The 142,089-nt window shown below is 31.1% G+C and overlaps 14 protein-coding genes, 1 non-coding gene and 1 pseudogene across 19 annotated transcripts; 6 read left to right on the forward strand and 10 right to left on the reverse strand.

Moving 5' to 3' along the window:
- Positions 1–1,994: 1,994 nt before the first annotated feature.
- Positions 1,995–2,066, forward strand: Trnam-cau. The gene has a single exon. It is a non-coding gene; the product is annotated as a tRNA-Met (tRNA).
- An 88-nt stretch (positions 2,067–2,154) lies between these two features.
- LOC123014704 lies at positions 2,155–5,176 on the forward strand. Of its 3 annotated transcripts, none has more exons than XM_044413945.1 (7): positions 2,155–2,277; positions 2,322–2,674; positions 2,719–2,974; positions 4,602–4,667; positions 4,716–4,806; positions 4,852–4,979; positions 5,030–5,176. In XM_044413945.1, exons 1-7 carry the CDS (start codon positions 2,202–2,204, stop codon positions 5,032–5,034), a joined length of 975 nt encoding a protein of 324 aa, XP_044269880.1. In that variant the 5' UTR covers positions 2,155–2,201; the 3' UTR covers positions 5,035–5,176. The 3 variants fall into 3 exon arrangements, with proteins under 3 accessions (XP_044269880.1, XP_044269881.1, XP_044269879.1); XM_044413946.1 differs by having other exon boundaries at positions 4,852–4,976; XM_044413944.1 differs by having other exon boundaries at positions 4,852–5,176.
- An 18,063-nt stretch (positions 5,177–23,239) lies between these two features.
- LOC123014799 (odorant receptor Or1-like) lies at positions 23,240–24,632 on the forward strand. Its single transcript, XM_044414076.1, has 6 exons — positions 23,240–23,249; positions 23,303–24,020; positions 24,069–24,168; positions 24,221–24,325; positions 24,371–24,526; positions 24,576–24,632. The coding sequence occupies exons 1-6, from the start codon at positions 23,240–23,242 to the stop codon at positions 24,630–24,632; spliced, it is 1,146 nt and encodes a 381-aa protein (XP_044270011.1).
- Positions 24,633–25,506: 874 nt separating this feature from the next.
- Positions 25,507–37,692, reverse strand: LOC123014800 (odorant receptor Or1-like). Its single transcript, XM_044414077.1, has 6 exons — positions 37,064–37,692; positions 36,918–37,017; positions 31,000–31,104; positions 29,029–29,184; positions 28,939–28,980; positions 25,507–25,527 (listed from the first exon to the last, which is right to left on the reverse strand). Exons 1-6 carry the CDS (start codon positions 37,690–37,692, stop codon positions 25,507–25,509), a joined length of 1,053 nt encoding a protein of 350 aa, XP_044270012.1.
- A 493-nt stretch (positions 37,693–38,185) lies between these two features.
- On the reverse strand, positions 38,186–41,858 carry LOC123014801 (odorant receptor 4-like). Its single transcript, XM_044414078.1, has 5 exons — positions 41,768–41,858; positions 41,137–41,557; positions 40,990–41,089; positions 40,828–40,932; positions 38,186–38,197 (listed from the first exon to the last, which is right to left on the reverse strand). Exons 1-5 carry the CDS (start codon positions 41,856–41,858, stop codon positions 38,186–38,188), a joined length of 729 nt encoding a protein of 242 aa, XP_044270013.1.
- Positions 41,859–43,284: 1,426 nt separating this feature from the next.
- LOC123014802 (odorant receptor 94a-like) lies at positions 43,285–44,336 on the reverse strand. The gene is made up of 3 exons (XM_044414079.1): positions 43,624–44,336; positions 43,480–43,579; positions 43,285–43,431 (listed from the first exon to the last, which is right to left on the reverse strand). The coding sequence occupies exons 1-3, from the start codon at positions 44,334–44,336 to the stop codon at positions 43,285–43,287; spliced, it is 960 nt and encodes a 319-aa protein (XP_044270014.1).
- Positions 44,337–48,549: 4,213 nt separating this feature from the next.
- Positions 48,550–49,835, reverse strand: LOC123014118 (odorant receptor Or1-like). The gene is made up of 4 exons (XM_044413019.1): positions 49,114–49,835; positions 48,866–49,070; positions 48,656–48,811; positions 48,550–48,606 (listed from the first exon to the last, which is right to left on the reverse strand). The coding sequence occupies exons 1-4, from the start codon at positions 49,833–49,835 to the stop codon at positions 48,550–48,552; spliced, it is 1,140 nt and encodes a 379-aa protein (XP_044268954.1).
- Positions 49,836–51,642: 1,807 nt separating this feature from the next.
- Positions 51,643–53,060, reverse strand: LOC123014117 (odorant receptor Or1-like). The gene is made up of 5 exons (XM_044413018.1): positions 52,339–53,060; positions 52,195–52,294; positions 52,040–52,144; positions 51,837–51,992; positions 51,643–51,790 (listed from the first exon to the last, which is right to left on the reverse strand). Exons 1-5 carry the CDS (start codon positions 53,058–53,060, stop codon positions 51,734–51,736), a joined length of 1,140 nt encoding a protein of 379 aa, XP_044268953.1. The 3' UTR covers positions 51,643–51,733.
- A 1,115-nt stretch (positions 53,061–54,175) lies between these two features.
- On the forward strand, positions 54,176–55,504 carry LOC123014803 (annotated as a pseudogene).
- Positions 55,505–56,685: 1,181 nt separating this feature from the next.
- On the reverse strand, positions 56,686–68,562 carry LOC123014693 (calcineurin-binding protein cabin-1-like). 2 transcript variants are annotated; one of them, XM_044413927.1, is made up of 25 exons: positions 68,140–68,562; positions 67,992–68,093; positions 67,738–67,946; positions 67,466–67,688; positions 67,150–67,416; positions 66,879–67,102; positions 66,694–66,828; positions 66,277–66,573; positions 66,051–66,225; positions 65,876–66,003; positions 63,650–63,972; positions 63,310–63,600; positions 63,094–63,263; positions 62,418–63,049; positions 62,182–62,371; positions 61,450–62,130; positions 61,228–61,402; positions 60,986–61,179; positions 60,772–60,935; positions 60,490–60,724; positions 60,315–60,443; positions 57,932–58,807; positions 57,525–57,884; positions 57,338–57,392; positions 56,810–56,947 (listed from the first exon to the last, which is right to left on the reverse strand). In XM_044413927.1, exons 1-24 carry the CDS (start codon positions 68,446–68,448, stop codon positions 57,342–57,344), a joined length of 6,540 nt encoding a protein of 2,179 aa, XP_044269862.1. In that variant the 5' UTR covers positions 68,449–68,562; the 3' UTR covers positions 56,810–56,947; positions 57,338–57,341. The 2 variants fall into 2 exon arrangements, with proteins under 2 accessions (XP_044269861.1, XP_044269862.1); XM_044413926.1 differs by lacking the exon at positions 57,338–57,392 and having other exon boundaries at positions 56,686–56,947.
- Positions 68,563–69,711: 1,149 nt separating this feature from the next.
- Positions 69,712–79,355, reverse strand: LOC123014855 (suppressor of cytokine signaling 5). Of its 2 annotated transcripts, none has more exons than XM_044414143.1 (4): positions 79,166–79,355; positions 75,293–75,904; positions 72,198–72,535; positions 69,712–70,279 (listed from the first exon to the last, which is right to left on the reverse strand). In XM_044414143.1, exons 2-4 carry the CDS (start codon positions 75,832–75,834, stop codon positions 69,801–69,803), a joined length of 1,359 nt encoding a protein of 452 aa, XP_044270078.1. In that variant the 5' UTR covers positions 75,835–75,904; positions 79,166–79,355; the 3' UTR covers positions 69,712–69,800. The 2 variants fall into 2 exon arrangements, with proteins under 2 accessions (XP_044270078.1, XP_044270079.1); XM_044414144.1 differs by lacking the exon at positions 79,166–79,355 and adding an exon at positions 78,438–78,571.
- A 53-nt stretch (positions 79,356–79,408) lies between these two features.
- LOC123014805 (zinc finger protein 271-like) lies at positions 79,409–86,975 on the reverse strand. Its single transcript, XM_044414082.1, has 15 exons — positions 86,535–86,975; positions 86,172–86,487; positions 85,970–86,126; positions 85,143–85,919; positions 84,218–84,600; positions 84,026–84,171; positions 83,754–83,975; positions 80,923–80,953; positions 80,767–80,870; positions 80,397–80,725; positions 80,175–80,350; positions 79,958–80,126; positions 79,758–79,919; positions 79,562–79,708; positions 79,409–79,516 (listed from the first exon to the last, which is right to left on the reverse strand). Exons 1-15 carry the CDS (start codon positions 86,661–86,663, stop codon positions 79,441–79,443), a joined length of 3,324 nt encoding a protein of 1,107 aa, XP_044270017.1. The 5' UTR covers positions 86,664–86,975; the 3' UTR covers positions 79,409–79,440.
- On the forward strand, positions 80,877–82,322 carry LOC123014371 (peroxisomal biogenesis factor 3). The gene is made up of 3 exons (XM_044413446.1): positions 80,877–81,647; positions 81,694–81,870; positions 81,923–82,322. Exons 1-3 carry the CDS (start codon positions 81,111–81,113, stop codon positions 82,241–82,243), a joined length of 1,035 nt encoding a protein of 344 aa, XP_044269381.1. The 5' UTR covers positions 80,877–81,110; the 3' UTR covers positions 82,244–82,322.
- On the reverse strand, positions 82,335–83,445 carry LOC123014370 (E3 ubiquitin-protein ligase E3D). The gene has a single exon (XM_044413445.1). The coding sequence runs from the start codon at positions 83,443–83,445 to the stop codon at positions 82,366–82,368; it is 1,080 nt and encodes a 359-aa protein (XP_044269380.1). The 3' UTR covers positions 82,335–82,365.
- Positions 83,448–84,583, reverse strand: LOC123014372 (m7GpppX diphosphatase-like). The gene is made up of 4 exons (XM_044413447.1): positions 84,218–84,583; positions 84,026–84,171; positions 83,754–83,975; positions 83,448–83,702 (listed from the first exon to the last, which is right to left on the reverse strand). The coding sequence occupies exons 1-4, from the start codon at positions 84,564–84,566 to the stop codon at positions 83,448–83,450; spliced, it is 972 nt and encodes a 323-aa protein (XP_044269382.1). The 5' UTR covers positions 84,567–84,583.
- LOC123014373 (serine palmitoyltransferase small subunit A) lies at positions 84,591–85,138 on the forward strand. The gene is made up of 2 exons (XM_044413448.1): positions 84,591–84,782; positions 84,900–85,138. The coding sequence occupies exons 1-2, from the start codon at positions 84,683–84,685 to the stop codon at positions 85,058–85,060; spliced, it is 261 nt and encodes an 86-aa protein (XP_044269383.1). The 5' UTR covers positions 84,591–84,682; the 3' UTR covers positions 85,061–85,138.
- Positions 86,976–142,089: the final 55,114 nt, after the last annotated feature.

The following is a 142,089-nucleotide window of genomic DNA, read 5'->3' on the forward strand; positions in this document are numbered from 1 at the left end:
AGTTTTTTTTAACTATTTACGGGTCCTAAAAATAAACGAAAAAATTTAAAATAAAAATTTGTATATGCTAAATTTTATTTAAATGTAAAAACACGTTGAGCATTATTCAAAAGCTTTTTAGTAGAGAAAAAGTTCTTATAGCAAATCTACCTTGAAATTAAAAAGTTTAATTTGCGTTGTTGCATCGTTTGCACTTTTTTGCAAGATGCTGACAAATATTTTTAAACTGAAAAAAAAACGTTGTTTTATCAAAAAGTCCACTTTCTGTAAAATGTAAATGTCAAAATACAACCAACAATGTTTTTTAAAACAGAGCAAACTCATTAATAATTCAACACTTTTTAATAAAAAATAACAGTATGAAAAAATGAGTGCCTAATAGGCACTAATAGAGATGAAAAGTGTAGTAAGATTAGAAACTTTATCGAGATGCTTGCGTCGAGGTTAATTTTATGTCGGGACAGAAATGAAGCTTTCCACCGAGGTTTGTATACAATTTTATTATAAACAACGTAGTAATGTGGTTCGACTAATTGCGGTTCCACTAATAGATCGATTAATTGTGACAAAAGTGGGACTAGAAAAGGAGGACAGTATTCGAGATAGGTAATATAATAGAGGTAGGTAATGTAACAGGGGTAGGTAATGTAGGTAATAGAGGTAGGTACAGTGAGATCAAAAAATCTTTCTATCAAGTAGGCGTCCTAGTTGAAGACGTATGTTGCATGGCAGTTCGTATGTTATCTAGATGTCAAAAAATTATTTTATAAAAATTAAAATACTAAGCTAATAAAATTGAATTATTCTATGAAACGTCTCAAAATATCTTAAAATGAGATTTTGTTGGTGTTTATTCATAAAAATCGTTCACCACGGTTTCCTGTTATAATTTACATAAAAATTATTTTGACATTTCTCATTTGTCTTTGTGACATTTTATCTTCCACAGACATACGTTTTAATTTCTACGCTTCCTTGATAAAAAGACTTTTTGATCTCACTGTAGTAGGAATGATAAGTCAATTTCCAACCTCCGTCAGGGTTGTATTTTTCTCTTTCATTTTGTGCTCCCAATATTTTAAGACTTAATGATTTTAAAAGAAAAGTTTAGCGGCTGTGGTATTTTTTAACAAAGTCTTTAAACTTCACCATAGTAATATTTTAAAAGTCAAAAATCTATAGAAAAATGGACAATTATGAGGATGATGAGTGTTTATTTTAAAAACTGTACTTACATAAAGCATAAAAATAATGTTTATTTCGTACTCAATGTTAAACAGTGATTTTATCAACTAATTTTATTAGCTACAGTAGTCTTTTATCGTCTAGTGAAATAAAATAATTTTGATCTACTGCTTATATTCAAGAAATTCTGGTAGGTGAGTACAAAATAAAACAAAATATTATACACGACGATAAAGATTGTTGAAAAACTTTTTCACTTATAGATAAACAATTTCTTTATCGTCTTGTATAATAAATAACTATTTTTAAGGTGTACACAAAAAAGAAATTTTTTATATAAAATATACGATTGTATTAAATTATTCAAATAGTATTTAAAAAATGTATTAACCATAATACAGAGTGGTTATAAATAATTTTCATCTAGCCAGCTTTGGAATTTTTTTGCATGTAACTTTTTTGAAAGCTCTAGTTCTGTCATTAATTAATAATAAATGGTTGTTAATTAAAATTTTATTGTTTCAACTAATTTCCAATAATAATTGATAATGATGTATACTTTGGAAGAAAACAAGTTTATAATTGAAGTCTATTTTCGAAGTGGACGCTTAGTAAACGGCGATTTTTTAATTTTGAGTTAAAACAAGTAGGTACCCCTATTTACGTAAAGCGGCATTTTTTATTTTACATGGAAAATTCACAGCTGGCTAAATGAAAATCATTTATAATCACTCTGTATAATTTATCTATTTATTTACAATCCTTTTTCTGCTCTTTTTCTATGTTTGTCACAAAAAAGAGAAAGCAAGAGCAGAGTGGCGCAGTGGAAGCGTGCTGGGCCCATAACCCAGAGGTCCGTGGATCGAAACCACGCTCTGCTACAACTTTTTTTCTTTAACTCTTTCATTTTTTGTGAAAAAGAACCATAAATTATCCATGCAAGAATGTGGATAAAATAACTAAGCGACCAAATTTCTGTCAACAACAATTTGACAGTTTTATTAAAGCGTTTAAAAATGGAAGAATCCACCACTCCCCGAGTGTTTCAAGAACCATGCGACTTATATCAGCACTTTTTAGACCAACCAAGCGGTATTAATCCTCACTTTCTCGCACAAACTTTACGAAACTTTCAGTGACGACAATCGAGACTTTATCATCCTCTTCCACCGAATCCTCCGACAAACAGACTTCTCGTCGCTCCATGTTGGTGACAGGTTTCGGTATGCGAAACTGGGATTCTCTCCAGCGAGCCCTCCTCGATGACGAACAACGTCGCCAAATGCTCCTCTCAAGACACGACACGGCTGAAGCCTACGAATGCGAATCACTTTACTCCTCACCACCTTCAACTCTATCATTTAAAACAAAGAGTAAAAGTTCTGTTTTCACACCAGACTCGGAAACTGCAAGTGCGAAATCACCGTCTTTGGAGTATTTGATGGGGCTTGCAGCAGATGACGGCGAATATGAAGAAATGAAAAAACCGGTAATGTGTTCAGTAGTTTAGATATTTGGGAATAAAATTGTCAGGTTCGGGAGAAACTGGAGTCAATTGCGGGTGCAACTGAGGAGGAAATGGACTCGAAAATGACTGAAGCTATGAAAAAGGCTCGCAAGTATTTGCGCCAACACAAGATTTTTGAATTTTTTCGGTTCTTGATAGCTCATATGTTGAGCGAAATGCCTGATGACCCAATCCAGTTTCTGGTAGATTTATTAGACAAGTGTCTTTTGTACAGGTCGGGTTTTGGAAACCCGCCTCTGCTCTACGAGAAAGCTCATTTAGGTCAGTGTTTCTTATATAGGTGCGCCAGAACTTGCGCCCCAGAGAAAAATGCCATAAGATATCAGAAACATGGAAAAAATCTTTCTATAAAAATTTCAAAGTTATGAGAGTTTAAATTTTGCACTTTAACTCTATTTATTTCTGTTGGAAATAGTAGATTATGTTATTAGGAGTTAAAGTGATTGTTTATGTGCAGGGGCGGATCCAGGAATTAATTTTTTGGGGTAGGGGGATTTTTAATTCTTTTTGAATGGGTTAGGTGTAAGATGAAACTTTTACTTTGGTATATGTATACAGTGAGCGGCAAAATTTATTTATTTTAAAACTGAAAATGTTTTGTGTTGGCAAAAATTCTTGGACAGGTCAATTAAAAAAAATACTAAATTTTCAACTTGATTTAAAATTGTATCTTTGTTTTTTATTGATATTATTTCACTTTATGAATATTTTTTTTTATCAAATTTGCTAAAAAAATAGGGATTTTTTTTTTAAAAATGGCGATGACGTCATTACTCAAAAACCAAAAAGTGTAAAATTTTAAATCAAGTTGAAGTTTGTGTATTTTTTAGAAAGAAAATATTTTCAGTTTTAATAAGATTATTTCATAATTTTGCCGCTCACTAGATAAGGTGTCCTAGCGAGTTAGTAATAGCACGTAATAGTATATTACATAACCGAGTTAGTAAAGTTCATTGTTCAAACAGATACGAATTTAATTTAATTAGATATCTAAGATGTGGCCCAAAAAAGTTGCAACTGTTGAGTTACTATTGATGATTTCTTTTTAAATTAGTAAAAATAAAAACTAAGTAAGTATAGAAAAATCATTTTCCTAAGACCTACTAAAAATTTTATAACACATTATAAGAGATTAACCAAACAATGGCTTGAATTTGTAACCCTCCATAAATGGCACGTTCCTTTGCAAGTGTTGCTGCACCCACCACAATAAAACAGGGCCGTATTTAAAACCAAAGTAGTGGTAGAGTTTTACCAAGCCATTATTAAAAAAAATCTGCTTTATTTAATAATAACTTGTTAATAATCACCTGGCTTTTTAAATTTCTTAAAATATTTGACTACATCAAAAACTATTAAAATATTTCAAGTATTTTAGACAAAAAGAAAGTAAGTAATCCGGCCCTGTTAAAAACTGACCTGTTTCAGGGTCCCGGTGGGTTCCACTAATTTATGATTTGTTTACCCTCTGATTTACTCTTTACCATGCCGCATTTAACTTAAAAGTAATAAAATTTTTAGTAGGTCTTAGCAAAATGGTATTAGTATATTGAGAGATCAAGATAATTTGTAATCGAGTCGTCCTTGAATCCAAAAACGTATGTCCTGTGCATATGTCTGTGAAATGTTAAATAAAATGACAAAATTAATTCCTGGATCCGCCCCTGCACATAAACAATCTCTTTTACTCCTAATAACATAATCTACTATTTCCAAGAGTAATAAATAGAGTCAAAGTGCAAAATTTAAACTCTTATAACTTTGAAATTTTTATAGATAGATTTTTTTTAACATTTTTTCCATGTTTCTGATATATTATGGCATTTGTCTCTGGGGCGCGAGTTCTGGCGCACCCTATGTTACTTTTCTTACTAATTTTTTACTTTAGAACAACTGTTTATTCTTATGGACCCCATGAGAACCGGGTTTATTGAGCCTGAACCATATGAAACTGGTAAAAAATTCAATAAAACAGTCAAAGACATTTTCTTTGGATTTGCAGGAATGAAAACTCTCGGGATTTGTTCCTACGACAAAAACCCTCCTCTCTCCACCGACGGTTTGGTCTCAAAGGAATTTTTTATCGAAGAAGCGTAATTTTTACAAATAGTTTTTTCTTGTTTGTAAGTAATTTTCAGTTACGAGTGTTTGACTGACCTTTTCGTGGACATGATCCGGCGTCATGGAGGTCAGTTGACGCCGCCGTCACTAGTGACGCCGCCGCCGACCGAAGTCGACTTGGTGCCTAGTGTCGCAAGCAGCGGTGGCATGTAACATTTTACGTTTCGGGTCCTCGTAATAATTCCTTCCTCTCAGCATGAACATGCGACTCCAACAATGCCCAATATCAGAGAACCCCAATAAGGATAAGTATCATTTCGTTCCCGCTGTGATATATTCGGATGCGGTCATGCATTATTTATGGCTGGGTTTTTGTTTCTCAAATATACAAGGCGCATTTTACATTTTATTTTGGTAAATTGGGACAGGAGAAGGGTCCGAGAGCGGTCGTGTCCTAAAGTGAAATGTGGGTCATTTTTATTAAACTCGCCAATTATTTTAATTGAGGTAATTATGATGAGTCGATTGATGATGAACGCGGATGCAATTTTTACAAGTCCGACTAGAGGTTGTAGTAATTAAAACGAGGTAAAAAGCGGCATATTCAGTACTCGACAAGGTGGCGTGCCGTCTTTTGAAATAATATGTTATTTCAATTGCTTGGAAAAAAACGAATAAAAAAGTATAGAAAATGAAAGGGTGTCTCGGTAGCAGCCGAGGGATCAAACATTCAACCCTTCTTATAATGTGTGCGTGTATCACATCACTTCTTATTCATTCGAGAACGCCTTGCCGCCTCCTTTCATTTACTTTTTGTGCTTTAGAATATGTAATGGGTGTCTGTGTGTATACATATACACAAATACACATGGTGCAGACGCTGTAATGATGTTGGTTTTGTATCATCCGACCTCATTATAATACTTTCTTGATTTTTTTTGTTGTAGCGACGAATTATACGTCCCAAGATCTTATTAGGAACAAAATTATTTACTTGAACAGTTTTGCTCTTACTTCACATTAGAACTGCCAAGGTTTAATTAAGCACAATGTTTTTTGATGACTATTCACTATAGAAATCTGACAGTATCCACTCAGTATATGCGTAAATAAGATTAAGAAAATTTAGTTTAGGGCGTTAGGGTGATGAAAACGACAAAAATTTGTTAACTTGAAATTCAATTTAGTTATGAGTTATTATTGGTAACAAAAGTCAATCATAAACTTTGTAAGGACTGCTTCTCACAAACATTGACAATTTGTTTAGCTCTGATTAGCTGTAGAATGATATTAAATATACTTACAAGATGTTTCATAATTCGCGCTTTAGAAAAAAATGTCAAGTTTCCATTTATAACTTTTTTGGTAGTTTTATTATTGGGATATTTTGCAAGATATTCTTTTTTGTAGTCCAAATTTAACCTACATAAATCTCCGTTGGTGTATACAGGGTGATTCAAAAGCGTCGAACTAATTCCCTTTTTTCTGAGAACGAACATAACTGACAAATTGACAATTAATTTCTATATTATTATGTAGCTCCTTTGTTTCTGATGTTGTCGGATTAATTTATTGTTGAATTTGATAGTTTCTTAAATGTTTTGAACACTATAAGATACAAATTGGTGATTTCTTTTAATCTGTCAACAGGTCGTGTCTGCTAAAATCCGTTTATTTTTGCTTGAATTTTATGATTTTGACTTATCAAACTAGTTTATGAGGGTTTTAATGTAAAGCTATTGTTACCAGAGCAACCAGCGGGCTGTTGAAGCAACTGCAAAGGAAACAAGCCTTTACAAGAGGGGTTGGGGTTTCTTTATCACTAAAGGCCCAAGTTAATTGTCTCTACTGCACTATAAAATTCAAGCAAATATAGACAGACTTTAACTAAATTCAAAAATACATGACCTCAACGGCCAAAAACTTAACCCAAAGATCCAACCTTTGAAGAGCTACATCTCGTGAAAAATAAAATAACTTTTAACTCTGTTGGATGTTTTTTATTACCACCCACACAAATTGGTGATTTTTTCGACAGGAATCTGTTTAGTTTTTAAGATCTGCCGTTTCTGCTAACTAAATTTAAGATTACATAATCGGAACTGTCAAAAACTTAATCCAAAATCTAATCTTTGAATAGCTATATTTTGTGAAAAAAGGCTCAAAAATTGTTTTGTCATGGAAAGTTTTAACTCAGATGGATATCCTTTATCACCACTGAAAAGATGGTCCAACACTTTTGAATCAGCCTGTATAGGTAATAAGTTATATTAAATCATTATGTAATAAGATGCAATGATGATAATATTCTTCTCATCAAAATTTAAGTTCTGGTAAACTTTTAGAATCACATATAGGGTGATTCAAAAGTGTGGGACCATTTTTGAGTGGTGATAAAGGATATCCATCTTAGTTAAAAGTTTATATGACAAAAAAAAATTTGAGCTTTTTTTCACAAAATATAGCTCTTTAAAAATTAGCTTTTGGATTAAGTTTTTGACAGTTCCGATTATGTAATCTTGAATTTAGTTAGCTGAAACGGCAGATCTTGTAGGACTGAACAGATACCTGTCGAAAAAAATCACTAATTTGTGTCTTATGGTGTAAAAAAAACATTTAACAAACTACCAAATTTAACAATAAATTATTAAAGCTGACAACGTCGAAAACAAAAAAAAAAAGATGCCTGCACAGAGCAAGAGCCTGCGGTCGCCAGACTTTCGTCATTTTATAAAAGTTGAAAATTTGTTAGCGCATACTACCAACACAGGTAGAACCGATGGGCAAGTATGAAGTTTGGATCATCGTGGCTTTGGGAGATAACAGGTAGCGAAGAAGTAAAAAATACCAACTTAGATTTATCAAATAAAAAAGCGTAATTTTTTAATATTATCTTCGGAATAATATTAGAAATCACCTCATCCATTGCCAGACAAAGATATAGAGTAGCTGTAGGCCTCCCATGATGATACTTTGTCAAAACTGAATCAAATTTATTTTATAAACTGCACTTAGAACTGTCGAAATTGTCTGGCTACTGAGAAAACATTTTCTAATAGTTACCCAAGTAACATGTATAAAATTAAGCTTTTTTACTATAACGTAAGTACAGTTACAATTTATTAAAGTTTAAGGATGTCTGACAAAGGGTTGCCACAATGTTGAGTGTCTGGCAATGGATGAGGTGATTTCTAATATTATTCCGAAGAAAATATAAAGAAATTACGCTTTTTTATTTGATAAATTTAAGTTGGTATTTTTTACTTCTTTGCTACCTGTTATCACCCAAAGCCACGATGACCCAAACTTCATACTTGCCCATCGTTACCACCTGTATTGGTAGTATGCGCTGATAAATTTTCAACTTTTATAAAATGACGAAGGTCTGGCGACCGTGGGCTCTTAGACTACCATGATAATAATATGAAAATTTAACAATTTAATTTTTTTCAAAAAAAAGCTTGAAACTAAAATCTTATTTAATTTTTAGTCTTCAATCACCATTTGGTCCGACATTTTTGAATCATCCTGTATGTAAGTAAATAATCTTGTTACTTTCAAGTGGGAAAATAAAAATGCAATTTAAACGAAAAATTCGTAAATAAACGATTACAGATGCAAAATGTTACCTACATTGACAAAAGCGGCGAATGGTATATTGAAAGTAAAATGAACAAGAATTTCAAAGGCGACTGGATTTTAGAATCATTTATATTATAATAACCCCGTATTTTGCGTACTTAATACATAAATAGTTGTTACTAAGCACTTTCGAATGGCATTTTTCCCAAAAAAACGTGTGTGAGCCCATTTTAAGTATTTTTCATATTTTTCTAAAAAAGTTCTTCGAATTATCAAAATTATTCAATGACGTCATTGCCAAAGTACAAAAAAGCAAAAATTGAAGCATTTTTGACAAGCTGTTAAAAGGGTTGAAGGCATTACGTTGAAAAAAAAATTCATTTTTTTAGAGTATTATTGTTCTCATGGTAGGCGAATGTCCATTGTTTTAATTAATTCTTCTTACACAAAGAAAAATGTGAAGTTGGAGGTATGTACACGTTGTAAATGGTTCAGAGTGTAGAATCGAGCAGACACTAAATCAGAAACGGGTGCAGAACAGCCACAAATATGCGAATTATGCACCGGACATCTGCCCGCTGTTCTCTTCTATTTTCTTGTCTCCCAATATCAATGCCGAGGACGTAATTGATCGAGTCGAAAAAAGGCACAAGGAAGTCGTCTATGATATTAACTGTGATAATATCGTCACCATATGCTGCAAAATCGAGTAGGCGTGAATACGCTATCCTTAATCTAGTTAACCATTTTCTGGTCATTAATCACGATTTTCACAAATTAACTTTTCCATGCGTGAAAAGTCCATATTTGAGAGTGAATTAACACTTCCTTATTAACACCCTGGTCTAACCATTCGAGTATACATTTACCCAAAGCCGTCGTCTCTCTATTGGTTTTCTGGCATTCAACCAAAATCTTGATCTTGTCATGTGTGCACAGTTATTATAACCTTTAGAAAAGAGCTCTTCTCGAGTAGGAGGATACAGTTTTGTTTACTCAAGTCTGGCGAGGGCGGGTAAAGCTCTTTAGATACTAACACCTGCCACATTTTCCATTGGTAAACACACGCATACATGCAGACGAAGAGAAACACAATATCTGGTACAGAAATTGTGAAATTTGTTGTGAGTCAAACCAGATTTTTTTCCATTCGAATGGGTTCGAAAGGGTTGCCGCAAACGCATCTCATCTTATTTAATGGACGTCTTTGTGTTACAACGTTATTATCCGGCACGAGAGCAGATACAGAAATTGTAAAAGATGACCTGCCGCGATTGCGGCGGCTTATGATCGGGAAAAAACGAGCGAATCTGATGCAAGAAAATGATGAAAGGATCTTTTATTGATTTAGGTTTTTTTAATGGGTTTAAGTGGCGATGTTAAAATGTAATTGGCAATGAGTTATGGACGTATGGAGCGTAATGATGGCTTATTGAAATGCTTCGCGAGCAGATATTACGGTAAGAAATTTTCTTTAAAATATAGCCTTGGCGGTACAGGAAATTCAATATTTCGGCTTGAAAATAAGCAAAAAATAATATGATTTTTTTGTTTATTCCATAATAAATGTCTAGAATTGGCTACGAGTAGATTAAAATCGATGTATGATGCCATATCGTAATCGATCGATCGGTCATAAATAAAATTTAATATTCCCGCCGGTTACAAGTCAGACGGGGTCGATATTATGTAAATTGACTGACCAATAGATAAATCTTAATCTGGCCCGAAATTATGACGGCGCATTAAAACTAATGTCTAGTAAATTACCCCTTTTTGGTGCTGGGAGGCATACGCAAAAGCCTAATTTAAATGCCATTCCTTGCAAAAGTTAAAAAGAAATCTTATAAGAATGTCCATAAGAAATGGACGTTTTCTATATCTACGTGTTTCCATTTTCAGACGAGATATTTTTGGAGTGTAAATGGAAATTTGCTAGTTTTTTTCAATGAATTTTTTTTTTTAATTACTTTTGATTTTGACCTTTTTGTCTGTTTTCGAGTATTTTTGATAATACTTTTTTCTCAAAAAAGATTCCTGTTGTTTTTTTTTATGAAGAATTCAAATTTGAAACCAATTTGGTTATATCGGTATCGAAAATAAATTTATACAGTGAGCGGAAAAAATACGTAATAATCGTCTTATTAAAACTGAAAATATTTTCTTTTGACAAAAATGTTCAAACTGGTTATTTTTTAAAAATTGTATACAATTTTCAACTTCATTTAAAATTTTACACTTTTTGGTTTTTGAATAATGAAGTTATCGACATTTTTTAAAATAGAAACTCCTATTTTTTAGCCAATTCGATAGATCTTTTAATTATCGAAATGATAACACCAAAATCTTAAATATTACATAAAGTTTTCGAAAAAAAAAGACCCAAAAAGTGAAATAATATCAAAAAACAAACGTAGGTGCAATTTTAAATCAAGTTGAGAATGTTGTATTTTTTAAGAAGAAAATTGACCTGTTTGAACATTTTTGTTAAAACAAAATATTTTCAGTTTTAATAAATAAGATTATTCCATAATTTTTCCGCATACTGTATAAATGAAACAAATGTTTATTCGTTATACATGACCACATGAGTCTTGGCTTTGTTATTTTTTTTCGTTGCCAATATTTATCCTAACCATTATTATCCTAACCATTATTAAGGAGATTTTAAATAAATCAAGTATGTGTACACATTGGATTTGTATTTTTTATTTTTGTCTTTTTGACTTTTTACTACTATTTCTTAAAAGTTTGGAGTAGATTAACTTTTTTAGGTTGTTATTATTGAGATTCTGAATTTGTAGATTAATATGTAAGCTAAAAAAATCTCATAAAAATCACTCGATTTGCATTTTGTTCTGAACAAAAAGTGATAATATTTAAAACCATCCAAATAAAACCATTTTAGAATCTTTGAATGCGATTTTTTCAAAGACCTCTAATAAATAAATAATATGATTCATACCAAATTTGCATTTAGTACTCCAAAAAAAACATAAAATACACTCTCTGAGAGAAAATTTTGGTATTGGTTTTTGTTACTCGAATTTGCTAGTTTCTTTTACAATTTTAATAAAGAAATGGGCCAGTGTCAAATATGGCTTTTTGCTTGAACACCAGTCATGAATAAGCAACTCCATAAAAGTTCACCGGTTCGGTCGATATTGATTTTCATTGAAAAAAATCTCATTGTGAAAAAACTATTCAAATGCATTTAGAAATTGCTCTTGAAATTCGGACTTTTGCAATAGTAGACTTAAAAATGGTTTTTGTATCCCGAAAAACGGTTCATGAAAATTAGAAATTAGGTATTTGCATGGCATGGCGGTTGAAAAGTGGTCAAGGTCGGATAGGAATGTGGAAGAAAAAGTTAGGATCGTGATGTGGCAACCCTAAGCCACTTGTTAATATAAATACTACCCTGCACGTGTGTGTTGGGTCTAGGAAAATTATGAAGGTTTTTTTTCGAGTTCTTAAGAATATGTTACCAAGTTTTAATTTACATTTTAGTACAAGCTACCATAACTTATTAAGTGGCAGAATGTTGAAAACACAATAGAAATGGCTTGTCATGATCGTAATAATAAATATTAGAAATCGTTTCAAATATTGCCCATTCCACTCACCTAATTCGGTTGTATAACAACTCATTAATCATGTAGTGACTAATGGTTACCTTTTCTTAAGTAGGGTTGAGATGATTATATTATAATCGGATCATGCTTTTATGATTCAGGTTTTGTTATTTATGCAGGTTCATAGAAATGGAAATAGATGCATTATATAGCTGACTTGGAGTATTTTAATCAAATTGAATATTGAAAGTTTTTGAAAGTAGAGGTTGACATGATTTTTTATAGAAAAAATCGGTGTCTTTGGTTTGGAACAGCCAAGTTTTGGCCGTTTCACATTGCTTATGGACGATGTGATCTTGATTCAGGACGGCTTGTTAAATCTGATTGACTTTGATAGAGAACTCGGGCTTTCAAACAGAAGGCAATAAGAACAGATTTGTTCCAATTAAAAAGAGACATTTGCTTTTTTGTTGGCAGTTATGTATACATTTTAGATCAAAAGTGACTATTGCCAAACAAAAAGCTTAAAATACTTTGTTTCAAACAAACATTGTATCTAAATTTTATGTAGATATTTTTTCAAAATGGTCAGAAACCAACAAATAAAAATTGCACACTGGTTAAAAAACTTATTAAGTTAATAAAATGGACTTTTTAGGTTTTTTACAGGGTGTTTCACACAACTTTACGAGGCTTGTCACAAAACACTGGATACAAAAAATTCACTTGTAACTATTTAATTTTTGTAAACCCATGACAGTAGTTGTCAAACTAATCACTGTTTCATTAATAGTCATAAACTGCAGTTTTTCAGAAACAATTATCATTTGTTCTACTAAGAGACGGCATGAATATGATTCTAGTTTATCTATCTTACTCACTAACTAACCAAAAACGTTGTAATGTTTTAAAGGGTGAACAAACTAGAGAAGATTATTCAATTTTTCAAAATTTGTAATCGATTTCGTATCAGAATATGTATTATTGATTGCATCTTACAGGCGAAGGCTTCATAAAATTACGTGAAACACTCGGTATGTTCTGCATCAACATAAGTGTTTCTTGTTTTAAACGGAAATCACCAAGTCAAAATTTTAGTGAAAAAATTGGTAACAGCTATCTCCATAGCCACAAGTTATGTTTGCTTTTTGATTTTGTAATGTTTTCTTAAGACCAAATTCAGTGTTAATAATATTGATAGAAACACACTGCAAGTAAGTATGTACAGTATGTTGTGTACATATTAGGTTGTGGCAAAAAATGAGCTTCTTGCCTTCTTACTACAAAAATTTAATAAAAAAAGGTGTCTAAACAGAAAAAAATATTTTGCAAAAGGTATGTATGTATGTACAATCAGGTATTATGGTATAAAGATTGAAAATAAATTTTGTATAATTTATTGAAATGAGATCGTAGTTGATAATGTTCTAAATTATTCTTCAGCTTTAGTTTCAAAGTTGTCACTTTTTCAACTTATTTTTCAAAATTAATTTAATTGCATTCTTGCTAAAAATTGGAAAATGTTTACTGTTTAGCTAACCTGCATCACAAATTGCGTCTAAATTTTAGCGGTGGTCTTTTGTTCTAACTTCTGCTTGCAAACTTATCATCTCCAAATTTCCAAAAATTGTTAGCGGTATCGAATTTGTTCCTGTTTTTGTGTTTTTCTCTTTAAAATCTCTTTTTTGCTGCTGTTTAATGACATTATTTTCAAACTAAATCAAAAACGAGAACTGTCAACTTCCTTCAAGAATGAATTTGCAACATTAAAAAACTGTGTGACATTTACGTTAAAAAAGCAGGCTACATGTATGTAAATTTTAAGATGGGAAACATGTCTAGACTGAAATAATTCGTAGCTAAGTGTTAATTTGATGACCAATGGGCTTCACTTTCGGCCATGTCTACTTTTTTAAGGTTTATATTGACACTCCAATTGTCACGCTTCAATTCCAACTAAACATTCTACATGTGTTAAAAATCATCGATTACAATTCATGAAAAATTCATAAAAATTCCTTTTGGGACCTGTATATTTTTTCAAACAATATTAGTAGAAAATATTATCTGTTTTAGCAGCGGGTGGGACTTCGACCTGTTCTGTGTATTGTTATATTTCGTTATGGGACGTTTTTATATTCAAACAACAAATAAATTTAAACAGCGGTTTTGCTGGACGATGACCATAAAATTTGGATTTTTTGTTTCGTAAATGATGTCATTCTTTGACTGGCTGTCATAACAATTTTTTTTTAGACTAGTGCAATATTTTTTACATGTGTATTCGTTATTTCAATAAAGTAATTGTTTCTGTGTTCTTATTTCGCCTATTGCAAGACAATAATAAATTCAAACGTTTCACGTGGGCGTTTGGAAACAATCAAACCTACATGGCCAGTTTTAATGGCACGAGATGGAATGAATTATCCTGCACGCCTACTTGCCACATTTTAACATTTTAATGCAAATTGATTGTTAACAGTAACCTTACAAAAATGCCACGACTTTAAATTTTAATACATTTAATTTGTCACGTTTGTTTTCTCCTTTCAATACCTTTTATAGTAAATGCCAGTAGCAAACGTGCTAGTTTCGCGCTGCAGAAAATTCCTTCCAACAGTTGTTGATCTTTTGTTATATCCAGTAGCAATAGCCAAGTTCACGTCAAAGACTTGTAGCGCAAGATTTCGGCACGAGCTCCTTGTTTTCTTCTTGTTTTGACGGTGATTGTGCGATGGAGAGCTTCCGAAGGCTAAAAATGATGTCGGGCTGAGTTGATTGATTTGTTGTGAAAGTTTCTGGGTTTCCAGCAGTCGAAACATGTCAGTCTCAAGTTCTAAGATGTGTTTTATGCTTAAAAAATGTTAAGAAAAATAAATACAGGGTGAGTCATTTATAATAGAGACTGATTTTTAGACGCAACCCAAAATACATAAATACGCATACCACTATGCGTTAATTCATAAACTGTTTGAAATTTTTCAGTTTTGTGATACAGGATGTCCCAGCGATTTGAAAAAGTCCATTAGTGACTCTCTAAAAGGTAAAATTAAAAAAATGTATATAGGACATTGATAGATAAAAAAAATATTTTCAACCATACAGCATGTAAAGATTAATAAATTAAGAAGTTTGTTAAAAGTTAAATAACTTAAAAAATTTCAATGGAACACCTTATTTTTTATTTTCGTATCTAATAGATTGATAAATTGTCACTTATAATTACACGAGAGCTTTTTTTTTTCGAAGTAAACTTGACATTTTATTGAGAATTTTGTTTCCTGGCAATTTAACGAAAAAAACTGCTTGAAAAAATTAGTCCGTAGGACGGGTAGTTTTTTCTGGCTGTTTTTTGAGTTACATTGCCTAAAGGAAACAAAACTCGAATTAAAAATGTCAAGTTTTCTTCGTAAAAAAAAAGCTTGAGTGTAATTCGGTACGACAATTTAATGAATACGTAAATCACTAAATTAACAAATAAGGTTCATTTAATTTAATGGAAAGTACAATTATTAAAAACACAATTATCATAAACAATTTGATTTTCGGAACTTTCTTGTTCTTTGTTAATAGTTTGCTGCATGCTGGTATTTTGTTTGTTTTAAGTAAAGAAACAGTTTTTGTTCAAATCATAGGATCCTAAAAACTACTCGGTATATTATTTTAAAAATTTGGATTCTTACTAATAAAAAGATGCTCTACATGATGGTGACAAAGAAAAAAAATTACTCGTAGGATTTTTCTTAGATTACTTCGAACTTCTTCGAACACTGTTCGAAGAAAAGTTTGCCAATATTCAATTTCAAATTTTATATCATTCTAAAGGGCAAGGCCATCCCTTTAGAATGGTCTTTATTTGAAGGAAATCGGCCTAATAGTTATTGAGTAATGATTTATTAAAGTTAAAGTATTTTAAATTCATTTAAATTAGAAAAAAAATATTTAGTTCAAAGTGTGTGGACTTTTTGCATTTTTTTAGTGCATATGATTTGTCTTACTGAGACGAACAAAATGATATAAAATTTGTCAAGTTGTTACGACATGCCCTGTGTTAGTTTATTGTAAAAATAAAGACTAATTGATGCAGTTTAACACAAATGTGATTATTAAGTGATATTTCTTCCATCTCTTGTGCAACTGTGCACTTTTTGGCTACTGAAACGATATTAATTATTTTTTTAATGTTTAACGTTAAATATCTTTTTAGTTATTGATTATAAACACCTAAAAGTAAATAATTTTAGAAAGACAATTTAATAATCTTTGAAATGCAAAAACATTTTTTTTTTAAGTTATTGAACTTTTAACAAACGCCTTCACTTTTTTATCTTTGGACATGCAACACACTAAAAAATATTACCATCTTATAGCTTGTACCTTTTTCTTTGCGGTAGTAAAACATATTTCTAGATGTCTTAGTTTTTGTGTAATAAATTTTTAAAAAGGGCATGTTTTCGTCAAAAGACCGTCTTATTTTTAAAAGTAAGCAAAATTCACCAATGAAAGTTTTGCTTAAGAACATTGTCATAAAAATCTACATTTAAAAACGCTAAGAAATATTGTAACTTATTTTTGAGACACGCTGTATAGTTGAAAATAATTTCAGGCTATAGACTAGATTAATATCTATCAATGTCTTATATAATTTTTTTTAATTTTACCATTTAAAGGTCACTAATGGACTTTTTCAAGTCGCTGGGACATCCTGTTTGTATCAAGATCATGTCAGATTTTTCCTCGTAAGAAAATGAGAAGAATGAAAGAAAAAAAAGTGGAATTGATAACACTTGGCGGTGTTTTGAATGACATATTAACAAATACTTTGATTTCAATTTAATAATCTAAATTCTTCAAACATAACAAAAACTAAGTTGTCTGTGAGAATGGATTTTGGGTTGTGTCTGAAAATCGGTTAAGAACTTTATTATAAATGACTAACTGGGGCAAATTTGTCGCGTATTATTGGTTGCCTGTATACCATGCATTTTTTAATGTTACTCTACAATTGAAATGAATTTTTCAAGTTTTTGGCTTTGTACTGTTTTTTTTAATTCCATAATATTTTACGCCCAAAAATTTATTCAGGAATCAGTTAAGTTTAAAATGCGAAAAAATGTCATACATATTTATATTCTCGATAATTGAAATTATGTGTGGTCTGTTACACTGCATACACTTTTGGTAAAAGAGCGGGTTTTTTTTCCGTTACCGAGAACGTCAAGCGACTGCACTCGCTAAATTAATTGCAGGTTCATCATTGTTGCATTTTTTCGTTCGGTGTCCATTTGGGTGTGCACCCCGTATATGGGCCGAACACGCACTAAACGAATTGCAATCTCAAAAAGCAATTTGACGAAAACGTCCTCATCCACGTAAGAAACCAACAATAACAAGATTCCGAGAGTTTAGTTTTAGCCCCTGAAAGGAAGTGCCAGCAAACCGGATCAAGAGAGCCGCTTCACTGATGACTTTTTTGCATCATGATAAACTATTATCCTTTTTAAGTGGTGTATTCAATTATTTCGGGAAAAAAGTTATTCACTCGTAGTTCGCTCAAATGGTTGCTAAAGTAATCAACATTCCGGTCTATGTTTCTACTAACTTGTAGCAACTCTTGTAACAGATATTGACTTAATGGAATTTCTGTCTAAGAGCCGTTTTTTGCCATAAAATGGTTTAAATACCTAGGAAGACATTGGAACTAAAATGTTTTTGTTATAAGGAAGTGTACGTTTGTTTTTAGTCTACTTATTACAAATGAAAATGAGTTCGATACTGGGTGTTTCAGAAAAGAAAAAAGAAGGAACTTACCTTAAATTAAGTTTAGACCAATTGTACTTTTTTTTTGAAAAAAAGTTTTAATTTATTCCGTGATCTATTATTAAATAATTTTTCTAGTGTTTTTAGGTAACCAATAACCTTAATGTCTTCGAATAGAAAACCTGCGTTACTGTAAATGTTCTTAAAAGCAATGTCTTGGCCTTATGGTAAATGAAATAACTAATAATTTGCTTAAATAATTGCCACTCTTTTTTTACTAGCGACTGTTGTGTTTGTTGTACACGAAACAACTAAAAGTAGAAACACTTTGTTTTATGGTAGAAAAAAGAAATTTTTAATTAGTTCTCCCAGCAACTTTTAATTTATTAACAAGTTAATAGGTGCTTATATTTTGAACCATTTTAAAAAATGTGGAAAATAGATAATAAGCAGTTGACAATTGTCTAATAAAATTATAATCACCCCTTACATAAGTATCACACATTTTTAGTGTTTTAAGAAAGAATTTGATTCACCATCTGCTATTTTCTCACGAAAAATGGTCTTAGTTGATTTTTAAGTATTAATGAAAATGATATAGCAATAGGCAAGTGAGTCTTAATTAATAAAAATTTTATTTTAATTAAGGAGAACGAGTAATATTTCTGTTTTCATCAAAATTAATTTTTAAACTCAATTTTTTTTAATCAGTAATTTTATCGAGAATTTTATATTTTGTTATGAAGCGCAGGAGCAAAAAGTAATTTTTCATTATTGGATACTATAAATATCAAGAATGTTAAATTGAGTTACAATCGGTTTCATGTTTTTGATGTGTAACAAGGAGTTGTTAGTTAAAGCAAAAGTGAGTTAAAATCCGCTTAATTTTTTTCTTTCACAATTTTTTTCGTGTTTTTTTTCAGATGACATCAAAGACAATTGCTTTACACTTATCTATCAAATACCAGTTTCTTACGTTATTAAAAATCACACTTATACTGAAGCCTAGCATCTTCAACATAGCTTTATTTGCAACTGTTTCTCCTCTAAGTTTGACAAAATTCATGTTGCTTAAAAGTGTTTTCCAAAAAGAAGGTAATATGAGAATGAAGTTTGAGCTTTGTTTCAAATATCAAGCACCAGTGAAGCTAATATTCCCGCTAAGAGTAATGGATATTTTATTGTTTGATTTTAATTTTGAAGAAGTTCTTCCTAGTGGCGTACGCTTACTTCTGTTACTTTGTAGACAATTGGAAAAAACAGGATTCAACTACCTTTGTTTCAAAAAAAGTGCAAAATGGTTATTAAATTCTTTACGGTTTGTAAGGGACCATTGCTTCTCTGTCTAAAAAACATAATTTCTTTCGATAGATATTTCATTGTTTGAAGGCAGTTTATCAACATGTACTGCCGTCAGAAAACTTACTACTGTAAAAGATTAAAAAACAAACTGAATGTATCTACGTTTTAATTCAGCAGATATTTATTTTTAAATTGGAGTTTTTGTAATAATACTTATAACATGTTTATCATTTGTATGTTTTGTTCAGTTATTTGGATTTTTTGTTGTACACTTACTCTTTGTTATGTTACCTTATAGCCATGAGTAGTGGTTTTGTAATGGATTACTTACTTTTTTACGAGTAATTTATGTTCTTTATTACCTATACTATACTAGTACAAATAGAAGTGTAATCAGAAATAGTCATAAAGTGTCTCGAATTTTATGAAGTATGTTTTACGTTTGCCTGTTAGATTCTTTGTATTTTAAAAATGAAAGTTATGCAAATAGATTAATTTAAAATTAAGCATTTATTGAGATTATGTGAAAAGTTTCAATGAAAATGTAATAAAAAATGTAAAATGTACTTACCTATTATTTGTGTAAATAAATTTTAGTCAAACAGTTTTGTGAAAAACATCATATTATTATATGAGTCTCCCATCTACATACATACATAAATATATAAAACAAGATAATTTACATAATTTTACTACCCTTACGAACTGTTTTAAATGCAACTAGTTATAGTAGTCGAAATGAAATAGTGAATGTTGACTAAAATTATAAATCTTAGAACAATGCAGCTTAGGGCAAAAAATGATCACATGATCAGTTTCCAGTAAAATGTAAATTAGGGTTTTCTTGGTTTAAGATGTTTATTGCTATATCTGCTTACACTCCATATATGTTTATAGCAACATCTGTTTTGAAAAGTGAGACGAAGTGAGCAATAAACATCTTAAACCGAGGAAACCCTAATTTGCATTTTACTGCAGACTGATCATCTTCTGTCCTATAAGATTTATAATTTTAGTCATTATTCACTATACGTTTTTTTCATTGAAATGAAATGTCGAGTGATGCCTCGATTTTTCAAATTCATACAACACGAATGGTACAAACGAGAAGAACTAAGAACATCAATTATCTGAATCACTTTGTATAATGTGAAATAGGTATATGTATTTGTTTTCTTTTACGACTTTTTCATCATTGTTTTATAGTTACGAGATTAAGCAACTACAGGGCAATTCAGATAAGATATTGAGCCTGACGATCTGGCGGTGCAACCCAAAAAACAAATCTCGTTTACGTCTTGATCTAATTTTAAATTAAGATTTGCATTTGCGATCCAAGTTATCTTATGTTGCTCTGACAGTGCTTTGACAAGCAATTTATGATTTAAAAAAAAAACTGTTTACCTACCTTTAATGTTTTATTCGTTCATACATTTTGTATTGGGTTTACACCGAAAAGACTTCTCTAATTGCTCTATCATTCCGCGAGAATTGAATGGCACTAATGATCGTTCTCTGCACTGATGACAGAGTGACATAAGATGATAACTTGGATTCAACTTGCAAATCCTAATTTAAATTGGATCAAAGGCGTAAATGAAATTTGTTTTTTGGATTGAATCGCCAGATCGACAGGCTCATTATCTTATCTGAATTGCCCTGTATACCACACCACCACTTGGGTGGTAAAAAACCGTTGAATTACTCTCAATTTGCAAACAAAAAATAAATATACTTACTAGTTGAATAAAAGTTTGAAACCAAACGTTTTTTGCTTAAACTATTTATTTTTTTGGAAAATTAATTGATGAATAATAAATGACATACATAAATTGCAATTTTGATAAAAAAAATTGCATAACTTAAAAACAAAACATTTTAATCTCAAAACACGATCACATTTTTTTATTAATTTTTATTTTTTGGAAGCAAATGATTCACCCTATATGTATCAACTTTCTTTAGGCAGACATAGCTCTTCACAAAAAAAAAATAATTATAGAAGCTAATACATACAAAATATTAATTAATAACTAAAGTCTTAAAACTAATAAGCAAAACGTGAAGAAAACCCTGTTCAGATGCTAAGATTTTCTGAAAATATAAATTTGGTAACAGTACATCAAAAATTTGTTGGAAAGCTATCGAGATTTTTATACAAGGTGTTTCACATAATTTTACCAGACCTGTGTCTTGTAGAATTGCCAGATAAACTTACTCTGATCATAAATTTTGACATATGCATTGTTGTAATAATTGTAACTATGGCAATAATACCACGAATAATTAATCTGGGGTTTATCCAGGGATTCTAAAAGCAACCCTTAATTATTTTGTTTTTGGAAACCCTTGACAAAGGTTGACAAATTAGTCATTACAATAATATTATTAGCAGTTATACCTCGTTTTTTTCTACATTAAGGGGTCTACAAATTACAGAAAACTATACAATTTTTCAAAATTTCATAAACGTCGTACAGGATTATATATTGCTGATTGCATTTTACAAGCGCAGGCTTGTAAAATTATGGAAAGCACCTTGCATATTGTCAAAAAGAATTAAGAATCGCTGTTATGATCTTACCTAACAACCTTGAATCATTTTATTCAATATTTCTAACATAAAATTAAAAAGTCAAATTTATTGAAGTGTGGAACGTAATTTATATTGTTCAAATCGTAGAAAAACAAAAGAGAATTTGAATTTTTTTTTGCAAAATATATCAGTTATGCAATTTAAAATCAGAAAACAATTGAACAAATATCTGCTTATTGTTTATAAGATTATAAGATTACTCAGTAAAAGAGGAAAAAATTAAAATTTTTGATACTATTTTGAACAGTCTAATTTCTCATTATTTACACTTTATTTTCGCAGTTCTCTAATTACCAAGTTGTTTATTTATTTTTTTGAACAAATTGAATTGTTGAACAACAAGCGTAAGTTATTTTTATTTTTTTAAAAGGCGAGGGTTTTCCCAAATGGCAATGTCTAGTGTTTCGATAACAAAAATAAAGATTTTTTACATCAAAAATTATTTTAATTAGTCATGCTTAAAAAGAGGTTCTTTTAAAAAAATATATTTGCCAACAAATTGCAGATTTGAAAACAACACTGAAAGAGAGTAGTGCAGTTGTCAAAATTTTTAATCACGGGTGTCTTAAACGGTGAAACAAATTTAATTTTTAATTTTTATTCTTTTTATGGTCTGTAAGACAAATTGTAAATTGATTTTACTTAAAAACAGTAAGTTGTATCGAAAAATCGCAAGAGACCTTTTTTTTGTAAAAAACTATGAAATTTAGAATTTTGTGGCTAAAAGTGGCACGAACCTATAGCCAAAATAGTTAGGGTACTTTTACCCTAAGCCCCCCAGTTTAGGACGCCCCTGACTAAAAATTTCGACATTTTATCTTTGAATTCGTTTGGTTGTATAAAGGTTAACAGTTGAACCAAATTTTGAAACTTTATTTACAATGGTTGCTGAAATATTTCAAGAAATCCATTAAAAGCTGCTCCCGTTTCAGGGGATGTAGCTCCCTTATTTAATATTTTTCGATACATGTTTATAGGAAACTTTTATCTTAAAATTGAATATCCTATCACTTGCTTAAATTTGTAACAATAAAAACGAAACACCCTTATATTTTTGCAAAAAAGTAGTATTTAAAACACAGTTTTTAATTAATTTTTACACTTAATGTACTTGAATTCTTGCTGGTAAGTATGTTAGTTGGTTGTGAAACAAATTTAATAGATTATTATACTGTAATAATTATGATAACAAGCTTATAACGTGGTGCTTGGTGTGGAAAGTGGGAGGATGCTTTATTATTGACTCAAGACAGAAAATTACCCTAACAATTTTTAATTAATTATCAGTATTCTTTTTCTCACGCAAACTGCATAATAAAAGTAGACTTAGTTGAGCCTGTGTTAAATTTAAAACATGTTTGAATATACTTATTTAATGCATCTGTCTATTTTCTCACGAAAAGTAATGAGAGATAACATTTAAGCATCAAAAGAAAATTTAATAAGCAGTTAGCTGAATCCTAATTACCAAAGGTTATAATTGATGGTTTCACGGAATTTCAGTTGCGGTGTAATTTCAATATATATTGCATTAGTTATATTAATTTTTCAACTTTTCGTTTTTGAAGGCTATAATTTTTAGTGAAAGCAGGAAATTTTCACTTAGAAATTGAACTTTGTCAAGTGTGGTTGTAAAACAATTGTTGTTAAATGGCAGTAGGTAGCTGGGTTACAAATTGGGTAAAAACTTTTATTGTTATTAACGTGTTCAAGGATTGAAAGAATTTGATTGGACGACAACAATCAGTACCAATCTTTTTATGTTAAAATGTGTGGGACTATGGCCCGAAGCAGAATTTTACAAAGCAAATATTTACACGTGTTATGCAATATTTAACGCAATTTTTATAATTGGTGGCCACAATCTCTCCCAACTCATCCTCATTTATTTCGTCTACTCCGACTTGGAAGCATTAGCAAACACGGTTTTTGTGTTAACAACAAACATCATGGCAGCTGCAAAAATGTATTTCTTTGTCAGGAATTTAAAAATGATTAAACAGATGTTGGCGGTTCTCAGCAGTCCGGAGTTTTTGCCAAAATCCGGCGCTCAATTGGATTTAGTTCAACCGTCTTTGAGTTTATGGAAATTGTCTTACACTGTTTTCTCTGTAATAGTTGCAATGAATGTGTTTTTGTGGTCCATTGCTCCGTGTTTCAACGAAGAACAGAGATTTCCATTCGTGGCTTGGTATCCTTTTCAGACAAATTCCATGTTAAACTACTGTATTGTTTATTTATACCAAGTTGTGTGCATTTGGGTTATAACTATCGCAAATTTGAATATGGATACGATGACGATGGCTTTGATGGTTTACATTGGAACGCAGTGTGACATTCTTTGCGACAACTTGAAAAATCTTTGCGGAAGCTCGGACTATTTTAACACACAATTAATCAATTGTGTTAAACATCACAAGAAAATTGTAAAGTAATGATCATACTTGAGTTACAAAACAATACTCAATATTTTTTTTAGTTATGCCAAAGAGAGTAACAATATTTTTAATATGATAATTTTGGGCCAATTTGCCACAAGTACTATGGTTCTTGCCCTTACAATGTTTCAATTGAGTTTGGTAAAATTCACCTCAGTTGTTTAAACATTTTATATATTATTTTTTCAATTAGGTTAACCCTCTGAGTGGCATTGCAGCAATACATTTAAATTATATTCTCGGAATTACTACAGAAATCTTACTTTACTGTTATTACGGCAATGAAGTTGAAGTCAAGGCAAGTTTTAAACAATATGCAAACAAATTTTACAGTTTTTTACAGAGTAACCGAATTTCTTACTCAATCTATAAGTCGGATTGGTACCAGCAACCGGTTACAATTAGAAGAATAATTCTCATTCTTTGTGAAAGATGTAAACGGCCTATTAAAATTACTGCAATAAATCTGTTTGCTCTTTCTCTAAGCACATTTATGACGGTAATTGTGTCCCAATTGTTTTTTAAATAAATTAATTTGCTCTTTTCAGATTATTCGCTCTGCTTATTCTTACTTTGCATTGTTGTATAATGTTAATAATCGTTAATAAGTCATGTTTGTGGTACTAGAATTTATTAACTAATATAGTTTTCAAGCACCTTGTTTAAGCTTGTAATTAATTCCCTATTTACGACCGTATATGTATTAGAAAAGATTTGTAAATTTCGACGACTGTTTTAAAAATTACCATAGGTACCATATAATTTATTTGTCATTACAGCAACATTCCATTGTGTGTGCGAAAAAATTTAGGTATAATTTGAGGCGCTTCCTTTTATAATCTCATTTAATATTCGAATATTTTTTGTTTTTATAAAGTAGCCTGTTAATTTGAGCTACCTTTTTGGGGTTGATGGTAATAAATGCCTACATTCCGCTGCGGAGCTCATCACTTGGGGCTATCTGAATTCGTTAACATTGATCGACTAGCATTAATTTCACCACAAATTTAAAGAGGATTTGATACACCTGCACACCCATGTGCTTCATTTTCAGGGTTTATTTGTCACTTGTCGAATAACTTTTTTAGTAAAAAGAATTTGCGTTGTGCGAAATGTAATAAGGATTTCCTGACACATAGCGCGAAATAACCGGACATGTCCACTTAAAATGCTTATTTTTTCTGTTTACGTCGTACAATGTTTTAATAAATTGATATTATCTGTAAGATCCCACTAAAAAATATAAATCATTAGGCAATAATTTAAGAACAATTGTAATCATTTTATGGTAGCTATACAGTGTGCAGAAGAAATAACTACACTAGTTTCAACCAATAACACGACTCATTAAAAGCAATAACTGTTACACATTATTTTTCTCAGCACATGTTTTCTTTTTACCTTGATCAAATTTGACAAAATTTATTTATCTTTGCTTGAAAATATTATACTGGGTGACTTTAGTAGCTGTGAGAAATTTTAAGAAGTGCTAGCATAAATCTAAGAAAGTCAAATAACTCAACTTTGAGTTATTTGACTTTTTTAGGCTTATAAGACAAGTGCCTTATCCGAATGTTTATAGTTTCTGTGATATAAAGTGTTCAACTTCCGTTTTAGGAAGTTAAAAGATGCAGCCTAAACGAATTTTGCATCTTTTGAGTACCTACTTTATTTCGAAATTAACATTGTTAATAGTCGGTCACATTTGAGCTAATGAAATTCGTTGGTATCATCGAAAAAAATCTTTGCGAAATTTTTATTTTTTGATATGAGGTCACTTCTTTCTGTGAATCTTTTTGCAAAATTTAACTCATTTTTTTAGACATTATTACGAGTAGATTTAGAAAAACTAATCTAAGAAATCATATTTGTTCACAATTTTTGTTGAAGTTTAAGGCTGCACCCCCAAATTTAAATTTATTCGGCGACTAAAAGCCTTTATATTTCAAAAACTATACCAATAAGGCAAGTTGAGTTATTTTTGCATTTTTAGATCTCTGCTATCTCTATAATTTCTACACAACTTTTGAAACACTCTGTAAGTGCTAAATCGACTCTTTAGGACGGAATTTTCAACACTTTTTTTTTTAGAAACTTTTAAATTTTTATGAGATTTTTCCATACTACACAGCATTAATTGTACATACAGTATGTCCCCGGATTGGGTTTACAAGAGGAAAAATTTTGTATCTTTGATTTTACGCCAAAACTGTAAAGGAAAAAAAGTTCTTGCTTTACTTGAAACCAGCAAATCTGTAATTAAAACTTCATTATTCTAACTCAGTAGAAAGAAAAATTCATTTATTCACAATCACTAATGTAATATGCCGATTACTAACCTTTTAAAGGGTGGGAAACACATCATTAAATCTCATGAGGAGTAATAATATTGCTTCTCTTGGGCGGTAATATGCACGATAGCCAACCTTAAAATTAGAAAAATACCGGAAATTTTTTCTTTCAAATTGAGAAGTTACGCATAATATTTCGCAAAATTTGTATTCAATTGCTTTTGTAGCAGTTTCTCTTAATTCTGGGGGAGTACGTTGCTACATTTCGACGACTTTAAATCAAATTTACACATTATTTCAATATTTTCTTTGACATTTTTGAAATGTCAAAAATCAAACGCCATTTGGATGGCCTACCACGTTTGGACCTTAACTTTGTTAGAATTTTATTTTGCTCAAATTTTTGACTGGAAATAATGTGATTGCGAATAAAATAGCATACAAACCTCGGTGGTAATGGCATTACCCCTTGTGCTTTATCCAATCTCGAGGCTGGCGCCTCTCGATCGTATACATAAGCACTCGGGGTAATGCCATATTTACCATCTCTTGATTTTGGACCTAGAATAATTTTTCTCTGCTTTTTAAGTCTTATCACATTGACGGTTTTAATTATTTGACAACTATATGACAATTAATTTATTAAATAAATAATGATACTTCTTGTTAAAAATGACTTTGGATTTTTATCTTAAAGCTGTTTCTTTGAGTTGCTGTTTATTAAAATTATGGTTTACACAAACATTCTTGTTATTTAACTTGCGTAAACTCATTTGTCAAATTGACATCATTGTCAAAATAATAAAACCGCTAATATGATAGGAAGCAGAGAAAAAGAAAGCAAAAAAAAGTCCAAAATCAAGAGAAAAATAAACTTTTCGTTCTACTGAGTTAGAATAATGAAGTTTTAATAACAAATTTGCTGGTTTCAAGTAAAGCAAAAGCTTTTTTTCCTTTGCAGTTTTGGCGTAAAATCAAAGATAAAAAGGTTTTGGTTTTTCTGCTAAGAGAACTGTTATTTAAACTTAGTGTGTCTTGTCAATAATACACAATAACACAACCAGCATTTATTTGTTATTATTTATTTAGTATTGTATGGAAATTTTTTTTTGCTTCATAGATCGATTTCTTTCGGAATTGCCTTTGTATGTCAAAAAGTTGCTAAACGTTTTATCAAGTTATAAAATCGAAAAAAAACCGATTCTAGAAACGTGCGTCTTAAAATTTGTATGTGACAAATACCCCGACTTATCAAAATTGATGTACTTATTTCTGTTTCACCTTATGTTTGTATAATAAAAGTGTCCAGTTACATAATTGTCTAGTAAATACTTGAAATTAATAGCATGATCTATAGAATGCTGTTTGATTATTTTTTCATTGATTGAAAAAAAATACTTTATATCCTTCTTGTTAGAAATAGGTACTAATTTAGCTTATTTTTAATAGTGAAGCCTCGTGGCCATTATTATGTAAATTCGTGAGCCAAATTATGTATTTCACCAAATTGTATTTTTCCAAAAATAAATAATATTTGAAAATCAACTTACAAAGGAATTTTTAAATTGGTTCTTAATATTGATTTATTCATGTGAACCACTTTTGGCCAAAAACTAAGCTATAAGCTTACAATTTGTACTCCCACTTGAAGAATAACTTTCTAGGTATCACAAACGGCCATTTCTTTTGACGGGAAAGCTCTAAAATTAAAACAAATAATTCACACCCACCTCTCAGAGTAGTGGAGGCGCGGCCGTTCTTCACAAGTCGTGATGGTTCCATTAGTACCTCAGTGTGTGTGTCTACTTTATAAGTGCAGATAAGGCATTAAGGCATATAGCTTAGGCGCCACTCCAACCATCAATTCACACCTAAGGCGAGAGCAATAAAATATACTTGAAATAAATAGCGTATTATTTGCACAAAACAGAGAACAAGAAAGAAAGAAATATTTTCGTAAGTTTGAATGACAATTATTAAAGAAAAGATTTTCACGCAATATATGGACTATTAAAATCGCACAATTTTAATAATAACGACCTAATGCCCATTGAGAAATAAGGATATAAAAGACTCTGAAGTAGCGATAAAATTTTATGGTCGCTGATCGAGATAGTTTCCCCAAAATGCAAGAGAAGTGCCATTGAATATTGACTTCATTGTTTGTGTCAATTCCGGGGTACCTATATGTATACGTTTTCCACAGGTGTATGGTCTAATGGTGCGTTTTGGTCACGTTTCTGGTCAGTTGTTGGGTCTAATCTCTGTTTGTACAAGGGTTGGGTAAACAGCTCATAATTCTTCATTTTTGTTGACTGTGCTGCTGGTGCGAAGTGATTTTTAGGTTCTTGATAATGAAGGTGTGGTATGGCCGCACAGGTCTCACGTTTGTTTATTCAGCGCTTTCGAACGGAATTTTAGAATTATGATGGATAAATAAAAATATGCAGAGATATGTGGTCTTTTATTCAGTAGTAACTACAATATACGTGACCAAATCTATATTTGAAATTATACTAGGAGAGGTCCTAAAAAGTTGTTTCAAGTCTCTAGAAACTACATACTAGGATAAAGTGAAAAAAATGCATAGTCACTATTTTTTTTAATCTTGACCATTCACTTGTCGTAGCACTGCGAAATATGACCAAGATGTTCTCAAAATCTAAAATTGCTTTTATGTAAAAACTTTTAATATTAAAAAAAAACTTACGGTTGTGAAAGTTGCCAACGAAAGAGAGAACAGATTGATTGCTGACATTCTGATTGGTTTTTGAGTTCTTAGAATAAAAATTAAAAGATTCTTTTTTGCTTCTATCGGTGCTCCAGTCCAGTCCGATTCGAAAGCTGAGTAAGGGATTTTACTACTCTAAAATAGAAAAAAGGCTTTTGTGTGTAAACTAAAATACAGTCAAAAATTTGTGTATTATAAGTTAATAAGCTTCCATAAATTCAATTAAAGTTTTAATTAAAATTCTGATTAAGTGCTAATTAAGTTGCTAATATTGAATAGTATGGAGAGAGAAGTTATAAATTAGACGATTTTTTTTTGCAATCGAAAGTTACAAAAAATATGTTTATTTTTAAAATTGACCAACAAACGCCTAATGCATTTTATGCGACGAAGCTGAACGTTTATTTTGTCGAACGTAGTGAGGCAAATTTTTCAGCTGAGCCACATAAACTCACTTTTACTTCAAACAACAAATTTTATTTAGAAACGTATTTCACTAGTGAGTAAACAGCAACACTATGATTAGCAAGTAAATGAACGAATTAATCAAGACGCTTTGCAAGTAATGAAATTATAACAACGCTTATAAACAGTATCGGAATTTGTGTTGAGATTTTTGAAAGTGTTTATTAATTTAATTAGTGCAGTTGGTAGTACAAAATGTTGAATGCTGATAATCTACAATGTACTTCTTCAGAAAATGCTGAAGCAGCAAAAAAAACAAGAAAAAAAACGCTTAAAAGTAAAAACGCTAAGATGGAAAAATAGAATTTTTACTCCATGAGTAAAAGGTAAAACTTTTACTGGTGACATTTAGTGATAGAAGTAGTCACTTTTATGATGTTTGCGGATAAAAAATAGTTATTTATTATACAAGACGATGAATACACTGGTCAAAGTGGTGTAGATAAAAACTACTTTATTTCACTAGACGATAAAAGACTACTTTATCTACTGAAATTAGTTGATAAAAGCACTCTTTAACATTGAGTACAAAATAATAGTTATTTATTATGCAAGACGATAAAACTGAATTTTATCGTTGAGAGCAATTTAGCGTCGAGGCGTCAGCCGAGACGCTAATATGCACGAAAAGATAATGAAAATTTTATCGTCGTGTATAATATAAAATTTTATTCAATCCTCACTAATTTTGTAGTCAATTTGCTCGATATTTATAATGTAAAATTCAACAATGAAATCTAATGTCAAAGATCGTTAGCAACTAACAACCGCAGATATACAACAATTGATGTATTTTTTATCATCTAGACGATAAAATTTCATTTTAACATGAAGAAAAGAGTAGATAAAATTCAATTTTAACATAGAGGATTGAATATAATATTTATTTTTTTTAGTTTTTTCACAATTAAAAAAAACCGAAAACCGGCGTTGCAAAGAATTTTAATTATTGCATAAAAATCCAGAATATTTCAATAGGTTCGATTAAAAAAATCTTTGTTTTTTATTTTAAAATAAACAAAATTTGTATAAATAGAAGAAATAATAGTAGTAAAGCATGCTTTTTTAGTTGACAATTTTTTAATAGCAAATTCGGCCCCTTTTAATCTATCGCGGAAACACAGGAAGGACAGTTATAAAGAGTGAATAAAAATTATGGAACCAAGCGTTTTTTGATTCAACTATACGCTTTCAGAAAAATACAGTGCTATAAAAATGTGATAAAATTTGAAGAAAATATTTAGATTTTTTGTTTTGTTTTGCAAAAATTAAATTTCACTTTTCAATTTAAGTATAATTACATTTGTCAAAAAAACGTAATGTTTCTATTTAACATAACTTAAAAAAAAAAAAAAAATTCAAAACACTTTTTCAAACATTCCCTTTCAAACAACGCTTAGTTCCATACTTTTTGTATCTCCCTGTGCTGTTTTACTTATTCACCCTGTATGATATGATAATAACGAATTTTTATAAAAATCTTACCTTAATGTCAACTTCATTGCCAAACCAACAATACAAAAAAATCTCCGATGTTGTGGCCCCCAAATAAAACAACAATGTATTACTTTCCGTACTTAAGGGAGCAACCTTTTTAAAGAATATTATTTTCGTGAATCGCATTTTTATAAATCTTACCAAGCTTAGTAAAAACATGGCCAATCCCAAAGAAATCGAAGTCGAAAAAAACTGACCCAAAACTATTCCGTTATAAAATTTATTGCAATCGCGAGCGAAACTGGAACAAATTGATCCACATATAACCAAAAAAAGCGATTCAACAAACCTCACGATAGCTTTGTGGTGTTTTATACAATGTGTTAATTTTTCCATAAAATTAGCTTCATCCAAATTTTGCAAATTATCACACAATATATCACACTGTACACTTATGTACATATTCAGGGCTGCAATAAATGTGTCCATGCTGACACTAGCCATTCCTCGGAAAAGCGTGCTTAGAAATTGATACAGATAAGTGATTTCGTAATTTGGTGATTTTTGAGTGTCGTAAGGGTACCAAGCTTCCAATGGTAACCGATAGAATTTTGTCGATTTGCTCAAAATTGGCAAAGAAACGAAGAGAAAAACTGTGTTTGCCACCAGTATTGCAAACGATTTGTGCACTTTTTTCCAGAACATTAAACTGGGATTAGCTAATTCGAGATGTTTTCCATTTTTCGGTTGAAAAATGTCAGAGTCGAGGCTTGTAAGCAGTAACTTAAGAAGTCTCGAGTTTTTGATAAAATAACACATTTTTACTAATAACAGTGTTTCGGTGAGAGACATGTACAAAGCTCCAATCAGGTGTTTCAAATCTCGTCCAACAATGAATACCGCCACTGTGTGGAAAATGACATGACCACATATGAATAAAGTTACCGAGATCAGTGTATAGAAAGTGTAAAAGTCGACTTTATATTTTTCACTAGGCCATAAACCAACAATTTTCATCATGAGAAAATTTATTTTGATTGTGTCTTTCCAATCAAAATTCATTTTGGTGTGAAAATTACTCGAAAACGGACAAGTTGTAACTGATGACAGTTTCATCTCGACATGACTTTTTCTATTATTTACAATTTTATTGATTGTTTTTTCGAGGGCCGTTAACTAATAAAAGAAAAATAATTTAATGATAGGTTACAAATTAATTGAGGGGATGTCAAAAATTTCAAGGACAACATTTTTACAAAACGGATAATTATTAGTTTCTCTAATTAAAATAAATTTTCTAATAAAGGGGTCTTAAAGAAAAACACTTGCATCCTATAATTTACATTTACCTCCAAGTTTTTATTTTATGAAACAGTTCTGAGACGTGTCTCTTATTGGTTCAAGGGTATGTCACTGAAATGTCACACTTTTTGTACCACGATTGAGGTCGTCTAAGTAAAATATAATGTTAATGAGCCATAAAGGTTGTGATGATGAGGGAAGATATTATAATATGTTTAAACTCGTACATAGATTGCATACGTATGCAACCAAAGAGACGTTTTAAGCGTGTGTGTGTTGTCTGAAAAGACATTTTCAGTTTTTTTCCAACCTGTTTGTACAACACAAAATTGTTAAATAAAGAAAGACTCAAAAGTGTCGGTGTGTTGTTAAATGCTTTGTACACCACAAGACGTAAATTGGTGATTTTTTTTTAACAGGTATATGTTTAGTGTTGTAACACTTGCCGTTTCCGCTAACTAAACTCAAGAAAACATGATCTAAACAGCCAAAATCTTAACCCAAAATTTAACCTTTGAAAAGCTACGATTCGTGAAAAAAAGGCTCAAACAATTTTAAGTCTTTTAACTCAGTTGGATATTTTTATTTTATTTTTATTACCCAAGAGATGGTCTAAGAGTTTGTGTCACCGAGGAAAACTAAAATAATTTTAAATGTTTAAAAATAATTTTCATTTGAAGTAAGTCAAGACAACATCTACGTACCGAATTAATAATAATTATTAAATTTCTTGTTTCAAGTTTAATAATAACTGAGTACGTATACTCTTTTTCATATTAATGTGCATCAAGTAGGTTGTAGAAGTCTAAATAAATCTTTAATTTAAAGTCCGATTTACACAAAAAGTGTCATTAATGTCATTCAAAATAAATTTAATCGCATCAATAATGACAAAAATCTTTATTTATATCGTATGTTTGATTATGTTGTTAATTTTAACTATTTTTTGCTACATGGGGTACACATTTATTTGAAAAAATATTTTTTAGTGAAGATTGAGTTTAGGATTGTTTGAATTTTCGCATGGTTGCCACCTTAAAATGATCCCTTTCAACGACTATTTCGATGCACGTTAGTATGAAAACGAGTATAATTAATTATATTTCTTAAATTTTTCTTTGTTTATTTTGCAGCTAATGTAAATTTATCAAAGCAATCAAAAAGAAAATGTTTACATTATAATTATATAAAAAATAGAGGTTTAACCATGTTAGCTGTAAAAATGCTTTTAGCATCCATTTTTAACTGATTAATTAAATACCTACCTAGAAGTACCAATTTATCAATCTGTTTATTTTTAAATAAAAATTGAGTTGTAATAAAGTTTTGTTATGCCCTATAAATGTATTAAATCAAAGCTTCTTTCTTCAAGCGAAAAATCCGGAAAAAAGTAACATTTTATTTTAAAGATTTGCAAAAGTTCAGATGGGTTAGTACGAAAGATATTAATTGTGAGTAGTTTTCTGCAAGTTGAGAACAAATTTATATTTATTTTAAAATTAAAACTCAATTTCTACTTCTCGAAAAAATGACTAAGACAAATCAAGTTGTATATCCTACTTTTCAACAATTGATTAAAATGTTATTTTAGAACTACATGACTAACCAACAGCATAATAATAATTATTTCGATTAGTTAGGATAGATCTAAGGTAAAAAAGGTTGTGAGTATAATAAGAAATTGAAATGTTTATAAATTTGCTATTTTTTCTCTAGTTTGATTAAATTTGTCTTTAGCGATGCACAAACAAAGTGTCTAAGAAGAAGCGTAATAATAATATTAGCAAACAGTAGGTACATTTTTCTGTTTTACATCTTTAACAAGACTATTAATAAACTCGTTTGGGATCGTTAACAGCTTCCCACAGAGCATTAATAGCATAGTGTATTTTATGTTTTTAATGTTAGTGGCAATGCCGTTAAAAGTAAAATGCTTTCGATTTTCAATAAATTTATCAATTTTCCAAATTTTTGGTGTCGAACATGAAAAAATCTTGAGAAATTATTTCAAAATTACACACAATGACTAATGTTGGTTTAAGTAGAATTCTCCAACTCTTTCATGAATAACACTGCTACTTGTTACCAACCAATCCGACGCAAAATTCTATAAATTTGAAAAATTTCCTTAAAAAAAAAACAAAAAAAAATGCAAAATAAGAAAAATGGTGGAGCCGCTGCATAGCTCATTTCGGAATTTTAAAATCTTGCTTCAATCTCTGCAGCTCGTATTTTAATACCTATACGAGTACTGTTGTGCAAATATCTAAACTCAGGTTTTTAGGAAAACGATTTAATTATAATCAAAAAATTACAACTCTTCCTTATCATCAATTATAGTATCCCACTCTTCAAAACTTAAATAAACAGTGAGATTAAATAGTCCAAGCTTAGACTGGGAAAACCTCGAGACGTATATTTGAAATAAAAAAAAATAAAAAAATAAGTAAAATTCAAACCTAAAGGCGCACATTTAAAACTCAAGACCACAGTAACATGAAACTGAAAAGTGAGAAAGATGGTCGAAAAAGATCTTACAAAACTATAAGAAACACAACTTAAAAACATTATACAGGGCTGTTCCGTTTTTATTGTTACAAATTTGAACAGGTGATAGAATATTCAATTTTAAGACAAAAGTTTCCTATGAACATGTCTCGAAAAATGTTATCTAAGGGAGCTACACCCTCTGAAAGGACTGCGTTTTTAATAGGGTTTTCCCACTATTTCAGAATAGACCTGAACGAATTCAAAGATCAAAAGTCGTTTAAAATGATTTTACTCAAAAAGGGTAAGTTGCATAAAAAACGCAAGAGAGCTCTTTTTTGAAAAACTATACAATTTAAAATTTTGTTGCTGAAAATGGCAAGAAACTTCAGCTAAAATAGTTTGAGTACTTTTTATCCTAAAAAAAATTTCAAGATTTTGAATTTGAATTCGTTTGGGTGTGTAAAGGTAATCAACTGCAAATTTTGTAATTTTATTTAAAATGGTTTCTGAAATATTTAACAAAATCCATTAAAACATGCACCTCTTTCAGGGAGTGTACCTTACATACTTACATAATATTTTTCAATATATGTTCATACGAAACTTTTATCTTAAAATTGAATATTCTGTCACCTGTTTAAATTTGCAACAATTAAAACTGTACACCCTGTGTGTTAAAATTAAAAAACTTTACAATAAAAAGTAAGTAAAACAAAAAAAGGTAAGTGGTAAGCATAACTGCGTATAAATAAAAGTAAAAGTTAAAATATATCGAAGGCATAAAAACTTAATTTCCTCTGATTATTTTTGGTGATTTTGATATTTTTAAAAAGTAATATTAGTATTTATTTCTAAAATGGCTATACAAATATATACTTAATAAACAAAAACATTTTACGATAAATTTAATTCTTGAAATTTCAAGAATTACTTTTATTTAATAATCTTATCACCATTGTCAAAGATGTAAATCTTACGACCGCTCTTAAAGTCAGTTTACAGCAGTTTATGCCAAAAAAGTTAATTCGATGCTAAGGTAAAACTAAAATGAGAAACCAAGTTTCGATGTCAAAAATGTGTGCAAACACATTGTATTGCGTGTTGCGTAGTAGGCATCTTCTTCTGACATCTCGCAGTGTGCCGGTGATAAAAACAATACAGGCTTTGACCGACAAAGAAATGTTTATTAAAAGGTGAGAAACGAGTCTTGTAAAAGATAAAAATTCTCGATTTAAATTTTTATTTTTTAGAATTCAGCCCTGTTTGGTTAAAGACTAATTTCTAACATTATTTTGGTTTTGAAAAATCAAGTATATCTACGTTGAAAATTTTTCAAAAAAAATTTTACTGTGAAGTGTCTTTTTTGTGGCACATCCGAAAAAACGTTATTAAGGAAGGTTGTTAAGAATCAACAATTAGGCCCCTATACCAAACTTCAAAATAATTGGCCGATGATTTTGAAATTTGGTGTAGGAACCTTGATATTGATTCTAAACAATAACTTTTTGTCGTATTTGCGCCACATAAAAGGCACTTTACAGAAAAATAGTTTTCTTTTAAATTTCCAAAGCATACTTAGTTTTTCAAAACTAAAATTATCTATGAAATTAGTCTTTAACCAAGCAGGGCTAAACCCCTAAAAGTAAAAATTCAACAATTTTTTTTCTTTTTCGAGAGTCGTTTCACCTATCCGGAGATATATTGAGTTAAAAAAAAGTAATTATTTTTTCTTTTCAATTTTTAAAGAATGCTAAATGCTTCTTTTAGTATTAAAGCGTATGATTAAATCACTGAAACATCGCGATTGCTAATACTAATTTTACTCATAAAGGGTCCTACAGTCTCAATTTAACTAGCAATAAAGTTGTTGCAGCACAATTATCACTAAAATTTAGTACCCAACTTAATGATAATTAACAGACAGTCTTTGAAATCTTGATAATGTCATACTTTAATATTCAAAATTTTATGAAAAGAATCGTGTTTTCTCATATTGCAATAATTTCAAATTGTTCTTACCTTTGCTTCCACTTCATTTCCAAACCAACAATACAGAAAAATTTGAAGTGCCATTCCAAAAGCGTAAGATAAAAGTGGAAAGCTCTCCATACTGAGAGGATCAACCTTTCAAAAACTAGAGACATTACGTATCAAAAACTATGCAAAAACCTTACCAACGTTAATTGAAACATACTCAGTGCTATCGCTAATGAACTTGTAAAAAATTGAGCCAAAATAATGAAATTGTATGACGCATTACAATCATGTGCAAAACTAAAAATTTAAATAAGTAAAAAATTATGGTATTAATTTAACATACTGCAAGATTTCTTTATGGTGCTCTATTCTGTCTACTAACCCCCTATTAAACTTATTTCGTTCTTCTTGAATTTTTGACAATTTGTCCAGTTTTTTTAAATCATCGCACAAAATATCACACTGAGCGCCCACGTACATCATCAAAGCGGCGATCAAACTATCCATATTCATATTAGCAGTGGCCAAAAACCACATACTGATGACCTGACACACGTAAGTAATTTCATACAAAGGCGTTATTTCGGTATTGTAAGGGTACCAAGCCGGCAAGGGCAACGGTTTGCGCCCTGGTGTTGCTTGTATTATTGGAGAAACAGTCCACATGAGTAAAGAGCAAAACACCAGTGACCAAAAACTCACATAACTTATTTTCCAAGCTGTCAAGCCACTTTGCACAAGTTGTTTCTGATGGTCGGTTTTGGGTTGAAACAAATCGCAATTTATTATCACAGTCAGTCGTTTTAAAGTTTTAACATTGCTGATAAAAAGACAAGTTTTGATCAAAACCGTGATATCGGTGACAGTAAGATAGATAGTGGCAGTTAATACTTTCAAATCTGTGTACACGAAGAATATATTCATTACACGTGTCAAGTCGAAAATTCCCATAACAAAAACCGTGACTATCATGGTGTATAGTCGATACATATCATTATGGTCGACAGGCCATAAACCCACTATTTTCAAAAAGAAAATGTTTGGCTTAATGGTAAGTACAAAATCGAATTTTTCTGAAGACATTTTCAATACACCACTTCAAAACGCAAACTGATCAAAACTGAAAAGTCCAATCAAGAAAATTTCAAGTAATAATTTTTTTCATTATTAATGGCCCAAAAAGGTCCATATGCCGCATTTCTCACGAAAAGCAGTTTTAAATAAGTGTAAAGTAACAATAAAGGACTAGAACGTAATTAATTATTATGGTTGTAATTGGAGGGTGGAGATAAAAAATAAACCAAATTAAATGTTTTTGGAAGATATTACAGTCAGTTTAAGCAATTAAACGTAAACGTAATAACTAGGTTTGCCTTTAATTGATAAGATAATTGAAGGTTTACAAAAACAAGAATTTTATTAGAAAATTGGATCTTAATTTTAATGTAGCATAAGTAAATAATGCTCAGTCGTCGTTCTCGTGCATTGTTAGTAGTTAGTGATTAAAAAGGAACTAACTAATGTAGTAAGACCGTATTAGTTCTTATTAACCAAAGTCAAAACATGAAAATGTTATTTTCAAAATAATATTTGATTGAAAAACATGTTGTCCACATAAATCGAATGTTTGAATTAATTACTGCCAAAAAATTCGGAAATCGAAAGTTTTGAATGAGTTTCTAAAAAAAATATTATTTTTTTAGTTTTCAAATTGAAATTGCAAAATCATTCAATACTTGCTTTATAAATGTGGAAAATACCGGGTAATCAACTATAACTGTTTGTAATTTTATGTTGATCAGTTAATCACTGTTGGTATAAAATTTTTGAGTATAAACATTTGCTAGCGTTTATAAATATAACACAAAGATTAACGTTTAAAGTTACAATTTGGAAAAATTGTTTTAAAATATAACACAAATAACAAAATCCCGCTCTCAAATATTATAGTAAACTTTTTGTAATTATAACATCATAGGATAATAAAGTTTGAAAAAATATATTTTTTAATATGGTAATTTTCTACGACGAAAAGCCTACGTCTCACGTCCTGTTAAAGGTCATAGCGACCGCGGGAAGATTAAAGCTCTCCTTCGTCGGCTTCAAACAATAATTCCTTTGGTCATTTACTTAGCTTTATTATAGTCACAGAAACATCGTTTAATCGTTTTAACATAATGTGAAGCTTAATGCTATAATATTACTTTTTTAATGATAAATTTGGTGGAGGCGCCAGGCACATATTTAATCCCAAGCAGTATCAGGAGTCACAACAACGCAATTAAAAGTAAAGAAAATTTTGACTTAAAGTTATAGTAACTGCGTACTTTTTTTGGATTATTAAGTAATTTTTACTTTATTAACTACAATTTAATAGATTGTACGTATGTTTTACTGGTTTAGAAAACAATATAGTTATGAAACTTTGTAGTATCTTTTTAGAATCGAAAACTAAATAACTACTCTAATAAATTACTTTTGAGTTATTCGTACTTATAACTTAATATAAGTTATAGATAGAATTTATAGAATAACGATTTTGCTACTTTATTTTATGTACTTAAGATGTGGTAGCCATTTAGTAACATTTTTTGTGTTATTTTCATGGCTACTTAAAAAAATGTAGTTGAATTTACTGTTTGACAATTATTTAGTAAAAATTACTTTGTAGTCAGAATTATGGTTATTTTCTGTAGTAATGATTACTTCTTCTTAAGTAATTTCTTCCCCAAATATACTTTTACAAGTAATAACGACTACAAAGTAACTTTTATCTAATACGCCATATTGTTAAAGCTTCCATATGTGTAGGTTCAGTAATCATATTTAATAAAAAAAAATAGTACGAGTAATTTCTTATGATTCTTTTAAGAATAACTTGAATATTAAAAGTATAAATGAAACTATTGGCAAATAGAAACACAAAAATAGCTTTAAAATGTTTTAAAACGCAACGTTAATATTTAATAGTACATTACAAGCGAGGTGGTAAATATGGCATTACCCCGAGTGTTTATGTATACGATCGAGAGGCGCCAGCCTCGAGATTGGATAAAGCACAAGGGGTAATGCCATTACCACCGAGGTTTGTATGCTATTTTATTCGCAATCACATTATTTCCAGTCAAAAATTTGAGCAAAATAAAATTCTAACAAAGTTAAGGTCCAAACGTGGTAGGCCATCCAAATGGCGTTTGATTTTTGACATTTCAAAAATGTCAAAGAAAATATTGAAATAATGTGTAAATTTGATTCGTCGAAATGGAGCAACGTACTCCCCCAGAATTAAGAGAAACTGCTGCAGAAGCAATTGAATACTAATTTTGCGAAATATTATGCGTAACTTGACAATTTGAAAGAAAAAATTTCCGGTATTTTTCTAATTTTAAGGTTGGCTATCGTGCATATTACCGCCCAAGAGAAGCAATATTATTACTCCTCATGAGATTTAATGATGTGTTTCCCACCCTTTAAAAGGTTAGTAATCGGCATATTACACTAGTGATTGTGAATAAAAAATAATTGCTTTTTGTTTCTTCAAAATGTTTATCAAAAAACTTGAATTGGTTTTAAGATTGAAATATTTTTTGACTAAAATTTGCATAAACATCTATGTAGTAATTATACTCAGTAAGTAGTTTTTAAACTGTAAACGTAATGTAGGTAGTTCCAAAATAGTGACAAACTATTTTCCAAAATTTACAAAGTTCTTTCGTTATAATTACGTAATAATCTACCGTAGCAATTTACTATAAAGTTGCAGAAACGGTGAACGTTACGTGGCCACGACGAAAATTGCTAGTTGACATCAACGATATAAAATCGACATATTTTTTCTAAATAAACCGAAAATAATAATTCTTATTACGTAAAAAGGAGATAAAAATTTACAATTAAAATTAAGATTTTGTTTACATTTATGTGTTATAAATGTTATAATAATGACTTAAAATTCTTGTTAAAATTGTTAATAATGCATAGACACCCTCAAAAAATTTTATACTATTATTTTTGTAAAAATTCAAATTGTATTTCAAAACATGTCCGGTAGATCTTTTTCGTATTGTCTTATCTCAAATATTTCAGTAAATAAATAAAGCTACTTACTTTGATTTCCACCTCATTTCCAAACCAGCAGTATAAAAATATTTCTGTTATGATGCATAACACGTACAAGAAAATCATGTAGCCTTCAGGGCTTAAAGGATCAACCTACATATATAAATTCAAAAATGTTCATCAATCATGTGATGTTTCGAGTTCACTTACCAAACTAAACTGAAATAGAGCTAACCCCAATGATGCCGTGCTAGTTAAAAATTGTATTAGCAAAATTTCATTAAAAAACACATTTGAGTGTTTCGCAAAACTAGAAAATTTCAATTAGTTATGATTCACACAAATCAGAAGAAATACCTATCAATTTTCTTATGATGCTTTATGCACATTATTAAATTATTATTAAAATCATTTTTTGCATTGTTGAGTTTTTTCAAGTCATAACATAAGAGATCACACTGAATGCCAGCATACATCATCAATGCCATGATCAAAAGATCTATGTTTACGCTGACAATCCCAATACAAAACACACAAAGATCTTGATACAAATAGATGATTTCAAAAAGAGGCGATGTTCGTGTTTTGTAAGGATACCAAGCCCAAAACGGGAGCTCATATTGTGCCAGAGTACCACTGAGCACAGGCATGACCTCCAAAGCCAAGACAGTTGCAACTACACTACCTACCATTGCGTAAAACATGAGTTTCCATATGTGTAAAATGGTGCGAGATAAATTCACATGATTGGGGTTTTTTGGTTGAAACTCTACACAATCTAAATCTTGTAGCAATATTTTGACAAGATTCATCTTGTATATGAAACAAAACGATTTTATCGAAGCACACCAGTTAGTAAAAAGAACAAAAACTGTCCCCATTAACGAAGCAAAGTCCGTGTAAATTAGAAACAGATTTACAGTTTGGCATAAATTGTCACTTGCCACCATTAGAGTCAATAGAATCGCATACAAGGTATAAAAATTACGCCCATAATTGTTTTCTTTTGGCCATAAGCCCAAAAATTTTAAGAGCAGAAGGTTAGAATTAATCACAGACTTCCAAGGAAAGAAAGCCATTTTTTATTAATACTCGCTAAAAGTTCTAAAACGATGTGAACAAATGAAATGAAAATGTGTAATTTATAGCATGTGCTATTCTGTTGGCCGTGATATTAAGAGTTTAAATGTTTTATACATATAATTTAAATGGATCAGCAATTTTAACAGTATTACTTTATCTATAATTCACTTATGAATCTAACACAATGGAAAAATTATAGTACCTGTGTCATTACGTCAGTTTTGTTTTAATAATGTTCTTCAGAATAGAAAATTGCACATTGTTACATCGTTTGAATAATAAAATAACTAGCAAATAAGCACCTGGAAGTCATTAAAATATTTTATATTTAGAACTATTAATTATTTAAAAACTATAAATTACAATTCGTAATACGTCTTCGCAAAAACGCGATAAAAGAAGACATTTTAAAAATGTCAAAATAATTTAATGCGATTTTGTTGCACAATTCTTTTAATGTATGTTCGTGAAATACAAAATTAATAAAATGCGACTCTTAAGGCTTTAAAAAAGTGACCATCACTTTTATGACTAAATGTCACAAGTAAAAATTCAACCTTGGAGTAACGCCATGGAAGTAAAAATTCTATTTTTGCGCTTAAGCGTTTTGACATTTTTCGCTACTTCAGCAATTTCTAGAGAGGTGCATTGTAGATTATCATCAGCATTCGACGTCTTGTACTACTAACTGCACTAGTTAAATTAATCAACACTTTTGAAAATCTCAACACGAATTCCGATGCTGATGCGTGGTGTTTGTTTATAAACGTTATGATTTCATTGCAAAGCGACTATTTTGTTCATTTACTAGGTAATTATTCATTAATCCAAATACGTTTGCAGATAAAATAGTATAACTATGTTATTTGATCGAAGTAAAAGTGGGATTATTATATGGATCATGTGAATTATTTGCCTCACTACTTACGGCAAAATAAACAATCAAATTCAGCACATAAACTATCACTTTTACTCCTAATAACATAATACGAATATACTGTTAGTTACTTCAATTGTGGAGCAGAATTTAAAGAAGAAAATTGGACACAAACTAAAAAAAACTATTTACTCATACAGAATGTTTTGCTTACATAAAAAAAATGATAAAAATTGAAAAAATGTGGATAACTCTAATCGCCTTTGTAAAAAGTTTTTATGGTAGGTTACAATTAAAAAAAAAGATTTTGCAGAACTCAAAAACAAAACAGTAATTTCGAAAAATTTCATTCTAGACAAAACGTCCAAATTTAATAGCAGTTTATATTTCATCAATTAGTTTTTTGAAAAAAGAAATAGTTATCGTAAAAAACGTTTGGTTCCGTATTTTTTGTTTACCTCGTATGTTTTGTTTTTGTTAATTTTAATTTAAATACCACTTTTATATTTTATATCATCTTATAAAATTTGAAATATTTAACGTTATTATTTACTATTATTTTTACGAGTATTGAGAAAAATACTTACAGCATGTTCTACTTCGTTTCCAAACCAACAGTACAAGAAAATTTCGTCAATAATGGCAACTATGTAAAAGAGAAGAATATAACTGTCGGCGCTTAAAGGTGCAAACTATAAAAATGCTCTTTCAAAAATGAAAATTAGAGAAAAAATAATTACCAAACTTAATTGAAACATTGCCAATCCTAGGGAAACCGTACTAGTAAAAAACTGCGTTAACAAAATTTCATTAGAAAAAGTGTTTGCAATGTTGGCAAAACTAAAACTGAAAATTAAATAAAACACAAAATTGTTTAAAATTACCTTAAAATTTTTTTATGATGCTTTATACACGCTAACAACTTTGCATTGAAACAATTATTATAATTGTTTAAATTTTTTAAATTGTAGCACAATAAGTTACATTGAGCTTTCACAAACATCATCAAAGACGTATTTGCCATGTCTATATTCATTGAAGTAAATGCGATACACCAGACGCAAAACAATTGGTAAAAATACACAATTTGAAACAGTTGTGATTGTCTAGTGTTGTAGGGATACCAAGCCCAAAAGGGCAACTCCAATCTTCGAATTGATCCATCAATTACCGGATATGTCGTAATTAACATTGTAGTTACACCAACTAAAATCTGAAATAGGTAATAAATCATCTTCCACAATTGTAATGTTGGCAAAACTAAATTCTCGTGATGGCGAGTTTTCGGTTGAAATTCTTCACAGTCAATTTTTTTCATCAAAGTTTTGAGATAACGTATGTTGTAGATGAAGAAACTTGCTTTTATTGAAGCACACCAGTTGGTAAAAAGAACAAAAATTGTGCCCATTAAGGATCCGAAATCCACATAAACGAAGAAAAGATTTGCAGTTTGGCCAATATTGTCACTGGCAATAATTGCGTTTAAAAGCAATGTGTATAAAGTGTACCAATTAAAATCGTAACTATTTTTTGGCCACAATCCAAGTAATTTTAGGAAATAAATGTTAGTTTTGATTGTTAGCTTAAAATCAAACATTTTTATTTCACCTTTGCTCTTAGAACTCAACAGTAGAAGTGACTATGACTCAAAATGACATTACTTTTAATTAATGAATCGACTAATTACAGCTTCATTTTCATTATTAATGTATATTTATGCTTTTCCTTGGCGCAGACAAGAAGCTTAGGACCTATATAATTATGTCTAACTTATTCTTTGAATTTTTCAAAAGAAGAATTTTCAATTATTTTTCGGGAGCCGAGTTTATTGGTTCTTGTCGAAAGAATAAGTAATGAATTAGTAAAAAAATAATTAATGGTTTCTAAACCAAAATATTGTAAGATAATGATTTAGATTTTAATTTGGTGTTATTTTTAAATAAATGGAGATATATTATTGATAAATATAAAAGTATGGGTTCAGCGGGAGTTAAAGAGGATATTAAAAAATTGATAAAACATGCTTCCACTTTCAGTTAAGGAATGTTGAAAGTTAATAAACAAACATTCTCAAAAATATTAAATATTCTTTTTTGCTCCAGTGATGACAATAACAGTTGTATAAGTTACAATATCAAAAGTTTACATCGGGTAAATTTGGCTTATTATAAAGAAGGTTATAAAAGTTCTGACATATCGACAAAAACATCAAGTTAAAATTCAGTTTTTTAATGCTGTCTACATTTACAAGAGTTTAAGTTTAAATTACACAACTGATCTAGCATCTTTTTAGGTTCAAAGAGCTTCAACAAATCTTCAAATGCAAATATTAGTAAAAACATATTAGCCCCCTTCCAGGGGGTGTAGCTCCCTTACCAAGCATTTTTCGATACATGTTTATAGGAAACTTTTGTCTTAGAATTGAATATCCTATCACCTGTTTAAATTTGTAACAATAAAAACGGAACATCCTGTACATATGTTCTAAAATAATGCGTCATCGTGTTGGATGTTAATTTTTTTTTAATTTTTGTGTTGTGTTTTTATTTTGAAAAAAAAATACAACTCATGAACAAAAAATTTCATTCCCAAAACGCGATCATATGTATACAGGTGTCCCAGAGCTCCGTATTTCTTCGATTACTTTGACAGTAAAGAAGATAACGAAATGCGGTTTCTTTTGGACGATAGACATTCATTTTTTCTATGGTTCAAAAATATTTTCGTCATTATAGGCAATTCCTATATAGGGTGGCGCAACAAAGTTATATTTTTTCTTATGGAACACCCGGTAGATTATGCGCTTATTTGAAATAGTTTCTAATTCTAAGAATATCCATATTAGGTTTTATGGGTCTATCATAGACCATTTATCATTTATAGGCAATTTTATGAAAAAAAAGTGCAATTTTTGAAAAATCACAACGGCTTTGCTAGAAAAAAAAAAGTGAATAAAAACAATTGCAACCATTTTTACTGAGTCTGGTCCTAAATTATTGTGGTAGAAATTCAATCAATCTTTTGCAACTACTGCAGAGTGTTGACATTCGCAAAATATCAATTATCTTGATTTTTTCAAATAAAACACCCTCTATGTTATTACTTTATCGTGTAGAGCATTTAATAAGCTTTCTAAAAAACCTAGGGTTTGGAGGTCTAAACCTTACCTGTTTTATTGTACACCTTTTTAAACCTAGAAAATTTTAAATTATTCTATTTAGCGTTAAAAATCAAGTAGGTTTGCGTTACTTCCTCTTCTTAAAGTTACGTTATCACTACACATCAATTAAGAAAACGGTGTTGTTTATTGAAATACTGAGTACTCAAGAAACGCTAATTGGAATTTGAATTCAATGCAAGACCTTAATTATAAAAATTTCAAAATTTAATTAATTCTATAGCAAATATTCAAAAATGCTGTCATTCCTCGTCCAACAGGCGTCTAGTCTAAGCATAAAGAAAAGTGTGATTGTCCTCAGCATTTCAACAGAGATGTCATTAAAGGCTTCAATTATTCTTTCCTTGGCGGTGGCCACACTCATTTTCACATAGTTTGCTATGGAAATAAAAAATGTCAAAATTTTCTCTATACAAACGTCAACAGTAAATTACTACTAAAAGTTATGCAAACCTAATTATTATTGATAGGTTCTACCTTACGATCATTATTTAAAGCTTGCTAGCTTTAAATAATTTACTTGTTAGTGAGAAAAATTTATTTTTGTTTAATGAACGACATCATAATGTTGTTACACTCTCCATAAATTCAGAATAAATTAATTAAATCTAAGTTTGAGTAGCCTTGACTCTCCATATTTTGGCACTATTTCTCAAATAATAAGTCACTGTCGACGTTTATTGAAAAACAGTTTTGACATTTTTGATTTCCATGGCAAAGTATACGAAAATGTAATAGATTTTTGGCAGTCTTAACAAAGTCACTATAACTTAAAAATTATTAAATTTAGGTATAGGGAATGTTAATACAGATCGATGCAGAATTAAATTCTCTTCCATTTAGTAAAATAAAAATTGAGGTATTTCATTTGGAAAAATTGAGTTACGGGTATTTGAATTATTACAAAAGTAACCTTAAAATTTTAGGGTTTGTTAATTTTTTTTTCAAAACTTGAAAACACCAGAAGAAAGGTCTAAACTTTCTTTTTCAATTATCAACGAATTCATAATTTTAAAAAATAGCAGAGTTACCGATTTTTAAAGTGAAAGGTGCAGATCCACAAATTTTTCAAATATTTCAAAAACGGCTAAATTTGGGTATAGGGAAAACTGATGAAAACTCCCTTCAAATAACTCGATTAATTCAAAAACGCAGTAAAAATATATCTTTCCATTTAAAATAAGAAAGTTGACACCGACTTCCGATATAACCGGAAGTGCCGCCATCTTGAAAATATTTTCACTTATTAGAACTTAATGGATTATGGCTATGTACAAATTTTCAAACAAATATGATTATTCGAACTCCCAATACTTTTAATGTGGGATTTAGACGGAACACTCTGTATAAATTGTTACAAAAGGTTAACTGCAAAACAATGTAGATTTTGTTTCTTTAATTTTTTTTAATAGAGTAATCGATTTTTATGAAATTTGCTACAGGCATGTGCTATTTCTTTTGTTTTATTGTTATTGTAATGTACTTACCTAGATATTAACAACACATTTTAAGCAATATTTTGTTATATGCAATCAGAGTGGCATAAGTAAAAAATAATTTAAGTAAACGTGTCAAAATTTCGGACGTTGGCCATTTATTATTATACAGGCTGAGTCACTTAATAAAGACCCTGACTGATTTTTAGACGCAACCCAAAATACATTCTCACAGTCAACTTTGCTTTTTGTATGTTTGAAAAATTTATTTTATTAAATTTAAATCAAAGTAATTGTTGATATCTTATTAGTTAAATTTGACAGTGTCATTAATTCTACTTTTTTCCCCTTGAATTCAAAATGTACTCAAACGACGAAAGAACTGATATGATCTTGATAAATGGGGAATGCCACAAAATGCTGTGGCTGAATCTGTACCGCCAAAGGTACTCCGTAGGATTCCAATTTATAAAAATTGTCAAAGCCATCACAGGTATCTATGTTTATATCTTTGAAAATTTTCAAACAAAACATCAATTAACGCATAGTGCGATATGACAATGTATTTTGGGTTGCGTCTGAGGTCTTTATTATATACCTATGACTCACCCTGTACTTGTATAAAAAATTATTAGGTTGGAGATAAGTAGAGTTAAATCGTTTTATTTTGACTTAGCAAACTTCAGGTTACTCTTTGTCCCCTATTTTTACATCCTGTATACATATACACCAGATAAATCAAGAACACAAACACAGTTTAACCCGACACACCAAACTTTTATTTCTAACACGACGCGTTTCAACCTCAAAGTGGTCATTTTCAGATGAGATAAATCAAAGTAAAAATAATAAAGAATAAATATTCAGTTTAATTAAGCTTATTTGTATTTTTTTGTTAATACTACCGCTTATTTGGACCTAATTTATTAACACTAACAAATTTTATATTAATTGTAGGTATACTAAAATTTTAGAAACTTTTAGCCTCTGAGTGGGTTTGGTTCCAAATTCCAAAGTTCTTCGTGACCACTCCAGCTCTGCCTCGATGATTTTCTCAAAAAAATTTCATAATTTTAAGTCGACTTCTGTTGGAACATAAAAAATTGTTAAGGTTGGTGAATTCTAGATATGTACTCGTACTATTATTTATCACTTTTAGAAATAATAAACTAAACAGCATTTTATCTTTAATATCCTTATTTAGAACCAACGTTGTACAACACTGCAAAATAAGACCATCCGGATCGAACAATCTGAAATTTACTAACTTTATAAATATTATTACCATTATTTGAAACTAACCGTTATAAAAGTCCTCAATGAGAGTGCAAATAATTTAAGAGCTGTAACTTTAATTGGACGCTGACATCGGATCGAAAAAATGAGTAAATTTTTCTTAGTGTTTTGAGACGCTTCGAACCAACTAGATTCATAGATTGCAGACAAAACATTACTGCTCTAAACCTTTATCGTTTTTACAATTACTTCTGTAAATGTTTTACCCTGTCTTACCCTTGTTTCAACTTCATTTCCAAACCAACAATAAAGCAGTATTTGCATTATAATACCACCAATGTAAAAGAGATGATTCAAACCCTCACTGCTCAAGGGGCTCACTAAACTCAACTGAAACATTGTTAAAGCAAGAACCACAGTGCTTGTGGCAATTTGACCCAATACGATCATATTGAATAAATTATTACTTTTTTCTGCAAAACTAAATCAAATTTTAATGTGAAAAGTAAAAAGACTTGACTTACTTTAAAATGGATTTATGATGCTTGATACAATCAATCAATTTTTTATCGAAAAGTCTTTTCTGTGAAAGATTTTTCAAATTGTCGCACAGAAGATCACACTGACACGAGGTATACATCATTAACGCTATAATAATTGTGTCCAAGTTTAAATTGGCAATTGTTATGTACCAAATACAGATAAATTGATAAACGTAAGCCAATTCATAATACGGCGATTTTGTAACATCGAATGGATAACGTGCTGGAAAAGGCAATTTTTTCTGCAAAGTCCACCCATTGAAGACAGGAAGTAGCGACCACATGACCACAATGAGATACACGTTGATGGAGTATCCAACGTATAATATTTTCCATAGATTCAGAAACGGTTCAACCATTTGAGTTTGTTGAATATTCTTCGGTTTAAATTGATACGTTTTCAACATTTTAAATAGTATCTTCACTGTTTTAATGTGCTTCATAAAAAAGTACATTTTTACAGCTCCCAGAAAATTGATACTAGTTACAAATATCGTAGCTGTGAGAGCTTTCAAATCAGAATAGACTTGTAATATGTAGACGAACTGGGACAAATTGTGACCACAAACTATTACCACAACTGCCAGTGATGTATAAAATGTGTACAAGTCCAATTTGTAAAAATCACCCTTAGGCCAAAGTCCAACAAGTTTAAGGGCATTCAAGTTTGGTTTAATGCTATGTTGCCAATCAAATGATTCCATTTTTAACGAACCACAAGTGCATACTGAGCAACTTTGAAGATCGACATGCTATTTGTACGTAATTAGATAATTATGTTTTTGTTCATTATTAATCAGACTCAAGTTTTTATTTTCCTTTTTGAGGATAATAGCGAGGAAAACTAAACATAAGTAATTAGAGAATAATTTTACAAAACGTCCACATTGATCTTAAGAATTTAATTACCGGTTATAACATTTAATTTTCATAATTAGTGCTGTTTCTTTTTTATTATTAATAATTGTACTTAGGGCAGACAAAACTAGTAATTACCATATTCAGTTAATTCTATAGAAGTCTGAGAAAATATATAATTATTCTATATTTTCTGAAAACCGGTTTCATTGGTTTTACAGCAAGACGTGATGAATTAATAAAAAAATAATTAATGGTTTTTAAAGCAAAAAATGTTATTTTAATTTGGTGCTATTTTTAAAATAGACACAAATTGACTTGTTTGTGTTTTAGACCAGTTTTAAAGTAAATTTTATAATAATTACAAAAAATCTAGGAAAGTATTAATTTATTTTAGTTTTCACTAAATTAAATAGGTAAAAATAAATATAAAATAATAAAATTGGCAAAATAATACCAAAATTGACAAAATGCCAAGGTAGATATATTATATACTGATAAAAAACGATGTGATTGACGATGTATTTTATGGAACAGCATATGGCAACATAAGAGGTAAGCTTAAATGCACCATAGAAATAGTATAAGATATTAATGATGGAAAGAAGAATTTTAAATTAATGTTTTATTATTAATTATTATTTTATTATTATTAAATTAATGTTTTTTTAATTATGTTCACCTGCCACTAATAACGTATTGCCACATAATTTTTTAAAAGTAGACAAGAACTTTTAAAAAAGCACAAACACTTAAATTTTAAGGATTTTTCTATGAGTTAAAAAGCTAAGATGATAATTATAAGCTTTATTAGAGTTTTTTAATTAACACCTACATAAACAATATGAAAATTGTGACAAGATTATAAAAACAAAAAATTGAGTTTTCTATTTTAGTAGCAAATAGTGTGACCTGAAAAATACAAATTATACAAAAGTAATAATGTACTAAACTTACTTAGAATTCAAGAGTTTCCAAACGAAGGAAAACAGTCAAGTGTAAGCTCCAGCACTAAACCGTCCAAAGTACAATTCAAACAGATTTGAAAAAAAATTTGAATTTGAAACATTTTTAATAACTCAGTGTGGAAATAATAACGCCAGCTGTTTGTTCGTGAAAAATTTGAAGCAATAAATAGTAGAAGTTGTGATGAATATAAAAAAAGGTAAACGATATTGCACTCAACACAGAAAAAGTTAAACATCTTCAAAAACTTTTCACAGATTACTACAAGTAAACTTGACTAGACACAGAAATAGTGAAATTGGCTTTTTATATATGTGTTGCGTACTTTACTGACCCATAATGAGCTACATTTACTTCAACTAGTTCAAATTATGCCATTAGAATACCTGCTTATTACTACATGAAACAGTAATAAGGCAATTTTTGAACATTTTTGAAAACAGTAGAAAAAATAAAAACAAAAACATTCAAGTTTATTTTTAGTTAAAATGTTGTTTTTTTAAAACAGATTTAAACGGATTTATACGTCAATTTTTATTTTTTCACTTTGTTCACAATAAAATAAAAGGGGACTAACCTCATTGGCTTATAAATATTTCCTTTGAAGTGATAGTAAATTACAAAGTAGTCATACCAGTAGTCTCTAATAAAAACACAAACAACTTTTAAAGAATAAAAATATTGTAGCTTAATTGAGCATTTTCCTCCAACAAGTTGGGTCTCAGTAACTTTCTTATAGGTTGAGAAATTTTTAGTGCAAGCTAGTAATTTAGTATTTTTATTTACTATTAATTGTGGATAATAAGGCAAAATACGACCATGCAGACCGAAGAATCTGCAAAATTGTTTTTTAAATTTGAAAATAAAAAAAATTCACTTACCGCAATAAAAGTTTGCAAAGAGAGTGTAAATAAATTAATCGCTGTAATTTTGATCGGTTTGCGACAACGACAGCCTAAAATGAGCAAATTTTTTGCAACACTTCGGCTTTGTTGCAACCACTGCGACTCGTAGACTGCTTTAGGAATCATATAGCTCTACGACACAATTTTTTAAACTAGTTGAGATGAAAAAAAAACCTTACCTTAACTTCAATTTCGTTGCCAAACCAACAATATAACAAAATTTCAGTTAACATTCCCGTCATGTAAGCAAAGTGGGTTAAAGCTGTGGTATTTAGCGAATCAATCTAAAGGGTCCAAAATGATAATTAATTTTTCAAGTGCTAGAGAAACTTACTAAACTCAATTGAAACATGGTTAAAGCAATTGCAGCTGTACTTGTGGCTATTTGTCCCAAAATAATAAAATTGAAGATATTGTTAGTGACTTTTGCAAGGCTGCAAAATAATGGTATTTCGAGTCAAAATTAGTGTTTGTTTACCGTAAAATTTCCTTGTGGTGTTTAATGCATTGTATCAGTCTTGGCCCAAAAGTATCATTATTAAGATTCCTCAAGTCGTCACAAAGAATCTCACACTGGGCTGAAATGAACATCATGAAAGCGAATATGAGAGTGTCCAAATTCAAATTAGCTATGGTTATGTTCCATATGCAAATGAATTGGTAACAGTAGGCGATTTCGTAGTTGGGGCTTCGTCTGGTATCGAAAGGATACCAAGCTTGAAATGGTAATCGTCGATTTTTGATCATGTTGTCCAAAAGTGGTTCAAGTGTCCACATGGCGACATTGAAATACACGATTATGGAAAAGCAAATGTAAGCCAGTTTCCAGCGACGAAGTGGAGTCTGGATGATTTTCATTTGTCGAAGAGTTTTCGGGTGAAACTGGTGAGTGTTTAAAGTTTTCAGAATTTCCTTAAGTACGGGGAGGTTTCGCACGAAAAAATATCTTTTGATAAGGGCCAAGATGTTGGTTGTTGCCACAAAGATAGTCGCCGTTAAAGCTTCCAAATCTGTATAAACGTAGAAAATATTTATGACTTGAGATAAGTTGTGGCCACCGACGATGGTAATAGTCGTGAAGATAGAATAAAAGAGGTAAAAGTTGCGCTTGTAAACTCCATATCCTCGAGGCCACAATCCTACAGATCTCAGTAGGAGTAGATTTATTCGTATAGGACATCTCCAGTCAAATTTTTCCATCGGAATAACAAAACTAAAATAATGTTATTATTAAAAAATATGAAGAAATGTTTCCCGGAACACTCAAAACAACAAATGCAAAAAATAAGATCATTCCAAGCCTTTTATATGGCCTCCTTTTCTACATTGTATTACTCACAATCAACAATTGCGTTTTTTCTTGCTGTACTTAGAGATTGCTTTTCTATTCAAATAAAACACTGAACTTAAATAAAGTATAAGCTGTGGTATTTTTTATAGTTACATTTGTAAAACTATTATTTTTGCTGGACAATATTACAGGGAGGTATGTTTTGTGTTTAACTACAACAAAGACATTTTGCAGATATATTTTGTGATTTATTATTAATATCAATGAAATTAAAGAGGAAACTACCCTTTTTATGTAATGTCGTCCTTCTAGACATTGAGCCGCCATTTGCATGCGATTATTAAAGTTCAAAGCAAACGAGAGGGTTGGCAGCTGTAAAATTGCACGAGACAAAACTACGTTTTTCTGTTTTTTTTTTTGTTACTTTGTATATTTGGAGAGCAAAATCACTGGAATTATTGTTAAAAATAAAATAATTTAAACATAAAAACAACTATTTTTTTTAAATCTTTCATGTTCCATCTCAAATCTGCTAAATCTCAAACAGTGTAACTCAAACAAAACACTAAATTGAATTGAGTTTCTGGCTCAAAAACAAGTTAATTATATTATATTATATTTCAGCAAATTTTTTTAATTTTTTCGAGTTTCTCTAGGTAAGACTATTTTATTGAGTCCGAAAAAACTTATTGAAACTTAAAAGAGGTCGTAAAATAGCTATTTTTTGGAGCCTATATAAAAAGTCTAATCTATCTAATGTAAATTAAAATTTGAATGCAAAAGAAAACAATGCCGTCATTGCCGCCCTAAGAAACACACGGCAAATGAAACAAATGAAAGTCCAATAGAAATATTAGTGAGAGAAGAGAACAAAAATGGTTGTTTTACGTTTAAATTAAGCTAAATTAATAATCGCAGGAAAATGGAGGCTCAATGTCTAGAAAGACGACATATTACATAGAAAAAGTAGTTTCCTCTTTAATTTTACCGATATTAATAATAATTTGCAAAATATTTCTACAAAATGTCTTTGTTCTACAATAAACATACAACATACCTGCCTGTAATATTATCCAGAAAAAATAATAGTTTTGCAAATACAGTGTTATATTTACGTAAAAAAGTAAACTCTACTTACGGCATGAAAGAAAGCAATTGTCGATTGTAACTAAACTGAAATAGAAAAAAAGCTTGAAATAATCTTATTTTATCCATTTGTTTCGAGTACTCCAGAAAATATTTCTACATATGTTTAATATATTATTATTTTAATTTTGTTATCCCAATGGAAAAATTTGACTGTAGATTTCCTACACAAAATAAATATACTCATACTGAAATCCGTCGGAATGTCGGATTGTGGCCTCGAGGATATGGGGTACAACTGCAGTTTTTACCCTTTTTATTACATATTTATTACTATTACCATCGTTGGTGGTCATAAATTATCACAAATCATAAATATTTTCCACTTTTATTCAGGAATGCTTTAACGGCGACTATCTTTGTGGCAAAAATCAACACCTCGTTCTTCTAAAAAGATATTTTTTCGTACAAAACCACTTTTAAACAACATGATCAAAAATCGACGACTACCCTTTCAAGCTTGGTATTCTTTCGACACCGGACGAAGCCCCAACTACGAAATCGCCTTCTTTGTGACGACTTGAGGGAGGAATCTAAATGATAGGTACTTTTAGGCCAAAACTGATACCTACAATACATCACAATACACCACAAGAAAATTTTACGGTAAATAAACATTAGTTTTAACTCGAAATACTATTATTTTGCAGCCTTGTAAAAGTTACTAACAATATTTTCAATGTTATTATTTTGTGACAAATAGCGGCAAGTACAGAAGTAATTGCTTTACCTATGTTTCAATTGAGTTTAGTAAGTTTCTCTAGCATTTGAAAAATTAATTATCATTTTGGACCCTTTAGATTGATTCGCTAAATAAGTACTACAGCTTACATGATAGGAATGTTAACTGAAATTTTGTTATATTGTTGATTCAGCAGCGAAGTTGAAGTTAAGGTAAGATGTTTTTTTCATCTCAAGTAGTTTAAAAATTTTATCGTAGAGCTATATGATTCCTAAAGCAGTCTACGAGTCGCAGTGATTGCAACAAAACCGAAGTGTTGCTAAAAATTTGCTCATTTTGGGCTGTCGTTGCCGCAAACCGATCAAAATTACAGCAATTAATTGATTTACTCTCTCTTTGCAAACTTTTATTGGGGTAAGTGATGTTTTTAATTTCTGAATTTAAAAAACAATTTTGCAGATTCTTCGGTCTGCATGGTCGTATTTTGCCTTACTATCCACAATTAATAGTAAACAAAAATACTAAATACTAGCTTGTACCCAAAAACAGACGTTTTCTTTTTTTTTTTTGGGGTGTCCCTGAGATGAACCCAGATAAACCTTTAAGGAAACGTATCTATGCCTAGCCGTTTTTATATAATTCGTCCAGAAATGTAAAAATCTTACAATGATAAGGAAAGTATTGTAATCGTCTGAAATTTGACATACCCAGGTTTTTACATTTTTGGACGGAATATAGCTTCAAGACACTAAAAAAGTTGGTTTGGGCCATTGGGTCGTGTGTGTCTTTCTCTCTCTCTTTCTCTCTGTGTGTGTATCTGTCTCTAAACAGCATATCTCGAGAATGATAAGAGCTAGAAACTTAAAATTTGCTATGTAAGTTACTAGTAGGAAGGGTATGCAGCACGAAACAATTGATAAAAATGGGTCGCTCCGTTCGGCCACAAAGACCAAAAGTCAGCCGTAAAGCGGCCACAAAATTATACGGTTGAAGATATAATAAATTTATGGCGATAAAAATTACTTAGAAACACGAAATATACCTTATTAAAAGTAAAATCTGATGAAATAAAAATAATAATTTGTACCAAACTAAAAAAAATTGCACTCCAGATTCGACCCGCGACAACAATGATTTATTTTGCGTGTAATCCGGCAGGTGGCACTAACGCAAATGTTAGGTTTGCTACTAGAATTTCCAACACTGTAAGGATGTTTTCCAAATAAGTAGGATAAGGAAAGTCGTGTGATGTTCACACCAGATTTTTTATATACACAAAAAGACTAGATCTGTTGGTAACAGATTTGAAAGTATTTTTGTTAACAATTTGAAACACTGCAACCGGTTTTGTTGCTTGACAAATTGTTGACGTACAACCCCTCAAGATTGTTGAATTGTTGTTAATTAAAAACGTACTCCAATTGTAACCTTTAAAAAATAGAGTCAGGATTGCTAACAGATTCATTCCTTGTGGATCACTTTGTATTTTTTGACAGCTTCTAGAGAGCAAATAGGAAGGTCATGGAATGTCAAGAAGCTCCAACTAGTGCATGATAGATACTAAAAGACGAATTTGTGTTTTTACATTTTAAAAAAATAATTCCATTACTTGAAAGATTTTAAATCAATCAATCATTTACTAGAATCTTTTGTGCCAACAATAATTAAAACGGAAAAGGTACGAGTGTTACTACAAAAAAAACAACTCAGATTACAAATATTTATTATAAAAAATTTATCGGCACACATATTAAACTAATTACTCTTAAAAATGTCAAAAGTAGGTCATTCAATTACTATAACGTCATCATCCAACGGTGGTTTCTTTTCTGTTTTTTTTGTTACACTCAATGACAGTGGTAGATTGGGAGGTAAATTAACTTGACTTATATGCTTAGAAACTTTAGGTGGTGGTTCTTTATGTTGCTGTCGACTGAGAGGTTCTTTATAAGGTTGAGTAACTGGAATCTTAAAAAAAATGTAAAAATACAAGTAACACGTCACAGGTATTAATGAATAAAAATAATCTTTTAAATCGACCTCACTGATGATAAATGAAAGTGACAGCTCATGCAATATGACCCAAAAAAAACTTATACTAGATGTAAATAAAATAAATTCTAGTAATTACAAAAAAAAACTGTGTACGTTTTCAGGCCTATTTGGATTATCTGCAATGTCAAACTATGGTGGACCGCAGACTAAACAACTACTATGAAAGAAATATTTCATCTAATGCTACATCTTTAAACAAGTAGAAGCAGATAGTAGAACAACTTAAACTACACCAGCGATGCAAAAACAAGACAAATCATAATCCTCCGTTTTACATACAAAACAGCGTAATGTGGAACTTACTGGACTACAACGCCGGTTTCCAAATGTTGGCTTGTTCTGTTGGATTTGTCGTGTTCTAGGAGTTAAACATGTAATGAAAATTTGAAAAATGACAACACTCATTTAAACTCAAAACTAGAAGCACAACTCAAAAAATACACGTGATGATGAGACATGATGAACTCATCTACAAAAAACGCAACTTTACCTGACTTATGGAAATCCCCGAATCCAATGGAAACTTATAACTCGGCTTGGTGACCGACAACGACGGAATACTTGGAATATTCAAACTTTTCTTGATCGCAGCGCCTCCTATCGGTGCACTAATAATCTCAGCCTCAATGTGCCTCCCCAAATGCTTTGTTGAGTGCTGTTTCTGTTTATCGGCCAATTTCTCTTGCAGGGTTTTACCCGGACTCGGAGGCGTCATAAACGACGACGTTGTTATCAACGGTATAGAACTCTGCAATACCGGCGTTATAGAAATGTTCGGACGTTCCTTCATAAGTATGTTTGCCGCTTTATCCATGACTTTGTGGTGCGGCAAATTTGATAACATAGGTTCCTGTAAAATCGACATTAAACACCGAAAACAAGTGACCATCGCCTCACTTTGAAAATCTGCGAACTGGGTGTTGTTTTAGTCACAGCGCTTGATTTACTCAACTTAGTAACATCAGAGTAGTTCGTGCTTCCGGTGTATGTATTTTTGACACCACTCGGTGTATAAAAGGATTTTGTTTTACAAGTCACCGGAACATGACTCATTGAAGTGACTGAATGTGTAATTGTTGCTTTTTTGTTTCCCAAATTAATTGGTTGTTGCTGATTGGTTGACATTGAATGTGGCATAGTGACATTGTAAATATTGGACGGAATAGTCGGTTTGACTTTACTAATCGTAGCAGGCTGGGACGCTGATGTTACAGTATGTGGCAATTGTTTTTTGTTATAACCACTAGTTTTTGGCGAAATTTCTAAACCCCCATACGACTTAAGTGGATCAATTTTTAACCCAGTTGGCGTTATCGTTGTTTCCACCTTTTTCTTATAACCTCCAGTTTTGGTATCTGCCATTTGTGACGCCAAAAACTGGCTCGAACTCATCTGTTTTAACAAATTCGTGTTACTCAAGAGCGGATTTTGCCCCCCCATAAACTGATTGTTGAACTGATTTTGAAGCAAAGCGTTGGCAAATTGATTTTGAGTCTGAGTCAAGTATTGACTCAGCTGAGTCAATTGACTGAGACTCAGACTCTGGCTGTATTGTTTAATCAACTCTTCTTGGTAATGCTTGAGATAGTTGTAAGTAGCATTTTGCCAGGAGAAGGGATTCGTGGCAACGTTGGGGCTGCGACCTCGGGGCACTCGGCCTTGTCCGGGGACTTTCGGCAAAGGTGGCCGACCACGAGGTCTCCCCACTCCCGGTCTTTTGAGCGGTTGCTGATTAGTGGGGTTTATTGTTGAAGGTGTTGGCAAAACCGGAGGCTGAAAGTCAAATATAATTTAATTGCGGATCAAAAAACTTAGAAATTAAGAAGGCAACATTGGTTATTATCATGTCCTAGGGGCGGGTGTTGCCTAGCCGTCTCTTGCAACTACCAATAGAGTAATTCCATGCCAAAACGATCACTTTTAAAACTCATTGTTTCTGATTTTTGTAAATTTGAGGTATGTTATAGAACGTGTAAAAATAAGCGACACGTTTTCCACCGTTTTTTATTTTTTCAATGTATGTTGAAAAAACAGGAATGTACAAAATTAAGTACCTCGTAACAAAAAGAATTTTTATCTAAAGAGCAAATCAACATATTGAAACGATTTTTTTTTTAATAATTGATATAAGTAGGTACCCTACGGACGTGATAATACATGTATTCTTAAAATTTGTTAGTAACAAAAAAATTAAAAATATATTGTTTAAACAAAAAAATGAACAATTAATTACGCAGGTTCTTAAAATTCTCAAAACATTTATGTAAAAACTTCCATCATTTTACTATCTCTTCACATAAGTTTCAAGACGGACGTTTTAAAAATGGCTGAAAAAAAATTATTTGAGAGCGCTTCATAGTGTATGATCCCCTAAGATCGTCTGAAAGTAGCTTTTCTTGAAAATTAAATAGAAAAATTACTAATTACCGTTACTAATAAACTGTTGTAAAGAAAACACATAATTTCCAATAACTTAAGATTTATTTTTCAAAAAATATCAATTATAAATACAAATTCCTCGGTTGAGGAAGGGTACTCTCTTTTTCTTTATTCTATTTTCTGATATTAAAATAAAAGTATGTAGATTTCGTATACCTTTTTGGAGCTTTGTTCGACTAAAATGATCATTTAAAAAATCGCAAAGTCTTTCAACTTGTCGATTAGATTATAAGTGTAAAATTTTTTTCACAGATTTTTTTAATATTCTTTTCATGTTCCTGGTATCTTACCTTACATGGCATATCACGTTCATCCGGGAATTTTGACACACCCTGTATAGCCAAACGTAATATGTGAAATATTTACTCAACCGAAGAATTTGTTTTTTATTATTGATATTTGTTGAAAAATAAATGTTAATAAATTATTGGAAATTAAGTGCTTTCTTTAGAACATTTTATTAGTGACGGTAATTGGAAACTTTTCTATTTACTTTCCAAGGAAACGCTACTTTCAGGCGATCTTAGGGGATCATGCACTATGCAGCGCTCTGAAAAAAAATAATTTTTTTCAGCCATTTTTAAAACGTCCGTCTTGAAACTTACGTGAAATACGTGTCACTTATTTTTACACGTTCTATAACATATCTCAAAAATCAGAAACAATGAGTTTTGAAAGTGATCGTTGGCATGGAATTTCTCAATAATTCAGTATTGACAACAGATTTTTTAACCCAATCAGTTTTAAATTATTCAGTGTCACCAACTTAATTTCAAGTCACGCCATTTTGATCAGAAATTTAAATGAACGCATGCCATATTAAATTTTTAAAAATACCCACATTTGGTACTCCGGGGACTCGCTGAAGAGCTGCTTGTTGATTTTGCATTTGACGTTTTTGTTTTTCCACTAAACGGTTCTGTTGGCAGAACTTCGTCGCTAAGTCTAATACGTTCGCGTTGTCCGGTATCTGGAAACAATAAAATTGCCCTCTGTTGGTAACAATGTCAAATCACCTTATCCTTTTTCATTTTTTTGTAAACTTCGGTCAACATTGACCCAAATGTTAATTCTTTGCTAGTTTCGTGTTTTTGTACTCTTTGATACGACCGGAATATATCTTGTAATAATCTTTGAACTGCAGCGTCGGTCATATTAGGGACATTTTGTATCTGAGACCTCATACATTGGACACACATAGCCATAGCTTGATCCGCAAATTGTATTCTCTCGGAATCTTTAATATAAATTCTGGAAAAGAAAAATTAGATACTCAAACTTGACAAAAAATGTATTACTTGTCCGGATCTGGAGTTCTCCTAAATTGCATCGACAAGTCTAAGAGTAATTTATTATCATTTGTTGCTCGTAAAATCTGCAAAAGAAGTGTTATGCAACGACTCATATGAGCCGATAATGATCCCGGCCGATCGATTTCACTTGAAGGAATTCGCCAAATACCCTGAAATTTTTTTAAATACATAATAAACTACTTGTAACAACAAGACATACATTGAAAAAATTGTGGTTTTTCCGGTCGGAAAATAATCCATTTATTACGACACCACCTTTACACGTGTATTCACCCAAAAGCAATTGTTTACATTTATTGAGATCTTTCTTTGCCTTGTAATTGTAAAACAAATGAGCCAATCTGTATAAGGCTTTGTAATTCTGAGGTAATCGAATTATGCATTGTTCCAAACCTGAAAATTAGGTTTTAGATTGCGATTTTTTGACAAATGGTAAATTACCAATTATGCAACGGTCAACCAAAGCTAGAATTTCGCTATTAGACATGTTGCCATTTGTGGTTTCCGATGACGATGACGATGACGAAGAACTGCTGTCGTCATCACTATCAGAGTCGGAACTACTAGAACTACTAGTTGAACTACTCGGGGAACTACTCGACTCATCCACAGATGTCTAAAATACGATAATATTAGCCTCACTCAATTTTAATCAAGCATTACCCTAATATCTGTCTCAGTTTCGCTCCCACTTTTAATTTTCGCCTCAACTTTTTCTTTACTTTCTTCCACTTTTACTTCCACAACATTTTTACTAGTAACACTCGTATCAGAATCGGGTTCTTGTTCTTCAGTTTTTTTCATAGTTTCTTCCATCATTTTATCGAGAAACTCTTGAACGCTATCTCCAACTGGTTTTGTCTCCACTTCATCCTTTTTTTCTTCCACGACCAGTCTTTTTGGTTGCTCATCGTCAGAATCAGAAATCATAATCACATCACTCACTTCTGTTTCTTTTTCATTGTCCAGTTTTTTACCCACTGACATTTTTACATTGTGATCAACTTTAGACAACATGTCGTCAAGACAATTTTTAACGTCTTTCATCACTTCTTCGTTTTTTGTTTTATCAGCATCGGTTGGTTTAACGACAGGATTTTGATTTAGCAAAACGTTTTGTTTGACTAGATTTTTTTTCGGAAAATACGACTTGTCTAAATGTTCTTTGAAAAGATTCCCGATGGAATTTGGAATATCTTTGCCTTCGTGTAATTCCAAATATTTCAAAATTGAGGCATTTATGCGGTAGTGCAACTCGAGGGCCTCAACTGCTAGGTGTTGGGGGTTGTGGTAATTGATTTTATCCGGATATAGCGCGTTATTTTCATGCAATAATTTGCTCGCCTTCAATTTATAAAAATTAATTATTCACTAAAAAAATAAGAAAAAACTCACAGTGACATAATACTTCAAATACTCGTTAGGTTCTTGCTGTTTTTTCTCCGCGACTTTCCCCAAAATGTAATATTGTAACCAGCGTTCGTCCGCTTCAGCTTCATCAGGTTGGTACAACTGAATCGCTTTCTCGAAACTCCGACCCGAACTTTCCAAGTAATTATTTTTCTGGTTCTCCAAGTACTCGAATCTAAACCAATCACTTACCATCCGAGAGCCCAAAAGATACTACTTACCGTTCCATACTCAAAACATCTGACTCGGATTTCATAACCCTCGAACAGAACGAATGCACCATATACTCAAAAGATCCAAACTCAATCCACAACATAATATGATCTTTCTCCAAATCGAGCGCTTTTCTGAAACTAACTTGGGCACATTTGGCCTTATCTAAAAACTCCAACTCGTTTTTTAATTTTTTACAATAATTTAGTTTATTTTCCAATTGGCTTAAGTAACTCAAACCGATGCAAGCCCACGAGTCGAGTCGATTCGGGTTTATGCAAAGATCCATCATGAAATATTTCAAACACCGATTAAACTCTCGCTGTTTGAAGTAATAATCGCCGATCAAATAATAAATCGCACGAACTTTATTCGAAAATTCAATCGTTTCAGGTAATTCCGTCGTCTTGCCTTGAATAAACTCGGTTAGTTTTGGCATTAGCGGTTGTGGATCCATGACAGAAGGAACAAGAGCTATGATTCTTTGAAGAAGTTGCTCCAAATCTGACGAAATAGAGGCGTTTCGATAGGAATTGAACTCGGGAAGACAATCAGGGCCGTAGAAATCGTACAGTTGAAAGGCCCGTTCCCAGGTTAGAGGAAGCGGATCGACGTTATGATCCGCCAGATGGCGCGACACCTGAAAACTAAGTCACCACAAGTCACACCAATCAAATAAATTACTTTGTTTTTCTTGCTGGGATGTTGGTAGAGACAGAACAACGCCTGCTCGATGTGAATGTCGATTTTGTCGCGCAGAGGCTCAAAAATGGGGGTGTCTAAGCGGTCCAGAATTGTGTCCAGAATGAAGTGGAGGAGTTCCCCGTTTCCAGTCAAACACCACCCTTTAGGACCTACTTCCAATTTTAGTAACAATCAAAATTGATAAAAATAACAAACCTAGGAATTCATGTGCTGAAAAGAGAATGCTGACAGAGGGCGGCAAATCCTCGTTTTGCGATTCTGACACTTCGGTGAAATTGTTTTCATTTTTGTCGGTTTTGACATGAGGCACACGTTTACTCGCCTGTTGCCGGTGCTCCTCCCTAACCAGAATATAATGCAACAAAATCCAGGGTGTAATACACCCCAATGGGATTCTAGTCATATTCTCCGCATTTAATTGCTTACAAACTATTTTAGACAAAGTTTCGACAAGACGAGCCTTTTTCTCCTCACTAAGAGCGTCAACTGTGACAAAATTAATAACAAAACTCTCCAGAAATTGCGTGAAACGTACCGACTCCCACAGTTTCCATTTTGATGATTTCCTGGAAAAAGGCTAAACATTTTTCGACGATTTTCTCCCACTTATCAGCGTCTTTTGTAGGTTTGAGAAAGTGGGTTAAGGCCTCAAAGAGACACTCCTCGGTCCAGACAAAACATTCAGTCAGGTCTGTGAACCACAAAGAGTGCATTAGCATGGCCAACTGCGCCGGTCGGCCCATTTTGCCACAAGTCGGGTGATTCCCAGAACTGTTAAATGTGAGTTTTAGAATTTCGGCAACATCTCGGTATTTTTCGCTGTTGTATAATGCCTCGATGCAATTTAATGATGTTATCCTAAAAGACAATAGTCAAAAAATTATCAGTGATAAATTATTACACAAGGCGACAAAAAAATGTCGTTATGTCGTGACAACTTGACAAATTTTATATCATTTTGTTCGTCTCAGTGAGACAAATCAAATGCACTAAAAAAAAAATTAAAAAGTCCACACACTTTGAACTAAATACATATTTTTTTAATTTAAATGAATTTAAAATCCTTTAACTTTAAAAAATCATTACTCAATAACTATTAGGCCGATTTCTTTCAAATAAAGACCATTCTAAAGGGATGGCCTTGCCCTTTAGAATGATATGAAATTTGAAATTAAATATTGGCAAACTTTTCTTCGAACAGTGTTCGAAGAAGTTCGAAGTAATCTTGAAAAACCCTACGAGTATTTTTTTTTCTTCGCACTATCGTGTAGAGCATCTTTTTATTAGTAAGAATCCAAATTTTTAAAATAATATACCTTGTAGTTTTTAAGATATGATTTTTTGAAGTTAAGGTTTGCTATTCAAGTATTGCGCCATATAGGAGAAATGCATGTTAATCTTACTTAAAATTGCATTTTTGTAAAAGTATTTGTTTTAAGACTCTTCTTTTGCTTAAAAATGGTCAATTGCATCTTCTTTGTTCTAATTAGAATAAACAAAAACTGTTTCTTTACTTAAAACAAACAAAGAGTACCTGCGTACTAATTAAAGCAAACAAAAAGTTTTTTTGTTCTAAAAATGATCACTGATCATTAAGCAAAAAAGATCTAGAAGTTTAAAGCAGTAGCTTTAAATATAAGAACAAATCTTTTTCAAATTAAATGACTTTCCATTCAGATTCCAACCTGTTCACTTTGTTCTAGCTTTCTGACCTTTTTTTTTGAAAATGTTCTCAACAAATGCTTTTCATCAGTTTCTACTGATATTGAATGCAATAAGTCAGTTGCTTCGTGTGGAACTGTTATCACAACTACTACTACCTACAAAATAACTGAAGCTAATCGTAGAATGTACCAACAAAATAAATCAGGTGACTTATTGCATTTAACATCACTCGAAAGTGATGAGAAAGCATTTGCTCAGAACATTTTCAAAAAAAGTTCAAAAAGCTAGAACAAAGTGAACAAGATGAAATCTGAATGGAAAGTGATTTGATTTGAAAAAGATTTGCCCTTATATTTAAGGCTCGTGCCTTAAACTTCTAGATCCTTTTTGCTTAATGATCAGTGATCATTTTTAGAACAAAAAAACTCTTTGTTTGCTTTAATTAGCACGCAGGTACTCTTTGTTTGTTTTAAGTAAAGAAACAGTTTTTGTTTATTCTAATTAGAACAAAGAAGATGCAATTGACCATTTTTAAGCAAAAGAAGAGTCTTAAAACAAATACTTTTATAAAAATGCAATTTTAAGTAAGATTAACATGCATTTCTCCTATATGGCGCAATACTTGAATAGCAAACCTTAACTTCAAAAAATCATATCTTAAAAACTACTAAGTATATTATTTTAAAAATTTGGATTCTTACTAATAAAAAGATGCTCTACACGATAGTGCAAAGAAAAAAAAATTACTCGTAGGGTTTTTCAAGATTACTTCGAACTTCTTCGAACACTGTTCGAAGAAAAGTTTGCCAATATTCAATTTCAAATTTTATATCATTCTAAAGGGCAAGGCCATCCCTTTAGAATGGTCTTTATTTGAAAGAAATCGGCCTAATAGTTATTGAGTAATGATTTTTTAAAGTTAAAGGATTTTAAATTCATTTAAATTAAAAAAATATGTATTTAGTTAAAAGTGTGTGGACTTTTTAATTTTTTTTTTAGTGCATTTGATTTGTCTCACTGAGACGAACAAAATAATATAAAATTTGTCAAGTTGTCACGACATGACTTTTTTTTGTCGCCTTGTGTTATCACATACATGTCTAAATGTTTTAAAATTTTAGACGTAACTTCGTTACTAATTAATCCACATTTGAAACAATTAGGTAAACATAAGAAATATTTTTCGTCGTGTTTTTTCTCCTCCTCTAACATAATTTCCTGAATCTGTAATTTTAAATTAGATAAAGTTCCGACAAAAATTACAAACTTGCCAATTCGAGAGCTCTAATAGCCAAGTCGTTGTTTCCCTCCTTTCGGAATATGTGGGCTCGTAACCAATACACACGCAAAAAAACTGACGGAAATTCCTCTTGCCAGTCTTCCTCCCATCCACTTATAATTTGCAAAAACGCTAGAGAAGTTACATGAATCGTCCTGGTCTCAGATCTTGAAATTAATTAACTTTAAAATTATTCTCAAACCAAAAAGAAAACTTACTTAGGCGAGCTAAAATTAATTAATTCGCCGTAAAGCAACGTTGCTAACGCATCATCTCTCATTTCTATAAACGTCGATTCACCGGAAAAAACCTGAGGATGATCAAAATGTTCCCGATACATGTTGTACGCTTCTATGTATATTTGAAGTAACTCTTTGGGCCATTTGACGTGCCATAATTTAGATAAAGAAATGACAAAATCCTTGATTAGGACAATAGCGTCACAGTAATCACGTGGTTGGTTCCACAGATTCAAAATATCATCCTTTTCGCGATCAGTTCCAAAATAGTCTTCACTGTAAATGAACAAATTTGAACTTGCCGCTAAAACTTTAACTTTTGATTGGCCATCAACAAAACAGTTCGTTTGTGATTGACCAATTATTGGCGGCATTTTAAAATTTATTCCAACTTACAAACTGACAGATTTCGGCGAATGTATAGGTGATAAAATATTAACGTGTTGATTTTCGACATACATGTTATACATATCAATAGTATTCATCGAATCCTCAAACTGATTATATTTTTCTTCACCAATTTTATTTTTTCTACAATGATCTGATTATTCCAGACTTAAAATAAAATTAAAAGAAATTACAATAAATTCTTCGGAATAACTCTATTTAAGGCATCCTCCACCGTAAAATCTTTATCGGATTTTCCTTTTTTGGCATACTTTCGTTTACTGTGCCACCCCCAAATTTGCAAGTCTGATAATAAGTCTCTTTTCCTTTTGTTACTTTTATTTAAAGACCGGTTTTTATCAGTTTTACTGTCGTTATTTTCATCTTGATCGTCCCCATCTTGCTCCATTACTTGTTCCTTGATTAATTCATAATTAAGAAAAAATTAATTAAACCTCTATTTACCTCATCATTATCAGTTTGTATTGGGGTATTTTCCTGTTCATTGTTGTTTTCACTATTTTGTGATTGTCGTCTTTCAATTACACTTTCTGCATCCACTTTGTCTTTCTCCTTTTCTTCTTCCACTTCCGGTTCCAGCGCTTTTTCCGGTTGTACATTTTCCTCAACTATTTTCTCTGTCGGTACTTCAAATTTTGGGGACTCTTCCATCTCAACATCATTGTTATTTTGACTCATACATTTATTAACATCAACCATAGTAAAGTGACTCTACAGGAATTAAAAATTAAATTAAAATTCCTAAATATTTAGATCATACCATATAATTATCAGTAATATACTGATGAAGATCAGTGACTACTTTACCAAAAGAGACCCAAGTGAAATCATCAAGAGCTTTCGGTAAAGGAATTGTTTGTAAAGGTTTAGGACCTAAAGATTTTTCTACTTCGGTGATTTGATCACAAAGAATTTGTTCTTTTGCCAAGATTATTTTTTCATCTTCTTCTTCAACCTTTACATCAAGGGGTGGTTCCCAAATACTAGTCATAATTAATTTAAATGATCAAACATAAGAAAAAGTTAACTTACTAGTCAGGATTATATTTTTGGTAGTAGGGAAGAGTTGCAGGATTGTCTTTATAAATCTGTTTCCTTAACACTAATCCTTTAGTATAATCAGGATCCAAACAAAGGGCTTTGCCTATGTATACAAGACATTCTACCGTATCCTTCATGGCGTATAGAACAGAAATTAATTGGTCTAGACAGGGCCAGTGCGATTCACTACATTCAAGGCCCTAAAACCGGCTTTTAGCACATTTTTTACCGTTTATAACGCAAACCTTTGAAAAAGCGTAAGCCGCCTGTCGAAACCGATTCTGCTTAATCGCCAGTTTTCCAATTTTGTGCCAAAGCGTAACATCTGTGGCATCTAATTCTGAGGCCTACAAACACGCGTGATTAAAAAATATATAAATAAAACCCAATTACGTTTAAATAATTATCAAGAGCATTGTCAGGGTTTCCTTTCTTGAGATAAATGTTCCCTATATTTACAAAACAAGAGTATTTTAAAGTAGACATTGACGAAGGAAGTCCCCCATGATTTTCAAGTTGCGGGATATTGTCATTGATCAGATTTATAAGAATTTCTTCAGCTTCTAAATAATCTTCAGTAGATTGTAAACGTAAAGCTTTATTGTAAAGCTCTAAAGCTATTTCTTCTTGAGCCTCTCTTCTAATCACCGGGACATCTTCGTCCGAAGACGATTCCCGGTTTAAAGCACGGATTTTTAACATGTTCACACCACAAAATACAACAGTCACATTGCGTAAATGTAAAAGACACCTATTTTAGCCTTTGAGCTGAAAAAATATTTAAAAATTCGACAAAGCTCCTAACCTAACTTTTTTCTAAACAAATATGATAGTTGACATCAAAATACGCATGCGCAGAGCCAAACATAAAACGGCACTAAAATTCGTTCATCGAATATTATCACAGCTTATTCTTTATTAAAATGGCAGTTTCCTTTTTTATATAAAATTTTGGGGTTTTTGTAATGAAAAGCAGACTTAAGTAAACATATTATTTAATAATCACATTTTCATTTTTTAAATACATTATTTTACATTATTCAAACATTATAATACCATTTCATTTAACAATAAGAAGCATTAGGGACTTTCATTGAAAGTAATGCTTTTATTAAAAATATACTTTTAGAAATAATTACCTAAGAAGCTATTAACTAAATTTGCTATTCGATATTTAAAATACATTCTTTAACTGCTAATTGCTACACTGATATTACAACATTACTTTAGTCAAAATATATATATTTTATGTTACAAAATTTAAAAAACCTTTTTCAAATGGCAAAACCATATATTAATATACACAACTGCAAACATGTTCAAACAATTTGGCACACTGCAAAAATTTCTTACACCTAACATTTTTAAATTAACGTAACAGCCAAACATCAGCTGAAAAAAATTAGTGCCACTTAATACTACCATTACACAACAGGACATCGACGTTTTCATCATTGCTTGGCTGTAACTGTTCAATGACTAGCAATTTGTAATGTAATAATTAATGAGTATTATTCCACTGAACAATTAACAATCGAAAAATTGACAAAATAGTTGGTAGTTATAAAATAAGTCATTTGTCAGTTTTATTGTAAGTTGTTGTAAGCTTGAGACATTGTTTTAATTAATAAATAAGTCCTTTTACCAATCATATGACAATGTCTTAAAAAAAGCACACAGCCTTTGAGAAAGCATCACCCTCCCAAACGATCCAATTTTGGTTTATTTCAGTTAAATGCAATATAAAAATAGTTACAAAATTAAGTACTTGTTCTATGAGGAGGGCTATTAATAATCTTATGCTGTGATATGTTACTACAAAATTTCGTTATATTGTTAAGACAGTTACAAGCAAAACAATTTAATTGGTATTTGCATGTTTCCAACGATTCAATCCAAATAAAAAAGATAAAAATGAGGAAAACAATTTACGTTATCAGAGTTATCTAAAATTCCATTTTTGAGATCACCTTATTGCACAATATCCTCCGACTCATGCAAATCTCCAATTAAACGAAAAAAAAAAAAACAGATGTACAACAATAACACACTGATTACGAAGATACTTTCCTCAAATCTAGCCACTGCATGTCATCATCAAACCTTTCCACTCTCACTTTCTGTCTATAATGGTACTCTTTGAGATAACTCTTCAACGTCTTAGGCAATTGCAACAGATTAATGTTATCATAAGTCAACCGATTAACGATCGTCGCTCTGCACAAATGTTGCAACGAAAACGTGAAGTTCCTGTGCAAAGGCCATGTGAGCATCGGCTCGAAAAACATGCAACTACTCGGATCTTTGTAATGTTCGATAAGGCCACAAACTGTGTCAGACGTGTAGACGCCGGGGTCGTGCGAATCGAAACTGAACTTGTGATTCCACTGTTCTATCCTTGCATGCAACGACCGCCCGTATTTGCGGAAAGACACGCTGAAAAGGAACTCTTCCTGGGCGGAGTCACGAAGGAGGAAAGTACCTTCGGGTTTACCGTCAAGCAACCTCTCCGCCTCGTAACGGTCCATTTTACCTATCAAAAAAAAAAATGTTAAACATAAAATACAAATTTTAGCCCAGTGAAATTAGATAAATCGGTGGAAAAAAATCCTAGTTGGAATTTTTTTAAACGCTTTTTTTACACTTGTGTAGACATATATCAAAAGTCCCCGAAGGTGGGGGGCGAGCTCGAGAATGGGGAGGAGGTTAAAGGTGTCTTTTTTTGTTTTTTTTTTTTTGCTTATATCTCAGAAATTATCACTCCTATAGGTTTTTATCTTCTTATCAAAACTCAAGCTTACAAAATTTCCTACAAAAACAGTCCTTTGCATTTTTGTTGTAGGAATAACCGTAAGCGTTATAGGGCAGACAAAAAAACATCATTTAAAAAAATGTGCTTTATCTGCATTTAAAACAGAATTAGTCTTGTAATTTGAAAAAAACTGACAGTAAATTGAATTTACTGGGTCCAATACTTCATTAAAGGAAGGGGGAGTAACGAGGGTCTATAAATACAAACTCATCGTTTATTTAATTTATGCAGAATTTTCTGTAGAAGTCTATTTCTGCATCAAAATTTTCTACAAAAATGGTCCTATTCATTTTTGTCGTAGGACTAACCGTAGGCTTCAAAAGTTTGGAGTCTACATTAAATTGCAATAAAAATCCTTTGAAACACATTTCATTAGTATATGGTAAGAATTTATTTGTGTAGAGCGTTCCCCAACTAAGCTAGTCTGCCTGAAAGGTGACTCGGGTGTAAGCATTTAAACGGAGATATAAATAAAAATTTTGGATGAAAGAGAGAATCAATCTGTAAGGGGGTTAAATGGGGTGTAAATGTTTAAACAATATAAACATAAAATTCTTTAGAGGTGTAAAGGGGCAATAAAATCAGATTTTTCGAAAATTAATACGATGTACACATTTAAAGGGATATAAAAACATTAAATTTAGAAAATATGATCCTTAGAGAGTGTAGAAGTGCACTTTTCTAATTTTAATGAAATAAAATAGAGTTTAAACGCTTAAAAACAAAATTAGAAACATGAAGTTTCGAATTTTGAAAGTGCAGAAGTGCACTTAGACGACACTTTATGAAAATCAACATTTAATATTTATCCATAAACATAGCCCATGCGAAGAAGGAGACTACTATAACTGAATCCTATACATAACATAGGTAATTATCTAGCTTTATAGAGTACCTAAGCCTATGGAATGGTTTTGTGAACGGGCTTTTTCCCATTTTATATCAGAAATACACGTGAACAAAGTCGCAGGCAAATGCTAGTTCAGCATATAAGGATGACTCGGAAGACTTGATAGACCCTCGTGGCACCTTCTAATAAACTGTTGGATCCAATATATTCAATTTACTGTAAGCTTTATTTAAATCATCGATATTAAATCATCTATTTATTAATATTGTATTGAACAAGATTGTAAATCGGTTTTGAATGTTTAAGTTGAAGACGAAGATACAACATATCAGGACGACTCGAAAGACTTTATAGACTATCTAATGAAGTGTTGCACCCAATAAATTCAATTTGCTTTCAGTTTTTTCAAATCACAAGATTAATTCTGTTTTAAATGCGGATAAAGCACATTTTTTTAAATGATGTTTCTTGTCAGCCCTATAACTCGCGTACAGTTAGTCTTACAACAAAAATACAAGGAACCATTTTTATATGAAATTTTGTTGGCTTTAATTTTGATAAGCAGGCAAAAACCGTTAGGAGTAATAGTTTCCGAGATATAAACAAAAAAAGACACCTTTAGCCCCCTCTCCCTCCAGGAGCTCGCCCCACACCTTCGGGGACTTTTGATATATGTCTACCCAAGAAAAAGAAAGCGTTTAAAAAAAATCCAACTCTCTAGGATTTTTTTCCCACCAATCGCCCTATTTTTGTCTAATTTGACTGGGCTATTTGTAAATCTAGTCTTACCCCAGTAAAAACTGCATTTGGTGATTTCCAATAGATCAGGTACGAGACAATGGATGAAGTCAACCTGAGTATGACAGCCGGCGATGGTGTCCAAAGGACATGACCGGAGAGTCACGTGGTTTTGGAAAAGAGCCCGCAGCGAGTCGACGGTCAGGTCTGGAGGGCAGACCAGCTGCAGCCTCCTTGGCACTTGACCTCCTTCCGAGTCCATGTCGGAACACAAAAGTTGCACCCTTCGGACGGGACGGAAGTTCGCAGGGGGGTCCACGCCTTGCTCGATCTCACGGGCGCGTGCTAGCCGAGCAGCTTCATCACAGTCTTCGTGTACAGTACGTATCCTGCAACGAGACACGTTGAGATGATATCCCGAATTGTTATTAACACGAAAATAAACAAGATAAAAATTTTAAACAAATTGAACACTTCAAACAGATAAGATCGTAAATGTTGAAGTATCAACATGAGGCATTTGCGTTTGAAACAATTTCAAGAATTTAGGACGACAAAACAACGAAAAATCTTTATTTCTGTCTAGTGATTGAAAAATTTTACCAATTTTGAACATTATTTTATATAATATTCCACTGTATCAATAAAAACCTATTCAAAAATGAATAAAACAAAGTTTTTCAATTTCAATTTAAATAATTATTTTATATTATAGTATGTAGACAGTTGACTCAAGTACATTTAAGATAAGAAAAGACTATCTAAAAATGATCTCGATATTTTTTGGAACGAAACTATGCCATATTTTTGTTACATTCAATATGTCAATATAAAAATCAGTTTCGCTGTGTCACACGATTTTATCACAATTTCAGAATTCTGACGTGGCGGTAGACTTAAAAAAATATCATCGAATTTTACTACATTCCTCGTAAAAAAACGCAAAACATTGATAACAAATAAATATACAATAAATCCATGTTGTTTTGTTCTAATCTCTTGTCACATTTGGGTACAATGTATTGTGTGTTATAAAGATCTAATAAGTATCTACTAATACCAACCTTTTTTTTTAAAGTAGTTCTAAATTTTATACTTCTACAATTTTCTCCAATACTAATATCTTACACTGTTTCTATGTTGTATTTAAGTTCTTATGTTCTCGCTAATATATGCTCTTTTATAAAATACGTCATCAATCACATCATATTTTAAAAGTAACACTTATCTTGGCATTTTGTCAATTTTAACAAGTTTCTTTATAACAATTTTTGAATTTACCAAAATTTCTGATCCAATATTAATGGTGGATCCCTACCGGTCGCTTGAATTTAAATTTAATTAAATTTAAATTTTAATTTGATTTTAAAATTTCTATAAAACTCTTGTTGTCTTAATAGCTATTAAATGGTACTACAGCCGTTGTTGACATATTGTCACGGAGAGCATCATTTTACACTTCAAATTGCATCCAAATTATGCAGAGTAATTATAATAATAACAATCAACAATCTTATTATAGAATTTTTTGTTAGCTAAAATCATATCCGGTTGCAGTATTGCAAAAAGCACAATGAAATAAAGTTATTTTACAATGTTGGATTTTTGTGCATTTTATTAAAACTAATATCCACACAGTAAAATAACACTCATTAACAAAATAAAAACAAGGCGATAATAATAAATGCACAGTAGAAAAACGATATAATTTTTATAATATGTACTTTACACTGCACTAATTATTTTTTCGAAAGTAATTATTTAGTTTATGCAACTGCTTAGAAGAATAATGAATAATACAAAAGAAATTCCAATAATAAATAATATTCTTACACATACATTGCTTTATGTAACCGAGACTGAAAATATGTTCCCTAACTTTTATGTTATTTTACTAATTGTGATTAGAGTTATTTTGAACCTTTGTTATTTTTACTGAGCAAATTGGATGCACTTTTATACTGAACAAATTACAATAAAATATTATGCGTGCTTTACTTATCATGTAATATTTTTATTGTGCAAAATATTATATTATAATGACCATTTATAGTTTCTTATCGTCCAAAAATTAATTAAATGAACATTTATCATTTTATACTAAACAAAATAAAATTGTTTATTGAACGTTTTATAACTACCCATTTAAAAACTCGAATATTAAGTAATAATTAATAATATATAATGTGTAAAGAGAACAATTCAAACAAAAAATACAGGGGATGCGCCAGAACTCGCGCCCCAGAGAAAAAAATGCCATGTAAGGTAAGATACCAGAAACATAGAATTTCGAAGCTATGAGAGTTTAAATTTTGCACTTTGACTATTTATTTCTGTTGGAAAAATAATTTACCAAGTTTTTTGCTACAGGCTAGCAAAAGAGGCAACAAGGAAGCTGTATCCTAAATTGTAACTCTGTTTAATGTTATTTATGGTTTTTATTGTCAATTTTTTTTACCTTTACTAAATAGATTTTTTTTAATATTTTTTCCATGTTCCTCGTATTTTATATTACTTTATTTTTCTCTAGGGCGCGAGTTCTGACACACTCTGTAAATTCTAAATGTCTTAGCTAAATCTCCACAGCCAAATACATATTTCCCTTATTTGTAAAACAAAAAAAAAAAAATTATTGGTGAAAGCCAAGTAGGGTGCCATTTTAAAAATTAATAAAGTTTGCAAAACTCACAAATATCTATATATAATTTCCAAAAAATTCATTTTTGAAAAACGATCACATTTTCATAGTACCTTAGTATAATCTTTTTTGTTCAAATTATGTGGAAATTTAGCTGAAGCTAAATGTGATTTATCTAAATATGTAATTAGTTGGTGAATTTTAAAAAAAACACACTTTGTTATTATTTGTAAACTGGAATTCTGTAGAGATTGCAATAAAACTTGAAGGTTACAATGATAACCCGTAACAACGTGATCTCATATTGTCGTATAAAAAATATAAAACATTGATGAGCCTGCTAACTTTTAATTAAAAATAATTTACAATCATTTTAAAAGAAAAAGACGAATTATATTGCCTATTTAGTATTGCAAAACCATTGTAAAAAATCTAATTTCTTTGTGGATTTCTTAATAAAGGACAAATTATAATTAAAAATAGTAATATTTTCTTTATAGACTCTTACCAATGCATATCCCACTGTCCGATACACAAACAGCTCGAATTCCTCGAGATTCCATAAATTCCCTTAACCCCTTCACCCTCCTCATTCTCATTCTGTACCTCTTCCCTATTTTCCTCCTCATTCGACTGATCTACTATTTCATTCGTCCTTTCATTATCCTCACTTGCAAACACAGTTCCAGGCCCTGCTTCGTGCTCCTCCGTCCTTCTATAACACGTGCACTTGCAACAATTCGTGCTCTCTTCGACGAAGGCCACTTTCGGTTCTTTTTTAGCGCAATTGAATTTGATTCCCCATTTCGGTGACTTCTTAGTGATTTCTTTACTGGTGCCAGCACCCGAAGAAGTGGACGGTGTGATTTGATTCGATTTCTTGTTGCGTTTCGACCGGCCTCGACGCAAATTCAGACCGAGTGAAGTCAAACTGATTTTGATTTTCTTATCTTTGGGTGAACATTCCGAATTACTGCTATCACTTTCTTGCGACGGTTCCGACTTGTCGCAGTTGCATTTCTCGATGCTGGAACTGCTACTTGAGTCCATTTTTTCAGAGATCGGGAGCACAAACGGATGTTGTTACATCGCACTCGCTAATGAACTGACTGAATGATCACTGAAATTAAACGAAATTGTTACGATAAGGTGATGGAAATGGTAGGTAGTAAGAAAGCGATAATATCGGTTTTTCGCTTATCTTTCATTGATAACTGACAATTATCGTAAATTTTTGGATTTGTGGGATTTATGGCGGTGCAGATAACGGGTTTATCTTTTCTGAAAAATGGATAATTGCACGAAAAAGTAACCTTGAAATAGCTATAAATACACTCTTTTTAAACAGACTTATTTTTAGCACTTATTTTAAATAGTCAGCATATTTAAGTGCCAGTTTCTTCCATAATTATCGACATTGGCAATAACGGAATTTTTAAATATTGCGTGCCATGCAAAACCTCGGTTTTTAACAATATTTAATAAAAAAAACTTCATACGTAAACCTTTATTAATCTTAATACATTAACTCCCATATAATTTTTTTAATAGTAATTAATCACTAAATATTTCACCTAAACTGCTTACCCTATTTTTTATAACTTTAGCGATTTAAAAAAATATACATTGAGCGGCAAAATTATGGAATAATCTTGTTTATTAAAACTAAAAATATTTTGTTTTGACAAAATGCTCAAACAGATCAATTTTATTTTTAAAAATACACAATATTCAACTTGATATTTTAAAATTTTTGTTTTTGTTGATGTAATTTCAATTTTACAATGATTATTTTTCGAAAACTTTCTGTAATATCTAAAATATTGGTGTTGTCATTTCGACAATTAAAAGATCCATCAAATTAGTTAAAAAAATTAGAAGTTCCATAAAAAAATGTCAATGACGTCATTACTCAAAAACCGAAAAGTTTAAAATACATACATTACAACAAGTTGAAAATTCTGTATTTTTTTGCCGAGCATTTTTGTCAAAACAAATTATTTTCAGTTTTAATAAATAAGATTATTTCATATTTTTTCCGCTCACTGTATACTATTTCACATATGTTATTGTATGATACAAATTGTAACAGAAATAAGTACAGTTGGAGACAAAATACTTTGGTCGTCAATGTCACTTGAGTGACACTAAATGGTAAAGCATGCTTTAGGACTGTTAACCTTATTTTTAGTTACTGTCAAGTTCTATGTACATATTTTTGATAGGAAAATATAATAGCTGTCATTAATTTGAAATTGTCATTTATTTTAACGTTAAAGGTTGAATTACATTAAAGTGTCAGAAAAGTGACGACCAAAGTATTTTGTCTCCAACTGTACATTAATTTCAATCAGTAATAAAAAAGTTCACAAGCAATATTTTTTTCAAAATTTTTAAAACTACCATCAAACCAAGGCCTCTTAACATTTAAAAAGAACACCAAAACACAAACTATTTTTTTTTCTTTTCACGTGTGTATCAACTGGTCGATATGAAATTAATTTTGATGCCCTATTTCCTGTAGCTCTTATCTTTAATGTAAGTCAACGATAAGCGTCCCTTAAAAGACATTTTCTCTGTAACCATGGCCTCAAAAATAAATACTTGAAAGGTTTAAACTAATCTGATAAAAAACACATTTCCTGTTAGAAGTTTGATCTACAATACTTATTATCTCTCTAACGGAATACAAGTTAAGACGTCCTGTGTAGGCTACACATCCTGATTATTCCAATTAATTATTACTAGTTTTTTGCTTGTTACAACTTAGATTTTTACATAACGAACTTGTTCTTACATAATCGAGTCGTAAATCAAAATAATGGACAAGAAAATATGACCGATGTTACAGAAAAATTAAAAATGACTTTATTTACGTAAAAAATAGCGGCAATGTCAATGTTACATGCAAAACAAGTGCAAGATTATCATAATCAACGACCGTTACAATGTTCATTCATTCGTAATTATTTTGTTTTCGTGCTGTAATTTAACGATATTTCTCGCGATATTTATAATTATGCATCGATAGCTACAACATTTATTAACCTTTTGTAGTATGGCAAAAATTGCAGTGATTTACGTCGTAAAATAATAACACGGCAAACAATAAATAGACTATGAATTTATCAATTTTTAATATAATTATTATTTTGATATGATATAAAATAAAGCAAGGGATTGACAAAGTGCAAATTGTTGATATTATCCAAACACACTTTTATGTGAAAATAATAAACGCTTGAGTTATGTGGCAAAAACATACCATTGTGTGCCAAATATTTACCCAAAAAATATTGATGCACGAAATAACTTTCGTTTACTTTGTTGGTGTCGTATTTATTGAATCAACTAACGCCAGTTCTTCTAATTTAAACTTTAAATGGTGAATACAATGCACAACAACATTTTTGATCCTTTAAAACACGAAGCACTTAAGAGGTCAAATGTATTCGAAGTAATGAACTTATTTATCCGAATAATTTTATCTCCAACATTTTTCTTGGAACTGAATCCGGCTTCAAAATAGATTTATTTACTACCTGCTCGCCCATTAATATTCACAACATTGCCTGTCCTGTCCTGTGAAGATATTCATTTACGTCTTTATTCTCGTGTGACTAATCTAATATAATAAATATAAATATACATACGTCCTCAATTAAAAAACAGAAGTCTAGCACTAAACTCAATAACAATGTGTTTATGGCACTTTACAGCTTTGATTAGTCTCGAAACCGCAAAGAGATATGGAGACCGACAATAAACTTGTCCCGACTTGTTAATACTTGCAGAGATAAATAAGCTGAGACGGAATAAAATTTATTGGGGGCGCAGTAGATAAAAAAGTTCAAAACTATAGAAAATCTTGTAGTAATAAATAGTAATAAAATTGACAATATAAACATGATTAGTACACTGGAAAGTAGGTATTTAGGTGGCTTCCTTACAGTTTTTACAGAAAAGTTAGAAAATACTCAAGGTAATTATACAGAGGAGGCAACAGGTGTTTTAGTGAAACAAAATTAACTCATTAGAGGTGTAAACAAACAAAAATTAGTAACGGTAGTTTTGGTAATTACATTAAGTGAAATTGCGTTTTAATTAAACGAAATTTTATCCATTAATTGGGGGAATTTTTAAAGAACTGCACCATGCAAAGATGCACTTTATGAATGGGAAATTTATTGTGGACGTAGTAAAATTTTCCGCCATTTTGACTCGAATCTGATAAATTTACGGGATGGATAAAATATTTCATTCATATTTGACCCGATATTACCATCTTTTTCTACACTTATTCTTATCAAAACAATATTTACGATGATAACAGTAATCTTATTTCAATGAATGAAAGAAAAACAAATTACGTCATACATACCTTATTGAATGGGTTGGGCACTGTTTTTTTTTCGATTACAAAGCGTCCGTTAAGCACACAACAAGTATTTATATTTATTTTAGTGATCTAATTCTACTCTTCAATAACTTTCTTGTTTGCACAACCCGTTTTAAAATTTTTTGATAAATTGTGAAAGAAAATTGACATGGCAGCCATCATGTAAAACCAGTACCAACCAAACGAGTGCAAATAACAAATCCCCTAACTAATTCAAACATGAGCAAACTTTTAATTTTCTTTATTTTTAAAACATTTTATTCACAAGAAGACACATTTTCTTCGTTTGTATGAACCGGCAGGTGTTTCATCAAGCCGCTTTTATTCGCAAAACTAAAAATAATAATTAGTACAATTATTTAAACAATTATGACTCACCTAGTGCTACGCTTGTGAACTTTTTTGTGTTTTTCTAAACTCGAAGATTGCGTAAACCTCTTATCACATAAATCGCAAGCGTACGGCTTCTCACCCGTGTGCACTCTCAAATGCTTTGTTAAATTCGCATTTTGAATAAAACTTTTCCTGTAAAAACCGCAGTCACATCTGTTTTTATGCAAAGATTTATAATTACGAGCAATAGTTGCACTTGAACGGTCTCTCGCCACTATGAATCATGAGGTGCGTTTTAAGAGACCTTGGGTCAGCAAATGTTTTATCACAGTCAGGACATGCGAGAGGTCTTTCCCCTGTGTGTTTCCGCACGTGCACTTTCAGGTAATAAGGTTCTGAAAACCTACGAAAAATTATAAAATTTTGCTAAGTTTTTATTACCCTTGTCCACATTCTTCACATATGTGTCTTTTTTCACGTGGAATGCCCGAATGACGGCGCAAATGCTTAACTAGGGCGTAAGATTCAGAAAAACTTTTGCTACAAATTTTGCAAACATGTGGTTTTTGAGTTAGGTGTATTTTTAAATGCCGTTTCAAACTTTGCCGACCTGTAACTAATACTGTTAAAATATACAAAGATTTTTTGCCACACAAACCCTTAAATTTTTTTGAACATGCGAGACAACTCAAGTCAGAATTGTGTATTGATCGGTGGATTTTCAAGTCATTTTCTTGATTGAAAGAGTGACTACAGTTGTCACACTGAAATGGCAAGGGGGGCGGCAAAGGCTCATCCAAAAATGATATAAAATCCTCTTGTATATGTGCTTCTCTAAAGAATTTTGTTAAAAAAGAATCAAACGTGTAAAACACAATACCCTTCTGAAAAATCAGCTGCATTTTCATCGTTTTTAAGTAAATCTGTAATTTGGTTAAAAATCTCATTCCTTCGTAAGTCATCACTAGAGTCTAATGAACTTTCTTGAGTGTGACAATCCTCTGGATGATTTTTTAATGTAAAAGTTTGTTTCTCTTGAGATTCGTTAGAAAATAAAGGTTGTTGGCCCGAATTATTTTTTGTTAAAGCCTTTTCTAAAACAGATTCAGATTTTTTGCACAGTTGCTTAAAACTGAAAGACTTTTCTAGCATTTCGAAGCAAGTTTGACAAATTTGGTCAGGTAAGCCATCATCTTCAAAAACCTTTAACTGATATTTTAGAAATAAGTAAACGGTTGTATCCTACTTACTTTGCAAAAATTGCAATAAATTAGCATTTCAGCGGCTTTGGAGTGATATAGAGGCGTTAAATTACTCTCACTTTGTAAACAAGTGCGGCAAACAGCATTAAAATCTAATAAGTTTATTTCTAATTAATGCAATGTTCAACACAATTTCTAAAATACCTGGCAGAACAGTTACATCTGAATTCATATTTCATAAACTTTAATTATCTTCTTAAAAAAATAAAAATAAGTAAATTTCATTCGTAAAATTAACCTATAACCTCGAAGTGTCAAAATTTGACGTAAAATTTGTGGTTATGTTATTGCAAACCTTTGATCAAAACATGATCGTTTAGCAATTGATAAAAATGTCCGTGTTTTCCAAAGTGAAGAACTTCTTCAGCCGTCACCGTAATAAATTTATCATCGGTGGCGTCATAATTGGGGGCTCCATATTCCTCACTCGCTACGCCCAACAGAAATTGAGAGAATGGCAAGAAAAAGAAGCACTCGAATTTCTCGACAGGAACAGAAAGCACCAACATTTCGAAAGTATAGGAAGGACGTGCAACCAAACGATTTTAAACCTATCAGTGGCTTTGAATGAAACAATTTCGAGAAACATCAACACTGAAGAAGTCATAGAACGACTTAAAACCAACCCAGAAAATAAATTGGCTCTCTGGAACGAACTGAAAATCCTAGTGTTTAACAAAGCCGCGTGTACCATCTACGCGAATGTCATGCTGGTGGTTACTTTAAAAATTCAGTTGAGTATAATCGGGGGCTATTTGTACAAGGACCCCACGTCGCTCTCTTCAGAAATGCAGGAGAGGTATTTGTCCCTTTGCCAAAACTTGATGGATACAGGGTTTAGTAGGTTAAGCAGATTAGTAGAAACAAATGTGAGTAGAAAAGGTTGGGTTTATTTCCACGAATTTGTATTTTTAGTGTAGGAAAGTGCTAGAGCCTGTTAACTTGACAAAACAGTTGAAATTGAGCGACTTGGAGGCCCTGTTTTGGTCCATTCAAACGGCCGTTGCGACACATAATGACAATCCTGTTGAGAATTTACGTCAATATGTGCTACCAGAGCTCCCAAATTCTAACGGAATATATGAAAAAATGGTAAATTTTAGGTCACTATTAATACGCAGCAGTCATTTAATTACATTTTAAGGTAAAAGAGACAGCGGACCTTCTCAACAGTGATGAAGTTAAAGCCTTAGCGACCCACTGTATCACTAGAGGATTCATGGTTTTAGCAGAACAATTATCTGAATATTACACAAGTAATGGAGTGAAAGAACACGAAAAAGTTCCAGAAGGTGACGAGTTTATGAATCCTTTCAACGTCAAAAAACCAATGGCGAAAGTTTTACCGATAATGAACGGCCTTTTTTCCAAAAAGTCATTACCTGATCAGTTTTTGCAGCAATTAATTGTTTATGAAAAACTACAATTATTGAGCGCAAATGTTTACGAATCGTTTTTAGCATAAATTAATTTCTTTACTTTTAATGTGATTGGGACGTTTTTGTTATGTAATTTTTGTGGTGAATATATTTGATCATATTCTTTTAATGTAGATTAAACATTAAAACACGTTTTTTTCTAGAAAATTTATTTTTCGTGTTCATACATCATTAAATACGAAATAAAAAAATTATTAGATTCACTAAATTCCTGTGGAAATATTTTATTGAATTTGTAGAGATGCTTCAAAATCTCAACAGTCATAGGTTTGGAAATATCAACACTCACAACATTGCTGTCTTCCATCCACTTTTTAACAGTTTCGTTCTTATTGTTTTCATATTTAAACAACACTTTAGCCACTTTATAATCTTTCACCCCAAGCTGTACATTTAACTGTTTTTCTAAAATCCAGAGAAGGATGTAATCGTTTTGTTTTTTACCGCTTTGGCAACAGAGAACAATTTTTGCGGTATTGAAAAGAATGCTGTTTAAAATTTCCCTTAAAGCAATTAAAGTATCACTAAGTGGGGACGTACTATGAACCATGGTTTCATCCTTGAACGCGACTGTGTTGAACCAAAATTTGAAAGTTTCGGAATTTTTCAACAGCCCTAACCACGAGAGACACCTCTTACAAACCACCAATTTCTCAGTTTCTAAAACATTATGCACCAATTGTTTGCTTAAATGACAGTAACAAGATCCATAGAAAACATCGGATTCTTTGGGATTTAAAACAGCAACATTGGAGCTGCCATGAGAGTGACAAAACCAGTCACTGGAGTCGGAATTTTCCGACGGTAAGGGTAAAATGCGTTCAAACTTCACATTTTCGCTTAAATTATGTGAACAATTCTTACACTGAATTACGTACTCCATTGAGACATTTAGAAAAATATTTTCGAGGTTTGTGTGCACATTTGAACCTACGGTTCTTAAAACTTCCGTTTTGAAACTGCCCCAATCGTCTGAACTGTTGACAGTAGCAAAACGAAACGAAATGTATGTTTGCGTAACAATTAACGAGCTTAACGAATTCACAACAATTTTTAAATTCTTGCAACAAACAGTATGAACGTGTTCATCAACAATAATCTGAAAATTGTCCTCATTGAGGGATATTTTGCTGACCTCAATGGGTGATATTAAATTGATTACAACATTAACAGACTGCAAACGCGGCCTGATTTCTAAAATTACAGTTTTGTAAATATTTTTGTCCATGACTAAACTTTAAGTTTTTTGTACAAATTATCGTTTTCCCTGACGACAAACGGTAGAGTCACTTTTTGGTAATAATCTGGCAACAATTCAATGTTACTTATTACATTAGATAATAAGTGAGCCCTTTCGGCCAAAATTCCAGGTGCTTCATGTTTTATATAAGTAAAATGTACATGTAGATGGTAAAATGATGGTTGGTAATGCAGATATATTCTCAGTTGGGTGCCATCAAGTCCATACTTTGAATTGATGGCTTCCTAAAACATACAAAAATTGATATTACATAATTACGTTTTGTAACAACTTACAATGCCCTTCTTTTGTATATTTTTGAGTAATGGCAAGTGGGCCCCTGTTAGATCCCGCAGCGATTTAATATCACGCTTGTGGACAACAGCTAACAAATAAAGTGTGTCAACTTCACCATTCCACTTCAAGTCAGGTAGTAAAATAAAGCCTGTGTTTGGATCCGAGTCTTCAAAAACTATTCTATCAGACTCTGATTTGCGTTCCAAAATGTTGTAAACCCACTAAAACACTTGCATTACATTTGAAAGCAACAAAACGTATTTAAACATACGGCTAAATCAAACTGCTGTGAAGTGATATGAGGCAAGACAATTTTTTGATAAATTTCCGGAGTTTCGTCAATGATGCAACAATTCTGTTGCGAATACTTCACAAAATGCTCTTCAGTGGCCGGATGTATAATCGTGGCTTTAATTGCTACAAAACACACTCATCATTTGAAAAAAATGAGGTTATGTCATACAGTTGAGGTTAATTTTAGGGAAATAATTGTAATTTCCGTAAATGTCGTTATGAAACACTTTTTCCAATGAACTATACTTTGTAAAATAGTCACTGTCTTCTTTGAGATTCTCCTCGGCAAAAGCTGTTTTCTCTAGAAGCACTAAAGCGTCCCCATTTTTGGAGGCGAACTTTCCTTTAAGGCACACAGTTTTTCGGTTTGTATTATTGTGTAGGACTTTTTCTAATTGAAATGTTGACAAGTCTGCGAGGGTTTCATGAATGCCGTCTTTACATTTTTCAGAGTTTTCGTCCAATTTTGGTTTTTTGGAAGGAGAACAATCAATGACGCCATCGCTCAAGGTGGCCATTTTGTTAGTTAGTTTAGCAGGGCCGACAATTTTTCTCAAAGTTACTAGATTTGACAAGTGCAAGTGTTTAACCTCAAAATTCGTGTCGTCTTTAAAAGGGTTTTAAGTGGAAAAAAATGGGAAAAGGCATTGTTGGGTTCATAAATTATTGGTATTTTCGGTACCTTCTGGTCACCGAATTGTATATGGTCGAAAAATGGGAGAGAGTAATGTTTCGTATCCTTTTTAGAAAAATTGGGTTGTGGTACTTGTAGTTTGTTTAGATTACAAATACCTTGGGTGTTTATCACCACTCATAAATTTCTGGGTATTATTCCTTAATAATAATTTCAGACATTGTAATTTTGTTGTTATTGTCGCTACTTTCCCTTTTTAATACAACTGTTATTCTTGGACTTGTGTCTTGGGTGACCCAAATGATTTTCTTTCAAAGCTATTTTGTCGAAACTAATGAACAACATTCCCCAAATGAAGCAATACATGGCGAGTTGTAACACCATAACCAAAGACGTATTATAAACATACTTTTATTTATATCTGCACATGTTACAATAAAATAATATAAACAGTTATTACTTTTTTAGATTTTTGTCATGCATATGAATTTTTCTGTGAGTAGACAAGGAACTATAATGTGCAAACGACTTGTTACAAACTGTGCAAGTGTACGGTTTCTCCCCTGTATGAATAGTCATATGAGAGCTTAAAATCCTCGCATTACTAAAGGCTTTATTACACGTGCTGCATACATGATTTTTCTCCCCTGTGTGCGACTTCATGTGCGCCGATAAATGAGACGACATTCGATATTGCTTAAAACACAAAGTACACGAATAAGGCCTCTCCCCCGTATGTATCCTCATATGTATTGCCAAATCCCCCGATCTCGCCACTTTTTTCCCACAAACGCTACAAACAAACCTCTTCTCGCCCGTGTGCGTCATCATATGAGCAGAAAGTGTTGAACTTGAACTGAACGATTTGTAACACTGTTGGCACTGGTAAGGCCTTTCCCCCGTGTGTGACCTCATATGAATGGCCAAATTATGGGAATAAATAAAAGTTTTGCCACAAGAGGAACACACGTAAGGCCGTTCAGCAGTATGAGTCCTCTTGTGTGTTGTGAGAACAAAAGAGTGGGCAAAGCTTTTCCCACAGGTATTACACGTGTATGGTTTTTTGCCAGTGTGGGTTTTCATGTGGCTGTTTAAGCCTCTAGGGTCGGCGAAGGCTTTGGAACATACTGTGCAAGTCAAGGGTTTTTCTCCAGTGTGGACTCTTATGTGGATTGTTAGGTCATTAGCGCCGTAAAAACTTTTACCACAAGTAGGGCAATTGTGATTTTTCTTTAACCTACAAACATGAGTTAGATTTATGTTTCTTTTTGAATATGATTGGGTTACTTGTGTGTCCTCATGTGCCTTTTTAATAATTTTATATCGGTGAATTCTTTTTTGCACTTGTTGCATATGTGGTAATTATCACCGATATGATAAGATTCCATGTGGTTTTTTTCTTCGTTCTTGCGTAAAGTTTGACTACATAACTTGCACTCAATATCTGCAACTTATAAATGAAACCTTGAATTGTTAATTTTTTAATTACCTTCTAATTCATTTAAATTTTTAACTGTGACGTCGGCAAAGTAGGAATGATCATTAAGATTATCTTGAGAATTGGTGAAATATTCTTTATCATCATCTCTAATTGTTTCAGGTGATGGTTCATCAGCATTGCTACACTCATCATAATTATCTAAAACGGCCATTTTCTCTTTATCGTCCTTTAGTAAAGAGTTTTGGACAATGTTTCTTAAAGTCTGGTCACTGTTTTCGCATAATAATTTAAAGGAATAAGCCTCAGTGGCTCTGCTTATACATGATTCACAAATAAATTCTGGTAAACCGTCTCCAGATTGTAGCTACAATTTTAATAATTAATTGAAAATCAATTAAAAATGTAACTTACTTGTATTGAGGTACATTCTTTTAACATCTTATCAACAGACAAACTAAAAATATCTTTCAATTCAACATTCTCAACAAGACAAGTGCGACAAACATTGCTGAAATTGTTAACACTTATGCCACTGTCCATTGTCTAACGATATTTAATAAGGTAAGATATAGATAGTGACAGATTTTGAATAAATATTACTGAACAATAGCTTTAAACCAGTTCAATTAACAAAATGTGGCAAAAACATGGAATAAGAGAGATAAAACAAAACTTCAATTACTTAACCTCAAAAATCGACAATTGACAACTGACCTGAAGGTCGTACGATATGCTGAAAACGCGAAATTTTAAATTGAAGAACCGGGGGACTTTATGCATAAGTTACAATGCTTTTAATTAATGCTTGTGTTGAATGTTATTAAGTTATGATTCTTTTATTTGCACAGACAAAAAATAATACTTTTATAATAAAAAATAAAAAAGTAAGATATTGATAGGCAACCCACAATTTAAATAAGGATATTTAGGATTTTCCACATACAACTCTAATTACAAGCTGGATAAATTGTTATTATTTGACCCGGCAAAAGACGAAGAAACAATTTGGCAGACAATCATTCAAAACAGAATCCTCTGACAAATAATTTCCACAACTTTTACACTCCACTCAGGCAAGATTCACCATTAATTGCTATCAAGTACCTAATGATGTTGATGAATTGTTTGAAATGAGATTAATGTAAGAAAAACACGTTAAATTCCCTAATCTAGCTTCATTACAGATCTTTCCCTTTGCAACTTAATAATTAAGTTATTAGTGTTGATGTTATTAAAATGAATTTTGTTAATATTAAGTCATGTCCTAACAATATTCCAAGTTTTTTAAAGAACTGCTTTTTGAAATTAAATAATAATTATAATATTATTTAATTATCACAATTTTATAATTATTATTATTTTTCAGTTTTTCGTACCAGGTGAATAACGGTATGGAACCAAACGTTTTTTGTTTAATCTATATTTATTTGTTAAAAATAGTTATTTATTATACAAGACGATAAAGAAATTGTTTATTTACGAGTGAAAACGTTCAGTTTACGAGTGACGAAGAAACGAGTGGACTTTTTTCACGAGTAGATAAACAATCTATATCGTCGTGTATAATAATTCGTTTTATTTTGTACTCACATACCAGAATTTCTTAAATATAAACAGTAGATAAAAATTACTTTATTTCACTAGACGATAAAAGACTACTTAATCTACTAAAATTAGTTGATAAAAATAAACAGTAAATAAAAATTACTTTGTTTCACCAGACGATGAATGAGTACTTTATTTACTGAAATTAGTTGATAATTTTTTTTTTAATGGCAACCCACTATAAAATCTTTTTTCAAAAAAACTATAAACTAAAAATTACTTATCTACAGTCGAATTAAAAAAAAAGTGATCGGTATTTTGGCATAAATTTAATTATTTAATTATTATTTAATAGTTTTTGAAGTAACATTGTCGACCACTTTTTTTAAATTTGACTACATTTTATTCAATTTTTATCTTCATATAAGTCACCAATTGGAAGAAATTAAAAACAAAACAAAAGTGTATGTACAAAACACAATCACTTATAGGTCTTATAGCACTTTAATTTTTATTAATTATTAATTTCTGGAAGCAAATGATTTTTTTAAAAAGTGCTTGAACTCTCAATTTTTGTTCACTTGTATGTGTTATATTTATAATAATAATATGTATGTAAAATGTGCTGTTATTTGTTATAATTTTATTATATGGTACATTTTATGTAATTATCTATTTTATTTTATTAATAATGATGTGCAAAATTGGTTGAAAAACATGATATTTACAAAATTTATATAATATAGGTAATTAAGTACATACATATTAATTTATAGATGAAGAAATGATGTAGATAGTCAATCCTAGCGAAAATAATTCGAATTCAATTTGTATTCCTCGTATAGGGAGTAATATTTCATACAATTTAGCTGAAATTCACACCGAATATTTATTTCTACAAACTGATTTTGTCGTAACGTGTGAACGAATACAAAAAAAAAAACTCCAACATGCTGGAAAAACGGATATCTGCTATATTGAAAGTATCTGTATCCGAATATTTCCCGACAAAAACGTACTCGTTAACGGTCAATTAGACTAAGTGGGAAATATGTGAACGGATAACTTCATTATCGACTTACTGCCATGTTAATGGCCACGTTGGTTTGTGAAAAAAGGCCAATATGAATCTGGAAGTAATTTATGCCATTTGCAACTGAATTTAAAATGCTAATCTGGTGTCAATTTTTGCTTGCCAAATTGGAAATTTGCAAACGTTACTCAAAATTTGAAATGGAAATTCATTAACACACCAAATAGTAGAATACCTACACCTGTGCAACGCATTATAAGTAACTGTTATGACCTAACAGCTTGAAAATTGCAATCTGCGTGTCGGCAGTGCCCCAAAATGGTCATCTCTGAAATTATCAAATGGAAAAAATAATTTCAAAACAATCTAAATAAATGCTTATTGTTATTTAAGAAAAGTGAATTGCACCGGGTGGTAAAAAACAAATATCAATTTTTGCATTCGGAGTGAAAATTATTTTGGTTACAAACATTTATCAACTAGAAAAGTTAATAATTTTTAATAAGTTTAAATCGAAGCTACTTATTTATATAAATTTAAAAAGAAGAACGATTTAAACACGGATTAAAAGTACCGTATGTACCATAATGCATGATAACAAAATGTTTCTTGTATTGAGTTTTTTTAGTTGATGTAAATGTCATTTCTTTGTTTTTTTATAGTAATTGTAATTTGGCAGGTATAATTTTTAATCCATTGTCTCCGAAAAAGCAAAAACACAAAATGCTTGAAATAGCACGTTTTGTAGATGTGAGGATTCGTTTTTATTCTAACCACCCAGTACTTAAGAAATCAATTTTAGCATTTTTAGGTAGCATCCTATGTTTCTGGACAATTTTACTTTTCTATTATAAATACGAAACATCAAGAACGGTAAGGACATTTTTGTCCATTGAAACAATTATTGTCAGAGATCGGTAACTTGTTAATTTTTGTTATAAAATAACTAACAGTAGATATTTACGTAGCTAAGTTAGCTTTTACTAGACGAGTAAGCAAATACCAGGAAGAGTCGTAGACGAGTCTCTAGTAGCTTACGAGGCCAGTAAAAGCACTCTCCGGACGGGACGTGGTGCGTACAATATTTTTTTTTGCATAGTGATTATGAAAGTTGAAATTTCATTACGATTAATCGTATAGAAATTAGAAAGTTATACTTTTTTAAACGATTTTCTATAGTTATATTGGGTGCGCCAGAACTCGCGCACTCGAAGTTATGAGGGTTTAAACTTTACACTTTGACTCTATTAATTTCTGTTGGAAAAATAATTTTCCAAGTTTTTTTTTGCTATAGGCTATTAAAAGAGGAAACAAGGAAGCTGTATCCTAAATTGTGACTCTGTTCAATGTCATTTGTGGCTTTTATTGGCAAAATTTTTGTCCCTTTACTAAATAATTGTAAAAAAACATATACAAGATTATCAGTATCATTAAATAGATATAAAAAAATGTCAAATGTCAAAAAATAAATGTCAAAATTAGATAGAATTTTTTAAACATTTTTTTCATGTTCCTGGTATCTTACCTTACTTGAAAATTTTCTCTGGGGCGCGAGTTCTGGCGCAGCCTGTATATAAAAATTTCGAAGTTATGAGAGTTTAAATTTTACACTTTGACTCTAGTTATTTCTGTTGGAAAATAGTATATTAAAGTACAAGTTGCAGAAGGTATCCATTCAAGCACAAATTTGAAATTCCGAAACGAGCCCCGCGAAGCGGCGAGTTGAGGAACAAATGAGTGCTTGAAGAACCTTCTGCAACAAGTGCTTTATACTATTTTTTCTATTTCGCCGCTTTATATCATTTTATAAATTAAAAAACGAAATTTTTTTTTTCTAGAGAATTTTGCGACGGTTGGCGACATTTATGTGTGGAATAATTTTAGACGGCTGTAAAAAATAAAAATAATTCTTATTTTCACATTTGGAAATGAATTGTGAAAAAAGTCCGTCACTAAAATTAAATTACCGCGAACGACTTATTCGCAAATGACGTCATTTGGGTGCTGGAATAGTCTTATTCTAACACCGAAATAGAAAAATACTTTTCCAGTTTTTTTTTGCTACAAGCTATTAAAAGAGGAAACAGGGAAGCTGTAACCTAAATTGTATCTCTGTTTAATGTTATTTGTGGCTTTTATTGACGAAATTTTTGTGTTCCTGGTATCTTATCTTACTAGAATTTTTTCTCTGGGGCGCGAGTTCTGACGCACCTTGTATGTCTATAGTTAGTTCTATAAGTTTTTATTGAGTTCGTTACAAAGAGCTCGCGATACATTACGATTTGATTTATTAAATTGATATCTTTTTGGTTTTTCTGGTTCTTGGGGTTATCACTATGCAAAAAAATGTTGTGTACAACTCGTTTTGAAAGTCCTTTTATGCATTCTTTCGGGCAGAGCCCTCGTTAATCAACTGCAAATTCGTGAAAAAAAGTTTGACTTTCAAAAGTAGTTGTACAAATAACTATTTTTTGTAATCGTAAATTTTTCACTTTTAACAAAAGAATTTATTGTTTTAAAATCTGCGGTAGGCTTTGAAGTAATAATATTGCCCGTGTCTTACCTCAACAATCAGTCAACAAAAATTTTTCAATTGTAATTACAACGTTTGGGTTTACAATTTGTTGTAAATTTCGTATTGACGAAAGTGATTTAGAGTGTGACAATAACATTAACCATGCCACTAAAGCGTATTGTGACAATTTGCTACCTTCTGTGTCGCGAGAAAGGTATGGAAAAGTTTGGTGGATTTCAATTTCTTGTTTTTACAGGACTGGTAAAACCATATTCAGCGGACTATTCCGGTAAAATAGTAGTTTCCAGGTTGAAAATTATTAAAGTAAGGTGTTCATTACAGTATGATTTCAAAAAAAAATTACTTACCGTTCTAGAAAAATACTTTGGCGACGACTATGAATACTTCAACCTATTGTCTTGGAAACAGACAAATAAAGTTTAATTGCGCAAAAATGATAAAACTAACCATTATAACACATTTTTTTATAAAAAAATATCATTTATGCACATTTTTTTTTGCTTTGTTTCACTATTAGAAAAACATATCCTAATAAAATAATACATTATTTTATTAGGATATGTTTTTCTAATAGTGAAACAAAGCAAAAAAAAATGTGCATAAATGATATTTTTTTATAAAAAAATGTGTTATAATGGTTAGTTTTATCATTTTTGCGCAATTAAACTTTATTTGTCTGTTTCCAAGACAATAGGTTGAAGTATTCATAGTCGTCGCCAAAGTATTTTTCTAGAACGGTAAGTAATTTTTTTTTGAAATCATATTATTAGGATATGTTTTTCTAATAGTGAAACAAAGCAAAAAAAAATGTGCATAAATGATATTTTTTTATAAAAAAATGTGTTATAATGGTTAGTTTTATCATTTTTGCGCAATTAAACTCCCTGTAGGGTGTTTCACGTAATTTTACGAGGCCTGCGCCTGTAAGATGCAATTAATAATACATATTCCGATACGAACTCGATTACAAATTTTGAAAAATTGGATAATCTTCTCTAGTTTGTTCACCCTTTCAAAAATTACAACGTTTTTGGTTAGTTAGTGATTAAGATAGATAAACTAGAATCATTTTCATGCCGTTTCTTGATAGAACAAATGATAATTGTTTCTGAAAAACTGCAGTTTATGACTATTAATGAAACAGTGATTAGTTTGACAACTACTGTCATGGGTTTCCAAAAATTAAATAGTTAGAAGTGTATTTTTTGTATCCAGTGTTCTGTGACTTTTGTATATTTGGGTGCATACATTAGGCGCGAGCCTCGTAAAGTTATGTGAAACACCCTGTATAGCTAAATAATAAAAATGGTAAAAATCTAATTATAGCTAGATGAAAACCAAATATACGAATTTTTTCAGTTTTTTTTTCGTTTGTGGACATTGTCGTTAATTTAGTGGCGTTTCATGAATTGGGGTTTCCTCTCTGTGCCGATAAATAAAATATCGAATTTTTGTTCTCATTTTTGCGTTGTAACGGCCGACGCAGTCAATAAAACCTGAAATTTTAATGGCGTTTAAATTTACCGTACGTCGATTCAAAAAACTCTCCGACATGTACATAGAATAAAAGTTAACATTAAAATTTCAAATCGATCATTGCATTCATTAATAAAATCATTAAAATGAAATTACTAACACATTTACGTGTGATCAAAATCGCCACAGAATTTTGCAATAAAACTCGCGTGCGGTTTATAACTTCCGAATAGAACGCGCTCTGAAAATTTCAATTTAACGTATTTCGAGCATATTTGTTCAGAATGTGAGACCGCCCGTTTCTTCAGCTGGGCGTATGGAGCGGTCTTAACGCTCGGGGATGCAGAATCTCTTAGCTATTAAGAAACAAAAATAGTGTTTGCGTTATCTCCATCGAGTGCTTTATATGCGAGACCCAAGGGTTCAGCAGCCCTGCAAAGTGTGACTTATGGAGGTAAAATCAATACCAAATCTGTTTCGAATAGGCCGAATCTGCCGCCGAAATAAGGGCCCTAATTTGCATATTTTACCCAGAGGCACATCCTCAAACCTACTCCTACACGACTAATATGCTTACCTCTTCTTATTTCAAATTAATCAACCGACGAATGTTATTGTAAGCCCCACCTGTGATGATGGCAATTTCGCCTATCTCGACAAAGGCAGCCCCAGATCAAATATCGTTATTCCGCTAAATTATGCCAAACAAACACTAAGTTTATGAATTAATTATTATTATTATTACTTACGAGATATTGAACATTGCTAATTAAAATTTTATTTTCTTTTCAATTATTTTTTGAAATTTGTTAATCCGCAAGCATAACTTAGAAAAAGATAGTAAACCTGCGGTTTGAAATTGTGTATGCTTTTTCATAAGCTGCCGTCAAAGTTCAAGATTATTCTAACAGAAGTAGTGCATGAAACCGAGTCTTGGGAGTAATGTAAAAGGATACATTTGCTTCTAGGAAATAGAGCAAATGTTGGAGTTGGTATTTTTACTTAAACTTGCATTACTATGCTAATAGTTGCACCGGTAAACAATGTGTATTTATTTTAGTTCAATTTTTAAATTAAAAACGGCGCTTTGCTTTCGATTGACCTATTCTGAAACAAATTTGCTCAAAATTAGAATTTCTTTGAATCCATTATTAAAATAGAAACTTTTATTAAATGACGTAATGAATTTTTCATATTTATACATTTTAGCTGAAATTGTCAATAATAGTGTAAACTACTTGACACAAAAAATGTAGCTACAGTTGGTTGCAATAAAAACGGAAAATAGAATTTTCTTTAGATTGAAACAATTCTCTTCTCAATTTAGTTGTCAATTTGTCATCTGTCGCAATCAAATAATTTTTTCTGCAATGCCTCACTTAAATGTCGAGAGTATCAAATGCAAATAAAGATAATCAATTAGTTGAGTACTTACGTGAAAACCCAATGAGTAGTGAGTATTACAGATTAACTGTCAGTTCTTACTTAACCTTTTAGAATTAAGCCATTTTAAAATTATGGATAAATATAAAAATCTGACATTTTTATGCTTTGACATCTTCTGATTTTTTTGCAACCAAGTGTACCACTGGCATTTTTCATATAAAAATAAATCTTATAAAAAAATATTAAGCGTTATTATTATTATATATTAAAACCAAAGTTAGAGCAGATACGACAGAGCGAATTTCCCACAAAAATTACTTTTCGCTTATTAAGAATAAACATTCTAGGAAAATGTATGTCAAAGTCGAAAAAAAAACATTATTCGCCAGTAGGTATAGAAATTTATGTTGATATTTTCAAAAATGTTTATTAATTAACCTAGTGCATAACTAATGCAGATATTAGTGCAAAATGTCAGATGGCGATGATCTACAATGTACAATGGCGAGCATTAAATTTTGGTAGTCAGTGTCATGGCCTAACATGCTCTCTGAAACGAACATGTGGATGTCAAATAGCTGTCTTGAAATTGACGGAACATTACGAGCTCCAACTGATCAGCTACCTCAACTTCAAAAAACTCCCCTCTCTACAGTATGGTAATTATTCTCATTAGGGTTCGAATTTTCATGCAGTAAAATTACTGAAAATATGCGCATATACAGGCTGTATTATGAAAAACGCTCCAAGCTATAACTCCGTTATTTTTAAAGTTATGACAATACTTCTTAGAAGAAAGTTGAACATTTTTTTGTCATCTATCGTTTGGGATAGATGCTAAGTTAATGCTGTTTTTTGTTTTACCGGAAGTGACATCAACTTTAATTTTTTCAATGGAACACTCTGTATATTTTACCACTTCTTTTGGGTTTTTTGTTTAAGTGCCTTTTAAAAGGTTTTAGTACCATATGCCTAACCCAACCCTTCGTGAGATATGGGCCAAATAATGTATTTATTTAAGTAGGCAGTGGAAAACAATAATATCAGGTAATGTTGACAAAAAAAAAATTGAATAGGCGACGATTAATATTCTAGAGTTGGCAACACATTGGCTGGGAATCTGAGCTGGAAATTTTCCACACAAACTGAACGTGAAAATGATCATTCATCGTTTTCGTCTTGTACAGCATTTTGTAATAACTTGCAACAATAAAAATATTCTGCTCTAAAGTGAACATTATTTCATTCAAAATGAATAAAACGCAAACTTGTCAATGTTTCCGCTGACATTTGATGTCAAAAATCAGGACTGCCATCTGAAGGACTTTAATCACCGCCTACTGTTTTTTTTTTTTGATTACACGGTATTATTACTTTGCATTTTCTCTTACTATTTTAATACTTTTTGGTATTAATCATGGTTGACAATGTGTTAACAGACATAATTCAAGAATATTTTGAGAGCAATAAAGATAGTTGGAGACCACTACGCCTTTCACTGGGTGGTTTCCGATGAGAGAAGTTTTAATTCGTCGAAAAGTTAAGCGACTTGAAGAAAATTTGAGAATGTGTGGGGTTTTTGGAAAAATTTTCGACGATCTAGAACTTCTCTCATCGGAAATCTCCCAGTGTAAGGAAAAAAAATGTTCAATTTTGTTCTAAGAAGTATTGTCATAACTTTAAAAATAACAGGGTTATGGCGTAGGGCGTTATTCATAATACAAAATATGCAGTTTTTCATTAAATATTTTTGAATAAGCAGAATTTTTGCAAAATATTTAAATGATTTATAACACAAAAATTTTAATTTATGTGCATTGCAAGTTATGCTATAAACTATCTATAGATAGGTAGATAATTATCAACTAGTCACAACACTCGCGTAAAGGTATAACTTGTCTTAATAAATGCCAATTGTTCTCTTATTTCTCTTTTATCAAATAAAATTTTACATTTTATTTTTGATTCAGACAATCTGAAGTAATATTTTTAACATTGTGGTAATGATCGGCATAAAAAAATATTGCCTCCAACAATGTACTCCAGTGAGTGACTACAACTATAGGTTCAACCGATTTGCTTTAAAAAAATCTGATTAAAGCTAAATTACTGAATACTGAAAAAGCAGAAGTGACGTCAGAGTCTGTGCATAGTCCGATAAAGCAATAAACCTCCAGTTACTTTCTCAGAATTTATAATATGATGTCAAAATTATCATGCAACTTTATGTGCTAAATATCGAAATTATGCAAGAACTCTCAAAAACTTAAAAATATGCAAAATATGCATTTTTTAATTGGCTTATTCGCATTGTTTTGGTGTTTTGTGCACATCCCAAATAAAAAAAAATATTATTACAAATAATAAATATGCAATTAATGTGTATAAAAATACAAAGCTGTAGAAAAAATTTCAACAAAATGTTTTTCCAAGCAAAATTTTCCCGGTTTTTCGCAGCGCTAAAAATACTCTAAATGCAATTTTTTGTAAATTAATCTTAACCGGTTACTTAGATAATAATCCGAAAAAAACTCTTTACTGGACATTTCCAGACAGCTTTAGTTCCCTTGAGGAGCATTTCCGGTCTACATCAACTTTTTTTCTTAAATTGACCTGAGGAACCACTCCCACAATGACTAAAAAAATTCTAAACGCTCGTAAGTTAAATGAAATTTTTTAAATTTTTGTTAACGAATGTTATTTAATCTCATATGAATAAAGAAAACCGATTCACTTTGCATTTGACAGGCGAAGCGTCATTCATATAGAGCCTTCATCGGTGTCATCAAATTATTTAAAATTTAAACCATTTACTACGTTGGTTTTACTGTTTACTATTATTTGAAATAAACTTTAATTTTGTGAAATATGTTAATACTCATCCTGCACATTAGTTTATTTTGTAAATTTTTATAAAGGTAGAGTTTTATTTCAAAATATAAATTAGTCTTCAAGAGTACAAAACTACTAAAAATAAAATTTACATCAAAGTTAATTGCATATGCAGACTACGTTATAATATGTTACTGTCTGAAACTATTTTTAAAACTAAAAAAGTGAAACAAGAAATTTAAACTAGGACTAAATTCAGTAAACAAAGTCTAGTGCGAGTTTTAAGCGCATCAGAAACTAACTCTGACTTTGGAATTTGGTGGTCCCTAAGTCGTGATAAAACCAGCCGTGAGTTAAAGTTGTTTAAATATAATTAAAAAAATTGCTGGTAGTTTATTTTTTATCTCTGGCGTATTTCCCAAGAGGTGTTTCTACTCCGTTAACTCATGTAAAATTCAGCGTTGTAGAAAATTATTGTGTACCTTCGTCTCTCTCTTCTAGGAACACTTAAAAGTGCAGAATTATCTTATATATGTCATTTCTGGTTCGCTCTAAGCTTCCCATATGCATGAAGCTCTCGTGAAGAATTTTGAAACAGCTCGCAACGACAGTAAACAAAACACTCGTACTCCACCTCTATTAAAACAATATGAGATAACGCCGGAACTAGGGCAGGTATTTATTCGACGTAATTAAATAAAAGCTCCGGATATATCTCAAATCGAAATTCCGCGCTCATGGAATTAGGTCCTTCCGGAGCGTGAACGCATTTTGTCACCTAAGATGGCGCTGAATTAACAGCTGATTTCGTTCACTTCGACGATTAGCTTTGCAATTCGAGACGAGAGAAGCTTTGAGTTCACTTTATTATCGAAATGATTTAGTAATTGATTACCCTCATTCGAAGCAATATATGTGTGTATGAGTTTGAATTCTGTTTGATGTCGATCTGGCAGCTTTCCTTAATAAGACTTCACCAACTGGAAAATTTGCTCCTGCGTATATTCCCACTTATACTTAAAAATATATCCCGATTTTCAGCCGTAATGTGATGAAACGGATGGATTTCCGGATGTGTTTAGACTCGCACGGAAATATAAATTTAATACACGGCGAAATGCCATGAGGCACCAAATATACGATGCAGCCGCTTTAATGTCACAGACGTGATTAAAACAAATTTGTTAAAACCAAATATTATTGCACAAAATACAATCAACAAAGCAAGAACAAATTTTTAAGAGTAACCCGGCACATCCACCATTTTTGACATCATAAAAACTACTTTATTTTAGTATAATTAAGTTTACCTATATTTTTTTATTGCATTATTTCAAAAATCTTACTTTTTTAAAAAATATAACGGGTGTTTATTTATTTATTTTTTTATTTTTAAATTGGGCGTCATAATTGGCGGTGATATGAGTGTGTTGTGAACGGACCACAATTTTTAATACGCCCAGCGGGGTGTCAAATGTCAGATTAATAACTTTCATAACGATGGTTCGTTCACAATCAAACTTTTATGGGTAGCTTTGACACCAAATTTAAAAAATACACCGGATTTTTCCGTGTAAACTTAATTAGATATTCTTTAATTTTTTTAATTTATGCGTATGGTTTAATTAATAATTTGAAAGACGTACGAGATCGCTGTCTCTTTCCATCATTTGTAAAGTCGGTTACGATATTTATCTCACTTTAACAAATGCGATTAAAGTAACGCAGTGCTAGTGACGTGTGTCTTACGGTCATTTCATTTTTAATGGAGAAAACTGTTTTGATGTTAATATTTATACCCTTTATATCATCATAAAAATCGAAATGTAAGCTTTATAAAAATCCCAATGCCAGGAAGAAGCTTTAATTTTTGAGTTTAGTATCAAAATGTCAGAAGCTGTCAAATGTCAAAAACATGTCATGTTTTTGTTTCACACTACCCTCACCAACAATTCAAAAAAATATAAACTTTGAATAAAAATATTTTATCGCTAACCTTAATAAACCTTAATTGAAAATGTTTTAAATCTAAGAATTGATTTTTGTAATCTGTCAGGGTGTACGTTCACGATTAATATAACAAATAATAAGTACATTTGTTTTGTAATTGCTGTTACTTATACAGGTTGCGCCAGAACTCGCGCCCCCAGAGAAAAATGCCATGTAGGGTATTAAGATACCAGGAATATGGGAAAAATGTTAAAAAAAATCTATCTATAAAAATTTAAAAGTTATGAGAGTTTAAATTTTGCACGTTGAAGGGGAAACAAGGAAGTTGTATCCTAAATCGTAACTATTTAACGTTATTTGTAGCTTTTATTGGCAAAATTTTTGTACTCTTACTAAATAATTATAAAAAAAAATATACAATATCATCAGTGTCATTAAATACTCATGAAAAAATGTCAAATGTCAAAATTTTTTGACAGATAGAATTTTTTAAACATATTTTTCATGTTCCTGGTATCTTATCTCACTCTGGGGCGCGAGTTCTAGCGCACTCTATATATCTGTTTAATTTGTCATAATAAAACATGACAACCTACAACATCTCAATTTTTTTCTTAATTTTTTTATGGATTTTTGCAGTTGGCAGTAAACTGCAACACGCAGTAAAGTGTTTTCATCAAACTCGGTACTTGCTTCGCTCGCTTCGCTCGTTTTGCTCATAATCTTAGACTCGTTGGAAAAGAACCACTTTACTGACTTGGTACAAAAATAACTACTTATTTAAGAAAACGTTCACTAATTATAAAGATGACAGCTCAACTTAATAGTCCCAGTTTAAAATCACATTTTTATTGTTTGTTAAAAATATTGAGGTAAAAATAAAAAAAAAATAAAAACACTCAAAAATTTGAATTTGTGTGAAACTTTTGGCAAAGAGATGAACAATTTTTACGAAAATGTGACACTTGTTGAAAAGGCAGTGTTTAGTTACTTACTTTATCCAGTATTGAATAAAGGAAAAACTACCTTAAACTGTTGTTTGTAGTCGCAAGTCGAAAAGTGTATGTCAATAAATATTCTAATGGTAGGTACCATTTTTTTTAAAAGGTTTAGTTTTTGATTAATGTTTAAAATATTCAAAACTAGCATACACATAGTTAATGTCAATAATTGCGTTTTAGTACAAACTTCGCAAAAATTAATTAAAAAATATGGAAATGTAAATACTAACCGATAATTAAAATACCATTTGAGCAAAAACCTTTTTCTCATTAGAACAACTTTTTGCTTCAAATAATTAAACATTTTCAAACATTTAAACATTATAACAGAAAATACAAACTTTTCAATAAAAACTAGATTTAAAATGTAACAAAGTCTATACAGAGTGCGCCAGATCTCGCGCCCGAGAGAAAAATGTCATGTAAGGTATTAAGATACCAGGAATATGGAAAAAATGTTAAAAAAATTCTTTCTATAAGAATTTCGAAGTTATGAGAGTTTAAATTTTGCTGTGACTATTTATTTTTGTTGAAAAAATAAGTTTTCAAGTTTTTTTTGGTATAGGCTATTAGAAGGGGAAACAAGGAAGCTGTATCCTAAATCGTAACTATTTAACGTTATTTGTGAGTTTTATTGGCAAAATTGTACATTTACTAAATAATTATAGAAAACATATACTCGTACAAGATCAACAGTATCATTGAAAAGACATAAAAAATGTTAAATGTCAAAAAATAAATGGCAAAATTTTTTGACAGATAATAGAAGTTTTGAAACATTTTTTCATGTCCTTGGTGTTTTATCTTATTTAAAATTTTTCTCTGGGACCCGAGTTCTGACATCTGTATTATATCAATAAGTGTTTATTTGAATTCGTCGATAAAATTTTATTTTGCCATGGTTTCGCTCAACTTTCAAGCCGTTCCAACTAATCGTTTCTTAGTTTGGAGTCACGACCACAAGTTTTACGACTGAAAGAAAAAAGTTTACTGCGCTCTTAATTCGTAATTAACTAATTCGATAAAATGAACATTCCGGTTCATTTAACTTCAAATAATTGTAAAGACTGAGTTTGATTTTCGAGCAGATTTAAGACTGTCAGTTGCATTTTTAAAGTTGTTACAGAGTAACTTTGATTTCCCTTTGACCGTGAACTAATTTAAGTTTGTGATGTGGTTTTACGCCAAAGTTTTCATTAGTCGGATGCACTCGTTGTTTTTCAAAGTACGTCAAATTGAGTTTCGACGATGATGACCACATTATAATGACTCTGGAACACTACAACTTGTTTAATCTTGGCAAGTTGGTAACAGTGCAGCACCACGATTTTGTCCTTCGTGTGTCGCTCACATCCTATCCTACGTAAATACATAATGCGCCCCAGTTCTACTAATTTGAATATCAATACGAATTATAGACATTAACATCTTCCACACGGTTTGGAAATTTCATAGATCATGCGTTGCAGCACCTACATTGTCTAATCTTATCGTGATTGCCGCACACCACGTGATTTACATTTGAGGGCTTAACGATGTGCAGCAGGATTGTGATAAGTTAGGTTTAATTCAACTACTGTTCTCTAAAATGCCACAATTTACAAAAAAAAGAATCTAAATGTTTAATTAAGAAACATTTAAAACAAAGATACTGTATAAATACAGTGTGTCAGTTTTAAAAGTTGCAATCGGCAATAACTGGAACTGAAGAAGCTATTGAGAATCACTCAAAACCGTTTCCTTGGTTCAAAAAATGAAAATTTAAAGTCTTCGTTTTTAAATAATTGGAAAACAGCTTTACCAAATAAGCTGTTGTATGACATTTTTGATAAACGCTTGTTATGAGCTTTCCAATGATGTATCGCAAGTGGGGTAGAGCCATTTAAAATTTTCAACTTGGGATGGCTGTTGCTTCAAGGGTGGGTGGAGGTGCGTCACTTGTCATGTCATTTTGATGCCTCCTAGCCACCACTAAAACGGTTTTGAGTGATTTTCAATAATTTTTCAGTTCTGGAAATATTGCCGATTGCAAGTTTTAAAATTGAGATCCTGTATATACACTAAAATTTGGTAAAAATTATTTTTATCTGCAAACGTCACAAAAGTGACCACTTTTATGACTAAATGACACAGGTAAAAGTTTTACTTTTCAGACATGGAGTAAAAACACTGTTTTTACGCCTAGGCGTTTTCACTTTTACTTGACACTTACTTTGACATTTACCACTGTTGTCTCTTTCTTGTCCCTTTCGCTTTTTCAGCATTTTCTGGAGAGGTACAAGGTATATTATCAGCATTCGACATTTTGCACTATAAACTACACCAGTTATTCACGAGTTAAATCCAATCAATTTCGAAATCTCAACACAAATTCCGAAACTGACGCGTGACGTTTGTTATGATTTTATTGCAAAGCGTCCTGATTATTGAGGTGATTTACTTGATTATTGGTGTGTTGCTCTTTTCGTTCCATCTGAATCGTTTGCAGATAAAATAATATATGTTATTTGGAGTAAAAGTGAGTTTATGTGGCTCAGCTGAATCCATTTGCCTCACTCCGTTCGGCAAAATGAACGTTCAGCTTCGTCACATAAACAATCACTTTTACTCCTAATAACATACTATTATAAATATTATTTTTTAGTTTATCGTAGCTGTTTTTTGTTACTTTAATTAAAACTTTTCAATAATTACCATTAAACTGTTTGTGTGCAGCGCAGTTTAAAGCAATAAGACTCTGTTTTTATTTTCTTTGCTAAAATATTTTACAAAATGCGAAATCTTTAAAAATGAATTTTAGGTATTGAGAAAATACTGAATGATTATGATTTTTGTTGGCACGTTAGCAACAAATTTGAAATCTTAATTTGGCAACATTGACTGTCAAATTCAAATGTTAGAATTTTATAATCAAGTTTTATTCTTGAACGGCGACCGCTGACAAAGCCGTCACCTGAAACAATTTGATATCACAGACTAGAAGGATTACCAATATTTCACTGTTGTCAATAGATTTTTTTTGTCACAATTATTTACAGGCACGTGTTTTTCACATCCAGTTAACTAGGATTTATCTCGTATAGCGTGTACAGGGTGAGTCTTGACTTATACGCATAAACTTAGGAAATGAAAGGTTATGATCAATACAATAAAAACAAAAATAATTTAAATCGTTGCATTTCGCTATTGAAAGGTATGGAATGAACAAATTAATGTAACGTCGACATTGGTGTCTTCAACGCAAATTATTTAAAATTTTAAAGTATTTTTAACACAATATATTTCGGTAACTAAAAAACTTTTATAAGAATTTTTTTCACTATTAGTTATCATTTGGCATAACCTATCAAACCCTAAAATTATTCGTATAAGTTGAAACTCACCCTGTATACTGGAAATTACAAAGGTAGAATAATCTTGTGCGTCATTTGACGTTTTACATTACCACGACGACAAAACGTCAATTTTTTTTCAAGTTGTATTTAATATCTATGAGTTGTTTTGTACAGTGATCAAAAAGTCTTTCTATCAAGTAGGCGTCCTATTTGAGGACGTATGTTGCATGGCAGTTCGTATGTTATCTAGATGTCAAAAAACTATTTTATAAAAATTAAAACATTGAGCTAATTAAATTGAATTATTCTATGAAACGTCTCAAAACAAACTAAAATAAGATTTTGTTGGTGTTTATTCATAAAAATCGACATGGTTCCCTGTCATAATTTACATAAAAAATATTTTAACATTTCTGATTTGCGGTTGTGACATTTTACCTTCCACAGAAATACGTTTTAAATTCCTACGCTTGCTTGATAGACAGACTTATTGATCGTACTGTAGTTATTTGCGAAAGCATTTAAAATTGAGTGTAATAAATTGGAATTGTTTTTCTGCATGCGTTTATCACGTCATTACAAAAAATTTTAATGGTATTCTGCATTTTCTATATAAAACTTACAATCTTTGGTATACCTACGTCAAAATAAAATTGATCAGCATAAACGGATTTTGTAAAGAACCACGTGTAAAGTGAGAGTAAAACTACACACAAAATATTTATTTACTTTATACGTGCCGTAGGTATAATTTTACTGCACCAAGTATTAATATTAAAGCTCGAAGCGAAGCTGAAACCTTTGATAAAATTGAAGCAAGTGTTACACATTTAAGAATGGCTAATAACTAAACATTTGGTTATTTTTATTTCTCTTTGCTGATGTAATTCTTATACCTTTAAGCCTGTCCGACCTTTTCGACACACCCGATATAAAAATGTGAATATATTTAAATGCACCTAGTGAATATAGTTAGTTAAAAACTCAAAACTCTAAAAAGGCAAAAATTATAGAACAAGGTGCATACAGTTTTATTGTACTAGTGACCTAAATCTTTATGTTATATTATTCATTTAAAATTACTATAGTTTTTGTTCTCCTATAAGAGATATTAGATAATTTAACCCATAATATTTCTTGTGTTTACAAAACTAGATATTTTAGGCACTTTTTTATTTTTTGTTACAAAATATGGAAGATTTTCTACAAAAGTGTAAAAACTTTAGTTTGTAAAGGGTTTTTGTTTATTGGTTTGTTAATGAAGTGAAAATCGGATTGTTAAATTCTCTTTTTCTAGCGAGATTCGCCAGTTTACAAAAGTAAGTTGAGTAAGCAAAAGCGGCACTTGTAAAGTGGCGATGTTGAGGGGTTTTTAATTGAAAACATTTTACAAGTCATTAGAGCAATTAAAGCAACCGATGCCCAAATATATCTGTTAAAATTTAATCAGCTTTTGACTGATCTTCAGTGCAGCTAATTAAATTTCCATAGCCTAGTATCTTGTCGGCGTTTCCGACTTGAGAAATTGTTAGGCATTTGTTTTAAGTTCGCGGAGTGCTTTACTTTGCTCAGTGAAATTTGTATAACGTGCTTAATTAATGCTTAAAAACTGTAATTTGTAATTAAATAATTGGATTAGAGCGAATTTGTTCGTGCATTTATACGGGAGGGTTTGTTGTGAGTTTTGTTTATAATTAACATTCTTCCTCGTTCTCTCCGGAAGGGCGCCGCGAACACCCCATCAGGGCATCCCTTTGTAACGTTACGCTTGTTATCGCCCTGAGCCAGACCAATCACTCGCTAGTTCGCCAACCGACTACCTCCACAATGATCCGCATAATCAGTTCTTGCCAGCTCCTAACCTGCACTTCCAGACCCCTTTTTCTTACCCAAATCCGGTTTTTATCATAAAGCCGGTTTTAATAAACAACGGATTACCACATTGTTTCCTGTGTCGAACGATAAAATGTAGGCGGCTTCCACAGAAAACTAACATCGATAATGCCTCTTTTCTTTTACGAAAACGAGCAAGTATGGAACTTCTGAGAAAAATAATATTGCAGTACTATAAAAATTTAATCGAGCATTTTAACACTCACCACTGAGTGGCTCGTGATTTGCTCATGACACATAAAGTCTGTTTTTTTTTTTAAATGGAAATGCCAAACAGTCTTAACGTTGGCACCACTAGTGTAAATTCATTCACGGTAATTTTAATAAAGGAAGTTGGCAGTTCCGGTTTTTTGGATTAATTTGAAAACATTGTCATTAAACGTCAATACAAAAAATCGTCTAAGAAAATTTAGAGACGAAACACTAAAAAAGGAGCAACTTCGCTATCGCTAACAGTTTTGAGAAATTTGGAAACGAATAGTTCGCAAGCAGGAAGTTAGAAAAAGGGCCCGTTAAAATGTAGACGCAATTTGTAATGCAGGTTTGCTAAACATTCTCAATTTTTAGCAAGAAATTGACAAGAACACAAAATAAACATGAATGAGAAAGAACCTCGGACAGAACGCAATTAAATTAGTGTCTTGTGCATCGTTTTTGAGGAACGAGTTGAAAAAGTAACAATTTTGAAACTAAAGCTGAAGAAGAATTTATAAAATGCATCAACTTTGAACTCATTTCAATAAATTACACAAAATTTATTGCCGATCATCATAAGACCCACTTGTATCTTTTGCTAAATAACTTTTTTCTGTATAAACATCCTTTTTCTTCAAAGTTTTTGCAGCAAGAACCTCATTTTTGTTCACAACATTGTACTTACTTGCGGTGTGTCTCTATCAAAATTATTAGCACTGAATTCTGTCTTTAGACCTTAGGTAATGATGTCTGATCTCAGATATTTAATTATAGCGCTTTTAAAGAGCAAACAGGCACACAAGATTCATGAAAGTCAAAATTTTGACAACATCTCAATTTGAAAACATAATCATAATTTTTTAACAAAGTTTCTAGGGACAAAAACTAAGAGCAAACAAAATTTGTGGCTATGGAGACAAGCTCCTACCAATTTTTTCACCAAAATTTTGACTTGGTAATTTCCATTAAAAAAAAAACAGATTTACTATTCGGATCACAATGATTGTGTTTGTAAAAATGTTTTTTTTTGCTGGAATCTCAAAAATTACTCTAAAGCAGATTGGCAGTGAATCAAATAGATAAAAAGAAATGAAAGCGACAAACTCCATCTCAGAACGCAACTTTGCATTTTTCCAATTTATTATTTTATACCTTTCAAACTCGCAATAAACTAGACACTAACTTTTAATGGCCTCGCCAGAGCGTGCGCAGCAATTACCATTCCGCACCGCTTATCTGTTTCTGTTAATTCGGTTTTAAACTCAAAATATAACACAAACAAAACGAATCGAGATTATTGATGAAGAACTCTCCAAGTCTCGACCAGACTTCTTCTTTGCACGCTAGAGTGACATCGCCTTTGTCTCTTTGATTTGGCGCCCGAAGCAGCCATCCTTCAATCCGAGTAGGCTCCGAATACTGAGCCCACTTGATGTATCGAAACAACACATCTTTGTTTTCGCGTCGACTGTCTATTGTTGGCTTTATTATTAACTGAAAGTTAGAACGAGCAAAAACGGGGATTAACAAGTGGTGGTGGGTAATTGAAATTTAATTAGGGTTGGGATTCTGAGATGATCTGTCAAAAGGGACAAAGTGGTCTTGATGGTGCCACCCAGCATGGAGAAAAAATGAAATTGGAATTTCTTCTGTTTGTGCAATTTAACAGCTTATAACTAAGTATAATTATTCCGTCTAGCTTTTTGCTTTCTGTGGCTCATTTTGCCTGCAAATTGTTGCAAATCCTAAAAATTAATGTAAATTTTTAATTGAAATTTGTTAAATTAGCACGAGGGGAGATGAGATTAAAAAAGTTGAAATATCTCTATAAAACCTCCACTTAATATGAATTTCGAAGTCTAATGCTAATGAATGAGAGCGCTTTGAAATAAATTGAAATAAGAAAAGTTTACTTATTTAAAATTTATTCCATTGTTACGCCTCCTTCACATTCAAAATAATTGCTTAAATTCATGCTAGATTAAATAATAATTTAAAGCCCAGACATGCTGTCGTCGCTGCAGTTTGTCTTGTTCTTTTGCAAAATTATCACAGATTCGAATCCTCAAACAACAGAAATAAATTTGAACTAAATGACGAACAAGACGCTTTGGGATTTTAGCACCGTATGATAAATATCTTATATGCATTTGCACGTCTTCGATTGTAATTCGAGCACATCGCTACGGAATCTTAGATTCGATCCTATCTACTATGTTATTGTAACCACATGCATAATGGCACAGGTTAAATCGCAGTTTCTGAGGATATCCTGAGGGATTTAAGAAATACGAAACTACAACTGGAGATGCAGCTCCTAATACAAAACATTACCTCGCTCACTTGTGGTATACGTGACTGATATTCAATACGATTAAATATATCAGATAAATAGTTCCTACTATTTACAGCAAAGCAAATGATGTATGCTCAATGCATACAGAACAACAAAACAAACTTTGATAAAGCACTGCTACACAAACTTGCTCTTCTTCAATTAACAAAATCTGTGATCCCTAACTACATTTTTAGAATATTTTGGAAATTGTGATTCAACAGTGTATGCAACACCAAGAAAACGTAAATAGTTTTTAACAAAATTTTAGAATTATACACATTAAATTCAATAGTTTTAAACGTGTTTTTTTATTACTAGGTAATTCTCTCCTTTTCTCTTCTCTTCTCTACCTAGTATAGGTACTTTTGATTGTAAAATATATCAACATTTTCTTGTCATTCTGGTTAAAAAAGATAAGTGCAAACACGAACTTGTTATATGACTTTATTTACAATCATCTCTTTGGAGGTCGGAAAATATGCCTCTGCATCTCTTGGTCGGGAAGTAATTTATTTAGAATTTTAAAAATTACAAGCCCAAATGTCAAAACGTAATTTGTTAGTATGTATAGCTTGTTCCAAATCTGGTGGCGAACTGACGTTGTCAAAAATAACTGAATTTTGACACTAAACATATGTTTACTATTAAAAAAAATATTGTTCATAGGCGTCGTATGAAATAATATTTCAAAACCACTGTTATTTTTTTAAAAATTATAATAAATAGGTTCTCATACATAAGATGAAGAATAATGAACAAATTATTAAATTGTTAACACATGAAAAGAATTTTCAAAAATGATATTCCTAACAATCTTTGTCTTCAAAATTTTTAAAGAAAAAAAGTACGCCTATGTATTTTTTTTATCTTAAGCAAGTGGGCGCACTCCAATTGTCTTTTCTGTCACTGTCAGTTCGCCACCAGATATGGAATAAGCTCTACATCAACTAAGTTACTGATAGGTATTTAATTACTTTTGTAGAGAGTGTCGCTGTTTGCATCGGTACCCTTCCGTAAAAAGTAAATTTCATGGTGTGATATGGAGTTTGATGCGATGCGAAAGTAGAATAAAATTGTTTCTCCATGACCATTAGGTAATAATTCCGAAATCATTTTTAATAATAGACAGTAAAAATTCTAACTCTTGAGATAAAATATTTATTCTGAAACACTTACTTCTTATGTGTTTTGCATGTATTTTCATTCTGTAACAAGTGACTGAATTGAATAAATAATCTATAATAATTATTCTCAACGAAATACATACATTGTCATGGATTTCAAAACTGTCAGTGTCAAGTATCAATGTCAAACAACTTGTTTTGTTCATATTTAATTGTTTTTTTTTGGTCGTGGAGAAAATACAGTCTGTTACTCGGTTAGAATGAAAATTTGATCTACTCGTGGTTCTTTCTTCCTCTTTTATCGAATTTTCATTCTAACCTTGTTACAGAATATATTATTCAGGATGAGCTGTAGGCTGTACTCCAGTTAATACGGTTGGCTATCATTCTCTTCCACAGACTAGCTCTTTCTATCTTCATGCATCTCGCGTTTTTTTTAGTTTAGACATTCTACAATATGTTTCCTGATTGTGTTTACAAGAGAAAAAAAAATTATCTTTGATTTTACACTAAAACTGCAAAGGAAAAACATTTTTTGCTTCACCTGAAACGAGCAAATCTGTACTTAAAACTTCATTATTCTGATTCAGTGAAAAGAAAAGTTAATTTTTCTTTTGATTTTTGACTTAGAATAATTTTCTCTGTTTTTTAAGTTCTATCACATTGGCGGTTTTATTTATTTGACCACTATCTGTTACTTTGACAATTAATTTATTAATTAAATAATGATAGTTCTTGTTAAAAATGACGTTGGTTTTTATCTTAAAGCTGCTTTTTGAGTTACTATTTATTAAAATTATGTTTTTTACAAACATTTTTGTTATTTAACTTGTGTAAACTTATTTGTCAAAGTGATTTTATTGTCAAAATAATAAAACCGCCAATATGATAGGACTTAAAAAGCAGAGCAAAATAAAAAAAACAACTTTTCTTTCTACTTAGTTAGAATAATAAAGTTTTAATTACAGATTTGCTCGTTTCAGGTAAAGCAAAAAATATTTTTTTGCAGTTTTGGCGTAAAATCAAAGATAAAAATTCTTTTCCTCTTGTAAACCTAATCCGGCGACATACTGTATACAGCGCAGAATTGTAATACTATTATACAAATAATGAAATAATTAAATGGTTACTGCACATTATCTATCATGAAGATTTCAAATGCAATAGTTTAGTAATAAATAATGAAAATAATGGTTTATTTATTGGTGTTGTAATTTCAATGATGAGCAGTATATTTGTTGTCTGTCCGTAAATTATAGATTCTTTTTCTGGCCCATCTATCGCCGTTATGGCGTCTTTTGTAAACAGACTGTTTTCTCCCACATTTGAAAAATGCGCAAAGTTAAATCTAATCTATTCCATTCGCCATTTTCAAACGGCATTCGGAATAAACTGCATGACCTATTGTATTCAATATTTCGTAGCTGCACTTTTGCAGCCTTTCTTTTTACCCCATTTGATACATGAGACATCTAAGTATTATTTATCGCGCCAATAAATTTGAATATCTGTAATTTATGGCTAATATTTTAAAATGGAAGTAGTTTGACAGCACTCAGAAAGCTAACCGTTTAATACGCGCGAATATTATTGCGAATTTATGACATCGTACCTCGTTTGAGGAACAATGCGAGCAGTTTGACTAGATATGTATAAACGATATCGCTACACAAACACTCAGAATTAATACATCATGCTGATATATTCAGTGCAATCTACCTACGCAATGCTTATTTAGAATTCATTTTGGTAATTTAGATACCGGAGCTCGGCTACAATCCCTTTCATTTATAATACACGGAATAGGTCAATGTCAATAAACTATCCAGGCTTTAAACAAACACTCCTAATATGGAGCACACATTAAAACTTTTCAAAATGCGTAATATAATATGTTTCCAGTAAAACAAGAAAAATCGGAAATGTTTCAAAATTCACCGATTCGTCTGTTATTAATAACATCATAACAAATATATTTGTTATGCAGAGCTTGAAGATTCAAGACGAAAAAACTGGAATTTTATGTTTATGTTTTTGTTTGCGTTGGACCTGAAGTCGCGAGTACATTTGTCAAAGAAATAAATATTTCAGTCGAAGCTTTTATTTTCCTTTTGTGATAATCCGATCAAAGATCAACCAAATTGTTTTCGGTTCATTATTAGCGCCCCTCTTTACAAAATATTTAGACACGTTGCGCTTCTCTGTCTATAACAAACGTTATCAGTCTTCAGCAGGCTATATGCCGATGCGATTTTCGTCCTGAACGCCTTTCTCACTTCCCCCTGTGAAGAACAAAAGACACAGCTGTCTTGAAGCGACGTTATGATTCAATATTATTATTGCCGAAACCGTGGGGGCTGACTGTGAGATTTCCGATCCCTCAGGGTTGGAAGCGATTAAAAGGGGTTTATTTAGAAATTAGACTTGTTTTGTTAGCGAGGGTGTCAAATAATGTATTTATTGTGGTCTTATTCCGGAAGGATTTTGATGTGCTGAATGCAAAAGCACAAGATTCTGTGGAATTACAATGTCTATCTAATTTTCTAATTATATTAAAACAATTTATTGTTCCAACTTTTTTGATTTTAAATTTTAAAAAATTGTTAAATGAAACTTGGTAACTTGGTTAGTAGATAATAGTTATTTATTATACAAGACGATAAAATTGAATTTTATCTTTGAGAGCAACTTAGCGTCGAAGCCTCAGCCGAGACGCTAATATGCTCGAAAAATAATCGTCGTGTACAATATAAAATTTTATTCAATCCTTACTAATTTTGTAGTCAATTTGGTTAATATTTATAAATGTAAAAGTAACATTCAACAATGAAATCTAAAGTCAAAGATCGTTAGCAACTAACAACCGCAGATAAACAACAATGGATGTATTTTTTATCATCTAGACGATAAAATTTCATTTTAACATAGAGGGTTGAATAAAATCTTTTATCTTTTATTTTTTAATTTAATTTACAGCTTTTGCAGCCATCACTAAAAATGAAAAAGAGGACTCTGTAGGTCTAAATCTAAAAATCATTTTTATCCGCAAACGTCAGAAAAATGACCTTTTTATGACTAAATGACACAAATAAACGTTTTAGATTTCAGGTAAAGAGTAACAACTCTGTTTTTTTTATTTTTACCGTGACATTTACCTTTTTTTTTACTCGCTGTGTTAGCATTTTCAGAAAAGGTACATTGTATATTATTAGCATTTGAAATTTTGCACTACAAACTACACTAGTCATTTACTAGTTAAATCAATAAACTAAAAATAACTTGAAAGGTTTAGTTCAGCCACAAACTATCACTTTCAGTTTTAACAACGCAATTTACTCTTTTACAAAGTAACTCACAAACTAATAGTGTTATAAAAAATTTGTTTGCCAATTTTTTGTTCTAATATTTCGATTTTTGAACTTTTTAACTATGGCAGCTTTAATTTCTCTTGTTTCATCAACATTTTTAAAACTTGTTTTAACTTTTTTATATACAGGGTGTTTCACGTAATTTTACGAGGCCTGCGCCTGTAAGATGCAATCAATAATACATATTCCGATACGAACTCGATTACAAATTGTGAAAAATGGAATAATCTTCTCTAGTTTGTTCACCCTTTAAAAAATTACAACGTTTTTAGTTAGTTAGTGATTAAGATAGATAAACTAGAATTATATTCATGCTGTCTCTTGATGGAACAAATGATAATTGTTTCTGAAAAACTGCAGTTTATGACTATTAATGAAACAGTGATTAGTTTGACAACTACTGTCATGGGTTTCCAAAAATTAAATAGTTAGAAGTGTATTTGTTGTATCCAGTATTTTGTGACTTTTGTATATGTGTACATTAGGCGCAAGCCTCGTAAAGTTGTGTGAAACACCCTGTACTGTATTTCATCAAGATTTCTTAAATGAAACTGTTGTTTGATCTAATAATTATTTTTTAGTTTGTTTATTGTTTTTCCAGCGTTATATTGGATCTTTTAATAGTCATAAAAGAGAAGTTCCAACTTAAAAGACGTAAAAATTTAGTTTTTTTTTGTTTATTTTTGATGATTTTAACGCTTTAAAAAGTGTACCTCTAGAAAATTGAGAAAAAAGAGCTTTTTATTGTGGTGTTTGTTAAAATATAAGTTTTTTAAAATTTGCAGGAGACAAGTGTGAATGGACTGAAATTTTCATTCTTTTTCAAATGTTATAATCTAAATTTTTTAACATTACATCGCTATTAAAGTATTCATGTCACTGTAGAAATGGTTCTTAAGATATTCAACATTTTACAAGTTTTAATAATTTTATTAATTTCAAATCTTCAAAATTAATTTTATACCAAAAAGTAAAGCATGTTTAAGCTGCATGAGTGCACAAACTAGTACAGAAATCTCATAAGATAAGGCATTAATTGTATCGACGCACGATTTTCAGAGATTGTGGCTTCAGCAGTATTTGCAATCCGATTTTGTGTTCGCCTCTGGAAAGGATTAATATTAAAAACGCGGCATAATTTCAACGGGACGAAAGCATGTTTACATTTGAGGAATAAAATTAAAGCCTCATTTCTTAGAATTGCCGCGAATGTAGCGCTTGCGGCGGCAATTGAAACTAGCCAAGCATATTTTAGCGTATTTTAATTTCCTCCGAGTGACGTCACTTATCTGGATGGTTTCTCATAAACCTGGCGGTCATCTCTCCCCATCCCGGGTTTTCCTTCTCTGTTCATTTTGCATTTCCATTCCGTAATTATTCCATTTTGAATTTTGATTTCAATTAAACTTTAAAGACGAACTTTATTAATACTTAGTATAATCGTTGGGAATTGCAGGAAAATTACCATTCGCCCCCGAAAATTGTCTGATTTGCAAAAGCGTAATTGTTATTTAAAATCGTTAACTTTACCTAGTAATTTCTGTTAATTAATTTTTGTGTTTCTTGAATATATTACTTTTTCGTTGAATTTCTCTGTAATTAGTTGACGTAAATCATTCATAATTTTCAAGGGGAAATATGTATAATAGTAAGTTGCATCAAGCAAAGGCATCTTCAAGAGAAGTCACATGTATAATGAAAGGAATGCCAACATTAAAGGAGGATCTTTACAGTTTCATTAGCGCGACGAGGCGCTGAAGAGAGATTTTTTACGCTGTTAACGAGCAAACAGATTTTTTAATAAGGTAGCTCGACGACGAGATCGTCGATAGACGTCGACTTTAATATTTACATAAGAAAAGACTCCTAATCTTTCATTTCTTCTGTATTATCCCGTATTGTTTTGCTTCGAATTATTAAAAAGCTCGAGAATTCCGGCAAACGAACCCATTGATAAAACAATATTCCTCTTTATTCCGCTTTTAAATTAAGAAAGAAAAATTATTGCAAATCTCAAAGAAATTGCAAAATCTTGCGTGTCTGATATAATTTAAGAAAAATGAAACACAAAATAAACTGTTTAACTCTAACTGCTAAAGCAATACTTTCACATTAAATGGGAATACATTGTGTTTTTATTTACAAGGAGGTAAATGATAGGAGTATTAAAAAATTATCACTCACACTTCAACACCAATGTGTTGAATTGAATATCATTATTTTATAGGCATTCGTCAATCATGCCTATATTATTATACAAATTGTTATTTTTTTTATTTGAAATTTTATAAAATATGTAGTTACGAAAAAAATTTAAAATGTATACCACTTATGATTTAATAGTGTATAAAAATGTCTTGGCATGAGAAGGTGTAAAAATCGGCCAAAAACGATCGAAAATAGAGAGCAGTAAAACTAGTTTGGCAACTCTCGTGAGTGTTAAATTAGGCATTAAATTCTAGGAGTTTAGCATTGCTTTTTCCCTCTTTGGGGAATAAATACATCAATGTCCATAGCAGTCAAATCTGCTCTGTTTGTAAAGTGAGGTCGCATTAAAGGGGTCGAATCAAATAGCACCATCATTGACATGAAAGGGTGAAGATGAGTAATGTCAAGAAAACATCCCCATGAAAAAATCATTTGTCGTGTGATGAAGAAATCAATTTAAATTAAGTCTTGAAATCGGGCAGCTTTTAAGAAAATTTAGTATTATTATGAAAGAAAATCATGTTGGAGTGTTATTTAGTGAAACTAAGTCTGTGGGCTATTACCCGAATCGGAAAACGTCATGATAATTTGTCAAGATTAATTTTCATTGTGCGAGTAATTAACTGTATGATTTAATTAGTAATGTTTATCCAATAAATTTTAATAACCATCAGTTTAGAAGCCACTTTAATTAGTTTAGTAACATGCAACAATGTAATTTCAATGGTTCACCTATTGTGTAGCAGAGACAACACGTCTGGCGATGTAGTAAATAGATAATTAATGAACACATAATGTTAATAAATACCGCATAAAACACTGATAGTATTTATAATTTATAGTAGAAGAGAGGGTGCGTATGGTGTGTTTATGCCGAAATTATACATTCGTGTGATATCGCATTTGCGTTAAGAGCACGGTAATTTTCATTAATTGTGTGAAATTTTAGTGGATGCCAAGCAAAGTGCACTTTTCTGGAAAAGCTGTTAAGAGTGAGGCGTGGGAACGGTCCAGCTCTACTTGCCGAAGTGGAAACCCTTGTCACCATGTTAATAGTTTCGATACTTTGTCATACCCCACTATGTCGGCGCTTAGGCAGCATATGAGGCCGAGACACTTTTCCACTTTTAAAATCTACAAGAAACATTACTTCAACATATACCCAGCGACACTAAAATTGCGACTTAGGAAAACACTGTCTTCTGACTGCTGATCAATTGCGTTGCCTTATCTTTATGTTGTTGATATTTTTAACCTTGACTAGTGTTGGAAAGTATCACAATACTGATCTATTACCTACCTCTATTACTACTTTCGTTTTCAAAAATCCGTCTACTATCTATTTCAGTTGATAGTAGAATTTGATAAACAGGGTTTTTAGCGGTTTTACCAAAGTTGTGTTGACTCTCGTAGCCATGATTTTCGATTTTATTTTTTAAAGGTGGCAATGATGTTTTTTCTGTCACATTGAAATTAAAGGTTATGTACGATGGTTTTGGGGTTTAATAAAATTTTAAGGCACAATCACGTGTTTTATTCAAAACATCCAACCCAACAGCCGAAGCTTGTTTTTGGACGAAACATCAGTGAATAACTCCGCTTACCTCCGATAAAAAAGTGTCGATCAAATTAAAAGTTGGAACACCAAACCCAAGTCCAAGAATTTTGTTCAAAATGTTGATCGAACCTCTGATATGAAAGATTTGTAAGAAGAAAAGCATCTTCTTGTTAGAATTTGTTAATCATGTCCATGGTGTTTGTGGCAGTTATCAATTTACAAATAAAACTTTTGAATGTTGCACAAAAGGTTGGTTCTTCTTAATAAATCAAAGATCGTTATTGATAATAACAAACATTTTAGCTACACCCATAGTTTTTATTAACAAAATTGTTATGAAACATACCTTGCACCTTGTACAAGGGTAATGTGCCTCACAACTTATTGTTCCCAAATGAAACGCTGTTGCCTCAAGGAAACTTTTAGTGGTGCAGTGGTTTAGTTGATTAACTAAAAATCGGAAGACCCTCCAAAAATTTCGTAGATATTTGACTTATACTGGATAACAAGATTGTTTTATTACCTTTTGGTAAATTTCAAAGGTTTGTTAACGACTAATAGTTAACCATCACAAATTTAGTTTTGTGCTTCAGTGATAGGAGTTTGTGATACAACGTGTTTTGGTGTTGGTATGTTGGAGGATTAGCATAATTCTTTATTGTGACGATAGTTCTGCAGTTCATCAAATCATTTAAAAGAAATTTTTGCTCCTATGAATAAGGTCACAAGCAGGCCTATCTAGGGGGAAGCAAACCCAAGTTGATCCTTTCTTTGGTTTTGAGCAAGAACGAATATTGTTGGATAAAATTTCCAGATTCTACTGACTTTGCCTGCAGATGCTTCTATCTGAGTTGATTATATCTGATAGATTTGCAATTACCTTTTATGAGTAAATTGAAAATAAAAGTATTTTTCATATACCTTCGAGTGATTTAAACAAAATTGGAGCTCAATAAAACTCGTTTAAATACTATTCAAACACTCATGTTTTGGGTTATTTTAAATAGCCAAATCAAATAGTATGTATTGTAGTCCCTTCGGTTTTCGTTAACGAGCACATTAAAATCAATTTAAATAAATAAACTCAAAATTTACTAATTAAAACACCAGCTGTTCGCAGATTGTCAATCAATAAATGTCAAAATGCTGTCAAAAGTGATCAGTGTATTTGTCAATGTTACTTCGTTGTGCATAAAAGTTGAGTACAGTAGTAAATTGTGACCTTGAGAATTCTACTATCCAGAGAAATATAGTGTATATTAGGGAGTTTTTGCAAACCGTAAAAAAGTTTAACGTATTACGACAAATGGCCGTTGCTAAGAAATCAAAAAATAAGACGTTTACGTAAACGTCTTTGAATTGACGGAATACGCCTTTCGCCGTTGAAAAACGTATACACGACAATTAAATGACGTTGTCGTTAAGGTTAACGTTAAACTTAACGATTTGCAAAAACTCTCTATTATTTCCTTGAATTTTATGGTTTTGACTTACTAAACTACACTACTCAAAACAATTAAAGGAACAAAAATATTAAAATTAAATCATAAAATATAAATTTTTTGATGATTTTTGAAAGGCTGTATCTCATCGAAAAATGGTCGCATTTAGATTTTTAAAAAAAACATTCTAAGGCATTAAGTTTCTAGTTTTGAAATCTTTTCACAATTTTTTTTCTGTGCAACAATTATCACTCAAGCGGAAGACAGCGCGAGAAAAAAAAATGTAAATTTTTTTCGTTTTTGTTTTTGGTGCACGGGATTTTTTTTAGTTAAATCAATGAATGTGCCAGATAGCCTGTTTATTCGGCTTTAATATGCTTTTTTTATATTCTCTTACGTCATTTTGTCGCTGAGATATCTGACTTTTAATGAAAAAGGATCCTTTTGTATTTGATCATCGATATCTCAGCAACCAATAACCGCACAGAGAATGTAAAAGTAGTTCCAAAAACTGGAATAAATGTCTTACAAGATTCTTTAATGATTAATTTTTGAAAGAAAAATTTAAAAATAGTTTTTTCATTTTGACGAAAATTAGACGATATTCGTTTGTAAAATTTTGGAGAATAGGGTGTGTGGATCAAATTAAAAATTACAGGATGGAGAGTACATTATAAGCTGTAAAACCACCTAAAAACATTAATCTTCTCATCAATATTTGTAAATACGCCGTAGATTTACTAAAACAATACAGAAAGTTACTTTTTTTCTTTCTTTCAAATCAATGTTTTAAAGTAAAAAAAAATTGTTTGAAAAAATTATTAAAGAATCTTGTAAGACATTTATTCCAGTTTTAAAGCCCAATAAACAGGCTATCTGGCACATACATTGATTTAACTAAAAAAAAATTCCCCAACTTCGTGGACCAAAAACAAAAACGAAAAAAATTACAATCTTTTTATTCGCGCTATTAGCAGCGCTTGCCTGATAACTGTAGCACAGAAAAAAAAATTGGTAAAAAATCTCAAAATTAGAAACTTAAAGCCTAAGAATGGTTTTAAAAAAATCTAGATACTACTATTTTTCGATGAGATGTAGCCTTTCAAAAATCACCAAAAAATTTAGGAAATATTTTTATTCCTTTAATTGTTTTGAGTAGTTTAGTTTATGAAGGATTTAATGAGAGTGGTTGTAAAACTATTGTTACCAAAGCTAGCAGCTGGCCGTTGAAGCAACCTCAACCAAACTAACCTTTACAATTGAGGGATAGAGGTTTTTTTTATCGCTAAAGGCTCAAAAAGTAATTGCCTCTATTGCACCATAAAATTCAAACAAATATAGACAGACTTTAGTACCACTTTCGTCACAATTAAAACGCATTCAGTGCGTAGTTATGGTGGTGTAACATTCTATGAATTCTATTAATTCGAATCAAACTTTTATGAACAATTTTTCACTTTTTACACAAAAATTAAAGATGCGATTGTGAACAAAATTGTATTAAAATCTCGGTGGAAAGTTTTTTTTTGAAGTTAAGAAACACTTTCTATCTTGGTATGTAATATACTATTATCAATTGATAAAAAAGTCGACACGTGACACTCACTTCAGCGTTGTCTTGCTGCAGTTTGTGGTAATTTTTAAACTTTAGTAAAATAAAGTGAAACAAATTCAAATATTTAAATATTTAATTATTGCAAAACACATACCGGAATTAATTAATTAATTTTAGACCACAAAAAACATTTATTTACTACTGTTTTTGTTTAATGTGTGCAATTTTGTTTACTATCCACTACACAGTTCGTTTATTTTAATTCGATGAGACGACTGAATGCTGCATAAATGCAGTCACAAGCTGTTCTGCTTGATCTTGCAATAAATATAAATGACGTGACCACAAAGCGGCAATTGCTATGCAGCCTGTTTTCTAATGAAGTTATTAATAACCTTGTGCAACCCTAATTTCTCTAATCTTCCCACTGAAATTTAACAAATTGACCACGGAAAATCTGCACGCTCCATATTTCATTTGCTTTGTTGGGGTTAGGGTGAATCTCTCGATATCCCTGTTTTATTATTTTTAATAAAATTAAACTGCATGTAACTGTCGAACATTGATTTCGCAGTTTGGCAAAGGAAATAATTTGATTTAACATAAAATTATTTGAATTTTTGTTAGCTGTGATTTTTGAATTGAAAAATTTGTACACTTTTTGTTACAATACCGAATTATTTTATCTAAATTATTTGCAGCAGCGTTCAGTTGTGAAGAATAAAATAAAGACAAAATTAAAAAAAATCTTGGTTTGTTTCCATAGCATAAAATATTTGCTGTTTGTTATTGTCACTAAATATTCTGTTTATTTTATACAGTGCGATCAAAAAGTCTTTCTATCAAGTAGGCGTAGGTACTAGTTAAGAACGTATGTCGCCTGGCAGTTCGTATGTCAGTTATAGATGTCAAAAAATTATTTTATAAAAATTAAAATATTGATCTAAGCAAACTGAATTACTGTATGAAACGTTTTAAAATACTCTAAAATTAGATGTAGTTGGTGTTGAGTCATATAAATCGTTCACCAGGATTTACTGATACAGTTTGCATAAAAATTATTTTGACATTTCGTATTAGGACCTTCCTTATTCGTCATTGTAACATTTTATCTTCGGCAGACATACGTTTTAAATTTCTAGGCTTGATTGATAAACACACTTTTTGATTGCACTGACAAAAAAATGACACTTTATTCTCTAGTTTTTGACTAATAATTTGATACTTTACTGGTATTTACTCGGAAATAAAGCAAATGAAATAATTTTCGTCTGCAAGATTTTTAATGGTATTTAGGAACATTTTGATTCAAATAGATCAAAAACTGGAAATTTGTTAAAATTACAGTGATAAAATTTCTAACTTTGGAAGAAATAAAATATATAAATAAAATAAATTCTAAAATAAAATAAAATAAAAGAAATAAATAATCGATTAATTTATTTACACAATCTTAGCGTTGCTCACTTTACATTTAATAATTATTGTGTTACTGTTTTAATTTGGTTTTATAACAATGCATTGGTTTTTGATCAATTAATTGATAGTGGAAAAGGTAATGAAAGACGGCTGATGTGTTTAAAATTCGGTGACACGGTGTTTCCCAGCGTCCACACATGAATATTCAGTAATTTATATTTATCAAGAATTCATTACATCACAAGCCATTGCTTTATGCAAATATCGAAAATCCAAAATATACACAACTAAATTACACAACAGACCCTGTTAATGAAATTACGTTGTGCGGGTGCCGAAATATATGCAAAGTCAGAAAGTAAGTGCCAAAAATGAAGGGCCGAGTGACCGTCAGTGCGTGGTTCCCTGCATTTGCATAAGTAACTAGCTTGAAATAGGTCGTAGTCGAGTGCGGCAACATCCCCGTTGGCCGCCACCTTTACATTTAGACAAACAAGTCAAAGAAGATTTTTTAATACACTTCGGATATGACACGAGGGGAAATTAGGGTGGAAAGTTGCTAAGTGAAGTGATGTATGGAAGTGATAATGCGGCGGAACTCCAGAGGGTGCTAATCGTGGTCGCCCTATGCTTGACCGCTGCTGTTTCCGAATTCTGCTCCGGATGAGGGATATCGGACTTGTATATCAAGCGAAAAATAAGTTGCCACACGGGCAACCTCGGAATTTGCTACTGTGAATAGTTGCTCTTTGTTATGTGGATGGATTTTCGGGACAATAAATTGCGCGACGCGTGCATTACGAAAATTTGGGGTCGGGCTGATAACAGGTCCGGATTTAATCACTCTGAGATATGTCTGATATTTATCTTGGGGCCCCACATATTTAACACAACGAATAAATATTGCGCAGTTATTTAGTTTTGTACCTAGAATTTGTGGATTTGTAGCTGAAATAGCTATTTGTGTATCAAATACGCAAAATATAACCTTTTGCGTATGTGGTGCATACAAGATTTTTTTGTTAAAGCTCCCAAAACACGAATTCACACCTCTTACTAACCAATTTTATTTTTTAGTCCGCAAAAACTGTTTTTGGGGACTGAGTATCTAAAATAACCGTTTTGCGTACTATTTTATCGAGTCCGGGAAAGACTCATTTTAGGGAATCAAATGAGTCCCTAAAACAGCTGTTTTTGGGAGCGTATACAAAAAAAAAACATATTTGAAGAATGTTGTGCTAATAAATCTTGAAAAACCCATGTCTTGTAAAGTAAAATATGAAAAACTTACAACGGTTGTGTCATTATACAAGATATATGAATGCATAGTGCATTTTTATGTTATAATATTAAAAAAAAATACAAATAAATAGCAAAAGGTTGTTTACTGTAAAGATACAAAATTTAAATAAATATTTTGGACCAACGTCAATATGCCAATTTATCAGATCTCATTTTATGACTGAATTTGTATAAGAAACAATAATTTGTTATAATATTTTTTTATTATACCTGTGTCATAATCCTAAATTAAAACACGCTGCAGCGTGCGTAATTTAGCCTTTATCGCACGCTGAAATTTTAAAGTCTAGGTAACAAGAAATAGTGAAATGTCAGAACCAATTTTTATTTATTGAAATAAATATTAAAATTACAATTACTACTGTTTGAAATTTCAAAGTCCGCTGCTTTAAGCTGATTACTGTTGTTTCTTATTTCTAATTCATAACTAGTAGAAGCTTTTTCATTTCATTCTTCTTCTCTTGATGAAGTTGATTCAGCAACCGATGTGTTCAGAACACCAGCAATGCATTTGGAAACAACTATTTTGTTTGAAGTGGATTCTTCAATATAGCCACTACGTAAGTTTTGATTTTAGCGTAATTAATAGCAGTTTTGCTTGTTCTGCTAGCCTTTTAATATCTTCACTCATTTTCTAAACAGATTTTTACAAACGTCAAAAATGTGTTTAACAACGTAAACTAGTAACCGTCTCCACAAAAACGATTCACAAACAACCTTTAATAATTTTATTGTGTAAATTCACATTTTTTCAATGCTTATAAAAGGTAGTAAATGGACAGGTATAATAAAAAATAGCGTATAACACTCGTTTATAAGCGCCTGTTTTAAAGGCTTGCTTATAAACTAGTATTATAATATACTATTATTGCTTTACCATTTTTAAAGTCAATGTCGTATTTACTTATTTTTAACTTTTGTGTTTTATGGAAAATTAATTCATTTTAGAGGTTAATTTTTTTGGCACTTAAATGTTACACACGAAACCCAACTAAATTTAATCATTGTATCGAGAGGTCAAGATAATTTGTAATCAAGTGATTTTTTGATTGTAAAACGTATGTCTGTTTTTGAACCAACTGCACGTGAAACGTCAAATAAATAACAAGTCGAAAAGTAAAACGGGCTGGACTTAGTCGCCGACATATAATAATAATAGGACCGTTTTTTTTTTAAGGTAAATCATAAATTTCGTTATTAAAATCATTACCTTTTTTATTTTATTTGACTTTTCAATGACATACGTTTTCGGATCGAAGGATGTATTTCGTGGGCGTACAAGGAAAATCAATTAAGTCCACAATTAAAAATTTTGGGGAAAGCATATTTTTGCTGTATATGTTTACTCTAAACTGGACTTACGCTATTATGCGCAGTTCCATAGCTCTGCATTAACAACAGATATAAACTTAGTTAGTTTTTTATATCAAAGAACAAATAAATATGGACTTTATGGGTATAATAATTTTGATAATTAAAATTATCAAAAATTGGACTTAATTGTTTTAACTGGCTTTTAATTTCATACATGAAGTAAAAGTTTATTTTAGAACAAAGAAAGTATTATTTTTCTATAAAAAATTTGAATGGTTTTTTAGGTCAATATAGGAAATAAAGGAAAGTTTTTATTCTTTGACACTATTAAAATTTACGGTTTTTCTTCTCTGTAAGAAAGTTTTGACAACTGCATTTCTCAATACGAAACGTCTTATTATTTTTAACAGATTTAAAGCAATTTTAAGCCTTGTTGAGTCTAATTTGATGAATAAAATGTTGTGTCCAACTCGTCTTCGTATTAATCGGTTCATTTATTCCACCTCGTGGATGATAAACCATTCGTTAACACTCGTGATTTAAAAGTCTACACGACATAAAGCGTCCGATTTACACTCAAACACTACGAATAAATAACTTCACTTGGTTGCAAAAAAATCGGAAAATGTCAAAGCATAAATATGTCAGATTTTTATATTTATCCATAGTTTGAAAAAGGCTTAATTCTAAAAGGTAAGTGTTAAATTAGAAATGACAATTAATCTGTAGTATTTATTCACTACTCATTGTTTTTCACGTAAGTATTTAACTAATTGATTATCTTGATTTGCGTTTGATGCTCTCGGCATTGCAGAAAAAATTATTTAAATTGACAACTAAATTGACAAAACCTGTTTCAATCTAAAAAAATATTTTCCGTTTTTATTGCAACCACCAACTGTACTCCTATTATAAAATACAATAACTTAATCTTAGCTCAAAAATCACATGCAGGGATTGCTTTTTGAAATTAAAGTCGTGCAGGGTTTAAGAGTTTGCAAAAAACAGTGCGTTATACAAAAGTAACTTTTAGTACAAAAGATATTTAAAAATATAATCAATAGGTCTGAAAATGTAAGAAAATCTTGAAAGTTTTTCCTGAAGCATAAATTTACGCTGTAAGTTGGTTTGCTATAATGTTTTCGTTTTCTTCAATTTAAGAACAACAGTTAATTCACTTTAAAAAATAATTTTTTAACAAATGAAAATTTTTGTAATTTTATTTTAACCTGTTACTGAGATAATTAAGAAAAAACTTATGTTCGTCATTTTTAGATTTTTTTAAATTTCTATACTGAATTAAAGAATCACCACCTGAAATGTTTTATCGTTTTTTTCGGATATTTTGTGTTTTTGAAATTAGTTTAGAAATCAGTTATTTAGAAGTCAGTTTGAAGTTTAGAAGCCAGTTTTATTTAAACGCTCTTACGTTTTAACTTTTTTTTAAATTGATGTTATTCTATACGTTACTTTTGTCTTATTTTTCTTGTTTCTACATTATTTTTACATGCGTAATACTGGTTTAAAAATAAAAAAAATTTTTTTGGAATTACTGCAGTTTAGGTTTTATTTTCTTAGCGATTGAATCAATGTTGTAAAAATTAAAAAATAAATAAATAATACATAATTAAAAATATATGTAATAAAACAAACTATACACCAACAAAAAAATATTTGGACCTAAATCACGAAACTTTTTTATGGTTATATATAATCATCATAATTTATTATTAATGTTAAGCTTTTGGAAAGCTCTTTTGTTCGAAAAATAGGTCAAAACCAACCCCGCGATAAAAGTGCAAGTTTGTCGTGCGTTCGCGTAATTGTTTGGCACGTCGTTGGTTTGAATGTAGTTTTTCCTGAAACGCGGCTTATCTATTATTCAATCTATTACATTTGTGATGAAAATGGATAACTTTGGAACTATGTAAATTTCCAATAACACTGTTCAATGACTTGTCCGATAATGTTCGACCGAAGTGAATTAATTTTCTCAAAAGTAATATTTCTCAGGTCTTTGACGGATTTCACTTTGTAGTTTAGTAAGGAAGGTGTCGTCGACTTGAGCGTATGGAAATGGTGCGGTGCAAGACGCAGCTCGAGATAATGGACTCCCTAATCCTCAGCACAACCGGTCCAGAATAAACACTTTGAGATTTACATTTGCACAATTCACCGGTACGCCTCGATCTCGCCCCGCCCCTTGATAAAATTTTCACGGTCCTTTGTTTTCAATCAGCTTAAGACGGGACTCGTGCATAATTTGCAAAATTATAGACACTTTTGTACGTTTTGGCCAACATACGCAAGCTTTAATCCGGGTTTCCGGAGTGAGAATAAGTTTCTTTGTTCTCCAAATTGGAATAATGTGATTTTTTATTTGTTAGGAGATGTAGCTTAAGGACACGAATTGCGGGAATTAAATATAGGTGAGCTAAAGGAAGGAATTGGCAAGAATGGGAGTCTGTACATATTGGGAATTCAATTTCGATGGGTGCCTCTGGCAAGTAGTTAGCGAGAACGTCTGCTCCATCCGCGACATGGCGATCAACATTGTCGATAAAAGAAAATTTAACGTTTAGTTTGGGCTGAACGAAGACATATAAAATCAATTTTTCTCGAATGCTTATTTGATATTTCTACAGAAACGCTCGTGAAATAGTTTCTCGTACATAGAACCATCGAAAATAACACATTTCGCAACAATTTATTATTGTTTTTAAAGGCCCACGATTTACATATTTTTTCGGAAGCCACTTTCTTCATTTTTCACGCCGCAGTGACTGCTTTATGATAATTCCTAAGCTAAATGATTTTTCAAGAGGTTTTGTTTTTGCGGATCATGTAAATTAGAGAATTGAATTAATTATTTTTTCTGAATGTTTGAGATGAGATTAATTTCGTCGTCAAATAACACAGATGTAAATATTATTTTGTAGTGTTTTAATTATTTTTCGCCGTGACGATGCAAAGTGTACTCCAGTAAAAGTGCAAAAGAGTTTCTCTAACGATGCAATGAATATTTGATTAATGTGTTCCTTTGACGTCGGGCCTCAACTTCTCGCGTAAATTTTTATTTTTCAATATTTTCGAGTGGCGGCCAATTCGTAAAACACAAAAAATCTATTTGGGTATTTATGTCATCGAATTGAAAATGGTAAAGTATTCAACGTTGACGTATGGAAATAGCCACGATATATTTACGAGATTGTTCAGACCTGTACTAGGTGCTATGCTGGTCACGCGCTTGCACGTCACGTGGCTAACACACATGACTAATGTCTTTTAGTATCAACGATGTAAATCATAGCAACCCTACTGATCGGTTCCGCTTCCGTTGCAACGCCAGATCGTCGGTTTGTATTAGAATTCAGTATTTATGGCCGAAGCTGATACCCATCGTACCATTGCAATTAAGGATAAGGAAATGAATGGCCCAATATGAGTCCCAGCACCGATTTGTGGGCAAAATTAATAACACATAAAGGTTAATGGCAATACCTGAATTACATATCTAATGGATCAACCGATATTACATCAAACAACAATCATTAATTAGTAATTACTACTCACGTATGGAAACTGAAGTAGAATTTATTGCAATTTATTTGTGGTAAATTTATCAATTTTCTAAATTTTTGGTGGCGAAAAAAGAATATTAAGAATTTATTTTCAAATTACACACAGTGACAAATGCCAGTTCAGGTTTCCAACGCTTTTCGGAAAGAAAAAAATTGTTTTTAAGTCAAGGCATAAAAGTAAAACTTTTACTCGTGTCATTTACACACAAATGTGTTAATTTTTTTGACGTTTGCGAATCATTTATCTATTATTTTTAATTTATCCGAAAAGGTTTGCAAATAAAATAATATACAAGGTATTTTTTTTTAAAACGAATCACTTTAGATATCTCAGAAAATAAATAAAAATTAGAAAATTTTGAGACAGGTTAATTCATATTTTTTTGACGTTTGATTACTGCCCATCAGTTATGAGCGATCGTTGCATTTTTTAGTAATTTGTTCTGCTAGATCTTTTCTGTGTAACGTAAATAAAAATACTCAAAACTCAAATAAAACACATAGCCGAGTTTGTGCTTAAAATACCTTTTATTCAAGGTATCACAAAGGGTGTAATGCCATTTAAAATTTTGAAAGAGTTGTTTGTATTACAAAGGGGGTTGAGGTTATAACTTTTCAAAGTGCACTAAAAACTGCCCTTTTGTAAATAAAAATTGACCTGTTACGGAATATTTTTAATTTTTGCTTATTTTATGAGATATCCAGGGGGACTCGTTTTACAAAATCACCTTGCATTATGTTATACGAGGTAAAAGTAACTTTATGTGGGTCAACAAAATTATTTGCCTAATAATTACGTTTGACAAAATAAATGTTAAAGTATACCATATAAAGTGTCACTTTTACTCCTAATAAATACAGGGTGCGCCAGAATTCGCGCCCCAGAGAAAAATTTCAAGTAAGATAAGATACCAGGAACATTGAAAAAATTCTATCTGTCAAAAAATTTTGACATTAATTTTTGACATTTGACATGTCTATATAATGATACTGATGATCTTGTATATGTTTTTTTACAATTATTTATTAAAGGTACAAAAATTTTGCAAAAAGTCACAAATAACATTGAACAGTGTTACAATTTGAGATACAGCTTCCTTGTTTTCTCTTCTAATAGCTTGTAGCAAAAAAAACTTGGAAAATTATTTTTCCAGCAGAAATAAATAAGAGTCAGAATGCAAAGTTTAAACTCTCATAACTTCGAAATTTTTATAGATAAAATTTTTTAACATTTTTTCTATGTTCCTGGTACCTTACCTTAGATGGCATTTTTCTCTGGGACGCGAGTTCTGGCGCACCCTGTATACTAACAATTAACAATTTTTTAAAAATTTTGTTATCGATATTTTAGAATTTCTATTAAACAATTCTTTTGGTAAATATAACAGGAGTAATAGATCATTTTATTAATTTTATTTTTTATGTTGTTCTAATTTTTGGTTAATTGGTTTGTTCAGAATAGATCTGATAACGAGTTGAAATAGATAAAATGAGACTTAAATCGGGTTTGATTGATACACAGATAGTTTAATTTTTATACTAATTAAAACTAGATATTCAAATAACAATTAGAGTTTTTTCCAGAGTGATAAAAATAACTATGAGTAATTCCTGACGTTACCTACAATTACCTAAATGGTGGAGGCGCCGGGTTAGTAATTAAAAGTTAGTTTTTATGTTTTTTTTTTTTAATTTGTGTGTTTGTGTGTTTAATAATTACATTAATTACATGTCTAATGATACTTGCAATTGTAAATAACACAATTTTCTGTTAAAATGTAAAATCAGTCTTTGTGAACTTTGTAACTTTAATTTGGTATATTTACTTAATAAATTACAATAAAAAGAATTTTTATTATTTATTCAATTAGAAATGGGTTTTGTCAATTCGTTAAGTTGCTGAATGATTCAAAAACATTTTAATCGAGATTGATCGATTACTTTGTTTTATTTGCACTAAAAATCAAAACTCATTTCTGATTACTTCAATTTTAGATTTTAGTAAGCTTTTGCTTAATCGAGTCTAAAATATGTTAAATAAACCAAAGTTAGTTACGTGTAAATAAATATTAGAATATTGATCGAAAACAGTTACTACTTAATTTCCGATATTGAGAGGCTAGGAGAGAAATTTTATTTATTATTAACATTAAAACCAAAACAAACAGGTGAAAAATACACTTAATAATTTGAGTTTGTTTTAAACTGATCACAAACATTTTAAATTAGTATTTTTTGCAAGTGTTTATAATTCAAATGAAGGGTGAAAGTTTAATCGAAACAGGTGCGTGCTGTGCTCGGTCAGATTAAATGACCTCATTAAATCAATCTAAATAGTTACAAAAATTCACTAACTAACGTTTGCCGTCTTGTAGTTAATTTGTAGGCATTTTTCACTTTGTTTATATTGACTGTTAACGTGCTCGTTAATTATTTTACTAGCTGCGATATAAAGTAGCGAGTTGCTTATGCTCCTGCTATAAATCAAATAGAGAGTATTAGGACCGGCTGCGGCGCACCTGAGCTGAAACAGGAATTGTTCAAAAATGAACTAACTTTTCTAATTTTTAAGATATTGTTATCGGGATTTTATCTAGTAATATTAAGCAGTTTTTAAAGGTAAAAAGTTTGACTTTATAATGCAACATTTTCAATTTTATTATGTGAGGTTTTAAAGCCAGTCTTAAATATTTTTTTTCGACTATTATTAAGTGTTCATTGTGGATACATTATCTTGGGATAGAACAGCTTAACCGAATATCAAGGGAAATCAAAGACGCTGCTGGCATAAATCGTTTCAGGAGCTAGAATAACAGAGAAGTCTTTATTTTTCTAAACTGCAACCTCTCTTTTTGTATATATTATGCGGTGAATCTGTTTCATTAACTACGCCAGTGTTGCCACATATTTGTGGTAACCTATCTGCGAATTCCGTGTTCTAAATAGCGTCATTAACGGCTTATTGTGCGTTCGTAATGTGGCATTAACCTGACAAATAGTAATTAAAATTAACATAGATAAATTATTAATGAGCTTTCAAGCTAAACTGTATTCGAACAAAAATATAAAACTAAAGGTTTCTGCACCAACAAATTAAAAATAAATTTAAAAAATTGTTCCGTGGATGTTCGTGGTAAATTTATGCCGTGTTGAGTTATAGGTGGTGTTGGACTAATGATGGAGTCGTGATATACTCTCACTTTGCGTGTAATCGTAATGTTTTTCTGTGGGTACGTTTCCCTTCAGGGTTTACCACAGCAATTTTTTGCAAAATTGATTTAGATTGTGTGTATTTTTCTAAGAACAAGATTCTTAATCAAAATAATATTAATATTATTCATGTTTTTTTTGCCCTGAATGTGGAATTTAGTTTTTATGTCTTATTTTCGCTTGGTTGTAAGTCTACCGTCTGGGTTGGAAACACCGTAAAGGCCCCGTCTTGAATTAAAAAATACGCATAAAAATGCAAACTAGCCTGAAAAGCGAACTTTCAGGTCGTATACTGAAGTTTTCAGAACCCATAAAGGTGGATCGAGATTTCGAACATTCATTAATTTAATTGGGTTAAGTGAAAGGTCTGAAAGGTGGGTTCCAAAGGGGTGTCTGGCGGCAAGGAGAGGGTTATTGGTGAAGATCAGAGCTTTTATGCAGCGGCGGTCGTTGTTAGTGAAATGTTGTTCGGATTAATCGAATTTTATACTTTGTTAAAAGAGAGTCTGGCTGGTCAGCGGTTTTACGTCCGGCTTCTATATTTAAAGGAAAATCGAATGAAACCACCCACAGAATGCTCGCTAGTGATGAGAAAAGTAATCGGTCGCGGATTTATGGGGACGCAAAAGCATTTCGAAAAAATATGAGACTTTAGAGCGGACGGACAAACGATTTGGTTACATCTTAATTCAGAGGGTTGGGGTGGATGCTCATCTAAAAGAAATGCAATAGAGGCAGCATCCATAACAGAGAAAAGAAACTAAATAAAAACTTAAATAAAATAATTGTTTGCTTTTTTAGATATTGTAAACAGAAACAGACAATTATTTTATGTTTTACTTTATTGGAACACAAGTGTTTTTTGGTTAAGAGATGCATGTTTTTAATAAAATTATAATTTTAGACATATGAATACCTAGTATCACTTAGAAAAATTGTTACGTGAGTAAATTATAGTAACTAAGTAATTTTCATAAGTATACAGGGTTATTTATCTCAGCTCCGGTGTTCTGTGGCTCAGTTATTATTTAAGTGGGTGTTTTGATATTTTGTAGACTTTATTTATATTCTAGAGCGCATTTCACAAAAATATTTTTAATTATACAGTGTGGGCCAAAAATAAGTTACAATACAAACTTGTTTTTTAAATAAAACACCATATGTTTCTGGGCATTTTTGAATGTAGCTTTTAAATTCAATGTTTTTAGGCTAAACTTGTATTAGTCGATTTTGCTTAGTTTTTGTTTTTTTGGAAAAAACATCTTCTTTTTAAAAATTTATTACACAAAAACTTAAGACAACTAGAAATTTTATTTTACCACTGTAAAGAAGAAAGTACGGACTTTAAGACTATAAGATTTGTTAATGTATTGTAGTCAAAAAGTTAAAAAGATGTAGAAGTTTGTGAAAAATTAAGTAACTTTAAAAACTTTAAGGAACACCCTATTTTTTGTTTTTGCATCTAAGAAATTATTAAATGATCTTTCAAAAAACATACTTTTAAGTGTCTACAGTTAATAACTAAAAAGATATTTAATTATAAACCTTTAATAAAATATAATCATTATTTCAATAGTCAAAAAATGCACATTTGCACTAGGGACGTAAAAAATATCACACAATAATCACTCTTACGTTACACTGAATCCATTATTTTTTATTTTTACAATAAAACAATTCGAATTTTAATATTTATGTCGGCTTTTATAATTTCTGGACGGTAGTAAAATTTCCTTGGTTGCCTTGGTATCAACAATGCTCATTTTAATTATAGGCATTGTTGCTACAATTAACATTTACAATTAAATATCTTACAATTTATCAATTCTAGACATTAAAAGTTTATTTTTTAGATAACAATTAATCCATCTATGAGATGCAAAAATAAAAAATAGGGTGTTTCATTTAAATTTTTTAAGTTAGGTATTTAACTTTTAACAAACTTTGAAATTTTTATAACTTTTCGACTGCAATACATTAAAAAAAATGCTATAATCTCAAAATTCGTACTTTTCTCTTTGCAGTGGCAAAATTGTTTTCCAGCTGTCTTAACTTTTTGTAATAAATTTATAAAAAGAGGTTGTTTTTGCCAAAAAAACAACTTTAATCAAAAACTACGAAAAATCGATTAATAGAAATTGAAACATTGAAATTAAAAGTTACATTCAAAAATGCCGAGAAATATATGGTGTTTTATTAAAAAAAAAAAACATAAGTATTGTATAGTATTGTAACTTACTTATAGGCCGGCCTGTATACTCAAAAATATTTACCTGAAATGCGCTCTAGAATATAAATAAAGTTTACAAAATATCAAAATTCCCACTTAAATAATAACTAAGCTACAGAGGACCGGAGCTGAGATGAATCACCCTGTATACAAGTAAGTATTTAATGTGTTATTTAATGTGTATTATTTAATGTATTTAATGTGTTATTATTATATTGACTTACTTATGGGGAATTCAAAGTAGGTATAAAAATTTTATTTCTTGACTAACAACCAATTGATTGGGAATTTCCAAAATCTCGTCAAATAAAAGCGGAAAAAGTCTTAAAATATCTTAAAACATCTCGACTTGTACATTTCCTAAAAAATCCTAATACGTCTAGAATCTAGATTACCCAAAATTCGGCATAGACTGGTTATTAAGACAACAAGAGTTTTATAGACAATTAAAAATTCAGGTTGTGTTATCTTCAAAACACTAACATTGAAAATTTTTTTACTAAATTTTAAAATTGTTATAAAAAAATTGTCAAAATAATCTTAATAATGTTATTAAAACAATTAAGAAGTAAAACATTATTTTTAGACATATTGAAACTGTTTTTAGTCCAGATGAAGAAAGTCTAAAACCAGAAGTTTTATTTATGTCTAAAATGTCTAATACACATGAAAAAATGGTTGGAAATATAAAAAAAAATTAACTAAAATGGTTTCTTGTACATTTTTAGATTAAATCTTTGCTGTCTTAGACCACTAAAAAAATTAAGTAGGCAAGTAGCAAAATCGATAAAAAAGACTCAAAAGAATGTTATTTTTAGACCACCTATCACGCGAATATTAGTTATCAATATACCTTTTTTGTAAATTTATAGTTCATCAATCATCATAAATAAAAACTAAAATATTGTACAATATTTTCCGATATTCCAGCCAACGTTATTATGGCATATGAGCATAACTCATAAAAAACACTGGGAAAATAAAAGGAAAAAAAATATTAGAAAAAAATAAATAAAGGGACAATATTTAATTTAATATCGTTTTTTCTAAATACGTATTCAGTACATACTACAAAGTATTGAAAAATATAAAAATATTAACAATAATATTGTTCCGGAGAAGCTTGACTTTTAAAAACCGAATAATATTAAATAAATAATAAAAAACGTTCTGTAGTTGAATTAGGGTAGATATCTAAAATCGAAAATTTTGATAAAGTAGAAATCAGAATTCTATAGCTATCATAATTTTACTATTTAAAGATGTTAAAGTAGCTATTAAAACAACAAGACTTTTAAAAACAGTTTATAAATCGAGGTCGTAGAAATTAGCCAAGATTTTTTAAACTATAAAGTTTGTGTAGTTTTTAAATTTTTTTTCAAAACCAATGTCAATTCAGCAATTATAAATTTAACTAAATTTAGAAATTATTATAAAGAAATTACTGAAAATAATCTCAAAATTAACAAAATGCAAAGATAAGAGTATATTTTATGTACTTAAGAAATAAATTCTCTTTTGATTGACGATATTAGTGTTGGAAAAAATAAATTAACCGTAATAAAAAATAATTATAAAACAGGATAATGAATTGGAATAAAGCTCAGCCAGAAATCACCTTGAATCGGGCGCATTGCATACTAATTTTCTCCGTTGAGTTTATTTAGTTCTAGGAGGTCGGTATTTAAAAAAAATGTGGACTTTTTGATTTATTTTCTGAAGCTTTGCAATTGCAGACATTAACGAAAGCGCTTAATTTTTTGTGTCAATGCAATTACTGTCGACGTTAATATTGGGTTAAATCCTTATTAAAAAATTAGCTTCCGCGTTGGGAGTTGGGTTCGTGCAGATGAAGAAATATTACCTAAAGCCGTCGGTAAATTAGGAAGGTTCGTTGTATCGACTATTGAAGTTTTAGCGGATAACAATGGAAGCAGTATGAGGCGTAGTGCCAATAAAGCACAGGTTGACGGGCCGAGGTGCTCCCAAGAGGATCAAATATAATAAATCTGGTGTTCCTTAGGGCACCGGCTTAACAACATGTAGTTACCGGGTTGCAACCCGGATTGTTGCGACGACAGAGTTCGGACTCTCTCCCTCCGGATTTAATAACGTTACAACTGAGACATGTGTTCCACATCCGAGGCGTAGATAAAAATCGCACTCAAGTTCGGTAGTTGAGTAATCATCGCCTTCATCAAAGGGCGATTATTGCTATTTATGAGGGTGCATAAAAATAAAGGCTTTTAATAGTGTGTAATTAATTTGCGATTTATCGGAAAGTCGGTAACAACGTTAATATTGTAGTTCAATCAACACCAGGCCGTGTTCACTTCCCTTGATAACGTTGAAGATTGGTAAGGGGTGTTTCGGGGATGGTCAAGGGTAACTCGATGAATATTAATTGACATTTACCAGTCCCAATTAGAGAGGTATTGGGGGGTCATTTCCATACAAAAACCATTACTTCTTATCGGCATCTGGCTCGATTAAAACAGACAGAACACGACAGGCACTCTTGGACGCCAATTTTCCACCGGGAAAATTGTGGAATTTAGATTAAACCGGAAAATTATGAACTGAATTTTTTTTCTTACGACAATGATTGAAAAACGTTTTTTAATTAAAAAATGGACCGAATGGCGGCGGATAATTCATTTTTCCCATAGCACAATTAATTTGAAACCACTCTTTTCCCCCCACAAAGAAATTATTACCCACACAATACTAACTCAATTAAAAATGACTTGCAACACTTCATGACAACTCCACCTGTATTTTCTTTATTAACACATCTACAATCAAGCAATTTGTATGCTGTCACAACAATGAAAAATAAACTGAGTGACTAAGTCTGCTCGGAAAGTTTTTCTTCGACATATTAGAAAGTTTGTAGTTTGAGTTATCCAAGACCGATTTATAGCAACATATTTTTTGTCGACCGTATGTGTATATATCCCATTGTCTGCCTTTAGGTCCAGGTAGAAAAGATACATTGTTTAATTCCTGAGGGAAATTGAGTTCAGAATTGAGCTTGAAACGTCCGACACTTTCCAAACGCACCCTCTGCGTCAGATTTACAAGAATGTGTGAGTGTTACAACAAATTTAATATTAACAGTTTTACGTCCTCTAAAAGCCTTCGACTCTTGGCGCTATAAATAACCTTTTTTTTTCATTTTTTTTTGTAAATAAATAAACTGGACTTTTTTACTTCCAATCACCTGGAGGGTTGTAAAGTAAAGAAATCTTAGCACTTGCAATAGCGCAAGTCGACCTGTTTTAAATAATAAACCGCACCCTGAAATATATTCATAGATAATCTCGCACTAAGTGGCTGATACCGGTAATTATCTCACCGTATAATGAACCACTAAATTATCCAGCTAATGACCCGTATCCCATACAACTCCAATGCTTAACAAATTACATTATACTTGAGAGAGGTTATAATTTGTGAACAAACTGTTGACGTTCCTCTGAAAAAGCAGCTATCGATTGCAGGCCCTAACGAACCCCTCGGTACACATATGCATGCATTTAGGCAGCAAAGCCAGCAAGGCTCAGCGAAGGTGAATCACCTTAGCCTACCGACTATATCGGATATAACAAGACGTTTATATGGATTTTGTGTACTTAAGGGCTCTTGGGCAAATCTTGAAAATGTCGTATTGCTTTATACCCGCCTGTTACCCGCCTCTCTTGTTTGGAGACTCCAAGCCACTCCAATCCCTCGAGTCCACAAGAACAGATACGACTCTCTCTCGATGCTTCTTCTGCTATTACTGTTATGTTACCGCACATTTATTTCAATAGAACCATTGTTAGACGATGGAAAAAGTCGAAAGAAAAATTGTCTTTTATCCACAAACGCAAAAACAAGTGTATTACATATCATAAATTTTCACACGTTATACAGAGTGTCTTTGGAGACTTTTGTAAAAGATAAAAAAATCCGATTTAGATTTTTATTTTCTAGAGTTCAGCCCTGTTTGGTTAAAGATTAATTTCTAACATAATTTTAGTTTTGAAAAATCAAGTAAATTTTGGAAATATTTAAAAAACCATTTTTCTATAGAGTGCCTTTTATACGACAAAAAGTTATTACGAAAAGTTGTTTAAAATGAACATATAGGCCCCTATACCAAATTTTAAAATCTTCGGCCAACTATGATTTTTTTTCTAAGGTTCTGCCAAAAATTTATTTATTTCTAAGTAACACTAGACAATACTTTTTTCAAATTATTTTAACATTGATAAAATTATCTGTATCTTATGTAACTTTGTTCAGAAAATCGAAAAATAATCACCAAAATTCTCCATCACCTAAGGTTTTTTTGTTATTTTTTTCTTTAATTTTTAAAGAGTGGCCTAAGTAACCACTCAAATTCACGATATGAAAGAAAATAAAAAAAATGTATTAAACCATTTTTAATTTTTAACTGTACACAAAGTGGAACACTAGATAATAAACTGAACACAAATTTAACAAACAAAGGTTTTCAAGAATTTTGTTTTTGTTTTTTATGAGAAGTAAAGTCTTCCTTTTGCAGAAACCTCCAGAAGTCTTTCATCATTGTCGAATCCCATATATATCTTGATACCTTTTTTCCATGGTAATCCGTACCATCTTGATGAAAACGCTGTCGATTATCACTTACAATATTGTGGAAAGAAGTGCTTTCAATAGCTTTTAGATAAATATTGAATAATTTGTGTTTCTATTATTGTTATTATTATAGTTACAAAATTCTTAGGTATTTGATTTTTGCACAAAAACTTTATTATCATTATGGATCACTTTCCAGATTTGAGGTCCTACGGAAATTTTTTCTCGGATTTTCGCAAAGATTTCTTTAGAGCAATTTTGTTTTAGATACTTAAAGGATTCATTTTCTTACTTGCTTAACCGGAAAACATAGTCGTTTTCATATTAATATGCATCGAAGTAGCCATTGACAGGGATCATTTTAAGTTGGCGACCGTGCGAAAATTCAAACAAACCTGACCTCAATCCTTCTCAAAAATGTGTACCTCAGTTTTTGACGTAGCAAAAAATAATTAAAGTTAAGAACGTAATTAACATAGGGTGGCAAACATAAGGTTTTATGTCATTATTGATATGAATAAATTTGTTCTGAATGACATTAATGACACTATTTGTGTGAATCGGCCTTTAAATTAAAGATGCATTTTCAGTTCTACAACTAACTTGATGCACATTAATATGAAAAAAGTATAAATTGATTTGCGGTTACAAATCAGTAGTAAAAGATGAAATTTAGATTTATTTCTCATAATAATGCCATGGGTTAACGTTTATCAAAAAATATTAACAAAATATGTGTCGTGTTGGTTGTTTGTTATTTTTACAGTGGCGTGTTTTAAGACTGGTACCAAAAGTTATGTTTGTTAGAAAGGTCATGTTGCCTAGTGTAATTTAAATGTATTTTTTTTTATTTGTAATAAAAGATCTCTAAAAAATAAAATTCCTTGATTTGTGAATTAATAAACATAATAAACATTTTTGTTATCGTTTATTTGACAACTAATTACGAAACTTTGCATGTAAAGAAAAAAAGCAGTGTTAAGGACGCTCAAAATTTATAAATTATGATTTTGCATCGTGGTGTAAAGTTTAGTTTAAACTCAAATAACTCGAGAACGGTACATTCTGGAGAAATAAAACAGTCCTTTTTTTTAAAAAAATTGTTAGGCTTTCAATTGTTGGTAACAAAAATAAGAGTTAATGGTCCAAAAACTAGAAGTGTCTTATTGCCACCAAAAATGTATAGCTTTTACAAGACTTTCGTTTATACCATATCAAAGAGTGACTTTTTGTCCCATTACATGCAAAGTTTCATAATAATTGGATAAATGGTAACCAAAATATTTCCAGAAAATCATTTTTCCAAACCGATTTATAGAAAATTTTAATTTTTCTATTTTTTTGAAGTGGGTTTATAAATACCGTGCTATCTATTCTTATTTGTAGAGGGATATTCGTAGTTAAAATTATGCCACACATTTTTGAATCACCCTATATTTTATTGCTAATTTAATGATTTCATTTACAATAATCTGTTCGTAATTCCAATTATTTGATTTTGCCATGAATTTACGAGTAATTTGATTTTAATTAGTTGTGTTACATTTATTATCTTGCAGGAAAATTTATATGGCTAATAAATAACAAAACAAACTTGTGGTATTTTTAATTTCCTTCCATTTGTTAAATGAAAATATAACATGATTTCTCCCCTCGTTCGGTACTCACTTTTCTCCCAATTTTAGATTCTATCCACCCTGTGAGACCCTCAGACATAAATTCTTAAACTCCATAAGTGTCCTAACATCGCAGGGTGGCTTTTAGTCAACAATAATTTCTCTCCCTTTAGTGACGAGAAAACATTCTGCTAGTGAAATAATAAAATGTAAAGAAAATTATTACAAATGCACCCTCATAGTGACATTTGGCGTCTGCACAACGCCTTGTTAATTTATTCAAGTGGGAGGTCAAATAAATTAATAAAAAGCGTCAAATCTAATACGTTTATCGGTTTATCAGTTGTTAAAACCAGACATAAATAATAATAATAATGGAATAACCCACGTGACAGGTTTTAACTTTTGATTGTATTTGATATTAGTCTTTGGAAACTATTTTAAAGTTAAATTAATTAACACACGAGTAAATAATTTTGACAGCAACAAATAATTAACTAAAATAACTTTGAAAGTTTGGTGTAGGTAAACAATCAATCTTAATATAATGTAAGAATAAGTATATTCTCAAGTTACCTGCGGTTTTTGTTGTTTCACCCTCATTTTCTTAATTCTATTCGTATTTGAGCCAATTTCGTTTTGTACTTTAACTTCAAGGGGGAATCTTGCCACGTGGTATTTCCAAGCTTTTATTGTGAATTACAAGAATTTAATGAAAATATTTATTCTCTGGTTGCGTCTTTTGAAATCAGAGCAAGAGACAAAAGGCTTTCGATAGAGTCGTAAATTAAATTCACGATTTGGACTAGATAATAACGAAGTGATAATTTAGGAAAATGCGTCGTCATATCGGATTTTAATAGTAGGAGCACAAGCTTGGCATAGTAAATTATTATCAGTGAGGTTTTGCAGTGCATCTGACCCTTAACACGGTCACGTCCGACCTTTTCACACCTTATTTATCGGCGCTCCCACTGCTAACCTGATAATCCATCTGTATCCAAGAAATTTATAAATTACATATTTCATCCAGTGCAACATCTCGCATTAGCGAATTCCAATAACAAAAATAAATATTTCATCGTGAAAACAATTTTCGAGCCATTGCACAATAAATACATTATTTTAATAAATTGCATCGGACAAAGTGTTTGACACTATTATATTTTTAGATGTGTTTAGCGAAATGTTATGTTGATGTTTAATCGCTTTTATTGTTTGGTTTACAACACAACGAAAACCGCTCGAAGGCGAAGTATTTATTGCGAGTTTGTATCAAATATCCATTTTACCGATTATTAATGTTGTTATAAACTGGACAATAAAATAAAATAACTTATTTTACATAGTGCTGTAATTATTTTCTGGTCACAAACGTTCACAATCGCTGATGCGGAAATAAAATGGGCGACAATTAGCAAAAATCAATAAACTTGTGTTTATTGTTTCATTTGTACCAAAATGAAATTGTCAGTAAAGAGTTGTTACCTGGTAATCGGTTTCAGTAGGGTTGCCTTGTACGCAAAGAAAAATTTCAAAAATTTCTCAACCACAAGAAATCAATATTTTAAATTCACTTAAATTTTTCCAACTGGTTTTTAGAAAACTGTTACACCTGTCTTATAAAACAGATACGAAACCCTTTCGTAGTAGAGAGAAATATTTTTTTCAATTTGGTTGTGAAAAGCAACTGTTGTGATATGCATTTTAGTTGTCAAATGTGCTTTACTCACTAGTGTTAAAATAGCCAAAAACAACACTATTTTTATAGCAACACCCAGACACTAGTATGATTTTGGAAAATTATGGAAATCACAGATTTAAAATTCGAATTTGATGCCTATGTTTATCACAACCAAATTGGAAAAAATCTTGTATGAAACACGATGCAAAATGGCTGTTTTTTTTGCAAACGTCTAGTGAAAATACGCTCATTTTGCAACTTATTGTGTAAATAGCTATTTTAATTCCTTGTAGAATAAAATTTTAATAGTGCTAGGTTACTTCATCTTAATAAAAACCAAACCTAAGTCGATCAGTGGTCGAAAGTCTTTTTGAAAAATTAATTGAAACCTCAAAATTTATTGTTAAAAAAGCAAAATATTGTTGTTTAGGAATTCGAGGGAGCAAGTCAGCAATGTGGTTTCAAGAGTTTTATAAACTTTATAATTAATTATTTAAACAAAAATACTGATGAGTAATTAAACAGAACAAAATCTGTTTCAAAATAGTTTTTTTTAGAAGTAGAATTAATACATTTTTGCAAGTGTAGACTTTAAATGGAACACTTTAAATTTCGACGAGACTACACGTATTAGAGCACTTTTCAAATGCTAAAGCGAGTTGTTGCAAGATATTAAATTATTTCCGTTGTAAAACACCAATTTTGAAAAAAAAATTAAATGATTTAGCAACGCTACATGTCAAGTCTAGAAATAAAAGACGAAATATGAAAAGCAATGCAATCATATCAATTCATTCTGTTACAAAATTTTCTAAAAATGAAAACTGCGTTTTTGCAAGAGAACCTGATTTTAATTAATACACAACCTGAAACTATTATCCAATCTTACGTTTCGGATACATATTTCTATGTAAAGTGGATAAAATCGCGTAGCAGTCATATTTTAGTGGCGCATCCTGCGAACAATGTTAATAACACAGCCAGACGCAGTAATTTTCTTAATTCGCTTGTAAATTCAGCGAATAAGAATGGTTGAAGGAACCTTAATTGCGCTTATGCACGGGATGTTAGGGTGGCTGAAGGGAATAAGTTAAAATTTGCAACTCTACACCGTCTTCAACGCAATTTTTGGTCGCGATTAACTCTTTAAAATTTTGTGATGTGCTGTTTCTTTTAAAACTGCATTTAATTAAATTACGTCCGGAGTTAAATTTCCATTAAATTACGGTTGATGGAGTTCCATTCAAGATCAGGTGCAATCTACGAAATGCGTGGTTTTGCCAACTTGGACGTTTCAACAAATGCAAATAAATAGGTCAATGGCTTTTCGTTTTAATTTACTGACGAAGAGATTTCAAAGAATTTTTAATAACGCTGCTTGTTTAGATGCAATATAAAAATGTAATGCTAACAAAGCTGCAGCTAGATTTTCAAATATCACGACTGCGGCTTATTTTTTACTTGAAATCTGAAACTTGAAATTAGAAATTGAAATTGCATCCATACATAAATATGAATAAATAAAGATTGCGGTTTCAGTATAAGTATTTATCATTAACTTTATTGTTATGGAAGGATATTTTTTTAATTTTCCGTTAATGCATGAGGTGCGAACGATCTGTTTGCCAATCCCATAATGGAACGCCTGTATCTCAAACCGATTAACTTAATTAATCATCGATTAAATTTTCGCCATTGGAATAATTGCCAAGATATGATAGAGCCTTTGAGATATTTTTCGGTCTGGTGAATTTGATTAAATATTGCGTTAAAACCATCCAAGCAGTTATTATTAATCACGTTAGACATTTTACTGTAAGACACCGGAATTTAATTCCGGTCGAATTGAGTGCTTACAGTGATACGAGTCCGGACAGGAAACACTTGTAGCTGGCCTCGGTCCGCTATGATTCATTACACCCCAAATCTCTTGTCCTCCTGAATGAACACTCAACTGACATCAACAATTAATCGATATAACAACGTTTCAATTACCGCAAATTGAGGTCGCAACGAATTTTATTTATTTAAAATAAAGCAAAGAGTTGATTTTATTGACAGTGTTGATGAAACGAATTCGGTCGGTTCATATCATTTAAAGTGGCTAAATAATTTTTCTGAAACGAAATGAATATTTTCTGTTTTTAGAAAAAGAAGAAGCCTACGATGTTCGATATCGATGGTTTGAACAGCGGATGATTTGTTGCAAATGTAGTTTCAGAACGAA

This window comes from Tribolium madens, unplaced genomic scaffold (assembly GCF_015345945.1).
Source record: "Tribolium madens isolate multiple individuals breed KSU strain unplaced genomic scaffold, Tmad_KSU_1.1 Scaffold_97;HRSCAF=244;Tcas5.2_LG3a, whole genome shotgun sequence".
Classification (NCBI taxonomy): Eukaryota; Metazoa; Arthropoda; class Insecta; order Coleoptera; family Tenebrionidae; genus Tribolium; species Tribolium madens.

What these genes read in the sequence shown, in the direction of transcription:
- LOC123014704 (XM_044413944.1), top strand. Translation starts at nt 2,202, where the DNA reads ATGGAAGAATCCACCACTCCCCGAGTGTTTCAAGAACCATGCGACTTA. An exon ending in CTACGAGAAAGCTCATTTAG is followed by an intron (nt 2,975 to 4,601) that starts GTCAGTGTTTCT and finishes TTTTTACTTTAG; the next exon opens with AACAACTGTTTATTCTTATG. An exon ending in GCCTGAACCATATGAAACTG is followed by an intron (nt 4,668 to 4,715) that starts GTAAAAAATTCA and finishes TTGGATTTGCAG; the next exon opens with GAATGAAAACTCTCGGGATT.
- LOC123014799 (XM_044414076.1), top strand. An exon ending in CATCACAAGAAAATTGTAAA is followed by an intron (nt 24,021 to 24,068) that starts GTAATGATCATA and finishes TATTTTTTTTAG; the next exon opens with TTATGCCAAAGAGAGTAACA. An exon ending in CAATGTTTCAATTGAGTTTG is followed by an intron (nt 24,169 to 24,220) that starts GTAAAATTCACC and finishes TTTTTCAATTAG; the next exon opens with GTTAACCCTCTGAGTGGCAT.
- LOC123014800 (XM_044414077.1), bottom strand. Translation starts at nt 37,692, where the DNA reads ATGATAGTCACGGTTTTTGTTATGGGAATTTTCGACTTGACACGTGTA. An exon ending in GTATGTTTCAATTAACGTTG is followed by an intron (nt 31,105 to 36,917) that starts GTAAGGTTTTTG and finishes TTCTTTAAAAAG; the next exon opens with GTTGCTCCCTTAAGTACGGA. An exon ending in ATTTCGCAGTGCTACGACAA is followed by an intron (nt 25,528 to 28,938) that starts GTGAATGGTCAA and finishes TGACTTTCTTAG; the next exon opens with ATTTATGCTAGCACTTCTTA.
- LOC123014801 (XM_044414078.1), bottom strand. Translation starts at nt 41,858, where the DNA reads ATGGCTTTCTTTCCTTGGAAGTCTGTGATTAATTCTAACCTTCTGCTC. An exon ending in AAAAGAAAACAATTATGGGC is followed by an intron (nt 41,558 to 41,767) that starts GTAATTTTTATA and finishes TACAAGATTTAG; the next exon opens with ATTGTGTAGAGTTTCAACCA. An exon ending in CATCATAAGAAAATTGATAG is followed by an intron (nt 41,090 to 41,136) that starts GTATTTCTTCTG and finishes GAAATTTTCTAG; the next exon opens with TTTTGCGAAACACTCAAATG.
- LOC123014802 (XM_044414079.1), bottom strand. Translation starts at nt 44,336, where the DNA reads ATGTTTGATTTTAAGCTAACAATCAAAACTAACATTTATTTCCTAAAA. An exon ending in CATCATAAAAAAATTTTAAG is followed by an intron (nt 43,580 to 43,623) that starts GTAATTTTAAAC and finishes TTTCAGTTTTAG; the next exon opens with TTTTGCCAACATTGCAAACA. An exon ending in CAATGTTTCAATTAAGTTTG is followed by an intron (nt 43,432 to 43,479) that starts GTAATTATTTTT and finishes GCATTTTTATAG; the next exon opens with TTTGCACCTTTAAGCGCCGA.
- LOC123014118 (XM_044413019.1), bottom strand. Translation starts at nt 49,835, where the DNA reads ATGGAATCATTTGATTGGCAACATAGCATTAAACCAAACTTGAATGCC. An exon ending in GAAATGAAGTTGAAACAAGG is followed by an intron (nt 48,812 to 48,865) that starts GTAAGACAGGGT and finishes ATAAAGGTTTAG; the next exon opens with AGCAGTAATGTTTTGTCTGC. An exon ending in CATTGAGGACTTTTATAACG is followed by an intron (nt 48,607 to 48,655) that starts GTTAGTTTCAAA and finishes AGTAAATTTCAG; the next exon opens with ATTGTTCGATCCGGATGGTC.
- LOC123014117 (XM_044413018.1), bottom strand. Translation starts at nt 53,060, where the DNA reads ATGGAAAAATTTGACTGGAGATGTCCTATACGAATAAATCTACTCCTA. An exon ending in CACCACAAGGAAATTTTACG is followed by an intron (nt 52,295 to 52,338) that starts GTAAACAAACAC and finishes ATTATTTTGCAG; the next exon opens with CCTTGCAAAAGTCACTAACA. An exon ending in GCAACGAAATTGAAGTTAAG is followed by an intron (nt 51,993 to 52,039) that starts GTAAGGTTTTTT and finishes ATTGTGTCGTAG; the next exon opens with AGCTATATGATTCCTAAAGC.
- LOC123014693 (XM_044413926.1), bottom strand. Translation starts at nt 68,448, where the DNA reads ATGTTAAAAATCCGTGCTTTAAACCGGGAATCGTCTTCGGACGAAGAT. An exon ending in CGGCTTACGCTTTTTCAAAG is followed by an intron (nt 67,947 to 67,991) that starts GTTTGCGTTATA and finishes AGCCGGTTTTAG; the next exon opens with GGCCTTGAATGTAGTGAATC. An exon ending in GATGTTTTGAGTATGGAACG is followed by an intron (nt 62,372 to 62,417) that starts GTAAGTAGTATC and finishes TGATTGGTTTAG; the next exon opens with ATTCGAGTACTTGGAGAACC.
- LOC123014855 (XM_044414143.1), bottom strand. Translation starts at nt 75,834, where the DNA reads ATGGACTCAAGTAGCAGTTCCAGCATCGAGAAATGCAACTGCGACAAG. An exon ending in GGACAGTGGGATATGCATTG is followed by an intron (nt 72,536 to 75,292) that starts GTAAGAGTCTAT and finishes GTCTCGTTGCAG; the next exon opens with GATACGTACTGTACACGAAG. An exon ending in CAAATGCAGTTTTTACTGGG is followed by an intron (nt 70,280 to 72,197) that starts GTAAGACTAGAT and finishes TTTTTTTGATAG; the next exon opens with GTAAAATGGACCGTTACGAG.
- LOC123014371 (XM_044413446.1), top strand. Translation starts at nt 81,111, where the DNA reads ATGTCCGTGTTTTCCAAAGTGAAGAACTTCTTCAGCCGTCACCGTAAT. An exon ending in GCAGATTAGTAGAAACAAAT is followed by an intron (nt 81,648 to 81,693) that starts GTGAGTAGAAAA and finishes TTGTATTTTTAG; the next exon opens with TGTAGGAAAGTGCTAGAGCC. An exon ending in ACGGAATATATGAAAAAATG is followed by an intron (nt 81,871 to 81,922) that starts GTAAATTTTAGG and finishes TTACATTTTAAG; the next exon opens with GTAAAAGAGACAGCGGACCT.
- LOC123014370 (XM_044413445.1), bottom strand. Translation starts at nt 83,445, where the DNA reads ATGGACAAAAATATTTACAAAACTGTAATTTTAGAAATCAGGCCGCGT.
- LOC123014372 (XM_044413447.1), bottom strand. Translation starts at nt 84,566, where the DNA reads ATGGCCACCTTGAGCGATGGCGTCATTGATTGTTCTCCTTCCAAAAAA. An exon ending in CCCTAAAATTAACCTCAACT is followed by an intron (nt 84,172 to 84,217) that starts GTATGACATAAC and finishes TGTGTTTTGTAG; the next exon opens with CAATTAAAGCCACGATTATA. An exon ending in ATATACAAAAGAAGGGCATT is followed by an intron (nt 83,703 to 83,753) that starts GTAAGTTGTTAC and finishes TGTATGTTTTAG; the next exon opens with GAAGCCATCAATTCAAAGTA.
- LOC123014373 (XM_044413448.1), top strand. Translation starts at nt 84,683, where the DNA reads ATGGGAAAAGGCATTGTTGGGTTCATAAATTATTGGTATTTTCGGTAC. An exon ending in ATGGGAGAGAGTAATGTTTC is followed by an intron (nt 84,783 to 84,899) that starts GTATCCTTTTTA and finishes TAATAATTTCAG; the next exon opens with ACATTGTAATTTTGTTGTTA.
- LOC123014805 (XM_044414082.1), bottom strand. Translation starts at nt 86,663, where the DNA reads ATGGACAGTGGCATAAGTGTTAACAATTTCAGCAATGTTTGTCGCACT. An exon ending in AAATTTAAATGAATTAGAAG is followed by an intron (nt 86,127 to 86,171) that starts GTAATTAAAAAA and finishes TATAAGTTGCAG; the next exon opens with ATATTGAGTGCAAGTTATGT. An exon ending in CACAGCAGTTTGATTTAGCC is followed by an intron (nt 83,976 to 84,025) that starts GTATGTTTAAAT and finishes CAAGTGTTTTAG; the next exon opens with TGGGTTTACAACATTTTGGA.